The sequence below is a fragment of the Pinus tabuliformis genome, chromosome 1_2 (genome assembly GCF_031772625.1).
Source record: "Pinus tabuliformis cultivar Carrire ecotype Pingquan chromosome 1_2, CPIR1, whole genome shotgun sequence".
In the NCBI taxonomy this organism is placed as follows: Eukaryota; Viridiplantae; Streptophyta; class Pinopsida; order Pinales; family Pinaceae; genus Pinus; species Pinus tabuliformis.
In genome coordinates this window covers 1,289,161,580-1,289,305,758 of record NC_142298.1, presented here as the reverse complement: position 1 = coordinate 1,289,305,758, position 144,179 = coordinate 1,289,161,580, and the positions used below count along the sequence as shown (strand labels likewise).

Below are 144,179 nucleotides of genomic sequence, written 5' to 3'. Positions count from 1 at the left end.
GCACCGCAGATGCAATGATGGTGATTTTACGGCCTGCAGCTCCATAAATGACCATTACTTAAGTTATTAAACCGAATGACCCCTTAAAGCGTGCAATAGATTTCTTCAAAGGTCTAATCGTAATTGCTCGTTAATTCGAAGGGGCAAAGCTTTAAATACGCATGCATTACCTTATCCCTTTACTTAACGGCATTTTGAAATTTGTGCTTTTGTCAAATCGGATTTAAATATAACTTTAATGCTTTGAAATAATCACCCTTTTTTTTTTAGGAGTTCTGGTCATCATTAAGCGTCATCGCATCGCATCGGGAGTGTGAGTGACATTATCATTTGGGAGAGATCTTGGCGAATGCCGATTGCGACATTGTATCATATTAGCGCGCGAACATAATCCCTAAATGCATATCAATTGATTTACCGACTACCGATAGCGATATCACATCGCATCGGGAAAAAGATCTGAACGTCTTATGAAGATGTATGGGATTCTGCCGACTACCGATAGCGATATCGCATCGGGGAAAAGATGTGTGCTTTTTCTGTGTGTGCATTGGCTATCGCCGATGGCCGATAGCGATATCGCATCGGAAAGAACCAAGGTAGCAAACGGTCTTGCGATTGCCTTTTCGGACTTAACCAAAAATTGCTTATTATTTGTTCAAAAAGGCTTTTGTTAACAAATTCATTTGATTATCATACCTTTTTCTAACAAATTCATTAATGCCAGTTAAAATTTAAAAAAGGGACCCATTTCATATGTTAATTGTTTGTGATAAAAATATTATGAAATGGGGGGTTGTTGTAGGGCACAACACTACTATAGGAGTTCGAGCTACAGCAAAAGCAGGACTTGGGTGCCATTCAGAAGGGTCTGCGCGAGCTGTAGATTCAGGAGTCACTGTTCCAAACTAGTGTGGGATGAAGCAGTGCAGCGTCAACTAGTTTGGCACCCAACACATCGGAAGTAGCAAGGATGGTGTGCACACTAGATCCCTGGGCAATAGTGCTGCAGGAGGAAGCGCTAACCATAGAGACCGAAGCTAACAGGCCCACTGTCAGCACCCTCAAAGGAGTTGGGCTCAATATGGTTGTGCTTCCTAGTGAGGCACTTCACATTTTACCGGACGGCGTGATCGCGGAACTTCGGGTCCGTGAATAGCACACATTACAGGTAGTCAGTGAGAAGAAATTCAACAACAATCAGATGATTGTACAAAGAGATTCCGCTATTTACCTCGTCAAAGCCATCATAGACAAAAATGAGCGCACGACCAAGGTAGTGGCTGAGGCATGTAGGTTTGTCCTAGAGCTGGACATTCCCAATAATGAGCCAGTAGATGTGTGGATTCGGAAGCTTGCTACCGGAGTGTGCGATGCCAAAACAGAGTTGGCGATGGTTTAGTTTGACCTGAATCTTAAGATTGCATAACTGTAGTTGAAGGCCCAATGTCCAAAAAATATGACTTGCATTTTTTATATATAATTCTGTATGTTAAACATTAGAAACTTTTTATTACTAGTATAAATTTATTTTAACATCACATATATAACATAAGTAGAGAAAGATTCGATTTTTTTAAGTGCAAATTTTTCTACAATTGAAAATATAATGTGTTAACTTTCGTTCTTTTACTTCTAATTACTTTACAACATATCTATTTTATTTATTATAGCCGATATTAATTTCTTATTTAGAATATTATTGTTATTTTAAAAGAAATCGACAAACAAATATACTTACACATTCCTAAATCGTACATTAAGCTTCTCCGCTCAATAAACTCTAAGAACTGAAAATATACCATTCCCACTAAAAAATAAAAATGGTTGGAAACTTTCTAATATAAGCTGGAGAGGTGAAAATGTACCATTCTCACTAAAGGATAAAAACGAAAAGTGATATTTTCTCTAATCGGGGTTACTGTATTATTTTCAAAATCGTAAAGTGTTGTGATCGTATCCATTTTTTATTTTGAAAAGAAACTTGTTGATATTTGTCACTTGAAAAGAGATTCAGATTTGTGCATCAACTTTCTTTTTAGCATTCATATACTAAGAAAGTCGAAAACAAATACATGCATGTGCATTTGCATATAGACAGTCTGATTGGCTTGATTTAGGAAAGTGCATTTAGAGTGTGCTCTTTGCTCTTTGTGAAAAGATTCTTTCTTTCTTTTCCCTAGTAGCTAGGATTTTCATTGCATAAAAGAGATAAAAAGTTTGTTTATCATCTTAGATTGCATTTTAGGAATTACATCTACATCTCGTGGTGAACCCGAAAGGAAAACTTCATAAACAAGATCAACTTAAAATAAATTCAATGAATCTAACAACGCTTTGGAACTTAACGCACAACATTTAGAAGTCTAGGCTAGAGACGTATTCTGGCGTCGTAAAGCCTGGTAACTGTTGTTCTCACTGATGGTTGGGTAATTCCTCCACTTTGAGATGATAAGTGCCAATACGGACTTGTGCTCCCACGTACCGTCGAGTATATTTTGGGAGACCCCAATAGCCTTAATCCTTTATCCATAGGAAGCCGTGTCTGCCGCCCTATTGATCGCAATGCACTGAACACAGCATTCGGGAAGATTGACTGCCATACCGTAAAAAGTATTCTGTAGTTTTGCGATTGGTTTGGTAATCCCTCTACCTAGATTTCCAGAGCAGTCCCTTTCATTCATTTTCAGTCTCCTTAACGGAAAAGGTCCATCTGAGCACTTGTCACTTCAGGCTCATTAAAAATCGAAGGAGACTAGAGTCATCTTTTGTTTTTTCTCGACTCTTTAAAATTGAAAAAACAAGTTGTGTCAAAGCGTCTAAAATTTATTTTAATTGAAATATTCATTGCCCTTTCCTACGTTGATCTTGGGTTGAGAAAATGGAATCCACCAACCAAGGAATTCCCCTTGGAGGAAATCCTATTCCCTTCTCATCTTGGGGAGATGTTGGTGCACCCCATATGGCCACATTGTCGCTTCTAGGACTGACAATTGGTTTGCCTGTATGGCTCTTCTCGACCTCTGTCTTTCAGAACACCACTATTCCTGAACAATCGAATCAGCAACTAGATGAGTCCAAAGTTACCCACCAACTTGATACTTCCTCTAATTCTTCCTCTCCTCCTTCCTCTTCACTTGATGGGGCTGGTAAAGCCAAAAGTCAAGTACCTAAGGAGAAGAAGGAAAAGAAGAAGAAGGAGAAGAAGAAGAAGGAGCCAAAAGCGAATGGGGGCAAACGAGTGTCGTCTAACGAAAATCCACACACTGCACCGACCAAGCCTAAATCGCCATGTGTCATTTGCAAAGGAGACCACTATCACAGAGATTGTCCTTACATCCCTCGGATCTTAAGGGATTGGTCTCCTCGTTTGCACAACCCAGTGTCGTCAACCTCTGATGATCATGCTGAAAACACACCGTCAACTAGTGAAAGTGAAGCCCCAGGACAAAAAGGAAAATATAGATTTCCTTGTAAACTGTGCGAAGGCGATCATGTCGTCCACCGTTGTCCCTTCTTAGATGAAGCTAAAAGAGTTTTGGACGATCGTCCGGTTTCACCGTTACGACTTCCTCCTGGATATAAAAAACTCTTGCCGAGTCCGTCACTAGTTGAAAATCTGGGTAACCCGCTCAGGTGGTCAGCCGAAGCATCTATCATTGAAGATAAGCCATTTGAACCCATACCAGACGAAAGTCAAAAGGTCAAGGCGGCAATTGACCCGGTCTTGCCTTCAGAGGTTCCATCTTCAGATGATAAAGTCACGGAAGAGAACAAGGATGACACCGTCCAAATTCTTTTCATAATCACCGACTCCAACGAACATGGGGGCAATTTACCCGTTCCTTTACCGCAGGAAGGAAGTTCGTCAGAGTCATACCCGGCCGTCTATTCGGTCCCACCTCCAAGCAACCTAGTTGTCTCCTTCGACTGGAATCAACTAGGCAGACCCCGTTTACTAGCTAGTATACCATTCCGAATCATTGTTCAAATATATAAAATGGTTATGGTTGGTACCATCATAAATGAGGGGGCTTCTGTGAGTATCCTTTCCTCAACTACTTGGAAAGCGTTTGGTTCGCCATCGCTTTTTCCTGAGATGAGAAATCTAATAGGCTTTGATAAAGGAATCAGTCGACCGTTAGGGATCCTTCTCAATGTGCCCATAACATTGAGAGGGAAAACCGTTCACATGAAAATTATGGTAGTTCAAGGACCCCTGGATTACAATCTACTCCTTGGATGAGACTATATTTATTACATGAGAGCCATTGTCTCATCACTCTTTAGAGTGATGTGTTTTCCGCAGGAAGGAAGAGTGGTCAAGCTCGTAGACCAGCTTTCATTTCCCAGATCACGAATAGCAAATAGTCATATACCATCCCTAAATGGTCTTTTCACGCAAGAAATGTCTCGATCTCCAGTCCGTCCACCCGATGAGCGCGAGTGATTCGGGGGGACATGACTAAAACCCAGGGGGCATGCACCCTGGTCTGCTTCGGCAGGAAAACTCTGGGTATAAGGTAGGTTTCCGCGAGAGAATATGACTAGTCTGTACTCTCGTCCGTGATTGGAAGAGGGGGTTATTCTAGAACAAGATTCTCTTATCAAAGTTATGTGAGTGGAGTACCTTCCTTCACTCACCTTTGTCTATTTCGGTAAACATCGCCGAAGAAGTGTTTTGTTTGCGCTGTGAATAGAACATTCTTTAGGTAACCTGAAAGAGGTATACCTCTCCTTATAAAACAAATGTTTTGTCAGCTCGAATAGAAGGTGACCTTGAAATTCTGTTTTATACCTGGGGGCATGCAAGCCTTTTGGAGTGCAAGCGAAGAGCGACTATTTATTTTTTAAATTTTTAGGACCTCTAACCCTTTAAACTCGTAGGATTGGTCGTTTCCTAACTTGCATAAAGAAAGGATGTGGGGAAAAACTCTAAAAGTTGTCGTTTTTATATGAGACATTTTTATCACATGACTGGATTGATCGAGCAGTTTTAGCACATAGTTCAAGCTCGTTAAAAAATAAACATAAGCCATGAGCAAATGTTTCCCCCCGCATTTAAGCTCGTTAAAAAATGAACTATTCCCCGGTAAATAACCATCATGAATGTAGTACTTCAGCCATTAAAGCCTTGGTCGTGTTTGCACCATCACCTCCACTTTTTCATTGGCCGATCATTCACCTCCATTTGATTGTTTACCCATTTTGAGGAACAGCTGCGAAGAGTGATTTCACTAGCCATCCTTGTGACACTGCCATGATTGGAAAATTCCAAACCTTACCTGGAATCATCTGCTACCTATTTTATCACTCGTTCCTCAAAAGACGAGTCTCCTTTAAGCTCTTTTCAATTGACTCGTAAAATATGAAAAGATTGCTGAGCCATTGGCCTCTCCAGCTAGTTAAAGGGACAAAAAGTGATATCCCTCCTCTAGATTTTAATCTTTTTGGACCTGAGGGATTATTACACAAAAGGATCGAGCGCTTGTTTTGTTCAGCTCGTTAAAAGTATCGAAAATTCATCCCTTCTGGTTTGTTTTATACTTTTTCAGACTTAAGGGATTAGATGACGAAAAAGGAATTTTGGAGTTACCTTTACGTTCCTTTTCAGACTCTCTAAAATTGAAAAGGACCGAGATATATTTGTCGTTAAACTCGTTAAAAAGATTAATAGCGACAAACTTGTCTATAGACGAGAACGAGTTTCACTATCGCTAGGCTCGTTAAAACATAGCGATGGGTTTGCCCGAAGGGAAAATTATAGAACAAGCATATGTTATCCTCCTCAAGCTTGACAAAAATAAAGAGGTACTGGTCAGCAATGACTAGGGAAAAATTGAGAAGAAAATTGGAAGAAACTTTGCTGGTAGCAAGTCGCTCTTGAACATGACACTTTCACTTCGCGTCCGAGTCGGGTTGGGTTGTTTCATTCACCGGTCACATCACCATGGTCCCATCATACCATCCACATTTGGGGTTAATGCTACCAATCCATCACATCAGTGTCGCCGATATGTTCAAGAGAAGTCATTCAGGGAATGCACCTGTGTCTCACCCACTACCATACATTTATACTGCATTCTTTCATGACCGCCACCCTGAACCTTATATCACCAGATCATTTTCACCTCCATTAAAATCATTTGCTCTGTTCCGTGTCATTGATGTGGGATTCATTAAGGCCCTCCTGTGACGGATTGCTTCTTGTCGACATCAGCTCATTATCCAAGAAGTCGATCTAGGAACACCCCATTCAGTACTTTGAAGCTTGCATGCCTCAATGGCAAGTTTCTCACTTCTGGCGACAAGTTTACATCAATGGCCTTCAACTGAAAGATTTTGCGTGGTGTTCGACGCCAAGTCCTTTATTCGCACCACGTGAATTGTACTGCAGTACCTTGAGGGTCATTATCATTATGGGTGATTCCTCTCACGCCTGTTAACAGCTTACATCTTTGGCTGGTAATCAGGCGATGTCTTTCCATGTTCGACTCCAGAACATCCTTCAGATGGATCGACTTGTACTTCGAGTGAAGATCGAACGAGATTGAAGACCCCGGATCTAGTTTCATCCATCCGGGCTGCGATATATATTCAGGGAAATAAATACGTCAAATGTCTATCATTGCTGCACAGATAATCATCCAATCAAAGGGATGATGGCTCTACCAGAATCATCAGTCTACATTCAAACGATTGTATGTCCTATGTACATGAAAATGAATTTATAAAACTGAGCATGGGAATGCCCGCCTCAGCTAGATCATGAAAATATTATGAAGATAATGTATTGTATTGTATCTTATTACAGGTCTCCTCCTAGCTTGAAAGAACTTCAGATCCTCATAATAAAACATTTCACCCGACATCAAAAGATTAACGACCTCATGCTTTAGGGGGCAACTGTTATAGACATTTTTGGGCCCTACAACCCCAAGCATGAAATGTTCATAAACCAAGGGCTCCTAAGTCCCTAAAAGTGTTGTTCTAACCCCTAAAGTAACAAGGTCAACAAATTACAGCTTCTCCTAGAAGTTCTCCATGAAAAACTGCTTAGAATTGGTCAAAACTAGATCATTTCACTTGCTCCATGGACAGGGTGAGATGCATCGCACCTTGTACACACGGGAAGTGTGTTACATTTCAAAAATCCCTTCTATGGGGTGCGATGGACAGCAAAAGACAAGTGGCAGAGACAGTTTGCGAGGTGGATGATCATGGAATCTTCTAGAAACTTCTCCTGGGACACTTGCCTCTCAGAATCGCCCAAGGATGAGTAAGAGATCAATGAGATCTCCAAGTGGAATCAAGAACTATCAGAGAGAAGACACTAATAAAAAACCCAGAGCTGACTCACACCTCTGCAAATATCTATATATAGATCTCTCATCCCAGAGATCCAGAGGCTAGAGGCTGGAATTTTGCATATTGTAAGGAATTGATGTTGGTTTCTTGAGACAAACATCAGATTGTTGGGTGATCTAAGCTTTGTTTGAGGTGAAGAGGGGCTTCTTTGCTGGGAGGTTGATGCTGGGTCAGAACAACTGGTTGTAACTCCTCTTGGCTCTATTCTTGTTTATCAATAAAAGCTATTAGAGTTTTCCTCCATGCTTTTGTGTCATTGATGCTTGTTACATTTGTATGGTCAATTTACATATGATCCTAGATTTTTTATGATTATAGATCCATGTCTTTGTATAGTGCTATGCTTTTGTGATCTTATAGGTACTTTGTGAAGCTAGGTGTGCAAGGGAGCAGGTAGCTGAGGACTATCAAAGAAGAGAGGGATCAAATCAAGAGATTAGCGCAAGACAGAGGTTGGTCTTTCTGTTCCTCTCTATCTATAATTCATAAAGGAAAAACAAAAGTAGCTTTTCTCTGTTTGTTTCTGAGGCAGCTGTCACACCTTAGTGGGATAGAGCAGTTCTATATATACACTTTTCCCTGTAACAGGCTGCTTTCCACTTGTCACTTTTCGAACCTTCTATTGCTTCCTGATAGCACAGAGGTTCATTGTCATTAGTAGTAAATGCAACAGAAGTGAAATAATCATCATACCTTTTCGGTGGCCGTTTGATTCTTGTCAACCTCCTTAAGGATGTTTCTGGTGCTTCCTCGATTGGCTGACTACCATCTATAGGAACTTCTTGATGATCAGTATCTGAGACCTATTCATGATCTATACCTGAACCCTGTTCATGTTCTGATTCTGAAACCTATTCATGACTAGTATCTGAACTATGGTCATCATGACTATCATTAGAAATGCTATCAAACTGAATGTGCTGAAAGTCAGATACATCATCCTGTTTCAATCTACTATCTACATCTAACTGTACAAGAGAGGATTCATTAAAGTTTACATCTCTGTTGATGATGATTTTGCGGGTAGTAGGATCCCACAATCTATATCCCTTTGCTCCAACAGCATACCCAACAAAGATATACCTTTTAGACTTTGGATCTAATTTAGTTCGTTAATGTTTAGGCACTAGAGCATATGCATCACAACCAAACACTCTAAGTTTAGAATAGTCACAAGGGTGTCCTTTCTATACCTCTTGCGGAATCTTGCAGCCTATCGCCATCGATGGAGATCGGTTTATCACATAACAAGTTGTTGCCACCGCTTCTGTCCACAACTCCTTTTGCAACCCAGCGTTACTCAGCATACTCCTTGCTCTCTCTAAAAGAGTCCTATTCATGCGTTCAGCAACTCCATTTTGCTGAGGAGTATAAACCGTGGTCTTATGTCTCTCGATCCCTGCATCCTTGCAATAGCTGTCAAACTCCTTGGAAGTAAACTCACCACCATTGTCAGTTCTTAAACATTTTATTGTTCTACCAGTGCTGTTTTCTACCAATGCTCTAAACTGCTTGAAAATTGAAAAAACATCAGACTTCCTTTTCAACATGTAGACCCACACTTTTCTAGAAAAGTCATCAATAAATGATACAAAATAAGACGAGCCACCATATGAGGTTGTAGGAGCTGGACCCCAAACATCTGAATGGATATAATCAAGTATGCCGTTACTAGTATGTTTGCCTGTTTTAAACTTTTGTTTACTTTGTTTTCCAAATAGACAATGCTTACAAAAATCTAACTTTCCAGACTTTAGATTTGGAAGTAACTTGCGATCAGCCAAAATTTTTAACCCTCTTTCACTCATATGCCCCAATATTTGATGCCATAAGTGAATGGAACTATTGTCATGTTCAGACACCGTAGACACATAATCTGACCCTGTACTTCCTTCTAACTGAAATAGATTTCCTACCTTCTTAGCTTTCATAACTAGTAAAATTCCTTTGTAAATTTTCATTACTCCACCTTGAATTACAGTTTTATATCCATTTCAATCAAGTGCTCCTAATGAAATCAATTTTTTCCTTAAATCTGGTACATGCCTCACATCAGTTAACATTTTAGTTGTCCCATCAAACATTTGCATTTGTATACTCCCAATTCCCACAATATTACATGTTACATCATTACCCATGTACACAACACCATCATCAATTGATTTATATGTCTTAAACCAGTCTTTATGAATACACATGTGGTTTGATGCACCGGAATCTAACAGCTAATGTTTACCATGATTTGACACATTAACTGATAATACTTCATCACTCATACCTAAACCTGATGCCGAACCTGTATCTGTCGTATTTGCCTCCTTCTTCTTTGTCGAAGAATCTGCTTTAGAAGTTTGTTGTTGTCTCTTCCAGCAGTCCTTCTTTAAATGTCCGGATTTGCCACAAAACCAACACTTTACCTTACTCTTCTTCCCTTTCAACTTTGAACGTGAGTCACCTGGCCTACTGGAGCGTCTTTCTTTCGAACGACCTGTAACCATCATAGCTTCTGATGTAGAGGTTTCTAAATGTGACCTTCTCCTTGTTTCTTACGATAATAAGGATGCAACTACATCATCAAACTCAATAGTTTCTGATGAACTAAGACTTATAGAAGTAACAAAATGATCGCATGACTCGGGCAACGAGCACAATAAAGTAATAGCTTTATCCTTGGATTGAATTTTTACTTCTATACTTTGTAATTGCACTAAAAGAGTATTAAAAGCATTCAAATGATCAGCAATTGATGTACCTTCCTTCGTTAGCAAACTGTACAACTGTCGTTTCAGGAGAATCCTATTAGATAAGGATTTGGTCATGTACAGTTTCTCCAGTTTCGTCCACAAACCAGCAGCTGTTGTCTCCGACACGATATTAAACAGGACATCATCGGCCAGACACAGTCGAATAACACTGATTGATCTTTCATCCATCTCGACCCACTCATTATCTGTGATGTTGTAAGGCTGTTTGGATTTGCCAAACAATGCCTTTGCCACACCATGTTAGACAAGCAAATCGTACATCTTCACCTTGCAGATCTCGAAATTATTTTTACCATTAAACTTCTCGATTTCAAACCGGGCACTCTGAGTTTTCGCCATCTTGTATCAACCAAAACACAATAATCTCCAAAACCAACTATTAAAGATCAGAAATTAAAACACAGTGTATCTCTTAATTTTAAGCAACACTCCAAATTGGTGCTCCAACTAAACAATTTCCAAATTTATCTCTGATCTTTAAATAACAGAAGTTAATCTCAAAAGAAATGCCTATGTTTTACTCTGAACAAATGATTTGAGTGACAGCTCATGCTCGAGCAAAGAAAATCATCATTCGTTTTCACAAAGAAAACTTCTTTCTGGTTGCACGAGGCAGAAAACCACTTTTCAAAAAACAAAGGTCGATTCTATTAATTTATTGAAGTTACTGCACCTTCACGATGGGATTTAAATCTTACCCAACCAACTCTAAATTTAAAATGTTAAAAAACGTGGGAGACAAGTCCTTCTCAACATATATTGATAGCGCAAGTGTGCGTTTATTTCACACTCCTCTGTGGGAGGTTAGCTCGGTTACTGGGTCATAAACTGACAGTGAAGTAATTACCCTTTGCATGAAATTGTTTAAGCAAATACCCATCTGGTAACTTAATATCGATTACGGAACACATTACCTTTCAAATTCGGACTAACATTACCGGTGAGCTATTCCACGCACCAACAGTTGGTCCACGACACCACCGCACTGTAAAACCACCGCACGACTGCCTGATCCACCTCCACGCAACACAGGTTTGTAATATGCACAGTTGAGGCTGTTATATCATTCTGAAAGCACCCAGCTTCAACACACGATCCACAAGCAGGTAAGGGAGTAGACCACCTCCGCGCAACACCAGACAACACCTCCATGCACCAGCGCTCCAGCAACGCCTCCACACATTAATGGTTGTCGCGGGTTTATAAATATATACGCGCAGGTCCACGCAGCTCTCCAGCAACGCACCAGCAGGTACGCAACGCACCAGCAACAGCCAATGCCGAGCAGAAGCCCATGCAAATACCACGCATAAAACTCAGCACAAAAAGAAAACACGCATTATATGCGTCCAGCAACGTAGGTTGGAAACACGACCTCTACGCAGGTTGTAGAAACGATCTCCACGCAGCTTTAATCCTTAGCGCGCAGGTAGATTGGCATCTGCCATTTCCAGATTACGCCACTCCTCCACTGCGCACCCCTCCAACAAGCTCTGATACCAATTGTTAGAGCCAAGATGCACAGCACTCAAAAAAACATACACACACAGCAATTAAATCATGCACAGGAGACACAGCAATTTAACGTGGTTCACCCAACCAATCTGGGCTACGTCCACCAAACATAGGTATCGGCAATTCTTTATTATCAAATAGGAGATTACAAAATAATCAATTTCCTCACAAACTCTCACACCTCTCAAACAATCTGTATGGATACCTGTTTTATAGCTAAGAGAATCTAACTGCCTCATAAATCCTCTCACATCAAATATAGCATGCACTAACTCCCTCCCAACAACCTGGAGCTAATCTAGCAACAAATTCCTATTGTTGTCACACACTGGAATTTTTGCCTATTTTAATGAAACAGAAAATCTCAACAGATTAGTCATTCAGTTCAAACAATGTTGCTTTCTTTCGAAAAACGTTGATGAGTTTAGAACCCCGAACTCTAAAATGCAAAATAATGTCCACGTGTCTTTCAAAATAAAAATTGAGGTTGATTAATGATTTCATTACCTAGTGCGATTAATGTCCATGCGTGTTCGAAAATAAAAATAGAAGTTGATTAATGATTTCACTGCACATAGAAGTTGATTAATGATTTCACTGCATAGTGCCTGTTCAGCCACTTTCATCAGGGGATGTTCACTGTTTTTTAATTTTGTATAGTTAAATATGTTTTTTATTTTTATATTAAATATAAAAATTATTTTAATAAAAACAAAATTAAAAGAAATAAAAATAAAAGTGTCAGAGAAGAATTTTTTATTTAAAATTTTAAGAGATATTTTCAATTTTCATTTTAAAGTAAAGACCTAAAAAGATATTTTCACTTTCATATGGGAGTTTGTGTATATTATTAATTTAAATTATTCATTTTTTAAATATTATTGGACTATTTTTAAAATTTTAATATTTTTATAAATTATTATTTATACTAAATAAAATAAATGATATTGAACTGTATAGTTGCCATAAGAATGACTAAAATGAAATATTCTATTCAAATGACCTTTGACCTATGTTTTTTAAGTTAATTATTAAGAAATTACTTATATCACTAAGAAACAAGCACATTCACTACTATCTATTTATTAACTAACCACTTTAAGAATTTGGATCTCTCATTCCATCCGGGCACCTCTTTTCACTTAGAGTTCTTTCTATTAATCTTAATATCTAATTTTAATTGCACCTTTAGTGAAATGATTAAAAACAATTTCAAAAAAATCTTTAAGTTTTGAATATTAAAATTACTAATTTCAATATTTTGAATTTTTGAAAAAAAAAAATTTAGTACTCAAAATGTATACTACCAAATTTTTCTTAGAATTTTTTTTCCTTCCCAAATCCAATTTGTATTCAAATTCAAATTTAATAACTAGAATTAAAACAAATATTATAAAGAAAACCAACTAAAATTTTTGCCGCATGCAAATTTTTTATTATCTTTCTTTGTTGCTTATCTAATTTCCTAAAACCAATTTCTGAAAAGCAACCCACAATTCCAAAACACTAGTCCCCAATATCTCCATAATAACTAACACCTTACCCCACCGCTACCATACTACGAATATTTGTCTCGACAGCGGTTATAACCTGTTAGGTAACTACCAATACATCTTTGGCTCTACGGAGGGGATTTGAACCTTAGATTTTTTTTTTTTTTACAGATAACATGTATATCTTTTGTTTTCTAAAAACAAGACTAGCCTAAGTAAGGAGTACATATCGAACGAGCAATTTACTTTTACAGATAACATGTCTAAGGAGTACATCTCGAACCATCAAACTTCAACGCCATTATTTTGATATGTTGTCATGATTATAGTTCCACCATCATCTCAAGATATCGGCAATGCCTGCTCCTTTCCAACCAATCTTTGGACAGCTGAATTGTCCTACGGGTCCCCAATCCTCGCCCTTTTAACCCCTCGGACAAACCTATGTTCGAACTTATCAATTGGGATGTCTCCAGACTTCATGCTCTCTGCAGTCGTTTTATCCAAATGAACATGTTCTGTACGTAGGCGCTCTGGAGTGGTCTTATCCAAATGAACATGTTCTGTACGAATCAGAGATAAATTTGTTCTTAATAGTTCAATAAACTAAAATACCAGATGGATCTTCCGTAACTGGCCATGAACAACTATGCAAAAGAGACCATAGGAAATAGCCCTGGATGAAAAATAAATTGTTTCCTTACTGTTAACAAATTGTATAAGTATAATGTTAGGTGGTATATAATTTGTTAATGAGAATTTTTATAAATATAGAAAATAATTTGAATGGTGGTACATTTATTTTTGTAAATATTTAATATTAATATATATTTTTTAAATTATTAAAATTTCCATTTTCTGTTAGTTAAAAAAAATTGCAAATCTTTTTATCTCATTACATTATAAGAGTGGTTTAATTTTATATTTAACTATGAAGCATATATCTATTTATTTCTAGTTAACTCATGTTGGTTTTCTTTATTAATTAAGGTATAATAGAAAATAATTTTTCATTTTCTACATCATTCGTAATGTTTTTTTTATATAGTATTTAAATTTTCTTAACCTACTCATTTTTTTGGCACCACAATTTGTTATTAATTTTATGGGTTATAAAATTTTAATAGTATTAGTACTCCATAAAATAATATTATCCTCTATTTTACAATACTATACCCAATAATCAAGACCAATAAATTACATTTGTATTTTATAATTCTTAAATATGTCAAAATTATAATTCTTAAATATGTCAAAATAAATAGAAAAATTATTTTATAGTAAGAAAAAATAGTCTATTTTAAATATTGGTTATGTTAAATATTATATTTTTGCATTTTCATAGATATTTTAATTGGTGTAGATTCATTTATGGAAGAAATAGCTTTTAGATAAAATCCAATGATATCATTTCAGGTAAGAATGTGAATTTTTTGTATTGTTTAAATATTATAATTTCAGGTAAGAATGTGAATTTTTTATTGTTTAAAATATATTTTTGAATGGATAAACAGTTGCAACACCCCAAAAAAACCTTTGTAACACTCTAATTCTAATTCTACTATGTGAACAACTTAAACTCAAATTTTTAAAAACCTATACCAAATTTTAATTAAAATTAACCATAAAAAATATAAAGCAAAAAGTCAATTAATTTAAAATAAATCATTTTAATTTATGCAAATTTCACTTTAAATATTAAATATAAAAAAATAACATACCTAGAACCTAACATTACAATGAAAACTACATATCGATCTATAAAACCGGAAAAATATCTTATAACCCTATCATCACAAAGAAAACTACATATCCATATATAAAACCTTAAAAATATCTTAACCCAAATATCTTGGATAAATTTGACATATAGTAAAGGCAAAGTTTTTATTGGACTATGTTGGTAGAATTTTGGTTTTTATTATTTTGATTACTTTTGTGCTGTTAAGCTAATATGTTTATTGTCCAGCATAATAGTGGTCATCACTAAACTAATAAAAGAGATTTCGTAATCATTCTAAAATATTTATATCAAATATTAAAGAATAAAAATTTAATTCTACACATATGCTTTGATAAAATAAATGAATTATAAATTACAAATTATTCATAAAAAAAATATTGTAATTTAGATGACACATAGCAATTAGCATGCATCCATATCGGTGATGTCATTTAATAAAAATAATACATTCATTGATTAACAATGCCTTGCAATGAAAGATGTATTTGAACGTCGAGTACACATTCATGGTACTTGTAAATAAACATACATTAATGTTGTTCATTTCATTTAAAATTTGCGTGTGGTTATATATATGGATTTTTTATTTTTCTAAAATTAATATTATAACTAATATTATTATTAGTGGTGGTATTTTTCTAAGAATCTGTATTATAACAGAGCCAGGCACGCTCAACATTTTAAGCAACAGAATCCCTGTTTCACCTTGGTTCTAATCCAATCCGATTAATTACGACCACTGAGTCGTAGCTTATCGCTAGGATAAAAAGGGTTGGGAATGTCTATTTTAATGTTCATTTCTATTTCAAAACTAAAGAAATGTTCAATCTCGTTAAATAATGATCATTATGGCCATTATAATGAAGCAGGAAATATCATTGAATATAAGGCGTTGTAAACGATCTATACAGGCGCGCTAAACGCTTGGCATTGCCAATATTAATGTAAAGGTGTTATCGTGATTGTAAATTTTTGTTGGTAATATTTAGATTACAAACTGCAGTTGAGTTTGATGGTACTTTGATTTCACTGAGACACAGATCACGAAAAACGCATGTGATGTAACAATCAAAATTTAAACAAATAATTATATGAAGGCAGTGGCTAATCAGCTTATCATAGGGTATTAAATATCAGGTTATATGTAGGTTGGATAATTCAATAACACTCGAGCGCTTATTTCTTATTTATCTAGCAAATTATCGAGGTATCCAATCTACATACAAACGAACATTTAATGCCCTATGACAAGCTAGTTAACTCCTGCCCTCATATGAAAGCCATATGCTGGTTGGCAATAACAAAAACAAATCAGCGAGAATGGGTTTTGTCGGAAGCACAATCAAGCATGCCTCGGAAAGAGCACAGTCACGGACGTATATATCAACTCGAAGATATTATCAAATGACAAAAGAATAATCCAATGATCTCATACTATCGCGTACTGGTTTTGGCCCCATTCATCCAAATAATTTAAAACAAATAATATTAAATAAAATTCCAATGACCAACGAATATCTAGTACTCTTTAGTAATATATCATCTGGCGCGATCTTTCGAAGGACATGAAACAGTTTATGAAACGCTTCTGCTGAGGAAATACAGCTATAAAAGGGTATAGACTACGGTACCGTCCTCGTATTATGCATAAAGAATTTGGGTAAGTATTTCGAGTCTTTAACAAAAGCCATATATTCGCATTATAGTCATCAAATTCGAGCTTTTCCCCAATATCTCTATAGTAATTAATACTGAGACACATAGATCACAAAAATAAATCAGCGAGAATGGGTTTTGTCGGCAAGCACAATCAAGCATGTCTCGGAAAAAGCACAGTCACGGACGTATATATCAACTCGAAGATATTATCAAATGACAATAGAATAATCCAATGATCTGATACTATCGCGTACTGGTTTTGGCCCATTCATCCCAATAATTTAAAACAAATAATATTAAATAAAATTCCAATGACCAATTTAGTACTAGCGTAATCATATTTAAGTAAATAGGGTTGATATATGTCATAGATGTATATCAAGCATATATATCAATCATATTTTCTAATATGCTTGATATACGCAGATAACCTTATATCAATTACATTAATAATTATTATAAGTATTTATGATTATTAATAACTATATAAATATTAACAATTAGATTATTTATATATTACTGTATATATATTATATTAATATTATAATAATTATATAAGCTTCTAATATATATTAATTAATAATAAGAATAGCTCATAATAATATTAGATTATAATAACAATTATATTGTATTATTTTTATTTACATTTACGGTAAATATCGGGGCAGTTCTACCCGAAGGGATCTGCCCGTCGGCCAATCTTAACAGGCCTAACCCCGAGGGCGTCGAGGAGATTTGGCCCCGTGACCTCCCAACTAGGAAAGTGCTTAGCAACGGGAACTCGACCATTTGAACTATCCCTTGGGGCTAATTATATTGTATTATTATTATAATAATAAAATATAATAATAATAATAATATTTGATTATAATATTATATTATAATAATAATATATAAATATAATTATTATTATTATAATAATATAATAATATTATTATAATATTATTAAGAGTTTATATTATTATTTATATAGTTATTAATAATATTTGATTATAATATTATAATAATATTATATTATTATAATAATATACAATATAATTATTATTATAATAAGAACCATAAAGATGAATTATTTATTATTTATTATAACTGTTAATATTTATATAGTTATTAATAATCCTAAATACTAATAATAATTAACCCTATGTATACAAACCCTAAGATAAATATTAAAAATACGAAAATCTAATAATAATAATAAGAAGAAGAAGAAGAATAAGAGTTTATGATGATGATGATGATGGTTAACGTCCGATGAGACCAAATAATGGTCTATCGGACCTAAAGAAACAAATTATCTATTTTGATTTAAGATTTTATTCCTATGCTCAAAAAGCTTGGAGAGAAGCCTCCCGAGCTCACTATAATTTTGACACTGTAAAAGGCTAGGAAGGTCAGTATTGTAACAAAGATTGTGAAACTGAGATCTAATGTGGTTATACGCGGGGCACTCTAAGAGGAAGTGGTTTTCATCCTCGATGTTCCTATTCTTACATATATGGCAGATCCTTTCCGTCCATGGCATTTTAGGAACTGCCCAACAACCTGTTTCACTATGGAGCTCATGAGAATTCGTTCTAATCTTTGCTATCTTAATTTTCTTCTTTGAGCTAGTTAAAATAGAGAGATACTTTTGATCTTCTAGGGTGGTGTTGATGACCTTCTTATAATAACTTAATTTTCTTTTACCCGCTAAGTCTTTCTCACACCGCATTTTTTCTTTGAACTTAGAAGTAACAATATCTTTAATGTTATTTATGTTTTGCAATGCATCATTTTCGTTGATCTCCCAATAGTTTAACCAGGCCCTTGTGCCTTTATGCCACCCTCGATTGAGCCTTAGGTGGTTTTGGCTAGAATTTAAAGCTAGCTTAGGAAGTCTATGATCGTTTATGTTACTGATTTTGTGCTTGTACAACAGAAACCTAAGCATAGCTAGGCTCTCAATAGGGGAAAGACCTGCTTCTATAAGGAGAATAGGATAGGGTGAATTACTTTTAATTTTGAGGTTATAAGTTATAAAACGCTTCTCGATTTGCTCAATCTTTCTCCATGATTCTCTGGAGATGCTGCAACCCCAAGCCTCACAGCCATATAAGATAACAGGAGTGGCTAAAGTTTCAAAGAGGAACTTCTTTTTATCCCACATTACAAGGTTTGCAATTTTACAATTATTTTCAAGACCATAGTAAGCTTTCCACCCCCCGTTAATCCTTTTCTCAATGCTATGGTTCCAGTTGAGCTTGTGATGAATATCAATTCCTAGGTACTTGTAAGAATACACTTCCTCCAAGTTATTATTGTCATACATAAAATTAGCGTAAGTGTCCTTCTTGGATTTGATAATCATAACTTTCGTTTTGTCAGTGTTAACAGTCATACCCATGGTAGAGCAGAAATCCTTAAGAAGCCTTAGTTGCTTATTAAGATCAGATGGGCACCTTGCCAAAAGAACAATATCGTCAGCATAAAGAAGAAGGATGACGACTATCCCAGCTAAGATCGTGCCATCACATCCTGCTTCCTCTAAATAGCCTTCGAGCTTATCGATGCAAATGCCAAATAGGGTAGGGGAGAGGGGGCAACCTTGTTTAACTCCGATGTTACACTTAATATCTTTCGACCACCCTTCATTGCTCTTTAGCTTGGCAATTACATTCTCGTATAACCTTATATTATTATATTAATATTAATATAATAATCATAAATATATAATTGTATAAGAATATAATTGCTATTATTTGTATAGTTATTAATTATAATAAATATTTGATTATAATAAATATTTGATTAAAATATAATAGTAATAATAATATTTGATTATAATATTATATTATAATAATAATTTATAAATATAATTATTATTACTATATTTATATAATCAATATTATTATAATATTATTAGGAGTTTATATTATTATTATAATATTTATATAATAATATATAGAAATAATTTTGTTGTTAATATTTATATAGTTATTAATAATATTTTATTATAATATTATAATAATATTATATTATTATAATAATATACAATATAATTATTATTATAATAATAATATAATCAATATTATTATAATAAAAACAATAAAGATGAATTATTTATTATTTATTATAATTAATAACTATACAAATAATAGCAATTATATTCTTATACAATTATATATTTATGATTATTATATTAATATTATTATAATAATATAAACTCTTATTATTATTATTATTATTATTATTATTATTATTATTATGCTTTAGTATTTTTAATATTTATCCTATAAGGTTTGTATACATAGGGTTAATTATTATTAGTATTTAAGATTATTAATAACTATATAAATATTAACAACTAGATTATTTATATATATTACTTTATAAATATTATATTAATATTATAATAATTATATAAACTCATAATATATATTAATTAATAATAAGAATAGCTCATAATAATATTAGATTATCATTATATTATTTAAATAATCTAATAATATAAAATTATTAAAAAAATAATAACAATTATATTGTATTATTATAATAATAATATTTGATTATAATATTAAAATAATATTATATTATTATTATATTATTATAATAATATACAAATATAATTATAATAATAATAATAATATAGTCAACATTTTTATAATATAATTATAAGTTTATATTATTATTATAATATTTATATAATAATATATAGAAATAATCCATGGACTTGGTAGTAGCATGGTAGACTATGTTATTTCTGATCTCCCATTATACAATGAAATAATAAATTTTGACATCTTAAACGACCACGAGCCTGAATCTGATCATAGACCTTTACCTATAACTTTGAATTATGTCATGCATAGAGATCCCACAGAAAATAATCCTTACAACCAAAAGAACTTAATATTTGATAGAAATAAAAACGATCTCTTTCTAAATGAATTAAAAACTAATTTGCTTCCTTTATCTAGTATAGACAACATAGAAGACCTCTATCATAATTTTACTACAACCCTCTCATATTCTATTAACAAGTTCTCAATTGAAGTTTCAAATAATAAAAGAAATAGCAAAACCAACCCATGGTATGACAAAGATTGTAAAAGTGCGAGGAGAGCAATTAAGGAATTCGTTGATGAATCTCTTAAAACGGACAAGATAAAAATATACAAAGCCCTAACTAAAAGGGAAAAGAGGCAGTACATTTGTTAAAGACAGGAGAATCTCTTACACCTCTCTAAGGTAGCTCCTAAGAAATTTTGGAGGCAGATTCTGACTAGGAAGACTAAAGATAATAATAAAATTGTTCTTCACGATTGGAATTCCTATCTTAAAAAGCTTTACAAATCTCCAAATGTCATGGATAACTTGGAAACCCTACTTACAACGAAAGAAGTTTTCTCTTTAGAAGACATTAAGTTTGGAGGTCCTGTCCTCATCCCCCACATCCACAAGCTTTCCAATCAAGCAGTCAAGCAAGGGTTCCCTAAACCTTGGATTGAGAGCCTCATTATCCCTATTTTTAAAAGTGAGGATACAAATAACCCCTCTAATTATCAGACAATTATGATCAGCACTCTCTTACCCAAGTTACATGGTAGTATTTTGGAAAAGAAGTTAAGCATATGGCTTGAAAGTGAAGGTAAGCGGGCTAAAGGCCAAGTAGGTTTTAGAAGGCATCACTCAATAGCAGACCACCTTGTTATGCTTAGGATCATTGTGGAGGAATGTCGTAATGATAAATCCAATTTATTTTGTTGCTTTGTGGACTTTAGAAAGGCTTTCAATACGGTTCTTAGATACAACCTCTGGAATAGATTAGAAGAGCTAAAGGTTCCTTTTGAGTTGAGAGCTGCCGCTATAAGGTTATACGAGAATTTAATTTCCAAGCTAAAGAGCAATGAGGGGTGGTCGAAAGATATTAAGTGTAACATCGGAGTTAAACAAGGTTGCCACCTCTCCCTTACCCTATTTGGCATTTACATCGACAAGCTCGAAGGCTATTTAGAGGAAGAAAGATGTGGTGACACGATCTTAGCTGGGATAGTTGTCATCCTTCTTCTCTATGCTAAAAATATTGTTCTTTTCGCAAGGTGCCCATCTGATCTTGATAAGCAACTTAGGCTTCTTAAGGATTTATGCTCTACCATGGGTATGATTGTTAACACTGACAAAACAAAAGTTATGATTATCAAATCCAAGAAGGACACTTACGCTAATTTTATGTATGACAATAATAGCTTGGAGGAAGTGTATTCTTACAAGTACCTAGGAATTGATATTCATCACAAGCTCAACTGGAACCACAACATTGAGAAAAGGATTAATGGGGAGTGGAAAGCTTATTTTGGTCTTGAAAATAATTGTAAAACAACAAACCTCATGACGTGGGATAAAAATAAGTTCCTCTTTGAAACTTTAGTCGCTCCTGTTATCTTATATGGTCGTGAGGTTTGGGGTTGCAGCATCTCTAGAGAATCCTAGAGAAAGATTGAGCAAATCCAGAAGCATTTTATAATGTATAACCTGAAAATTAAAAGTAATACACCCTATCCTATTCTCCTTATAGAAGTAGGTCTTTCCCCTATTGAGAGCCTAGCTATGATTAGGTTTCTATTGTACAAGCACAAAATCAATAAAATAGGCAATCAAAGACTTCCTAAGCTAGCTTTAAATTTCAGCCAAAACCACCTAAGGCTCAAACGGGGTGGAATAAAGACACAAGGGCCTGATTAAACTATTGGGAGATCAACGATAATGATGCATTGCAAAACATTAATAACATTAAAGATTTCGGCGAAAATCACATGGAATCTCATTTGTCGACGCTTTTCGAACCAACCAGTGTGGTTCATCATTAGGACAAGTTGAAGAAACAGATCCAGCTTAGCATGTTATATAGACCGAGCAGAGCCTCCAACGGCTAGTTTGACCAACCATTAATATTGACTAATGGACCGGGATCAAAACATTTTTTATAATAAAATAGGAGATAAGTTATCTAGGAGACCAATAAATCATTTAAAATAGTGATAATAGTTTATTAAAAAAATATTTAAAAATTAAAGGTCAATTATTTTTAAAAGGAAATTAGTTGCAAAGGACCGCTTCTATGAATAAATTTAATGTGAATAAGAGTTAAAAGTGAATAAAAATAACTAAATGAATAAAAATAAAATAATAATAACCAATTAAATAACAATAAAATAACTAAATAAATAAATGAATAAAATAAATACAAAAAACACAAAATAAAAATAATAAAAATAGAATAAACAAATAAATAAAAATACAAATAAATAAAAAAAATAGAAATAAAATAAAATAATAATAAATAAATAAATAATTCAAATAATAAATAAATAAAAAATAAAAATAATAATAATAATAATAATAATAATAATAAATAAATAAATAAAATAAAAATTAATAACTAAATTAAAAAAAAAAAGAAGGAAAAATTAGATGTATAGAGTAATGTATAAAATTAATTTTATTTTAAAAATATTATAAGAATTGTGTGTTAAATAATAAAGGTAATAAAGAAAAGCAAAGGATGATAGATTAGAAATATAAGCAGTAAAGAAAGGAAATTAGTTACACGGAGGCCATTAAATAAAATAATCAATACAAATAATAGGAAAGGCATCAGAAGAAATAGGTTGCTATAAAAACGATTAGAAAAATATAAATAAATAAATAAACAAATAAATAAATAAGTGAAAATAACGATAAAAGACACCAAAAAACAAAGAGGATAAAAAAACGACTAGGAAGAGAGGGCTGGGACCCAACACCTACTGACTTTCCAACCATCCTCTCTATTGAGATTGCTTGGTCTCTTTTCGATCTCAAGCGCTTCCCTGAATTTTCGATGATGGAAATGCAGAACCTTAGCAATAACACTGGCTTTTAAATGATTTATTGGTCTCCTAGATAACTTATCTCCTATTTTATTATAAAAAATGTTTTGATCCCAGTCCATTAGTCAATATTAATGGTTGGTCAAACTAGCCGTTGGAGGCTCTGCTCGGTCTATATAACATGCTAAGCTAGATCTGTTTCTTCAACTTGTCCTGACGATGAACCACACTGGTTGGTTCGAAACGCGTCGACAAATGAGATTCCATGTGATTTTCGCCGAAATCTTTCTCTAACTTGATATGGATCACAGAAGCCTAAACTCTATTATTGAATCCTTGCACGGAGAAGCCACTGCTAACAAAGTTCGTCAGTTTGAACGGGCTCGCTTGCAGGTTTCAAGGTTGAAATCAGATCTAGCTTTTATTAAACGTTGCAGAGACTCCTCAGTTATTCCTATCTTCGCCCGGATTAAGCACCGCCTTCACACTCCATGAAACCATCAGGTTTTCCTTAAGGCGAGTCTGGCTTTAATAAGGGCGAAGATCAATAGGGTCAGAAATTCCTTGAGTCAGCTTTCTCGGGTTCTTTTAGATCTTCACTTGGATCTTGGAAAGTTATTTTCGGCCTCCCTTTGGGCCAGAATAGATGCTTGTTCTGCTTTAAAGTCTCTTAGGGTAGAGGAGATTCGTAAGCAGAAACAAGCCTCCAAGTTTCTTAGGCTAGCTGGGGACTCAGAGTTTCTGAATAGAGCAGTTGGAGCTTCTTCCCATAGCCGCATCTCCTCTGGGCAAATCTCTGTGTTGAATGACTGGTTATCTGGCAATTTGGGGGGGGTCTCTGGTTTCCCATCTCTCGACCCTTCAGATTGCCTGGATGAATCCTCTTCGCTCTCTTCAAGCCTGCATTCAACTTCAGTGGGTTCTGTTTTACAAGATGGATGTATACGAGGTCATCTCTGCGCAGAGGAAAAATTGGCGTTTGGCTCTCAGCGGATCGTGGGTCCTGAAAACTTCGTTATGGGTGAACGCTCCCATTCGGTTTCCAAAAATCCGGATCGCAATTCTGTAGACAGCAACGGTGGTGTTTTTCAGGATCTCTGCGTTTCGGATCCTGCTTCGGGTTCGACTGGTGTTTTCTCCGCCTCCCCGGTTACCGAAGGTTCCCAATCGGCATCTATTGTTCCTCGCTCTCCCACCAGGAGTTCTGATGCATCAGCGCTGCATAGGAGACTGGTTGATGATCTGATAGACCAGTCGGGTAGCGTGGAGCCGTTTTCGAAATCGCTTAACGTTGGATCGGCCGGGTTCGCTATTAGCGGTTCTGCTGGCAGAGTTGGGGAGGCCAGCGGTGGTGTTTTACAGGCTCTCTGCGCTTCAGATCCTGCTTCGGGTTTGACTAGTGTTTTCTCCGCCTCCCCGGTTACCGAAGGTTCCCTGTCACCATCTATTGTTCCTTGCTATCCCTCCAGGAGTTTTGATGCCTCAGCGCTGCATAGGAGACTGGCTGTTAATCTGACAGACCAGTTGGGTAGCGTGAAGCCATTTTCGAAATCGCTTAATGTTGGATCGGCCGGGTTCACTATGAGCGGTTCTGTTGACAGAGTTGGGGAGGCCAGCGGGGGTTCAATCACCGCTCCCCACCCCTCATGCGATGGTGTAGTTACCGCTGAACCTGATGATTGCGTTTTTTCGAGGGACCGGTTCTTCGCAAGCGGTGGGAGCTCAGGTAAAAATGGTTGTGTTCGCCCTAACGATTATGATTCTAACACTTTTGTTGCTAATAACCTAATTAAGAATGGTAATATTAATACAGACCATCTCAATATTTTAAATAATAATTATGACAATAATTCGAATAGTAATGGTGACATTATTAACGATAGTCATAATATTAGTTATGGCGGGAATATTATTTTTAATATTAATAACATCCTAATTAGGAATTATAGTGATAATACACGGCATCACAATAATTTGAATTATAATTATGATATTAGTAGTTACGATAGTTATAATAATAGTTTTTGCATCAATAATAATATTAATATTAATTCTAACATTAATTATAACAATAATGATAATATTAATGATATGAGCAAAAGATTCTCTAGCTTGAAATATAAAAAGAAAAATCGGTCTGCTGGTTTTACCCCTTCTTCTCCTTCTAGTAACAAGGTTATTAATCTCTCCAGTTTCGTTTTTCCCCCTGCTGTTTTTAAAGTTTTGGGCAAAGGCTTAAATTTTGCCTTAGCCCCTAGAAAAATCCCTGTGGAGGATATTATCTGTGATATTGAGTTTGGGATCCGAGGTCTACCTGATAGGATCAAGGATACTATCAGGCAGGATTGTGCAGTGGCCTTGAGAAAGGCTAAGCCGCCCAAGAGTAACCTCAGCAGAGATGAATCTTTAGCTCTCAGATCCTTAAACCAGAACAAGGATATCATTGTTCTTAAGGCTGACAAGGGTGGTGCTGCCGTGATTCTTAACATGGTTGATTACCGCAGCAAGATGTTGGATCATCTTCATAATAGTGGTAGCTACAAAAAGCTTTCCAAAAATCCCTTGAAGAAGGTTGCTAGAAATGTGGTTGTGGCCATTAAATCCATTGGCTCGTTGAGTTCCTTGCACCATAAGCTCATTGAAAGCAACCCTATTACTCCTAGAATCTATGGCCTCCCTAAGATCCACAAGGAAGGTGCCCCCTTAAGGTCCATCGTCAACACCAATGGAGGTCCTACCTATCTTCTTGTGAAGTTCCTGGCTTTAAAGCTTAAGCCCCTCGTTGGTCGAACAGAGTCCTTCGTAAAAGACTCTGCTTCCTTTATTGACGAGCTCAAGGACATTAAGCTTGATCCTGGGGACATTCTTGTCAGTTTTGATGTTGTCTCCCTATTCACTTGCATCCCTATTAATGAGGCCATGATTGTGATCAACCGCCTAACGGATCCTGACACGGCTAGGTTGGTTGAGATCTGTCTCACGTCCACCTTTTTCAGTTTTGAAGGGGAGTTCTTCGAGCAAACATGTGGGGTTGCAATGGGATCCCCCCTTTCCGCTGTTGTTGCTAATTTGTTTATGGAAGATTTTGAGTCCAAAGCTCTGAACTCTTCCCGGCTCCTTCCTAAACTATGGAAGAGGTATGTGGATGACACCAATGTCATATGGTCTCATGGCCAGGATGAGCTTGATCTCTTCTTTGATCATCTTAATAGGCAGTCCTTAGCCATTAAGTTCACTAAGGAGTAGGAGGTTGAGGGATGCCTTCCTTTCCTTGATATTCTCATTTCTAGGAATGATGATGGTTCCCTCGCCCATCAAGTTTTTCGAAAGAAAACTCATACAGAGCAGTATCTTCATGCCAGTTCCCACCATTTCCCAGCTCAAAAGATGGGTGTTCTTAGTACCCTTGCTACTCGGGCCCTGAGGATCTCGGACAAGAAGAGCTTTGAGAAGGAAAAATCCCATCTGCTGGATGTCTTTGTGGAGAATGGTTACAGTAGATACATGGGTCATAGGGCTTTCCTTAAAGCTTCCAAGAATTCTCTGGTGAGAAGAGAGCCAAAAGATCGTGTTCCTGGTGTCCATCTACCTTATGTTCAAGGGACCACTGATAGAATTGGTAGGATTCTCAGGAGGCATAGTATCCCGGTGTCCTTCAGGCCCCTGAACACCATTCGTTCATCTCTCAGATCGGTGAAGGATCCCATCGACCCTAAAGATATGAAGGGTGTTTATATGATCCCTTGTTCTTGTGGGACCCCCTATATTGGGGAGACTGGTCGTTCCATTAATCAGAGGATTAGTGAGCACGCAGCGGATCTGAAGCATAGGAGATTTAAGTCTTCCGCTTTGGCTGAACATGCTGAGAAAACCAATCATCATGTTTGTATCGAAGAAGCCAGTGTTATTGCTAGGGTTCCGCATTTCCATCATCGAAAATTCAGGGAAGCACTTGAGATCGAAAAGAGACCAAGCAATCTCAATAGAGAGGATGGTTGGAAAGTCAGTAGGTGTTGGGTCCCAGCCCTCTCTTCCTAGTCGTTTTTTCGTCCTCTTTGTTTTTTGGTGTCTTTTATCGTTATTTTCACTTATTTATTTATTTTATTATTATTTTATTTATTTTTTATTTATTTATTTATATTTTTCTAATCGTTTTTATAGCAACCTATTTCTTCTGGTGCCTTTCCTATTATTTGTATTGATTATTTTATTTAATGGCCTCCGTGTAACTAATTTCCTTTCTTTACTGCTTATATTTCTAATCTATCATCCTTTGTTTTTCTTTATTACCTTTATTATTTAACACACAATTTTTATAATATTTTTAAAATAAAATTAATTTTATACATTACTCTATACATCTAATTTTTCCTTTTTTTTTTTTATTTAGTTATTAATTTTTTTATTTTTATTTTATTTGTTTATTATTATTATTATTATTATTTTTTTTTTATTATTTATTTATTTATTATTATTTTATTTATTTTTATTTTTATTCTTATTTTTATTTATTTGTTTATATTTTGTGTTTTTTGTATTTATTTTATTCATTTATTTATTTATTTATTTTATTGTTATTTTTATTCATTTAGTTATTTTTATTCACATTTAACTCTTATTCACATTTAGTTATTAATTTTATTTATTTATTATTTGAATTATTTATTTATTTATTATTATTTTATTTTATTTCTATTTTTTTATTTATTTGTATTTTATTTTTATTTTTATTTATTTGTTTATTCTATTTTTATTATTTTTATTTTGTGTTTTTTGTATTTATTTTATTCATTTATTTATTTAGTTATTTTATTGTTATTTAATTGGTTATTATTATTTTATTTTTATTCATTTAGTTATTTTTATTCACTTTTAACTCTTATTCACATTAAATTTATTCATAGAAGCGGTCCTTTGCAACTAATTTCCTTTTAAAAATAATTGACCTTTAATTTTTAAATATTTTTTTAATAAACTATTATCACTATTTTAAATGATTTATTGGTCTCCTAGATAACTTATTTCCTATTTTATTATAAAAAATATTTTGATCCCGGTCCATTAGTCAATATTAACGGTTGGTCAAACTAGCCGTTGGAGGCTCTGCTCGGTCTATATAACATGCTAAGCTGGATTTGTTTCTTCAACTTGTCCTGACGATGAACCACACTGGTTGGTTCGAAACGCGTCGACAAATGAGATTCCATGTGATTTTCGCCGAAATTTTTCTCTAACTTGATATGGATCACAGAAGCCTAAACTCTAACATTAAAGATATTGTTACTTCTAAGTTCAAAGAAAAAATGTGGTGTGAGAAAGATTTAGTGGCTAAAAGAAAATTAAGTTATTATAAGAAGGTCATCAACTCCACCCTAGAAGATCAAAAGTATCTCTCTATTTTAACTAGCTCAAAGAAGAAAATTAATATAGCAAAGATTAGAACGAATTCTCATGAGCTCCATAGTGAAACGGGTCATTGGGCAGTTCCTAAAACACCATGGATGGAAAGGATCTGCCATCTATGTGAGAATAGGAACATCGAGGATGAAAACCACTTCCTCTTATAGTGCCCCACGTACAACCACATTAGATCTCAGTTTCATAATCTTTGTCACAATACTGACCTTCCTAGCCTTTTATAATATCAAAATTATAGTGAGCTCGGGAGGCTTCTCTCCAAGCTTTTTGAGCATAGGAATAAAATCTTAAATCAAAATAAATAATTTGTTTCTTTAGGTCCAATAGACCAATGTTTGGTCTCAGCGGACGTTAACCACCACCACCACTATCATCATCAATAATATTTGATTATAATATTAGAATAATATTATATTATTATTATTATAATACTATACAAATAATAGTAACTATATTCTTATATATTTATATATTTATGGTTATTATATTAATATTATTATAATAGTATCAACTCATAATAATAATAATAATAATAATAATAATAATAATAATAATAATAATAATAATATTATTATTATTATTATTATTATTATTATTTTTATTATTAGGCCTTAGTATTTTTAATAGTTATCTTAGGATTTGTATACATTAGGTTTATAATATTAGTCCCTTTTGTTTATTATTACTTAAGGGTTTAATACTAAAATCCCAAGGGGTTATGAACCAACGGGAATAATATTAAACAAAAAGGACTAATATTATAAACCCAAGGAACTAATAAACCCAACTCTTTAATATTATAAACCCTGTGGAATTAGTGAACCCAACCGATAAATATAAAAAACCTAAGGGGTGAAGAAGCACAAGGAATTAATATTACATACACAAGAGAAACATAAACTTGAACATGATTGATATTATAAACCTATGTTAATAATAAACCCAAAGGATTAATACTAAAACCCCAAGGGATTATGAACCGAAGAAAATAATGTTAAACCCAAGGGACTAATATTATAAACCCAACATTGGTAAACCCTAATATAAATATTAGAAAGACAAAAATAAACATGGTTTATTTTCATGGTGAGAGAATCCTTGTCACAATGTGACATTCAACCATGGTTGGCCATGGTTGCCTATGATTGACAATGGTTGACCATGATCGATATTATAAACCTAAGGGAATAATAAACCCAAGGCATTGATATTATAAACCCCAAGGAATAATAAAACTAAGGTATTAATACGAAAACCCCAAGGGATTATGAACCAAAGGGAATAATATTAAACCCATGTGACTAATATTATAAACCCAACATTGTTAAACCAAAATATAAACACTACAAACACTAAAATAAACATGATTTATTTTCATGGTGAGTCAATCTTTGTCAAAATCCGACTTTCAACCAAGGGACTAACATTATAAAACTCACATTGGTAAACCCAAATATAAATACTACAAATACTAAAATAAACATGGTTTATTTTGATGGTGAGACAATTCTTGTCACAATGCGACATTCAACCATGGTTGACGATGTTTGGCTATGATTGGCAATGGTTTACCATGATTTATATTATCAACCAAAGAGAATAATAAACCCAAGGGATTGATATTATAAACCCAAATGAATAATAAACCCAAGGGATAAATACTAAAACCCAATGGATTATGAAGCCAAGGGAATAATATTAAACCCATGGGACTAATATTATAAACTTCACATCGAGTAAAAGCAAATATCAATACTACAAACACTAAATAAACATAGTTTATTTTGATGGTCAAATAATCCTTATCACAATGCAACATTCAAACATGGTTCACCATGTTGGGCTACGATTTATATTATAAACCTAAGGGAATAAAAAAAACCCAAATTTTGATATTATAAACCCAAATGAATAATAAACCGAAGGGAGTAATGCTAATACCCCAAGGGAATATGAACCCAAGGGAACAATATTAAGCCCAAGGGACTAATATTATAAACCCAATATTCGTAAACCCAAATATAAATATTACAAACACTAAAATAAACATGTTTTATTTTCATGGTGAGACAATCTTTGTCAAAATGTGACATTCAAGCATGGGACTAATATTATAAACTCAACATTGGTAAACCCAAACATAAATACTACAAACACTAAAATAAACATGGTTTATTTTGATGGTGAGACAATTCTTGTCATAATGCGACATTCAACCATGGTTGACCATGTCTCGCTATAATTGACAATGGTTTACAATGGATTAATACAAAAACCCCAAGAGATCATGAATCCAAGCGAATAATATTAAACCCATGGGACTATTATTATAAACCCAACACTCTTAAACCCAAATATAAACACTACAAACACTAAATAAACATGGTTTATTTTCATGGTGAGTCAATCTTTGTCAAAATGCGACATTCAACCAAGGGACAAATATAATAAAACCAACATTGGTAAACCCAAATATAAATACTACAAATACTAAAATAAACCTAGTTTATTTTGACGGTGAGACAATTCTTGTCATAATGCGACATTCAACCATGGTTGACGATGTTTGGCTATGATTGACAATGGTTTACCATGATTTATATTATCAACCAAAGGGAATAATAAACCCAAGGGAATTTTATATTACAAACCCATTGGATTATAAACCCTAGGATTGATATTATAAACCTTATCAATAATGTTATACCCTAGTAATAATTTTAAACCCAAGGCATAATATTATAAACCTAAGGGATTGATAAACCCAAAGGATTAATATTAAAAACCCAAGGGATTGATAAACCCTAAGATATTAATATTAAATCGTAGGAACATAAAGTGTAAGATTAATAAACCAAAGAGATTAATACTATAAACCCAAATAATTCTAAAATCAAGGGATTGATATTATTAACTCAATATATTATATAGTGAGGGGGGTAATTTTAAATGCAAGGGATTAATATTATAAACCTAAGGCATTGATAAACCCAAAGGATTAATATTAAAAACCAAAGGGATTAATAGTAAACCCTAAGATTAATATTATAAACCCTAATACTACAAATTATAAACTCAATATTAAACTTTAATATTATAAACCAAATATTAAAAGGCCCTAATATTATAAACCTTGTATTAAATCCAAGTTTTGTAATGTAACAATGCGACATTGAATAAGTTACAATGTAATGTAACATTGTGACATTGATTGTTAGACTTATTTTCATATTGAGACAATGTTTGTCACAATGTTATGTTGGATACATTTTTGTACCATTCCAATCCCAAGGGATTATAAACCCAAGTGAATAATATTAAACCCAAGGGATTAATATTATAAACTAAAGGGATAGAGACCCTATGATAAATATTATAAACCCTAAAAAAAACATTAAACGTGAAGATTCATATCATGAACCTTATGATTAATATTATAAACCTAATGGATTAATAAACCCAAGGGCTTAATATTAAAAACCCAAGGGAATAACATTAAACCCTAGGATGAATATTGAACCCTAGGAATATAAACCCTAAAATTAATAAATTGAAGGGATAAATATTGTAAACCCTAGGCTTAATATTAAACCCTAGGAATATAAACCCTATAATTAATATTATGAACCCAAGAATTTTATATTACAAACCCAATGGATTATAAACCCTAGGATTGATATTATAAACCTTATTAAACCCTAGCATTGATAAACCCAAAGGATTAAGATTAAAAACCCAAGGGATTAATAGTAAACCCTAAGATTAATATTATAAACCCTAATACTACAAATTATAAACCCAATATTAAACTTCAATATTATAAACCAAATATTAAAAGTCCGTAATATTATAAACATTGTATTAAATCTATGTTTTGTAATGTAACAATGTGACATTGAATAAGTTACAATGTAATGTAACAATGCGACAATGATTGTTAGAAACCCAAGGGATTAAACCCTTAGGTCTATTAATCTCATGGATTTATAATATTAATCCAATAAGAAAGATTCCTTTTGCTAATATTTAATATTATAAATACTTAATATTAAAATATTAAATATTTATAATATTAAATATTAATTTTTTTTTAATTATGAGTATTAATGATAATTTTTATTTATAAACCTAATGGATTAATAAATGCAAGGGACTAATATTAAAAACCCAAGGGAATAACATTAAACCCTAGGATGAATATTAAACCCTAGGAATATAAACCGTAAAATTAATAAACTGAAGGGATTAATATTGTAAACCCTAGCTTAATATTAAACCCTAGGATATAAACCCTATAATTAATATTATGAACCCAAGAAATATATATTAAAAACCTAATGGATTATAAACCCAATGGATTTATATTAAACCCTAGGATTGATATTATAAACCTTATCAGTAATATTATACCCTAGGAATATGAACCCTTAGATTAATAAACTAAATTGATTAATATTAAAAATCAAAGAGATTAATACTATTGGATTAGATTAATAAATCCATTGGATTAATATTAAAAACCCAAGGGATTATAAACCCAAACGAATATCATTAAACCTAGGATTAATATTAAACCCTACTAATATAAGCCCTAAGATCAATATTATAAACCTTAGAATTAATACTATAAACCCAATAGATTAATACTATAAATAGAAGGAATTAATAAAGTGAAGGGATTAATATTATAAACTCAATGGATTATAAACTCCGGGGATAATTTTAAACCCAAGGGATTAACATTATAAACCTAAGGGATTGATAAACCCAAAGGATTAACATTAAAAACCCAACAGATTGAAACCCAAGAGAGTCATAAACCCAAAGGATTAATAGTAAACCCTAAGTTATTAATATTAAATCGTAGGAACATAAACCCTCATATTAATAAACCCAAAGGATTAATACTATAAACCCAATGAATTAAAAGTTAAGGAAATGATATCAACCCCTAAGATTAATATTATAAACCATAGGCTTAATTTTAAAACTTATGAATATAAACCCTATGATTAATATTAGAAACCTTAGGATCAATATTATAAAACCAAGATATATTATAAGTTTAATATATGAAACTCAAGGATTATAAACCCTAATATTAGTATTATAAATCTAAGGGATTAATATTATAAACCAAAGGGATTAAACCCTTGGATTTATAATATTAATCCAATAAGATAGATGTCTTTTGCTAATATTTAATATTATAAATAATGAATATTATAAATATTGAATATTAAAATATTAAATATTTATAATATCAAATATTAAATATTTTTTTTTTAAATTATCAATATTATTAATAAGGTGTTATTAACAGTGTATTAATAAAATAAACATTGTATTAAATCCAAGTTTTGTAATGTAACAATGCGACATTGAATAAGTTACAATGTAATGTAACAATGCAACAATGATTATTAGAAACCCAAGGGATTAAACTCTTAGGCCTCTTAATTTCATGGATTTATAATATTAATCCAATAAGAAAGATTTTTTTTATAATATTTAATATTATAAATACTTAATATTAAAATATTAAATATTTATAATATTAATTTTTTTTTTTTAATTATGAGTATTAATGATAATTTTTATTTATAAACCTAATGGATCAATAAAGGCAAGGGCCTAATATTAAAAACTAAAGGGAATAACATTAAACCCTAGGATGAATATTAAACCCTAGGAATATAAACCCTATAATTAATATTATGAACCCAAGAAATTTATATTACAAACCTAATGGATTATAAACCCAATGGATTTATATTAAACCCTAGGATTGATATTATAAACCTTATCAATAATATTATACCCTAGGAATATGAACCCTTAGATTAATATTAATATTAAAAATCAAAGAGATTAATACTATTGGATTAGATTAATAAATCCATTGGATTAATATTAAAAACCCAAGGGATTATAAACCCAAACGAATATCATTAAACCTAGGATTAATATTAAACCCTACGAATATAAGCCCTAAGATCAATATTATAAACCTTAGAATTAATACTATAAACCCAATAGATTAATACTATAAATGGAAGGAATTAATAAACCGAAGGGATTAATATTATAAACTCAATGGATTATAAACTCTGGGGATAATTTTAAACCCAAGGGAATAACATTATAAACCTAAGGGATTGATAAACCCAAAGGATTAACATTAAAAGCCCAATAGATTGAAGCGCAAGGGAGTCATAAACCCAAAGTATTAATAGTAAATCCTAAGTTATTAATATTAAATCGTAGGAACATAAACCCTCATATTAATAAACCCAAAGGATTAATACTATAAACCCAAAGAATTAAAAGTTAAGGAATTGATATTAACCCCTAAGATTAATATTATAAACCATAGGCTTAATTTTAAAACTTATGAATATAAACCCTATGATTAATATTAGAAACCTTAGGATCAATATTATAAAACCAAGATATATTATAAGTTTAATATATGAAACTCAAGGATTATAAACCTTAATATTAGTATTATAAATCTAAGGGATTAATATTATAAACTCATTAGATTAATAAATCTAAGGGATTAATATTATAAACCAAAAGGATTAAACCCTTGGATTTATAATATTAATCCAATAAGATAGATGTCTTTTGCTAATATTTAATATTATAAATAATGAATATTATAAATATTGAATATTAAAATATTAAATATTTATAATACCGATTATTAAATATATATATTTTTAATTATGAATATTATTAATAAGGTGTTATTAACATTAATCTTTAAATGTTATTAATATTCTATTAATGATGGTATTAATGATTTTATTATTAATAATATGGTTTATAATATTAATTTAAATGTTATTGCTATTATTAATGATAATTTTTATTTATATTTTTTTAAGAAATAATATTTATTTATGATTATATGTATTATAAATTTTTAATAAATTATTTATAAACTAATTTCAAAATTTCCAATAAACCATTTATAAAAGTGAAAATTCAAATTGATGAATTAATTAATTATTTTAAATATAAATTCATTTATGCCCTATCTTTATGTTATATTAAATTTATATTTTATTAATTTTATATTGGAGAAAATGGTTGCTATTGTTTTGCAATATTTTAATATGTGGGTTATATAGTTCCATTCAAATTGCTTTATTTGACATATTTTCATTACAACTATTAATGGCTAAGATATGCCTATGACCTATAATTTTGTGTGCTAATAATTAATATTATTTTATAACATTAATTAAAAAGTCAATTCAAATGAATTAATTATTTATTTATTTTAAATATAAATTAACTTATGCTTTATTAATTTTATATTATCTTTATATTATAATTTATTAATTTTATAATATCTTTATGTTATATCAATTTTCTACTATAAAATTGTTACCATTTTTTGTAAATGTAATATCGAGGTTTTATAGCTATATCTAATCATTTGATGATCTGGAATTTATGCAGGACAAAGAATTAAAGGTATTACAGACTCATGTGCATGGATGTGCCTATGTTACTTTATGCAATGGACCAATAAGATTGCTAGAATACATAGACACTAAGGCAGTTAGAGAAAATATAATAGAAAAACATGTAAACACAACAAGTTTAATAAGGAGTTCACCCAATGCTCATGGGCTATGTCTCTTGGTCCAGCCTTAAGTGGTGGCCTCTCTATTATGTTTTCAAAGCAGAGCTTTAGAATAGTGAGCTCAATTCAAGTCTCACTAAACAGATAAAATTAGTAGGACTGGAGTACACAGACTCTCCTTATTGAAATACGACCTCTAATTGATGCAGGAGCATCCAGCTCCGAGGAGACAGAGAATCAATGACTGGTTCGTGCAGAAACAGGACACGACTTCAAGGGTGTTTGGACAGGTCACCAAAAGAAAAATTGGTTGTTGTTTTTAGTTAATCATTGTTCATTTCTTTTTCTTTTATTTAATTACAGAACAAGTTAAGTTACTGGTTGTTAGCTTAGGTAACCAGCAACTGTTTTAGTTAATTTATTGTTTAAAGAAACAGGTAGCAGTTGTAGAATTTAGTTTCTAAACAGTTATATTCAGTGTAGCTAAAAAGGAAGAAAAACCTTTTTTGGGGGGTTCACCTCAGAACGAGTAAAGAAGATATAGAAAGACAGTATTCAAGCAGTATAGAGAGACACCCTCTGTAACTGAAGCATTGTTTCCTTTTCTGAATATAAACTATTGTTCATTACTTTTCCGTATTATACCTCTGAGTATTACAAACATTTGTTATTTTGAAAACGAATTAAGATAGAATGAAATTCACATGTTGTAACTAGAAATATTGAAGCGTTACAGGCATCAAGCCGAAACCATAAGTTACATTGTCAGGACTATCACACAGCAAAGAAGCGTAAGGCGGCCAAACAGCACATGCATACAAACAATACGAGGATAAAGTAAAGACACAGACATCGTGTCAAGTCAAGTTGCGGCCAGAACCCGCAGGCAAACGCAAAGAGTCACACGGTCATTTGCAAATCAAACACAGCGACTATTAAAAGAGGTAATAGTTCCAGAACCATTGATTTCATTAATACAACATTTCATAAGTTTTCGTAAACCACAGTTCAATAAATAACAACAGAGTCACATATCAAAACCGGCACCGCCGTAATAGCACAAGTCTAAGACCTTGTTGCATGGAGGTCATACATTGACACAGAGGAACGAAAACCTGAGGATGTAAATGCCAGCAAAGGGGCACGGCTACCCTACAAAACCTAACCAACAGAAACCTACGGCAATTCCATATTGCATAACCTAAAGAAACGCGGGAATAAGAGTAGACCCTACCCGGTCACAAGGGTACCAGAGATTGGAGAAAGTTGAAGACTATGAATTTGAAGCCCTCGCGAGCAGAGCTCCCAACCAACCTGCACAGAACCACCGTATGAGTTAAGGCATTTCCATAACCAGAATAAATGTCAGAAGGAGATAAGTAAAGACAGTGAGATGCGAGAGTAAGAGAATAGTGGACTTACCCAAGGGTCGACGGAGGCTGCCGAGCCATAAACCGATACCACAAGCTGAAAGGCACAAAAATCCTGTAAGCATCGACAACAGGTGACAGAGGATGATAAAACATAGCACGAGAGTTTACCTCGAGGCCTGGACGCGTTCGGAGGAAAGATAGCCTTGTGGTTGTGAACACCTGCACGGAACCGGAGCTCAGAAATCGGAAACTAAAAGGATTACTTCGCCAAACTCATGAAAATATAAACCCTTACCACGGGCTTCCGAACCAGACCATTGAAGACAGCAGTTACAGTGAAGGACTCGCATCTCGAACAAGGCCACAATCAGTGACAGAGTGAGGGATATGGTGGGTTAGTGCGCCGAGAGCAGTGCCACAACAACGCAGAGCAGGTAACAGTAGGGAGACAGGGTGTAGCTGAGCTGAGAGGCCACAAACAGTGACAGAGTGAGGGTTATGGTGTGTTAGCACACAGAGAGCAGAGCCATAACAACGCGGAGCTGGTAACAGCAGGGAGATAGAGTGTAAATGGGCCGAGAATAACCCTTAAGGGTTTAACAAAGGCGGGAAGCCTTTTCGACGCAGAGAACCGGTGACCAAACCTTTTAACCGGCAGATAGGTTTGTAAATGCGCCTCGGTATTGGGGGCAGATATTTGTCCGCGCCCAAGTGTGACCACGTGGGACTGAGGTGAGTCACGTGGCTGTGACCACGTCACCAGGGCTGGGCCATCATAAGTGGTATCAGAGCCAGTTTCTTGAGTTAGAACCAATGGAACAGGGAGAAGGTGAAGGTGAAGGAAGAGGAAGAGGAAGAGGAAGAGGAAGAGGAAGGGGAAGAGTAGTCCGGAGGGTAGTAGATGATGGACTTCGAGAGGAGATTCGAGTTTTGCGTGAAAGATTGGCAGTGGTGGAAGCTGGGGGAAGAAGAAACCCAGCAGATGACAGTGATGAAGAAGAAGTTGAACCAGAGGAGGAATTAGAGGGGGTGACACCAGAATTTAGATTGTTGAAGTCGGTCTTGCTGTCAAGTCATAAGCCAAAACATGAGTTGTCGACTTATGACGGAAGTCTGTCCGCAGACGTGTTGTTGGATTGGTTAAGTGAAGTCAACAAGTATTTTGAATTTGAGGAAACCAGCGAAGATAAGCAGGTGAAGTTCGCCGCCACCAAGCTGAAAGGACATGCGTCCTTGTGGTGGGACAGTGTTCAGGCGGAACGGAGGAGGCTTAACAAACAGCCTATAAAGAAATGGTCTAGAATGGAGGCCAAACTGAAAGAGAAATTCTTACCACAGGATTATCAGATTATGTTGTACAGGCAGGTGCAGAACTTGAAGCAGAGAGGAATGACTGTGAAAGAATTTACAGAAGAATTCTATAAGTTAAATTTGCGAGCAGGTTATGTGGAGGACACCCCTGAGAAAACAGCCAGATTTGTGAATGGCTTAAGGGGGGAAATCTTAGATGAGATTGGTATCCTTTCACCCCGGACAATGGAGGAAGCCTATCAGTTTGCACTGAAGGCGGAAGAAAAGATTAACCGGAAGCAGAATGCCAGGAGAGGAGGTGGAACTGGCAGGGGAAAGGGTAAAGTATTTGGAAGAGGCCGAGGTGCAGGCCCAAGTGAAGAAAGCAGCAGTTCTAAATCTGCTGGAGCAACAGAAAAAGACAATAGCACGAGAGGAGGACGACCACCCCAGCGAGGACGAGGAAATGGTCGGGGCAGAGGAGCTGTCCAGTGCTATCGCTGCCACAAATGGGGGCACAAGTCTTATGAATGTCCCAAAGCTGAACCAGCAGGCGGAAGAGGGACTTATGTTGTTCAGACTGAGGATGCTGAGGCAACACCTCAGGAAGCAGAAAATGCACCAGAGACAGGTGAAGCTTTGGTGTTGAACAAAGTGCTGTTGAAACCAGCAAAGGAGGTTGCAGAACCGGATCAACGTAAAGCTTTGTTCCGCACTGTCTGCAAGTCGCGGGGCAAGTGCTGCAAATTGATTATAGATAGTGGAAGTACGGACAATCTTGTGGCGGTGGAGATGGTGGAAAAGTTGGGACTGAAGAAATTAAAGCATCCTACACCCTACAAAGTGTCATGGCTGCAAAAAGGACATCAGCTGTTAGTTGACGAACAATGTGAAGTAGAATTTCAAATTGGCAAGTACAAGGATAAGATCCTTTGTGATGTCATGCCAATGGATGTCTGTCACTTACTGTTGGGACGACCTTGGCAGTTCGATAGAGGTGCAGTTCATGACGGGAAAAAGAATTGCTACAAGTTTGTTAAAGATGGGATAAAGCACACGCTTGTACCCATCAAGGAGGAAAATACAGCAGAAACCAGTGGAGTGAAGGCACTGCTGTTGGGAGGAAAGGAGTTCGTGAAACGGATTGAGGACAGCGAAATCAACTTTGCTGTCATAAGGAGACCAAAGGCAGTAGTGTTACACACACAGCTGTCAGATTTGCCAGAGGAAGTTCAGCAGTTACTGCAAGAATTTGGGGACATAGTGGTGGATGATCTTCCAAATGAATTACCACCAAGGAGGGGTATTAGTCATTGTATCGACTTTATACCAGGTGCAAGCTTACCAAATAAGGCTGCTTACCGTATGAGTCCCAAGGATCATGAGGAAATTAGGAAGCAAGTCCAGGAGTTACTTGATAAAGGGTTGATTCGAGAGAGTATGAGCCCTTGTGCAGTACCGACTGTTTTGGCTCCAAAGAAGGGAGGAGAATGGCGAATGTGCACAGACTCCAGAGCCATAAACAAAATTACTGTCAGGTACAGGTTTCCCTTACCGAGGATGGACGATATGATGGATTGTTTGAGTGGGGCAGCCTATTTCTCAAAAATTGATCTGAAGAGTGGGTATCATCAGATTCGAATACGAGAAGGCGATGAGTGGAAGACAGCTTTCAAGACAAATGAAGGCTTATATGAGTGGTTGGTGATGCCATTCGGATTGAGTAACGCTCCCAGCACATTCATGCGTTTGATGAATGAGGTATTGAAAGAATTTAATGGGAAATTCGTGATAGTTTACCTGGATGATATTTTGATTTTTAGCAGGACTAAAGAGGATCATTTCAGGCATTTACAGAGTGTGTTGAGGAAGCTGCAGCAAAACAAGTTGCTGATTAATCTGAAAAAGTGTACTTTTTTTCAGTGAGAGCTAGTGTATTTGGGGTTTGTTATTGCAGAGAATGAGCTAAAAATGGATCCGGAAAAGGTGGCAGCCATAGTTAGCTGGCCGTCACCAAGGAGTTTATTTGAAGTCCGGAGTTTCCATGGACTAGCCAGTTTTTATAGGAAATTTATCAGAAATTTCAGCGAGATTTGCGCACCTATGTTGGACACGATCAAGAAGGCAAATCAGCCTTTTCACTGGACTGAAGCGGCAGAAAGTAGTTTTCAAACTTTGAAGAAGAAGATTACTGAAAGACCAATATTGAGACTGCCAGATTTCAACAAACTTTTTCAAGTTCGTTGTGACGCCAGTGGGACAGCCATTGGAGCAGTCCTCAGTCAAGAGGACAGACCGGTCGCTTTCTTCAGTGAAAAGCTAAATGAGAGCAGGCAGAAGTACTCAACCTACGACAAAGAATTTTATGCAATCATACAAGCGTTGAAGCATTGGCGGCATTATCTATTGGGAGATGAGTTTGTTTTGTTTACAGATAATTCTGCCTTGCAGTATATTATGCAACAGCATAAACTAAACCACAAACATGCAGCTTGGGTGGAGTATCTGCAAAATTTTACATTCGTATTGAAGCACATTAGTGGCCAAGAAAATAAGGTGGCAGATGCACTGAGCAGAAGAACCTTGCTTCTGCAGGAAAGTACAATGCAAGTTCTGGGTTTTGAACATTTGAAGGAGCTGTATCAAACTGATACCGAATTTGGGGAGGCATATCAAGCCTGTCAAAACCCTTTGATAAGGAATGATAGCATGTGGCTAGATTATAACTTGCAGGAAGGGCTGTTGTTTAAAGGAGGACAACTGTGCATACCCAACTGTTCCATGCGGGAAAATATAATACAGGAGAAGCACAGTGGAGGACTGGCTGGACACTTTGGTATCGACAAGACGGTTGCTCAAGTACAGCACTTTTATTTTTGGCCGAAATTGCAGCGAGATGTGCAGAGGTACGTGAGCAGATGCAGAGTTTGTCAACTAGCAAAGGGTCATAGTCAAAACACTGGTCTATACTCACCATTACCGATTCCGAGTTGACCATGGGATTCAGTAAGCATGGACTTCGTTTTGGGTCTACCAAAGACACAGCGGGGCTTCGATTCAGTCATGGTTGTAGTTGACCGATTCTCAAAAATGGCACATTTTGTACCTTGCAGGAAAACCAGCGACGCTACCTACATTGCACACCTATTCTTTACTGAAGTCGTTCGGTTACATGGACTCCCGAAATCCATCGTCTCTGATCGGGATGTAAAGTTTACAGGTCACTTTTGGAGAACTCTGTGGAAAAAGTTAAATACACAATTGCAGTTCAGCTCTGCTTATCATCCGCAGACTGATGGTCAGACGGAAGTCGTAAACAGAAGCCTAGGGAACTTACTTCGCAGTTTGACAGGAGGAAATTCCCGGACGTGGGACCGTGTACTTGCTCAAGCAGAGTTCGCGTACAACGATTCACCTAACCGCAGCACCGGTTACAGTCCGTTCCAGATTTTGTACGGTATGCATCCGCGAGGAGTGCATGAGTTACGGGATTTGGGGAAACTTGAGAAGCGGAGTGCTGATGGGGAAGAGTTCGCTCAAGCAATGAGCAATTTACACGAACAGGTCAAGCTGAAATTACAGGACAGCAGTCTGAAATACAAGCAGCGAGCTGACACAAAGCGTCGGGAAGTTCAGTTTAACGTTGGGGATGAAGTCCTTGCGTATTTACGTAAGGAGAGGTTTCCGAAGCGGGAGTATAACAAGCTAAAGTTTAAGAAGATCGGCCCTTGCAAAATCATCCGCAAATTTTCTGCGAACGCTTACGAAATACAGTTGCCGCCCGAAATTGGAATTTCTCCCATTTTCAACGTGGCAGATCTGTTTCCCTATGTAGCCAATTCAGAAGACGATACAGCAGCTACAGCACCACAGAAAGACAGCTATGAGGAAGGTTCTTGGACAAGACAACTACCAAAGGCACCACCCCTTGAGATCGAAGGAATACTGGACACACAGGTAGCTAGACGCACACGCAGGAAGGAGTATCTGCGATATTTGGTCAAGTGGCGGAACCGTCCAAAAGAGGACAGTTCTTGGCTCTACGCAGCGCAGATAACTAAAGCAGGCTACTCTGTTGACGAGCTCATGGAACGGAGCCATGACTTTTTGCCACCCCGGGAGCCTGATGCAGGAGCATCCAGCTCCGAGGAGACAGAGAATCAATGACTGGTTCGTGCAGAAACAGGACACGACTTCAAGGGTGTTTGGACAGGTCACCAAAAGAAAAATTGGTTGTTGTTTTTAGTTAATCATTGTTCATTTCTTTTTCTTTTATTTAATTACAGAACAAGTTAAGTTACTGGTTGTTAGCTTAGGTAACCAACAACTGTTTTAGTTAATTTATTGTTTAAAGAAACAGGTAGCAGTTGTAGAATTTAGTTTCTAAACAGTTATATTCAGTGTAGCTAAAAAGGAAGAAAAACCTTTTTTGGGGGGTTCACCTCAGAACGAGTAAAGAAGATATAGCAAGACAGTATTCAAGCAGTATAGAGAGACACCCTCTGTAACTGAAGCATTGTTTCCTTTTCTGAATATAAACTACTGTTCATTACTTTTCCGTATTATACCTCTGAGTATTACAAACATTTGTTATTTTGAAAACGAATTAAGATAGAATGAAATTCACATGCTGCAACTAGAAATATTGAAGCGTTACAGGCATCAAGCCGAAACCATAAGTTACATTGTCAGGACTATCACACGGCAAAGAAGCGTAAGGCGGCCAAACAGCACATGCATACAAAAAATACGAGGATAAAGTAAAGACACAGACATCGTGTCAAGTCAAGTTGCGGCCAGAACCCGCAGGCAAACGCAAAGAGTCACACGGTCATTTGCAAATCAAACACAGCGACTATTAAAAGAGGTAATAGTTCCAGAACCATTGATTTCATTAATACAACATTTCATAAGTTTTCGTAAACCACAGTTCAATAAATAACAACAGAGTCACATATCAAAACCGGCACCGCCGTAATAGCACAAGTCTAAGACCTTGTTGCATGGAGGTCATACATTGACACAGAGGAACGAAAACCTGAGGATGTAAATGCCAGCAAAGGGGCACGGCTACCCTACAAAACCTAACCAACAGAAACCTACGGCAATTCCATATTGCATAACCTAAAGAAACGCGGGAATAAGAGTAGACCCTACCCGGTCACAAGGGTACCAGAGATTGGAGAAAGTTGAAGACTGTGAATTTGAAACCCTCGCGAGCAGAGCTCCCAACCAACCTGCACAGAACCACCGTATGAGTTAAGGCATTTCCATAACCAGAATAAATGTCAGAAGGAGATAAGTAAAGACAGTGAGATGCGAGAGTAAGAGAATAGTGGACTTACCCAAGGGTCGACGGAGGCTGCCGAGCCATAAACCGATACCACAAGCTGAAAGGCACAAAAATCCTGTAAACATCGACAACAGGTGACAGAGGATGATAAAACATAGCATGAGAGTTTACCTCGAGGCCTGGACGCGATCGGAGGAAAGATAGCCTTGTGGTTGTGAACACCTGCACGGAACCGGAGCTCAGAAATCGGAAACTAAAAGGATTACTTCGCCAAATTCATGAAAATATAAACCCTTACCACGGGCTTCCGAACCAGACCATTGAAGACAGCAGTTACAGTGAAGGACTCGCATCTCGAACAAGGCCACAATCAGTGACAGAGTGAGGGATATGGTGGGTTAGTGCGCCGAGAGCAGTGCCACAACAACGCAGAGCAGGTAACAGTAGGGAGACAGGGTGTAGCTGAGCCGAGAGGCCACAAACAGTGACAGAGTGAGGGTTATGGTGTGTTAGCACACAGAGAGCAGAGCCATAACAACGCGGAGCTGGTAACAGCAGGGAGATAGAGTGTAAATGGGCCGAGAATAACCCTTAAGGGTTTAACAAAGGCGGGAAGCCTTTTCGACGGAGAGAACCGGTGACCAAACCTTTTAACTGGCAGATAGGTTTGTAAATGCGCCTCGGTATTGGGGGCAGATATTTGTCCGCGCCCAAGTGTGACCACGTGGGACTGAGGTGAGTCACGTGGCTGTGACCACGTCACCATGGCTGGGCCATCATAAGTGGTATCAGAGCCAGTTTCTTGAGTTCGAACCAATGGAACAGGGAGAAGGTGAAGGTGAAGGAAGAGGAAGAGGAAGAGGAAGAGGAAGAGGAAGGGGAAGAGTAGTCCGGAGGGTAGTAGATGATGGACTTCGAGAGGAGATTCGAGTTTTGCGTGAAATATTGGCAGTGGTGGAAGCTGGGGGAAGAAGAAACCCAGCAGATGACAGTGATGAAGAAGAAGTTGAACCAGAGGAGGAATTAGAGGGGGTGACACCAGAATTTAGATTGTTGAAGTCGGTCTTGCTGTCAAGTCATAAGCCAAAACATGAGTTGTCGACTTATGACGGAAGTCTGTCCGCAGACGTGTTGTTGGATTGGTTAAGTGAAGTCAACAAGTATTTTGAATTTGAGGAAACCAGCGAAGATAAGCAGGTGAAGTTCGCCGCCACCAAGCTGAAAGGACATGCATCCTTGTGGTGGGACAGTGTTTAGGCGGAACGGAGGAGGCTTAACAAACAACCTATAAAGAAATGGTCTAGAATGGAGGCCAAACTGAAAGAGAAATTCTTACCACAGGATTATCAGATTATGTTGTACAGGCAGGTGCAGAACTTGAAGCAGAGAGGAATGACTGTGAAAGAATTTACAGAAGAATTCTATAAGTTAAATTTGCGAGCAGGTTACGTGGAGGACACCCCTGAGAAAACAGCCAGATTTGTGAATGGCTTAAGGGGGGAAATCTTAGATGAGATTGGTATCCTTTCACCCCGGACAATGGAGGAAGCCTATCAGTTTGCACTGAAGGCGGAAGAAAAGATTAACCGGAAGCAGAATGCCAGGAGAGGAGGTGGAACTGGCAGGGGAAAGGGTAAAGTATTTGGAAGAGGCCGAGGTGCAGGCCCAAGTGAAGAAAGCAGCAGTTCTAAATCTGCTGGAGCAACAGAAAAAGACAATAGCACGAGAGGAGGACGACCACCCCAGCGAGGACGAGGAAATGGTCGGGGCAGAGGAGCTGTCCAGTGCTATCGCTGCCACAAATGGGGGCACAAGTCTTATGAATGTCCCGAAGCTGAACCAGCAGGCGGAAGAGGGAATTATGTTGTTCAGACTGAGGATGCTGAGGCAACACCTCAGGAAGCAGAAAATGCACCAAAGACAGGTGAAGCTTTGGTGTTGAACAAAGTGCTGTTGAAACCAGCAAAGGAGGTTGCAGAACCGGATCAGCGTAAAGCTTTGTTCCGCACTGTCTGCAAGTCGCGGGGCAAGTGCTGCAAATTGATTATAGATGGTGGAAGTACGGACAATCTTGTGGCGGTGGAGATGGTGGAAAAGTTGGGACTGAAGAAATTAAAGCATCCTACACCCTACAAAGTGTCATGGCTGCAAAAAGGACATCAGCTGTTAGTTGACGAACAATGTGAAGTAGAATTTCAAATTGGCAAGTACAAGGATAAGATCCTTTGTGATGTCATGGCAATGGATGTCTGTCACTTACTGTTGGGACGACCTTGGCAGTTCGATAGAGGTGCAGTTCATGACGGGAAAAAGAATTGCTACAAGTTTGTTAAAGATGGGATAAAGCACACGCTTGTACCCATCAAGGAGGAAAATACAGCAGAAACCAGTGGAGTGAAGGCACTGCTGTTGGGAGGAAAGGAGTTCGTGAAACAGATTGAGGACAGCGAAATCAACTTTGCTATCATAAGGAGACCAAAGGCAGTAGTGTTACACACACAGCTGTCAGATTTGCCAGAGGAAGTTCAGCAGTTACTGCAAGAATTTGGGGACATAGTGGTGGATGATCTTCCAAATGAATTACCACCAAGGAGGGGTATTAGTCATTGTATCGACTTTATACCAGGTGCAAGCTTACCAAATAAGGCTGCTTACTGTATGAGTCCCAAGGATCATGAGGAAATTAGGAAGCAAGTCCAGGAGTTACTTGATAAAGGGTTGATTCGAGAGAGTATGAGCCCTTGTGCAGTACCGACTATTTTGGCTCCAAAGAAGGGAGGAGAATGGCGAATGTGCACAGACTCCAGAGCCATAAACAAAATTACTGTCAGGTACAGGTTTCCCTTACCGAGGATGGACGATATGATGGATTGTTTGAGTGGGGCAGCCTATTTCTCAAAAATTGATCTGAAGAGTGGGTATCATCAGATTCGAATACGAGAAGGCGATGAGTGGAAGACAGCTTTCAAGACAAATGAAGGCTTATATGAGTGGCTGGTGATGCCATTCGGATTGAGTAACGCTCCCAGCACATTCATGCGTTTGATGAATGAGGTATTGAAAGAATTTAATGGGAAATTCGTGATAGTTTACCTGGATGATATTTTGATTTTTAGCAGGACTAAAGAGGATCATTTCAGGCATTTACAGAGTGTGTTGAGGAAGCTGCAGCAAAACAAGTTGCTGATTAATCTGAAAAAGTGTACTTTTTTTCAGCGAGAGCTAGTGTATTTGGGGTTTGTTATTGCAGAGAATGAGCTAAAAATGGATCCGGAAAAGGTGGCAGCCATAGTTAGCTGGCCGTCACCAAGGAGTTTATTTGAAGTCCGGAGTTTCCATGGACTAGCCAGTTTTTATAGGAAATTTATCAGAAATTTCAGCGAGATTTGCGCACCTATGTTGGACACGATCAAGAAGGCAAATCAGCCTTTTCACTGGACTGAAGCGGCAGAAAGTAGTTTTCAAACTTTGAAGAAGAAGATTACTGAAAGACCAATATTGAGACTGCCAGATTTCAACAAACTTTTTCAAGTTCGTTGTGACGCCAGTGGGACAGCCATTGGAGCAGTCCTCAGTCAAGAGGACAGACCGGTCGCTTTCTTCAGTGAAAAGCTAAATGAGAGCAGGCAGAAGTACTCAACCTACGACAAAGAATTTTATGCAATCATACAAGCGTTGAAGCATTGGCGGCATTATCTATTGGGAGATGAGTTTGTTTTGTTTACAGATAATTCTGCCTTGCAGTATATTATGCAACAGCATAAACTAAACCACAAACATGCAGCTTGGGTGGAGTATCTGCAAAATTTTACATTCGTATTGAAGCACATTAGTGGCCAAGCAAATAAGGTGGCAGATGCACTGAGCAGAAGAACCTTGCTTTTGCAGGAAAGTACAATGCAAGTTCTGGGTTTTGAACATTTGAAGGAGCTGTATCAAACTGATACCGAATTTGGGGAGGCATATGAAGCCTGTCAAAACCCTTTGATAAGGAATGATAGCATGTGGCTAGATTATAACTTGCAGGAAGGGCTGCTGTTTAAAGGAGGACAACTGTGCATACCCAACTGTTCCATGCGGGAAAATATAATACAGGAGAAGCACAGTGGAGGACTGGCTGGACACTTTGGTATCGACAAGACGGTTGCTCAAGTACAGCACTTTTATTTTTGGCCGAAATTGCAGCGAGATGTGCAGAGGTACGTGAGCAGATGCAGAGTTTGTCAACTAGCAAAGGGTCATAGTCAAAACACTGGTCTATACTCACCATTACCGATTCCGAGTCGACCATGGGATTCAGTAAGCATGGACTTCGTTTTGGGTCTACCAAAGACACAGCGGGGCTTCGATTCAGTCATGGTTGTAGTTGACCGATTCTCAAAAATGGCACATTTTGTACCTTGCAGGAAAACCAGCGACGCTACCTACATTGCACACCTATTCTTTAGTGAAGTCGTTCGGTTACATGGACTCCCGAAATCCATCGTCTCTGATCGGGATGTAAAGTTTACAGGTCACTTTTGGAGAACTCTGTGGAAAAAGTTAAATACACAATTGCAGTTCAGCTCTGCTTATCATCCGCAGACTGATGGTCAGACGGAAGTCGTAAACAGAAGCCTAGGGAACTTACTTCGCAGTTTGACAGGAGGAAATTCCCGGACGTGGGACCGTGTACTTGCTCAAGCAGAGTTCGCGTACAACGATTCACCTAACCGCAGCACCGATTACAGTCCGTTCCAGATTTTGTACGGTATGCATCCGCGAGGAGTGCATGAGTTACGGGATTTGGGGAAACTTGAGAAGCGGAGTGCTGATGGGGAAGAGTTCGCTCAAGCAATGAGCAATTTACACGAACAGGTCAAGCTGAAATTACAGGACAGCAGTCTGAAATACAAGCAGCGAGCTGACACAAAGCGTCGGGAAGTTCAGTTTAACGTTGGGGATGAAGTCCTTGCGTATTTACGTAAGGAGAGGTTTCCGAAGCGGGAGTATAACAAGCTAAAATTTAAGAAGATCGGCCCTTGCAAAATCATCTGCAAATTTTCTGCGAACGCTTACGAAATACAGTTGCCACCCGAAATTGGAATTTCTCCCATTTTCAACGTGGCAGATCTGTTTCCCTATGTAGCCAATTCAGAAGACGATACAGCAACTACAGCACCACAGAAAGACAGCTATGAGGAAGGTTCTTGGACAAGACAACTACCAAAGGCACCACCCCTTGAGATCGAAGGAATACTGGACACACAGGTAGCTAGACGCACACGCAGGAAGGAGTATCTGCGATATTTGGTCAAGTGGCGGAACCGTCCAATAGAGGACAGTTCTTGGCTCGACGCAGCGCAGATAACTAAAGCAGGCTACTCTGTTGACGAGCTCATGGAACGGAGCCATGACTTTTTGCCACCCCGGGAGCCTGATGCAGGAGCATCCAGCTCCGAGGAGACAGAGAATCAATGACTGGTTCGTGCAGAAACAGGACACGACTTCAAGGGTGTTTGGACAGGTCACCAAAAGAAAAATTGGTTGTTGTTTTTAGTTAATCATTGTTCATTTCTTTTTCTTTTATTTAATTACAGAACAAGTTAAGTTACTGGTTGTTAGCTTAGGTAACCAGCAACTGTTTTAGTTAATTTATTGTTTAAAGAAACAGGTAGCAGTTGTAGAATTTAGTTTCTAAACAGTTATATTCAGTGTAGCTAAAAAGGAAGAAAAACCTTTTTTGGGGGGTTCACCTCAGAACGAGTAAAGAAGATATAGCAAGACAGTATTCAAGCAGTATAGAGAGACACCCTCTATAACTGAAGCATTGTTTCCTTTTCTGAATATAAACTACTATTCATTACTTTTCCGTATTATACCTCTGAGTATTACAAACATTTGTTATTTTGAAAACGAATTAAGATAGAATGAAATTCACATGCTGTAACTAGAAATATTGAAGCGTTACAGGCATCAAGCCGAAACCATAAGTTACATTGTCAGGACTATCACACAGCAAAGAAGCGTAAGGCGGCCAAACAGCACATGCATACAAACAATACGAGGATAAAGTAAAGACACAGACATCGTGTCAAGTCAAGTTGCGGCCAGAACCCGCAGGCAAATGCAAAGAGTCACACGGTCATTTGCAAATCAAACACAGCGACTATTAAAAGAGGTAATAGTTCCAGAACCATTGATTTCATTAATACAACATTTCATAAGTTTTCGTAAACCACAGTTCAATAAATAACAACAGAGTCACATATCAAAACCGGCACCGCCGTAATAGCACAAGTCTAAGACCTTGTTGCATGGAGGTCATACATTGACACAGAGGAACGAAAACCTGAGGATGTAAATGCCAGCAAAGGGGCACGGCTACCCTACAAAACCTAACCAACAGAAACCTACGGCAATTCCATATTGCATAACCTAAAGAAACGCGGGAATAAGAGTAGACCCTACCCGGTCACAAGGGTACCAGAGATTGGAGAAAGTTGAAGACTGTGAATTTGAAACCCTCGCGAGTAGAGCTCCCAACCAACCTGCACAGAACCACCGTATGAGTTAAGGCATTTCCATAACCAGAATAAATGTCAGAAGGAGATAAGTAAAGACAGTGAGATGCGAGAGTAAGAGAATAGTGGACTTACCCAAGGGTCGACGGAGGCTGCCGAGCCATAAACCGATACCACAAGCTGAAAGGCACAAAAATCCTGTAAGCATCGACAACAGGTGACAGAGGATGATAAAACATAGCACGAGAGTTTACCTCGAGGCCTGGACGCGTTCGGAGGAAAGATAGCCTTGTGGTTGTGAACACCTGCACGGAACCGGAGCTCAGAAATCGGAAACTAAAAGGATTACTTCGCCAAATTCATGAAAATATAAACCCTTACCACGGGCTTCCGAACCAGACCATTGAAGACAGCAGTTACAGTGAAGGACTCGCATCTCGAACAAGGCCACAATCAGTGACAGAGTGAGGGATATGGTGGGTTAGTGCGCCGAGAGCAGTGCCACAACAACGCAGAGCAGGTAACAGTAGGGAGACAGGGTGTAGCTGAGCCGAGAGGCCACAAACAGTGACAGAGTGAGGGTTATGGTGTGTTAGCACACAGAGAGCAGAGCCATAACAACGCGGAGCTGGTAACATCAGGGAGATAGAGTGTAAATGGGCCGAGAATAACCCTTAAGGGTTTAACAAAGGCGGGAAGCCTTTTCGACGGAGAGAACCGGTGACCAAACCTTTTAACCGGCAGATAGGTTTGTAAATGCGCCTCGGTATTGGGGGCAGATATTTGTCCGCGCCCAAGTGTGACCACGTGGGACTGAGGTGAGTCACGTGGCTGTGACCACGTCACCAGGGCTGGGCCATCACTAATGGTCACAGTAGCATGACAGGCCTATGCCGAGGAGTTCGCTTGAACCTCTCAAGCCTTCTCTGGAGCACACAGACTCTCTGAATCTCTCTGGCTCTGTCTGCCTTGATGCTACCTTTAGGTTAGCTTGGCTTCTACACTCTGTTTTCTGCTCGTAGCTTTCGGCGTCTAACTAACTCCTCTCTGCTTCTGTCAGTTCATTGCTTTTAAAGCCAATCTGTTCTTTGGCTGTTCGTTTTCGCTTCCTGACTTTCTAGTTTCCTTCCTCTATCCATTTGAATTCCTCTGCTCTGCATCAACATCACTGGGTAACGCCTTGCAGGGAGGTGGCCACCTATTTCCTAATGAACTGAGTGTGTCAAATTCCTTGAATCGTATTTGAATGGTCGTTATTTCTATTTGCTTCAAGATTACCTGTGAAACACAAATCCTTTGCCAACTCATCATCCATGTTGGACTTCAAATCCCATGTAATATCGCCTTATGACTTGTCAAATCCAGTCATTTATGAGGATAAGCCTCTGCAATTGATCTGGGCCCCCCAGATCCTATGGTCGCCTTTTATATCGGGCAGGAAAGTTGCATGACGTTTACCCATCTGATGCGGGCAGTTTCCTCTCTCATCTGCCAGACACGTGTCACTCGATGTGTGGCGTCAGGCGGGACTCAGTCAAAACTGCTTACCGCCTCGAAGCCTTCTGATATCCTGCTGGTTTGTGGAATCCCACGCTACAGAACCGAATACATTACTTTTCCGCATTTTATAGTGATTTTCGGTCTGGGTGCTTTGGGGCTTTCCTTCACTAAGGGGGATGCCCTGCGATACGCGATTAGCACTAATCACTTATCAAAATCTACCTCTGTTTCTCGAACTGGCCTTCGGTTTTGCCAATTTGTGCCAGGGCGCGTTACCATGGGCCAATGGTCTGCGCGCTCGACCGAGGGTCCTCGTTGCTTCGCTCTCGCTACAACTGTAATTGTCATGAGGATTCCTTTTGATAGCTTGATTTTTCTAAGACTTCAATCTTTTGACATAATTTGAAATAGTCATGAAAACTTAGAGAGTGTTTAGGATCTAATTCGGATCATGACCTTCGCACTGAAAAATCTTTTGGACCACCAAAATTTGGATTTCTTTTAAGCATCAATCAAGTGAGGGTATAGATTCCTCACTTGCTCAGTTTATATCCATTTTGCATTGCTTGGCTTTGAACCTTTTAGTCCAATCCAGACGTACTCAACATTCCCTTTGCGTGTAGTTCTCACCTTCCTGTCTAGAACTCAGGGAAAATTTTAAGAACCCCCCCTAAATTTATAAATATAATAAATAGGCGAATCTCCATGGTATATAGGAAAAATGGAAGGCGATTTTATCAATAATATAATAGGTATATATAATTTTTTGGCGAATCTCTCACTAGGCATGGCAAATATTTTACTCAATTATAAAATCTTGTAAGATCTTGGCGAGTGTTTCACTAAATAATAAAACTTTGTATAGCATAGGCTACATGCTGGTTTAATTCCCCCATTTAAATAGGCTACATTCCAGGTGAATACCATGGGTCAATACCATGTGCCATTTTTATTTTTATTAATTCTAATATTAGTGTTAATAATGGTTTTTTGCATGGTATTAATAACAATCTAGCCCATGGTACTTGTCCCATAGTATTTTGGCCATAGGTTTCACCTAAATATAACCCATTTTTTGAGTGTTCGTAAATATAAGGTGACTTATGGAGTAAATATAAAAAAATGTTTTATGTGTTTACCATACCTCTCGTTTATTTATATTTTTATTAATTTACCATACCTCTTTTACAAATATGGTATTTGGCCCATAGGATTCACTTAAATAAAACCTCTTTCTTGAGCCTTCATAAATACAATGAGGGTTATGGACTAAATATAAAAAGAGGTTTTATTTATTTATGATACGTCTAGTTTATTTATATTTTTATTTATTTACCATACCATTTGAGTAAGTATAAAAAGACGTTTTATTTATTTACCATACCTCCACTTTACTTATATTTTTATTTGTTTACACCGTTACATGTATATAAGGTGACTTATGGAGTAAATATAAAAAATGTTTTGTTTATTTACCATACTTCTCATTTATTTATATTTTTATTAATTTACCATACCTCTTTTATAAATATGGTATTTGGCCCATAGGATTCACTTAAATAAAACCTATTCTTGAAAATGGGCGAATGGAAGGTTGTAAGTCCTAATTTAAAGGGCTAAATTTACCTTTTTTACCCTCTCCCTTAAAATAAGGTGGGCTATTTGAGGTGATTTGTAAAAATGTACTATGATACAAAATATTCGCCCACTAAAAATTTAAAACCCCTTAATTTCGCCAAAGGGCGAACATTCGCCCCTAAAATTATCCTTGCTAGAACTGTATCTTCGTGCAACTCATTAAGATATTCAAGTAACAGATCATCAATAGGAGGCAATTGACTCTGCTCTTCGGGATCTTCAATTAATGAAGGTTCAAATAGTCTCAAGTTGTCTGCATTAACAACTCAATGGATGTGCATGTAAGCTGGTAGATCAAGACGAAAAGCATTCTCAACAATTTTCTCAAGTACTTGAAAGGTTCATACCTTATTGGCTTCAACTTCTTACTTTCACCTTGCATTCTGTCTTTGCTGATATACAGCCAGACTTGATCACCAACTTGGAAACCATGCTCCATCCGATGCTTGTCATGCCTTGCCTTGTACCTGGCTTGGCCCTTTTCTAGTTGTTCCTGTATTGCCTGGTGAATCTCTTGGATTTGTTAAATGAACTTGGTTGCCTTGTCCACATCACTGTGTCCATCAACTGCTATGTCTTTACCAAAGACAAAATCCAAGGGAGACCTTGGTGTGAAACCCAAACAGGTCTCAAAAGGAGATCTCTATGTAGAAGAATGTTTAGCTCGGTTGTAAGCATGCTGAACATAATATAAATGTACATCCCAAAGCTTGGGACGTTGACTGCAATAGCCTCTGAGCAACTAGATCACTATCCTGTTGACCACTTTTGTTTGGCCATCTATTTGTGGATGAAAAGTTGTGCTCTTTTTCAGTCTGGTGTCCATCAATTCCCACAAGCTCGACCAAAATTTCCCAACAAATTGGGTATCTCGATCAGATATTATGGAAGTGGGTAATCCAAAATGAACCCATACATGCTTAAAGAACAACTTTGCAGTTTTTTCAGCTGTAATCTGTTTGTTACAAGGTATTAAAATACACATTTTGCTGAACCTATCCACAACAACATATAAATAGTCGTGACCTTTCCTAGATTTAGGCAGTCCTCCAACAAAGTCCATGGAAACACTTTCCCAAGGATGAGTTGGAACTGGTAGTGGAGTGTACAAGCCTAGTTTTCTATTAATGGGTTTTCTTTTTGCACGCATGGTACACCCTCTTACATATCTAGCAACTATCTCATTCATTTTTGGCCAATAACACAATCTTTGTAGTTGTGCAACTGTTTTACTTACACCAAAGTGACCTAATATTAGAGAAGTGTGTGCTTCTCGAATTATCTTTACTCTTTCAGTTTGTGGAATGCACAACTTCCCAAAATGATACAAGAGCTAGTCTTTAACACGATAATCCAATTCTCCTACTTGTTTTCCTTGACTTAAAGTTGCATACACATCTTTAAAATCTATATCTTGAGCATATTATTCAATGTAGCTTTCATGCAATACTGAATTATGCTTAAGTATAGTAGATGCATTTATGATTGGTCTGGACAACATGTCTGCAACTTTATTGTGTATTCCCTTTTTATATCTGATGACAAGATGAAACTGTTGTAGAAAACCCATCCACCTATAGTGTCTTGATTGCTGCAACTTAGTTTGGGAGTGTAAATATTGAAGTGGTTGATGATCAGTGTGTATAACTGTCTCTTTACCCAATAAATAATGTTTCCACTTTTTCACACTCTGTACTAATGTATTCAATTCTTTATCATATGTTGGATAGTTAACTACTGTAGAATTAAATGTCTCAAAATGATAACATATGGGTTTACCGTGCTGCATCAACACTGCTCCCATGGCATAGTCATTGGCATCTGTTTCAATCTCAAATGGTCTTTGAAGATCGAGCAGTGCTAGTACTGGGGCTGTACTAATCTTTCTTTCAAGGTGTCAAAAGCTTTCTGCTGTTCCCCCCCCCACTGAAACACCTTGTTCAATCTTGTTAAAGCATGTAAGGGAGCTGCAATTAAGGAAATGTGTTACACTAAAATTTGTCACCATGACTATCTACAGTTAGTATGGCTCTATCAACTATCATACTATCCTCCTTGGCAAGTCTCATACCTCTGCTCCTCATGTCAAACTCCAAGAAAGAGAGAAAGTCCTTTAAAAGTCAATTAACTCTGGTTACGTAGTTTCTCTTAGCCTTACCTGCGTGTACGCACCTCCAGTTCATAAAACCTGCGTACTTGTACGCTCTGTATGTAAAGGTCTGGGTGCGTACTCCTGTAAAGGTCAAAAGGCGCAAGTTTCACTTCAAAACAGTTACTTGTGGTCATTTCTAGAGCATTCTAGAAGATGGTTTGACGTGGATTGGGCGCCTCCAGATGGTTCATGCATCCCTATGTAAGAGGAACTTATCCTATGAAGAGGGGAGCTATCCCATTGAAAGAGGGGCTTATCCCATTCATGGTGGACCTGATTAACTTCCTCCAAAGCACTATAAATACACGCATTGGGCCAGAGGGAGGAGAGGTTGAAAGCTGAACATTCCTAAGGGTAGATGCTGCTGAGATTAGGACTCCCTTATAGAGCTTGAGAGGAGAGATTCCCATCCTTTCTTAGCTTCATTTGGAAGTGGGTGAGCTGATCAAAGTAAAGGAAAACTCTTGCTTGACCCTGGGAGGGACCTGCACAACACCAAGGCTCAGGTTGTAATGGTTTCTTTTGTTTCCACTTAATGCAAATAAACTCATTTTTCTCAACAAGTTGTTATACATGATTTGTTTCATATACTCCTTGGTCTGTATGATGAATATGTGTTATTTTATAAGTTATTCAGGTGCTATGTAATCTTTTGGCTTGTTAGTGACTGCAGGTTTCGAAGAGAAGGAGGAGCTCATCCGGATCGACGAGGCTGGACTACTACAAAGCGTTGGACTAAAGGTATGTTATAAACACCTGATTACTTGTATTCTAAATGCATATTTAGAGAAAGGTAGTGTTTACTTGTCTTGTTTGTCACTAGAAAGCCTTAGCTTCTAGGGAGGTCGGTTTTGTTCGCAAAATTGACTCTTTCCACATGACAAAATGGCGACTCCACTAGGGAATCCATTGATGTGAATGATTTTTCCTTTGTCTGAAACTTTGATTTGAGATAAGTCATTTTCTTTCTGGTTTTTGGTTGTCTGACTGTGTGTTTGGGTGGCTTAGCTTATGGTTAAATTAGATTTTAGTTTTTCTTGGTTTTGCTAGAAGTACGCAGCCTCTGCGTTAAGCACCATGCGTACCTGTACGCACTGCAGCGTTGTGCACAGAGCGTACACGCACCTGTGTAAACAGGTTGCCTGCGTACCCTGTCAAAATTGAGAAAATTTCAATTTTCTCCTTTTTGCCTCTTAGATTTTGTTTATAAGTTGTTTTTACCACCCAGATCCACTGGTTACCTACCAGAGATCTTCATCTGAACTTGTTTCATCAGTGTCAAGAGTTTTAGTGGAATTCGTAGAGGTTCTAGCCTTAGGGTTTGATTTTTGCATTGGTCCTGTAGTGACTTTGGCTTTAGAAGTCGTAAAACCTTGGATCTCCCTGGTCTTTGCAGTCTTCTTAGGAGTCGGACCTTTCATAGAATCCACCCTTGTGAGACATCTACCTTTGTTTTGTCTCTTTGCCGAATCTCGAAAAAGTTTGTTGATTGAACTGTGAATTTCATTTTACGAAAAAGAACAAAAGATTTTGATGTTTGTTTTTGGCTAGTTTTTTATTCTGCATTGACTAGTCCTTAGTTAAATCATGACTGAGTAAAACATCCTGGGATCATACTTTGTAGGTTTTGGCCTCATTAGATTTGCTTATTAGGTGAATTTCTTTTTGATTTGCTTTAAAGTAGCTTTGATTTGATTGTTATAGATTTTTTAAAGGATTGATTTTTTATTTTTAAATGCTTTGTTAAGTAGGAAACAATCCAAGAAATCTCTTTTGAAAGAAAAGTTTGCTTAGGTAGCATTTGAGTCTTTGAAAGGAAAAGGAATTTTCGCGAAATAATTAGTGGTCATGTGTTGTATGCCTTGAAAAAGATAAAGAGATTGTTTCTTTGATTTTCATTGCCAAGAAAGTTGTCTTTATATCAATTTTGCATTCTCCAACTCTCTTAGCTAGGGAATTCATTGAAAAAGAAAATTGCTATAAACCATCCTAAGTGCATCTTTTTAGTGGTTTGAGTCGAGTCTACACACCATCAGTTTCATCTCCGCTACCTTTTGTCTTAAAGAAAAGCCATAAAAATTAACGCTTAAAGTAAAATCAACTTAGTAACTTTTTATTTTCTAGGGCTCTGAAACACTAATATAGATCAGGCTAGTGTCTTGGAGTAGGAGAGTAATTAACTCTCCAAGACAGCAAAACCAAACAAGTAGCTTATCTTGTGGTAGGATAAATCCAACTGTTTCATTTGTACTCTGGGAAAGCTCCTCTTAAAGGAGAAGCACGAGACCGTGTCCGAACCAGTGAGGGGATCAATCCTCCTTCATTAGGAAAGACGCCAGATATGCACGTATTACAAACGGTAAACCTTGGATTATTGTCGAGGAGCCTGGGGTCACTTGTCGGTAAACCTTGGATTATTGTCAAGGAGCTGGCAAGGGGATTGAGCTTGTTACTCTGCCCTTGCGTGCTATCGGGTCGTAGACTGTTCCCCCAGGTATATTTGTTGATGTTGGTAACCTTAGTGACCATTATCTTTAGGATTCTACCCGAGGTGACGGTGGAGGGAAGATCCCACTGTACCTGGAGCAGACGTTGGCTAGACTCACCTGGATTTTCCGGGGGGTTCACTTCACTCGAGACGGTTAAAGTGGAGGAACTTGTGCCGGTCTATTCATTAAGCAGGTTGCCGGGGTAACTGTTCCACCCACCACTTCTGTACTGAATTCGGCGATGTTGGGCTTCATCACCAACTAGTGTTTTCGGTCCAGAAGGTTGTTGTTTGTGTATGGTTTGACGCCCTAGATTCTTTAGGCGTGTGATTCGAATTTGTTTGGTTCTTTAGAGACTTTAGGCGGTTTGCTTTGAGATTTTACTTTTTTTGCGTGTGCAGTAGTTAAAAGTTTTTAACTGTGGCGGAATTACCGAGACAGTCCCGTAGACTTCGGGGCCAGTCTCTTGAGATTGTTACCGTGGCCGATTTCTTGAGGAAGTCCCGTAGACTTCGGGGTGAGCCTCCTGAAGACGTCCCGGGTCATTAAGAAGGTTTGAAAGTCCTTGTAACTCCTCCTAGTGGTAGTAAAGTAGGTTCACCTGAAGAAGGAGAGTCTTCGTTGGTAGTCCATCCAGATTACCAAAGTCTAGAAACAGGTTATAACCCTGAAGCTGTTGCAGTTTCCGAGCTTGCTGGTAGTTTTTTATCTACTAGTGATATAGGCGAAGAACCTGAAATATCTGAACCTGTTACTCCAACTTCTAGTGTTCTTGATTCACCTAGGGTAGAAAGAGTCATCACCGAAAATTTTCCTTCTGGTTTGATAGCTATTGAAGAACTTGCTCCAGAAGAAGAAGTAGGCGTCCCTGTCCCTGAAGATCAACCTACCATTGATCTAAGGGAGCGTGAATCTATTTTTTACAGTCCACCTAGAAGTACTACTTCGTATCTTTCGTTAACTAATTATTTTGACAACTTAGGGATAAGTTTCTCTCCACCTCGTACTCCTTATCCACCCGGAGGTATTTATACTCCTGTAAATATGTCTAGTCAGTCGTCCGTGTTTACTCAATCTCCTGAATCTTTCTTGTATGGTGGTCCTTCTGTTCCTGCTGGGTATCAGTCACTTTCTGGTACTTTTGCAGGAGCATCTCCTCAACCCATTGGACATGGGTCATTAACTGGAAACAATGGTAATAAACCGTTGGGCGTAGGAGACATTTATATGATGTCAGGTTCCATTCCCGGTTCTCAACCTCAAGGTGGCCAGTTGCCGCCTGGGGGGCAACCTCAATTAACGCCTGGGGGGCAACCTCAAGGTACACAACTTGCGTCTGGGGGGCAACCTCAAGGACAGTATGTACCCATGGTACAGTACATTCCTCAAGGTCAACCCCAGCCTCAATATGTACCCCAGGGTCAACCTCAGTATCAATTTATGCCTCAAGGTCAACCCCAGTATCAGTACTTACCTCAAGGGTATCTACCCCAAGGTCAGTACTCGAGTCAAGGTTATCAACCACCCCAAGGTCAATCTTATGTTCAAGGTACGGGAAATGTACCTTTCAATTATCAATCCTACCCTCAATCCGGTTATGGATCTCAATATCCTCAACCTGTCATGGGTCAATACCCCGGAATGAACATAGTGTGGGATCCATCGCAAGTTCAACAAGTGTTGCAGCCAAGCGTACAGTTGTCATCTCAAACTGGACAACCTATAGTTTCTGGTCCACCCCAGCAACCAGTCCAGTCTAATGTTCAAACTTCTGTACCTTCGGTAGTTACTCAGTCGCCAATTGCACCTAGTACTCCATCTCAAACGACTGCTGCAACTACCGCAACATCTGTTCCTTCCACCACACTTACTTCTGGAGTATCAATAGCTCCGGTTTCTACTGTCTCTGCCACTACTCCGCAGACATCTTTACCCTTGTCTGGATCCACGATTCAAACTACGGTTCAGATGCCTGTGGGGCAGCCAGGTTTAAGTACGGTTGTCACTACTCAACCACAATTTGTTTATCAACCGTACCAGGGACAGTACCAATACGGGCCTGCTGTCCAACAACCGATTTACCAGTATCAACCGTATCCCGGGTACACTTATCAACAACCACAACAACCCCAGTACGGTCCGATTAATCCCGGTTTTCCGGGAGGATACAATATCTCGAATGCGATTCCTATTCCAAGTTATCCTGGATATCCTCCTCCTGGGACTGGTCTTGTGACCCAGAGTTTTAGGGATCCTAATCGGCAATTGCCGTTTATCGCAACTTTGGATTTACCAGACTTGACGCACCTAACGAACGATCCAATAAATTATCTTCCGTTCTGGCCGCCAATGCCAAATAAGTTGCCCAGTGACATACCCAAGTTCAAAGGTAAGTCTAGAGAGGATCCATCAAATCACGTGATGACTTACCACCTCTGGTGTGCTTCAAATTCCATCTCGGATGATTCGATCCGTTTACGTATTTTTCAGCGTACGCTCATTGGTCTCGCGGCCAAGTGGTACATTGAGTTACCACGAGCCTCTTTTTATAATTTTAGTCAGTTAGCTACCTCGTTCTTAACACATTTTCAGTTGTCGGTCAGATATGATAATGGCACCGAGTTATTAACTTCATTAAAACAGTCGACGTCCACTTATATTTCCGATCATATTCATGAATGGAGACGTCGAAGGCGATTAGTGAAAGTTTTTATCCCGGACCAAATCTTAGCTGGATGGTTTTTTAAATCATTATTACCGAAGATTACTGAAGACGTAGCTAAGGCCAGAGTAGTTACTGAAGAGCAAGTGATTGCTCAAACGCAGTACCTTGACTTAGTTTATACTCAGTCGGGTACGTTACACGAAAAGATCCCAGATCTTCCAAAGTCAAATCAAATTGTTGTTGCTCCCTCGGGATCTCATGCTGCTAATGGCATGATTGGTACAGTAAATACTAAAAGCAAGAAGAAGTCTTCAAAGAATTCTTCGCCCATTATCACCTTACCAGACTCCCCGACAGGAGAATCTTCTGCTAAAGTTTCCGCTGATATTCACGCTGTAGAGTCATCTACAGCTAAATCAAAAAACGGTGGGAAGAAGAAAGGCAAGAAGAAGAATAAAGCAGACAAAACTCCGAAGGAGAAAACAGAAAGGTCGGAAACCAATGACGAAAAGCGCAAGCCCCGTTATCCTTGTCTTATTTGTGAAGAAGATCATTTTACAAGAGATTGCCCTCATCGGGCCGAGGTTGCGAAAATCGTCAAGGGTTCCCAAATTCCTGCTGTCTTGAAGGATCCATTTCCGAAAGATAGCAAAATGATAGGTTCTTCCTCGAGTGCCGCTGAAGAACCCATATTGATGATGTCTCATGTAATGATTGCGACTCGGTCACACGATTATGGTAGTAAAAGTCCTGTTGATGGATCGAAAGAAGCAGAATCTTCTCAGTCAAATCCATCAACCTCAGCTCCCGGTTCCGATCCACTACAGATCGAGAAACCTAACCCTGACTTGGTAATTAAACCGCCCACCAAGGGTGTGCTTCGAAGGTCTGCTTTCAATCCACATGCGAGAGCGGCCCAAAATTACAACATTGTTGAGGATTTAGTTGTTTCACCCTCAGCAATGTCGGCTTTAGAAGTGCTGCAATCATGCCCAGCACAACGAAAATTACTTTTGTCAGCTATAGGAGCTGTTGATGTTCAGGACCCGAACCTAATAATCTTTGATCTAGAAAATAGTACACCGCATTTACCTCATCAGATGGCTTTCCAGATCCTAGTGATAGTCAAAAACAGGCCTATTCATCTAACTGTAATTGATGAGGGAGATTCCACGTGTATTATGTCGATATAGTGTTGGAGATCGCTTGGTTCTCCTTCACTAAATCAATCCACGACAATTCTTAAGGCCTTTGATGGCCGTGGGTTCCATCTGTTTGGAATTCTACAGGATTTTCCTATAGGGGTTGAAGGAAAAACCGTTAGTCTGGATGTGGAGGTGGTTGATGCCCCTCTAGACTACAACCTTCTCTTGGGTCGAAGTTGGTCTTACGCTATGACAACGGTCGTCTCATCGTTCTTCAGAGTAATAAAATTTCCACATAATGGCGAGATCGTGACCATAGACCAGCTGGCTTATTTTTCATCCGACCCAGCCTCTTCAGAAAGTATCCAGCATGTCGGTAAAACGACTATCCCTTACAAGGATGTTGGCGTAGGATTAGTTAAAGATGTCGGTTTACTGGGAAATTTTCCTTTTCCTCCAATCAACGCCGTGTCTTTGTTTGCATCCATTCATATGATTACATCAGATACCATTATTTATGACGATCCTTGGATTGTTCCTTCCGAATCTGAAATAGACTCATTTGGTGATGCTATGCCTTTGAGTCCATATGAAATTGCTTATGAAGCCGTGCAGTCTTTTACCGACCTGCGTTCAACCAAAATCGACCAAATGAATGTGGTCCGTGAGGAACCACTTTTCACCTCAACCTCGGAGTTAATAGCGTTTCCCGAAGTTGTGTCATTTGACGAACAACTTTGTGAAGTCCTGTGTGTAGACGATTTACCATGGGAAGATCTCCATCATAGATCTTCGTTTTTACCTGAGGATGATCGCTTTGAAAATGATTTCTCATCAGTTTTTACAGCTGAATATGTCAAGGAAGCTCAGAGTCCAATGAAACATCCTGATTCAGAGCTAAATTTGGGAAACATCTCTCGCACTGTTCCCATTGACATTTCAGTCAAGCCCGGAATCATTGAAAACATTCATATCGGTGCCTCGTGTTCAGATGATGAAATTCAGACATACAAGGCCCTATTTCAAGAATTCCGCGACGTGTTTGCCTGGTCCTATGAAGAAATGCCAGGAATTGATCCTGCAATTGTTGTCCATGAGATTAAGACTTACCCGGACGCTAAACCCGTCCAGCAACGTTTGCGTCAGATTCACCCATGAAAAGCGGCTGCAATTAAAGCAGAAGTTGAGAAGCTGTTGAAAGCAGGTTTCATTTATCCGATCCCGTTAATGGATTGGGTATCGAATATTGTTCCAGTTAACAAAAAACAGGGAACAATAAGAATATGCATCGACTATAGGGATATCAATCGTGCTTGTCCTAAGGACAACTATCCAACACCCTATATCAATCAAATAATTGATGATTGTGTCGGCAGTGAAATATTTTCCTTTATGGACGGTTTTTCCGGTTACAATCAAATCAATATTCTACCTGCCGATCAACCAAAGACGGCTTTCATTTGTCCATGGGGGACATTTGCTTATTGCAAACTACCTTTTGGGCTTAAGGATGCCGGAGCCACTTTTCAAAGGGCGATGTCTTATGCGTTTCATGACATCAAACACATTGTGCAACCGTATCTCGATGATTTGCCTGCTCATTCATTACATCGAGCTGATCACCTTGTCCATTTACGAGCAATCTTCATGAGGTGTAGGCATTATCGTATACGTTTGAACCCACACAAATGTGTCTTCTGTATAGAAGTGGGACGATTGCTGGGATTTGTAGTTTCAAAAGCCGGCATTCGCGTCGATCCCTCGAAGGTTGAAGCTATCATCAAATTGCCTCCTCCTTCGAGTCTTCGCCAACTCCAAAGTTTGCAGGGGAAAGCAAACTTTTTATGCCGATTCATTCCTAACTACGCCGAGGTTACAAAAGGTTTTACACGGTTGTTGAAACAGAACGCTCAATTCTCTTGGGATGAGATAGCTCAGCAATCTTTTGATGCACTTAAACACGCGTTGACCCATGCACCGTTGTTGCATCCTCCCAACTACAACCAAGATTACTTTTTGTACCTCGCCGCCTCTCATTCCACTATTGGAATGGTGTTAGTTCAGGAAGACGAATTCGCAACGGAACATGTGATATATTATCTTAGTAGGACGTTAAATCCCACTGAGCTAAAATATTCGCATGTGGATAAATTGTCCCTGGCAGCCGTTCAAGCTGTCCAACGTTTTCGTCATTACATTCTTCTCCGTAAAACTACAGTCATTTCGGATTGCAACCCTATGATCTACATTTTGACTAAACAATTGCTAGGGGGCAAGTACTCTAAATGGATCGTTATCCTGCAAGAGTTCGACTTGGAATTTGAAAAATCTAAGTCTAAGAAATCTTTAGTCTTTGCAGAGTTGATGTGTGATTTCCCGCGTGCTGACACGGAAACTGTGGCAGAGGAACCCATTGCGGACGAATCTTTGTTTCTCATCAGCACTTTCGATCCGTGGTATGGGGATATAATCATCTATCTCCAAACCCAATCCTTTCGGCCCGAAGCTTCAAAGTCGGAACGTCGGAAAATTCGAATCCAGTCCCAACAGTATAAAATTATTGGAGATACTCTTTATCGCCGTGGGGCAGACTTGGTTTTCCGACGTTGCTTAACTCACGAAGAGGCAGAAAGGGTTTTGAATGACTGTCACTCTGGGGCGTGTGGCGGTCATATGTCTGGGTATGCCACAGCTCAGAAGGTGTTGCGCGCTGGCTACTTCTGGCCGTCCATGTTTAAAGATTGTATCATTGCGGTCCGAAAATGCCACAACTGTCAAGTGTTTGATCGCAAAATGCACTCACCACCAGCTCCTCTCCACCCTATAATTGTTGTTGGCCCTTTTGCCAAATGGGGTATCGACTTTATTACATGTAACCCTCACTCGGCCGGGGGGCATGCGTATATCATCCTTGCGGTTGATTATTTTACTAAGTGGGCCGAGGCGATGCCTACATTCGAGGCAGACGACAAGACAGCTGCAATTTTCGTATTCAATCACATTATTGCTAGGTTTGGTGTCCCACAAGCGATAATCACTGACCATGGGCGCCATTTTCGAAACATTATGATGACATAACTTACAGGCCAGCTTGGTTTGCGTCACGATAGTTCAACTCCTTATTATCCACAAGCCAACGGTCTAGTTGAGTCCATCAACAAAGTTTTAGTTATCATGATCCGACGAATCATTGGTATTCATCGGTCGAATTGGCACAACATGTTATTTTCCGCGCTTTGGGCATACCGAACTTCAGTAAAAACATCAACAGGGTTCACTCCTTTCCAACTAGTTTATGGTTTGGAAGCTGTGTTGCCCATTGAATGCAAAATCCCATCACTTCAAATGGCTATCGAATTACTTCCAGCTACTTCCGAAGAGGAGAAGTGTTTATTATACTTAGCTCAATTAGATGAGACTCGACGCGATGATGCATTAGCAATCGAGACTCATGCAAAACGAATGAAAGCTCAGTATGATCGAAATGTAACCCCTCGAAATTTTTCGGAAGGAGACCTAGTGCTATTGTATGATCAAGCTAACGATAAATTAGGTGCTGGAAAATTCGTTCCTATGTGGCATGGGCCCTACATTGTTAAGCGAAAGCTAACGAAAGGGGCCTATGAGCTGGTTGACTTTGACGGGGACTCTTTGGGTAAACCCAGAAATGGACTTTACCTAAAGAGGTATTATGCTTAAATGATGGGTGTGGAGATTTTAGTTAGGTTAGTTAGGTTAATTTTTCTTTCTAGCTAGTGTGTTTGTTAGTTTAGACAGTGTGCTTAGCTTAGAAAGTGTGTTTTTCGTCGTTATTCTGCTTATCTTGGTTTTACCCTTGATGTTTGCAGATGTCGATGCCTCTCCAAACGTACATTGGATTTGCTGATGGTGCTTGTCGTAATACACGAAATATCTCTTCCGCAGCTTGGGTTATTTATTCGCCCTCTGACGAGTTAGTTTCTATGCATGGGGTGAGCCTCGGTCAAACAACAAACAATATTGCAGAATACAGTGCAGTGATTGAGTTATTGTTTGAATCTATTTCATTTGGGATTCGGAGTTTGATAGTGAGGTTAGATTCTGAACTCGTTGTATTACAGCTTAATAGAGTTTATGCCATTAGAAATCCAGTGTTATTAAGGTTGTTTTTGAGAGTGCGTCTCTTGGAACGTGAGTTTGATTACATTGAATATCAACATATTCCAAGGTCTTTTAATACATTAGTAGATGCAATTGCTTCTCGAATGTTAGACAGACATTTGCGATAATCATACATGTAAATTTAAAAACATTTAATCACACATGTTCAACAAGATAAGCGGGTAATAATGATATATATATATATATAGGAGTGTGTCAAAAATACATCGTCTTCGATCATAGGTTGCAAAACACCTTATGATCGGCAAAAATGATAAGTACAAAAAACCAAAATGTCACATGTGTCTACAAAAAACGATCATCCAATCACTGGTGATGATCTCTATACGACACCACTGCACGGGCTACCCTACATAAGAACCTCCTAAAAGGTCCTGGAACTCCGACTACATAGCGCTGAAGCCTGATAGGAATATCATCTATAGTAGTCTCTGGTATATCTGCCGTCAGACGCTCTAGGTCTTGCTCCAACTCAACTAAGGTCTCTGTAGCCTCGTTCTGTGGGACCGGTGCCGGTGCAACTGGTTGTCTCCTCTCAAAAGGCCGGAGATTGGCTGGACGCCGTGGGCCTGCATCTGCATTTTGAAAATTGTCACTGTCAGTTTTGAGACGATATAAAAACAAAAAAATAGATAATTTTAAAAACATTTGTGAAAAATAAAGTACCTGTGTCATCCCACTGTTCTCCTGGTGGAAGAATCATGTCCGGATCGCCACGAAAATCGACTCCGGCATAAGGAAAATCCTGTATCGAGAAGACCTGGTCCTCTAACCAGTGAAAATACTCCAGTCTAAATCGGACAACCTCCGTGCCCTCGTCAAGATGACGGGCCATCACCACAACCCATCACATCAACTTAGGCTCTCGGGGAAGCCCAGCCTCAACAGTGAGCTGCTGCGGGATCAACATCGGAACCCGCTCTAGAGCAAAACTCACAACTAAAGGTCCATAACCAAAAGTCTTCAGTTGCCCGTTTTTTGCCCTAGTCAGTTGGCCCTTTAAATTGGCCAACACAGCATCACACCAGTTGAAAATGGTGCCCTAATAGCAGTCAATCGCCATCCGCATTTGGGACCCGGTGGCAATGTGCAAAGCGGCTGCGCCGCAAAGTCTGGTAACTGTAAAGGCAATTACCATAAGTTCAGGTCGGGATATCTTTTTGATTTCTATCCCTCTCTCCTGGTTCTGATTATTGCACCACTCTAGACGGAGACTAGCGATGGACTGGCCACCCGGCCTAGTCCCGGACAGAGTCAATTGTTCGCCCCTCTTGGGAAAACCAGTGAGAAAGTAAATGTCAGAGGGCTCTATTTCGAGCTGGTGCCCTCCAATGTAAAATCACTTATCCTGGACGTTCCACCTTTCGACCAGCCACTCTAGAAATCTTACCTGGGCCCTCATGCCAGGTATGGCCCAGTATTTGTAAAGACCGCATGCCTTTAAAGCATCAATGGAAGGTTGATGATTAATTGCGGCCAAATCGACATCTTCGTGCTCTCTTTCACGCCAATCAAGCATGGTGGGCAATCTACACACCATAAAACATCTGTTAGAGTCAATAAAATTGAAAGTTTGTGGTTCATTTTGGAGAAATTGGAGTTTAAAGACCCACTCCGCGGTGTACGCAGGCTGTCTTAAGGCAAGCTGCGTACACCCGGCATTTTCCCAACTGAGAAAATGTCGGGGTACGCAGGTCACCTTTGGGGCACCTGCGTACCCTGAAAAGCGGCCTTTGAAACCCCAAGCCCTCCAAAAAATGAATCTAAAGCTTAAAATCAAATTCTAAACGGATGGAAATGCAAGGGAGGATGTTGTAGAATACCTGATGAGACGACGTTCGGTTTCGACGGTCGGATTCTCCGCAACAACCACGGGAAGTTTCTTGCCAAAAGCCCTTTTTCTCTCCTCAACAGTGAAATGGTAAAACCCCTTTTTATAGGTTTTTTGAGTAAATGAATGTTAAATTTGTTTATTTTCCACCATGAAAAGGTATTTTTCAAAGTATTTTTATCTATATTAAACAGGTATGAGTAATGTGTTGGTTTTTGTGCAGGATAAAAGGATTTTCAGGGAAAATTGTCATTTTTCACAAACAAAAACATCAGAGTCATCTTTTAAGCCCTTTTCTGACTCCTAAAACATGAAAATATTGCCGAGCGTTTCTTTTACACTCGTTAAAACGGAATTAAAAGACGGTCCCCTTATAGCCCTTTTCTGACCGTAAAAACAGGAAAAGATTGCCGGGTTTTTGTCGTTTCAAACTCGATACTGGAAATAAAACGACGTGTCCTTGATCGCTTTTTACTTTTCAGGTCAAAGACACTAACTATGAAAGTACTCCTTGGTCGTAAAAAACCAAGCGGTTCTCTCAAGTATTATTTTATACTTTTTCGGGCTTGGGAGACACAAATTTACGAAAAAGTTCAACCCTGGAGTCTTCTTAAGTTTTTCAGACTCTCTAAAATTGAAAAACGCCGAGTTTCTCCTATACTGGACTCGTTAAAATTTCACAGTAAAGGACCTGTTCGATTACAAACAGGAACGAACCACTCCTTCTTAGGGTTCGAATCTAAACTAAGTTGGACTCATCCGAAGGATGAGATTATAATCAAGCATATGTTATCCTCCTCAAGCTTGTAAAAAATAAAGAGGTACTTGCCAGAAATGGTGGGGGAAAAGAGAGAAAAATGAGCCTATTTGTTATCCTTTGTCTTAGAAGAAACCTTATCACCACTCTTGAACACGACACTTTCCATTCACCTGGGTTGGGAAATCCTTTGCCTCACAGTTGATTGAACCACATTGAAAGTCTTCAGCCGGGTATTAACTTTGGGTCAAATGTCACCAAGCCATCTGTTGTGTCATTATGTGTTCAAGAGGTCGCTGCAAATAAGCCATTCATTTGCAAAATACCTGTCATCCATCTTGACCATCCCTGAGTCAGTCCTTACAACTACATTTCTTCAACTTGATCTATGATTTCGTGTTGTGGGCTTACCTACAACGGATCGCTTTCTATCGACATCAGCACATTATCTAGAAAGATGATCTAGGAATCGTCAGAACCTTGAGATCTGCATGCATCAATGGCAGATTTCTCACCTTCGATGACAATTTACATCATTGACTTTCGATCGAAGGATTCCGTGACATGTTCGACATCAACACATTCATTCACATCTCATGGATTGTACTAGGTACTTTGAGAACCATTGACATCACTGGTGGTTTCTCTCACGCTTGTTAACAGTTTACATCATTGACTGGTAATCAAGTGGTTTCTATCATGCTCGACACCGACTCATTTATTCGCATGGATAGAATCGTACTATTTCGGGAAGTAGAAATGAAGACCCTGGATCTAGTTTCCACCATCCAGGCTGCGAGGAGTTTTGTATTCATTGTATAAGTAGACTAACTATAAACAGATGGTTGCGTCCATACTGTGTCTACATGAGTCTATGATTACGATGTACTGCAAAATCATTCCTGTATCAGAGCAGTAGTTAGTTTGCTAGTTAAATTTTTTGATCTGAGTATAGGAATGCCTACCTCAGCGATGATATGATCTCATACATGTATTTTGTGTTGAATACTTGCAGGTTCCAACCGGGCTCTCCACAAGATAATCCTTGAAATGATAAAGTACTTCACCCTTCCTAGATGATATGAAACCCTAAATCTACTACAGGCTTCGCACTTTAGGGGGCAATCTGTTACACTAAAATTTGTCACCATGACTATCTACAGTTAGTATGGCTCTATCAACTGTCATACTATCCTCCTTGGCAAGTCTCATACCTCTGCTCCTCATGTCAAACTCCAAGAAAGAGAGAAAGTCCTTTAAAAGTCAATTAACTCTGGTTACGCAGTTTCTCTTAGCCTTACCTGCGTGTATGCACCTCCAATTCATAAAACCTGCGTACTTGTACGCTCTATATGTAAAGGTCTGGGTGCGTACTCCTGTAAAGGTCAAAAGGCGCAAGTTTCACTTCAAAAAAGTTACTTGTGGTCATTTCTAGAGCATTCTAGAAGATGGTTTGACGTGGATTGGGCGCCTCCAGATGGTTCATGCATCCCTATGTAAGAGGAACTTATCCCATGAAGAGGGGAGCTATCCCATTGAAAGAGGGGCTTATCCCATTCATGGTGGACCTGATTAACTTCCTCCAAAGCACTATAAATACATGCATTGGGCCAGAGGGAGGAGAGTTTGAAAGCTGAACATTCCTAAGGGTAGATGCTGCTGAGATTAGGACTCCCTTATAGAGCTTGAGAGGAGAGATTCCCATCCTTTCTTAGCTTCATTTGGAAGTGGGTGAGCTGATCAAAGTAAAGGAAAACTCTTGCTGGACACTGGGAGGCACCTGCACAACACCAAGGCTCAGGTTGTAATGGTTTCTTTTGTTTCCACTTAATGCAAATAAACTCATTTTTCTCAACAAGTTTTTATACATGATTTGTTTCATATACTCCTTGGTCTGTATGATGAATATGTGTTATTTTATAAGTTATTCAGGTGCTATGTAATCTTTTGGCTTGTTAGTGAATGCAGGTTTCGAAGAGAAGGAGGAGCTCATCCGGATCGACGAGGCTGGACTACTACAAAGCGTTGGACTAAAGGTATGTTATAAACACATGATTACTTGTATTCTAAATGCATATTTAGAGAAAGGTAGTGTTTACTTGTCTTGTTTGTCACTAGAAAGCCTTAGCTTCTAGGGAGGTCGGTTTTGTCCGCAAAATTGACTCTTTCCGCATGACAAAAAGTTAGAAATAAAATTTCTCCAATATTGTGCTGCTCTTAGGAAGCTTCTAACTTCTGTAGCAAATTTGGGTTTAGGCCAGTTTACAATGACTGCAACCTTAGAGGGATCTATCTTCAATTCACCACCCCCTACTATATGACCCAAGTAATTCAAAGATGTTTTGCCAAATTCACATTTTGAGAGTTTAACATAAAGATTTTCTCTTTTCAAAACATCTAGAGTCTGCTTAACATGCTTTAAATGTTCTTCCCACATTTTGTTGAATATAAGAATGTCATCCAGATATACAATAACAAAATCATAAAGAAAAGTTTTGAGTACATCATTCATTACTCTCATGAAAGTAGCAAGAGCATTAGTTAAGCCAAAAGGCATAACCACCTACTCATACAATCCCTACTTTGTTTTGAAAGCAGTCTTCCATGCATCTTGCTCTGCAACTCTGACTTGATAATAACCACTATGCAAGTCCAACTTGGAAAAATAAACAGCTTCTTTCAATTGATCCAACAGATCATCTACGCGAGGAAGGGGATAACAATTTTTTATCGTTATTTTATTTAGTGCTCAGTAATCAATGCACATTCTCCATGATCCATTTTTCTTTCTCACCAAGACAATTGGAGATCCACATGGCGATGTGCTAGGCCTTATAAACCCTTTCTCGAGCAGCTCCTATACCTGCTTCTTGATTTCTACATTCTCTAAAGCGGAAAACCTGTACATTTCGATGTTAGGCAATGGAGTATCTTGCTTCAAAATAATATCATGTACTATTTCCTTTTTGGGTGGCAGACCTTTAGGTTCTTGAAATAATATATCATATTCTGAAACAACTTTTTCTAAATCAGCTTGCTGTTTAGCATCACAACCCTCAAATACATGGGTTTTATCAGGTTCTTTTCCTTTACAACCATCAGTAAAAATTGTTTGCATGAATTTACAATTCTCTTCATTTGCCTTGAGTTTATGAAAGTATAATTATTCTTGAGCTTATGAGCTCTTACAATATATTCGATTCCATCTTTAACAAGTAGATACTTGTTCTCAGCTCTATAGAAAATAGCTTTTCTATCACACAAGTAAGGACTTCCTAAAACAATTCCACATATATCCAAAGGAAATATATCTAATTCAACCTCATTTACAAATGCTAACCCAAAATAAAACTTAAGTTTACATTGTCTAGTCACTTGTAGCTTTGCTTTGTCACATAACCAACCTAATGGATATGGTTTCTTATAAGGTGTGGTTAGTAATCCCAACTTCTTTACAATTGCTTCAGAAATTAAATTTACTTGTGAGCCACTATCAAACAAAGTATCAATCTTTTGATGATTGGAAATAACTTGAATATGAAAAAGCTCATGTCTTTTACTCTCATTTTCTTCATTATCAGTAGATTGTGCAAAATTACTAGTAGATGCTTCAGAATTTTTAGCTTTTATACCTATGGCCACGATTGTTGTTTCATCCCCCGAGTCTGACCCCAAATCCTTTTGAATAGCTGCAGCAGTCTTCTTCCTTTTGCCCTCATTTTTCTTGGGTTTCAACTCCGGATGTAGAATCCAATAATGTTCATCATCATGCCCATCCTTCTAAAAGTGAGTGCATGAAGACTTTCTCTTTTGTATAGTATTTGTCTTCCTCTCTTTCCATTTCTGTTTTCTTTTCTCCTTATTCTTGCTTGCGGTGGGTTTGGATGATCCCCCAACTTCTGGGTTCCCATTCTTACCTCTAGCTTCTAGATGTGTAGCATGGACGGATACCTCATCTATGCTAGTGGGATTAAACATGACGATAGTGTGCCTCATGTAGCTGTGTAGACCACCTATATAATTCAGCAGAGTCTCAGGTGATTCTAAAGAAATTCCTAGAATCAAAGCTCTTTGCCTAAATTCTTGGGTGTCACCTTGTACACTTTGCCCTTTTAATTGTCAAAGAGTTTGCCAGCTCATCATGGCTTGCTACATATAGGCCAGTTGATAGAATTGCTTTTTAATTGCAGAAACAAATTCACTCCAGACAGAAAGAATCTTACCATGTTTATTTCTGTCGGCTTGTGTCCTACCTTCCCACCATACCAAGGTAGTGCCCCTAAGGTGTAGGCTGGCCAGTTGAATCTTACTCTTGTCTGAATCAATGCTCTCCACTCTACAATAAACATCAATATGTCTCATCCAATTATCTAGCTTATCTGCATTCAACTCTCCATCATATATTGGTAAATCAAATTTAACATCTAATTTAATCAAAGATGTCTTATTTTTATTTTCAGGGCTATTAGGACGTGTGATAAATTTTTCTTCTTTCCCTTTGCCTTTAGAGTGGTCATGGAGGAGAGATTCTTCCACTCCTTTGTCTTATTTGGAGTTTGATGAATCTTCATCTCTATTTTTCTTAAATTCACTATACATTTCCTCCACCATGGATCTCATGGTCATGAAATTATCCATGAACTAGGGGTATAATTCAAAGGTGTTGTAGGGAAAATTATCCAATACGGAATGCCCCTATCCCACTCTAAGGGTGATAGTACCTCAGCAACAAAGAAGACAAAACTATCTAAGTATTCTTCTTTATGAAATGTAAATAGAGGAGAAGGATGTAACCAACCGATGTCTTCCGCTAGTTTGTCGATCCAATCTCACTCCTCCTGCTTGCTCCTTCACTGGCCCAGCTACACCAAGTTCCTGCAAAATGGCAAGAGAGGGAAACTACAAGAAGCATACATTCATAACTAGTTTAAGGATTAGAATAAACTAAATATGCAAGTAAAGCAAAACATCATTGAGATACATGCATATAGAAGAAACTCAAATGGCTTTATTGATGAAGAAGTAAAGTTTAGGAAGTGATACAACCAAATGAGGCCCAATCCAGCATCACCTTCCCAACAGAAAGGAATCTCCTCTTCACCTCCTTGAAAGCAAATCACCCAATAGCTCTAATCTCAAACCAACAGAAATTCTTTGCAAATACCAAATTCCAGCCTCCTGGATCTCATGGAGGAGAGATCCATATATAAATATTTGGAGAGAGGATGAGTCAGCTTGAGATCTGACTAGTGTCCTCTCCCACTTTCAGTTCTTGATTCCACTTGGAGGTTCTTGCTTCCACTTGGAGATTTGGAACCTCTTACTCATCACCAGTCGAATTCCCTGATACAAGTGTCATTTTGGAAGCTTCTTGGGCATTGACACATTGAGGAATGAACCTGCCACTTGTCCAAACTCGCTCAGCGCAGGTAGCCTTTGTTGGAGTTGATATTCAACGCAGGTAGACAGTGGAGCAGTTGACATTCAGCGCAGATGCTCAGTGGAGCAGTTGACATGATCCAGAATTGACTTGTTTTTGAGCAGTTTCAGGTGGAGAACTTCTGTGAATTGCTGTGGTTAGTTAGCCTTGTTCCTCTAGGGGTAGGAACAACATGTTTAGGGACTTTGGATCCCTTAGATTATGGACATTTCATGCTCAACGCTGTAAGGCACAAAAATGTCTATAACAGTCGCCCCCTAAAGTATGAGGCCGTTTATCGGGTGAAATGCTTTACCAGGAGGATCCGAAGTTCATCCAATCGCTGGGAGGAGACATGTAATAAGATACAATACAATACATTATGATTCATACTACTTTCATGATCTAGCTGAGGCGGGAATTCCCATGCTCAGCTTCATAAATTCATTTTCGTACATAGAACAGACGATCGTCTGATGGTAGACTGATAATTTTGGTGAAATTATCATCCTTTGAGTAGGATGATCATCTACTGCAATGGTGTACATGTCAAAATGTCTTTATTTTTCCTGAATATATATCGCAACCCGGATGGATGAAACTAGATCCGGGGTCTTCAAACTTGTTCGATCTTCACTCTAAGTATAAGTCGATCCATGTGAGAAATGTTCTGAAGTCGAACATGGAAAGACATCGCTTGATTACCGGTCAATGATGAAAACCGTTAACAAGCGCGAGAGGAATCACCAATAATGACAATGACCCTCAAGGTACTGCAGTACAATTCACGTGGTGTGAATAAAGGACTTGGCATCGAACACCACGCAAAATCTTCTGGTCGAAGGTCATTGATGTAAACCTGTCGCCGGAAGTGAGAAACTTGCCATTGAGGCATGCAAGCTTCAAAGTACTGAAGGGGTTGTTCCTAGATCAACTTCTTGGATAATGAGCTGATGTCGACAAGAAGCGATCTGTCAAAGGAGGGCCTTAATGAATCCCACATCAGTGACACGGAACGGAGCTAATGATTTTGATGGAGGTGAAAACGATCTGTGACATATGATTCAGGGTGGCGCTCATGAAAGGATGAAGGATAATGTATGGCAGTGGATGGGACACGGTTGACTCTTTCTGAACGAATTCTCTTGAACATATGGCGACACTGATGCGATGGATCAGTAGCATTACCCCAATTATGGATGGTATGGCGAGACCATGGTGATGTGACCGGTGAATGAAACAACCCAACCCGATTGTGGTACGGAGGAAAAGTGTCATGTTCAAGAGTGACTTGCTACCATCAAAGCTTTCTTTGAGTTTCTCCCAATTTTTCCCCAGTCATTGCTGACCAGTACCTCTTTATTTTTGTCAAGCTTGAGGAGGATAACATATGCTTGTTCTATAACCTGCCCTTCGGGCAAGCCCATCGCTATGTTTTAACGAGCCTATCGATAGGGAAACTCGTTCTCGTCTAAAGCCAAGTTTGTCGCTATTTAATGATTTTAACGAGTCTAACGACAAGGATAACTCGGTCCTTTTCATTTTTAGAGAGTCTGAAAAGGTACATAAAATTAACTCCAAAGTTCCTTTTTCGTCATCTAATCCCTTTAGTCCGAAAAAGTATAAAACAATACAGAAGGGATGAGTTTTCGATAGTTTTAACGAGCCGAACAAAACAAGCGCTCGATCGTTTTGTGTAATAATCCCTCAGGTCCAAAAAAGATTAAAATCTAGAGGAGGGATAGCACTTTCGGTCGCTTTAACGAGCTGGAAGGCCAAAACTCAGCAATCTTTTCATATTTTGCGAGTCAGATGAAAAGAGCTTAAAGAAGACTCGTCTTTTGAGGAACGAGTGATGGACAGGGTTAGCAGCTGATTCCAGGTACAGGTTGGAATTTTCCAATCACGGCAGTGTCACAAGGATGGCTAGGTGAAATCACTCTTCGCAGCTATTCCTCAAAATGGGTAAACAATCAAATGGAGGTGAATGATCGGCCAAATGAAAAGTGGAGGTAACGATGCAAACACAACCAAGGCTTTAATGGTTGATAACTTTTACATTCACAGTGGTTATTTACCGGGAATTTGGTTCATTTTTCTGGATGAGCTTGAACTCTAGGGAAAGCTTGCTCACAATCGCTTTTCTATTTTTTAACGAGCATAAATTCCGCGTTAAAACTGCTCCATCTTATGTTTATTTTTTAACGAGCATGAACTATGTGCTAAAACTGCTCGGATCTTGCGTTTATTTTTTAACGAGCATGAACTGTGTGCTAAAACTGCTCGTTATACCAGTCATATGATATGAGTGTCTCCTTGGAGATGCTATTTTTTATGGAGCTTCATCTCACATAAGCTTTGCCCCGGATCCTTTCATTATGCAAGTTTGGAAACGACCAATCCTACGAGTTTAAAGGGTTAGACCTACAGGTTTAAAGGGAGGACCTAAAAATTTAAAAAATAAATAGTCGCCCCTTGCTTGCACTTCAAAATGTTTGCATGCCCCTAGGTATAAAATACAATTTCAAGGTTACCTCTCCTGCTTCTCACATCTGCTTTTCTTTGGGTGTTCACAGCTACTTGTCGTCTTGCTAGTCTAGCTTTAACGGGTCCATACGAGATCACAAGAGAACAGCTACTTGCTTTCTCGCTAGCCCGACTTTCAATGGATTCTTGCAAGATCGCAAGAGAACAACTACTTGCGACAAGAGAACAGCTACTTGCGACAAGAGAAGAACACTACTCAAAGACAAAACATTGGTTTTACTGAGAGAGGCCTACCTCTTTCAGGCTACCCAAAGATTGTCTCGTTAATCTTTCAAACAAAACACTTCCTCGGCAATGTCTATCGAAATAGACAAAGGTGAATGACGTAATCCCCGCAAACTCACATAACTTTGACAAAAGAATCTTATTCTAGAACAACCCCTCTTCCTAGACGAATGGGGTACAGACTAGTCATATTCTCCCACGGAAACCTACCTTATACCTAGAGTTTTCTCTGCCCAAAGCAGACCAGGATGCATGCCCCCTGGGTTCCAATCACATCCTTCTGAATCACTCGCACTCATCGGAAAGGAGGACTGGGGGTGGAGACATTTCTTGGTTGAACATACCATTTAGGGTTTGTATATGACTATTTGCGATGCGTGATCCCGGAAATGAAAGTTGGTCTACGAGCTAGACCATTCTTCCTTCGTGTGGAAAACAAATTACTCTAAAGAGTGAGGAGACAATGGCTCCCATGCAATATATATAGTCGCGTCCAAGGAGTAGGTTATAATCCAAGGGTCCTTGAATGACCATCACGTTCATTTGAACGACCTTCCCTTTCAATGTTATGGGCACATTGGGGAGGATCCCTAAAGGTCGACTGGTTCCTTTATCAAAGCCTAATAGATTTGTCATCTCAGGCAAAAGCGCTGGGGAACCCAGTGCTTTCCAAGCAATAGAGGAAAGGATACTCACAGATGCCCCTTCATCAATGATAGTGCCAGCCATTACCATTCTATATATTTGGACTATAATTCTGAATGGTATACTGGCTGGCAACCGGGGTCTGCCTAGTTGGTTCCAGTCAAAGGACACAACCAGGTTGCTTGGTGGTGGGACCGAATATACGGCCGGATATCGCTCTGACGAACTTCCTTCCTGTGATAAAGGAATGGTGGCATTGCCCCCTTGTTCATCAGAGTCTGTGCTGATGAAAAGGATCTGGATGGTGTCATCCTTATCCTCTTCAGTGATGGTGTCATTCGAAGACGAATCCTCTGAAGGCAAAACCGGGTCAACTGCCGTTTCAACCTTTAGACTTTCGTCAGGTATGGATTCAGTGGGTTCGTCTCCAATGACAGGTGCTTCGGCTGACCACCTGGGCGGGTCAGCCGGGTTCTCAACTAGCGAGGGACTTGGCAAGAGTTTTTGATATCCAGGAGGAAGTTGCGCTCGTAAAATCGGGCGATCTTCCAGAACTCTTTTTGCCTCGTCTAAGAAGGGAAAACAGTGGATGGCGTGATCGCCTTCACACAGTCTGCAGGGAAATTTAGCTTTCCCGCTCTGTCCTGGGGCTTCACTCCCACTAGTTGACGGTGAACAGTCGACATGGCTATCAGAGGTCGATGCTACTGAATTGTGCAAACGGGGGGACCAGTCCCTTAGTATCCGGGGGATACAGGGACAATCTCTATGGAAGTGGTCTCCCTTGCATATGACGCATGGCGATTTAGGCCTTGCGGGTGTTGTGTGTGGATTTTTGTCAGATGACACTTGTTTGCCCCCAGTCGCCTTAGGCTCCTTCTTCTTCTTTTCTTTCTTCTTCTTCTCCTTCTTCTCCTTAGGAACTCGATTTTTTGTTCTACCAATTCCATCAAGTGAAGAGGAAGGAGGAGAGGAAGATGAAGTGGAAGGCTGGTGGGCAATTCTTATCTGATCTAACTGTTGACTCGACTATTCAGGAACCGTGGTGTTCTGAACGACATTGGTTGAAAAGAGCCAGACTGGTAGGCCAATTTTTAGTCCTGGAAGTGACAATGTGGCCATGTGGGGTGCATCAACATCTCCCCAAGAGGAGAAGGGACTAGGATTTCCACCAAGGGGAATTCCTTGGTTGGTGTGCTCCATCTTTTCAACCTAAAGATCAACGCGGGGATATAGGGTGATTGTTCCGTTTAAAATAAATTGTTAACGACGCTTTTAGACACAACTTGCTTTTTCACTTTTAAAGAGTCGAGAAAAAGCTAAAGATGACTCTAGTCTCCTTCGATGTTTTAACGAGCCCGAAGTGACAAATTCTCGGATGGACTTTTTCTGTTATAGAGTCTGAAAAAGGCCAAAAGAAACTGCTCTGGAGTTCTAGGCAGAGGGTGTGCCAAACTTTTCGCAAAACCGCAAAATACTTTTTAGGGTACGGGCGGTCGATCTTCGTGAATGCTGTGTTCACTGCATTGCGATCAGTAGGGCGGCCGACACGGTTTCCTAAGGATAAAGGATATATGCCTATAGGGGTCTCCCAATATATACACGACGGTACGTGGGAGCACAATCCGTACTAGCGCTATCGTCCCTCAGGAGGAATCACCCACCTTCCCCAAGATCGACAGACACTAGGCTTAACGACGCCGGAACACGTCTCTAGCCTAGACCTCTATGTTGTGCGTTATGTTACAAAGCGTTGTTAAGTTCATTCAATTTATTTTAGGTTGATCTTGTTTAGAAGTTTGTCTTTCAGGATCACCACGAGATGTATGGTACAATTCCTAAATGCAGTCTAAGATGATAAGCAAGCTTTATTATCTTTTCAACTTTGAAAATCCTAGCTACTAAGGGAAAAGAAAGACATCATCTTTTCTCACAGAGCATAGAGCACACAGTAATGCACTTTTTCCTAAATCAACATGCAAGCTGTCAAAATGCAAATGCACAAATGCAGGTATTTCTTTTCTCTTTCTTAATATTGATGTTTATATAAAGAAAGATGTTGTATAACTTTGAATTCGATTTCAAGTGAAAACACAAACAAGTTCTTTCCAAAATCAAAAGACGCCTTATGATTTACTTGTTTCGACACTAGAAATGCATAAATTTAAACCAAACGACGGAAGTAAAAGCTAAATCAACTGTGAACAACAAACAAATTCACTCCTAAGATCAAAACGACACTTATGACAGGTCTAGATCTAAGGGTCACAGTAAGACTAGTTTACTTTCGTAATGGGAAACTGCAAATGATGTAAGAAATACACAAAGAACAAATACAGTTTCTTTATACAACCGAGGCGGAATTGAGGCAAAGAAAGGTGGTTTCAGATAAGAACACTGACTGATAACAGGCTGCAAAAACAGAGATCAAAACAGGGCAACAGAAAGCAGAGAACCCCAGCTGCACAAGGCCAAACTGGTTCAGCGCAACCTCAACACTGTGAGTTTGACATTCAGCGCAGGTAGCCTTCACGGGACCTGCGTTGAAATGCAGACTGCCTTCACAGCAGTTGCGCTGAAGGAGAAACTCTTGTTTCTCCTAGGTTCCGAGTCACAAATTGCTCAAAAATCAACAGTTTTTGGCCAAATAAAAGCTAGCAATCAGATGTAATCTAAAAGATGATTCAAAGGAGGATGAAGATCTATCACTAAGAGCTGTTAGAGCACTTGTGGATCAGCTCTTTAGATCATAAACAGGCCCAGTGCATGGACAAGAGTAGCTGCTCTCTACTTTGCATTTGAAAGAGACAAATGCAGTTCGATTCGGCACTCTATGAGTTTATGAAATGAATAGCAAAAACACAACTAAACCAACAAGATACGTTCCCCAGCGGAGTCGCCAGTTTGTTGTAGGGAAAAGTATCCAATACGGAATGCCCCTATCCCACTCTAAGGGTGATAGTACCTCAGCAACAAAGAAGACAAAACTATCTAAGTATTCTTCTTTATGAAATGTAAATAGAGGAGAAGGATGTAACCAACCGATGTCTTCCGCTAGTTTGTCGATCCAATCTCACTCCTGTTGCTTGCTCCTTCACTGGCCCAGCTACACCAAGTTCCTGCAAAATGGCAAGAGAGGGAAACTACAAGAAGCATACATTCATAACTAGTTTAAGGATTAGAATAAACTAAATATGCAAGTAAAGCAAAACATCATTGAGATACATGCATATAGAAGAAACTCAAATGGCTTTATTGATGAAGAAGTAAAGTTCAGGAAGTGATACAACCAAATGAGGCCCAATCCAGCATCACCTTCCCAACAGAAAGGAATCTCCTCTTCACCTCCTTGAAAGCAAATCACCCAATAGCTCTAATCTCAAACCAACATCAATTCTTTGCAAATACCAAATTCCAGCCTCCTGGATCTCATGGAGGAGAGATCCATATATAGATATTTGGAGAGAGGATGAGTCAGCTTGAGATCCGACTAGTGTCCTCTCCCACTTTCAGTTCTTGATTCCACTTGGAGGTTCTTGCTTCCACTTGGAGATTTGGAACCTCTTACTCATCACCAGTCGAATTCCCTGATACGAGTGTCATTTTGGAAGCTTCCTGGGCATTGACACATTGAGGAATGAACCTGCCACTTGTCCAAACTCGCTCAGCGCAGGTAGCCTTTGTTGGAGTTGACATTCAACGCAGGTAGACAGTGGAGCAGTTGACATTCAGCGCAGATGCTCAGTGGAGCAGTTGACATGATCCAGAATTGACTTGTTTTTGAGCAGTTTCATGTGGATAACTTCTGTGAATTGCTGTGGTTAGTTAGCCTTGTTCCTCTAGGGGTAGGAACAACATGTTTAGGGACTTAGGATCCCTTAGATTATGGACATTTCATGCTCAACGCTGTAAGGCACAAAAATGTCTATAACACAAGGGACTTTCTTCTGACATTTTCCTCTTAGAATAAACTCTTCCAATTTCTAGGTTAGTTTCAACCAACTCTCCTTCTCCTAATTTAAGCTTTGATCTAGTTAGCATTCAACAACAAGGTCCAGCACAAGCTTGTCTAACCTTAGTAACCTAGAGCTTTGATACCACTCGATCTGGAATTTATCCAAGACAAAGAATTAAAGGTATTATAGAATCATGTGAATGGATGTGCCTATGTTACTTTATGCGATGGACCGATAAGATTGCTAGAATACATAGACACTGAGGCAGTTAGAGAAAACATAACAAGCAAACATGTAAACACAACAAGTTTAATAAGGAGTTCACCCAATGATCCTGGGCTACATCGCCTAGTCTACCCTTCCGTAGTGGCCTCTCTATTATGTTTTCAAAGCAGAGCTTTATAATAGTGAGCTCAATTCGAGTCTCACTAAATAGATAAAATCAGTAGGACTGGAGTACACAGACTCTCCTTACTGAAATACGACCTCTACTGGTCACAGTAGCATGACAGGCCTATGTCGAGGAGTTCGCTTGAACCTCTCAAGCCTTCTCTGGAGTACACAGACTCTCTGAATCTCTCTGGCTCTGTCTGGCTCGATGATGCCTTTAGGTCAGCTCGGCTTCTACTCTCTGCTTTCTGCTCTTAGCTTTCGGTGTCTAACTAACTCTTCTCTACTTCTGTCAGTTCATGACTTTTAAAGCTAGTTTATTCATTGGTTGTTCATTTCCGCTTCCCGGAATTCTGGTTTCCTTCCTTTGTCCATTAGAATTCCTCTACTATGCATCATCATCATTGGGTAACGCCTTGCAGGGAGGTGGCCACCTGTTTCCTAACGAACTGAGTGTGTCAGATTCCTTGAATCGTATTTGAATGGTCGTTATTTCCATTCGCTTCAAGATCGCCCATGAAACATGAATCATTTTCCAACTCATGTCTACGTCAGACTTCAAATCCCATGTAATCTCGCCTTATGACTTGTCAAATATGGGCATTTATCGGGATGTGCCTCCGTTGTTGATCTGGCCCCCACAGATCCTACGGTCGTCGTTTATATCAGGCGAGCAAGTTGCATGACGTTTACCCGTCCGATGCGGGGGGTTTTCTCTCTCATCCGCCAGACACGTGTCACTCGATGTGTGGAATGAGGCAGGACTCAGTCAAAACTTCTTACCGGCTTGAAGCCTTCCAATATCCTGCCGGTTTGTGGAATCCCGCACTACGGAACAAAATGCATTACTTTTCCACATTTTATAGCGATTTCAGGTTTGGGCGCTTCGGGGCTTTCCTTCACTGAGGGGGATGCCTTGCGATATGCGATTAGCACTAATCGTGTATCAGAATCTACCTCCATTTCTCGAATTGGCCTCCGGTTTTACCAATTTGTGCTAGGGAGCGTTACCATGGGCCAACGGTCTACACGCTCGACTGAGGGTCCTCGTTGCTCCACTCTGGCCACAAATGCAACTGTCACGAGGATTCCTTCTGATACCTTGATTTTTCTAAGACTTGAATCTTTTGGCATAATTTGAAATAGTCATGAAAACTTAGAGAGTGTTTAGGATCCAATTCGAATCATTTGACATCTTTGTTTCACCATTGATGCTAATTACTAAGTACAATGCAATGCTAATTTTAAATAACAAAGACCATTTATTTTTTACAAAGGCTAAGTTTATATCCAATCATTTGACATATTTTCTTTACAATCATTAATGGCAGCTTAATTATGTTCAAATTCATGGTGTAGGTCAGATTCACATTTAGCGAGAAGCAACATTGTCTATCAACATTGTCTGATTATGTTCAGTAGTCTTTGGCTTTATATTTATTTATTAATTCTACTTTGGCTTTTCAAATATTATAAAAGCATAAAGAAAAGGTGCTTTATTTTCTCACATAACAATACAATATATTAAATTTTATAGCTAGTTGATTATCACCAATTGTGGAAGAACCAATAATTTTGTAAACTGTTGTGGACAAATGGTTTTTGGTTATTGGCTAGCTGAATGCAAAGGGCGTCTATGATTGTAATGTTGTTTCTTTTACAAAATAAAATTAGTCTTTTTTCTGGAAAAAAATATAGATCTATGATAATTGTAAAGAAAATTTTAATATGGTTCAAGTATATGTATTTTGCATGAGATGAGTGACAAATAAACAGGGCATCCTGTTATACATTATTCATATTCAAAACATTATTCATATTCAAAATAAATTTGGTTAGAAGCAATAAAAATGTTAAAAATAAATGGATATTGGTTGGGACATAGTGTTTATGAATTATGATTGCCTACACTCGAGTGTGAGCGGTGTGAGTCATTTGAGTTATTAGAATTAAATGTTATTTTAGTTTTCTTGACAGTTCCATAATGTGAGATGGTCAGTTATGACTTATTCTTATATGCTTATGGGAGATTTTGGAAGCTAAAGGTTCAAAAGAACCTAGAGTTCTTAAAACCCTATAAATAAATATTTTAAAGTTTTGGGATGCTTTGACATGGAAACCAAGGTTTTCAAAACTATGTGGAATTGGAGATATAAATTATTTGTCGAATAATAAGTAGATAAAAGGTTCGTCCGAGCTCTTGTGGGGACTGGCTGGTGTTACAATGGGGATCCTTCCATATCAGAGGCTAGAAGCTGCCAGAATAGGGTGAATAGTGCCTTCTTTCTCATTTAAATGAGAATGTGGGCCTATAACTAACAACAAAACTGAGTTGTATATAGTATGAATGTAACAATAAAAATGAGTTGTAACACCCAATAAGAAGAGGTGGTTGCTTAGTCCAAACTATCCCCAACCTGGGACACCAAGATGCTGCTGAAATTTTGAGTGAGCGGTTTTAGCCAATTTGTGAGGTTTTCTTCTTTTCTTGACTAATTTTTTGCATAGACATCTACAATGCCCAATGATGATTGCTGATTTGCAAGATGCTTTAAGAATGTGAAGAAAAATCTCAACAAATAAATGGTTGTGTGAAGGTATTGTTTGGTTTTCTTTTATGCATAAAATTTCTACAGGTTATTCTCGTGTTGTTGGTGATAACCATGTGATGGTTTTGCAGCAAGTAATCATAATTTCAACCAAAAATTTGTTTAAACCTCATTTTGGTTCACTCTCTTCTTTAGCCTAGTTCCAAACTGTTGAAGTCTACCATCTTTATCACAGAGTCTTGTATCCGAATTTTTTTTAGATAATAATTTGTTTATACTTCGCTGGTCAAAAACCCATCACATGGTTTCTTTTTATACTTTGCATTTCGTTTTTCTCTTTGGTTTCCTACCTCGCTCAACTTTGAGTTTATTATTTGTATCTATTTGCGACTGTTTTGAGTTTTATTTATTTTGTACATGCATAGTGTTAAAATGTATATATTAAACCTGGCATAGCAAAGCATGTATATATAAAATTTTAATGTAACATAACATTAACTTTATTCTATTTCCTTATGTTTATTTTTATCACATGCATATAACATTAAATTTAATCTATTTTACTTTTAGTCACATGCATATAATACGTTAGAAATTGATTTTATGATATTTTGATTTTATTTGTGTCTCAGCTCTTTTTTTCCTTTTAGATTTCTAGGCCACTAAATGCATGTACATAGCTTATTAAAAAACCCATGTACTTCAAGAAACTATTAGACTCCATACATATACATAGCTCAATTTAAAAAGTTGTGGAAATATGTACAAAACATAACTCATTCCATATCAAAATGTCAAACACATGCCAACCACATCCCTTTTTCTTTGCATAAAAACTACAAACATATATTCTTATATCATTTGTCCCTATTTATTTTCCTACAGCTTCCACATCCCAACAATACAGACACCAAAATACCTTACAGTCTCAATCAGATTCATACCAAAATACACCAAAATATTGTACAGTCTCAATTAGATTCATTCCAAGGAGTTTGATCCAGATTCTAATGTAACTAAACCTGCAAAACTCAAAATCCATAATGCATACAAAGATGATTAATTTGAAAAGAAAATCAAACCTCCAAATTTAAAAATTAAGTTGAGTAATCAAACTTGGGCCATCCAAAGATGAAGAATGAAAATGTTTGTCTTCAGAATCATAATTCCAGGGAAGTTCATCTAGAATCGAATGAAAATAAACTTTCAAAACTCAAAATCCATACAAAGATGAGTAATTTGAAAAAAAAAAGACATCTAAATTTGAAAATAAAGTTAAGTAATTGGGCCATGAAAATAAAGTTAAGTAATTGGGCCATCCAAACATGAGAAATGAAAACGTTTCTCTTGAGAATGTGAATGGGAAATAGTTTAAAGTTTATCTGGATGCTAGTTGGAAACATTACAAAGGATGTGAACTGGAAATAGTTTAAATTTTACCTGGAAGCCAGTAACTATTGGGCCATCCAAACATGAGAAATAAAAAGGGAAAAGTGAAACGGGAAGCAGATCAATAAATCCATTTTAAAACTACAATTTGCAAAAGTATTGTAATAAAATGGAAAAACAAAGGGAAACAGATCAAGAAATCCATTTTAAAAACTAGTACTTGCAAACATGTGGCAGTGGAAAGGAAAAGCAAAGGGAAAGGCATGCTGTATAATTTGATCACGATTAGGCTCTACCAAGCAATCATCTGTATGGACACAAAACAAAACCAAACAATCTAGATCAAGACTTCAACGATGTAATTCCCCAAATTATGAAATGAGAGTCAATTTGGGTATTGTTGTCTCACCTATATTTACATAGGTATACCCCAACTTAGAGAGACCATTTGATACCAAAGCATCAGCTGTAAATATATACAACATTCCATTAGATTTTGGTCAGTGAAGACCTACATTTCTCCAAAAAAATAGTCGGTAGTTGGAAAAGGATTCAAGAAAAGAAAAAACTGCAATACTTGTTTCTCGTATAATTGCAGCCATAGTGATTCTAGCTATTCCACCTGATCACATAAAAATTTCTTGAACATCATTTATGAACTAAAATCGAAAGCAACTCATAAACTTACATACTAAAATCTCCAATCACTTATATAACATATCTTACCCCATAGAAGGGGTCTGTGCAAGGCTATTCTAAAGCAAACGCTGTCGTAAGGTTCTATTCTCAGCACCACAAATCACCACAGAACATATCAAGGCCAAGAGCACGGCATATATGAAACAGCCATATCGAAAATCGATGGTTTCCTAGCGAGGAAGGTAGGAATGAATAATGGCAATGGTACACTCTAGTAAGGAGAATAGAGATTTATAGACACAGGATGCATGTTGTATTCGATTAGAACTTTAACCTTGTAAGATTTATGAACGGGCAATAGTTTCTGTTGAGAATGTGAACGGGCAACAGTGTAAATTTTATCTCGACGTGAGTTGGAAACATTACAAAGCATGTGAACGGGAAATAGTTTAAGGTTTACCTGGACGCTATTTGGAAACGTTACAAAGGTTTACGTGCAGGAGTTGGAAACGTTACAATATAATTGCTTAATTATATAATTGGTCGGAGTATACGTTCAGAATATGAAGAGGCATAAGGGTCGTTCCTCTTTGATCCACCTCTTTTAGGTTAATATTTTATAATTTTTTTAAATACATTTCTTACTAATGAACATATGAACATACGTGGTCATCAACAAGAGGCACAGCAAATTTTTAATCATGTTTTGTCAAAAATTAATTTAAGTATGGTTTAAACATGTGATCTAGACATGCAAGAAAGTTACTGTTGTGAATTTCATTCATTGATTTAGTGACAACTATGAAAATATACTAACATCTCTCCATTCAAGCCATCTAATCATAAAAATTAATTAAAAAAACGATTAAATTGCCGATTCCAATAATTGCCGATTACAATAAAGGGGACGCCTATGAGCGTAAATATATCATCTGTCACGATCTTTCGCATGACATGAAAGAGTGGTGTCAAACTGTTTATGAAACGCTTCTGCTTAGGCAATACAGCTATAAAAGGGTATAGACTACGGTACCGTCCTCGTATTATGCATAAAGAATTTGGGTAAGTATTTCGAATCTTTAACAAAAGCCATATATTCGCATTATAGTAAATCAAATTCGAGCTTTTCCCCAATATCTCTATAGTAACTAATACACTACGCCACCGCTCGCATACGTAAACAAACGAATATTTTTCTGATAACATTTTGGGTAATTACCACTCAATTTTTGGGTGTATTAAAGGATTTGAATTTTAGATTTTTTCATAAATTTCGCATTAGTTCGATCACTAATTTAATTACCCAATAAAATGTCAACATGTCTATCTTTTGTTTTCTAAAACAAGACTAACTTACTAATTAAGATTTACATATCTACAAAGTTCTGTACCTATCAGATATAAATTTGTTCTCTGTAGTTCAATAAACTGAACTACCAGATGTATCTTCCGTATGTCAAATAGGCAGTCATGAAACTAGCATTATCGTATTTCATTAACGAATTGCAACTTCTCACTTTCTCTCGCAAATAATCTCCCATTAGGTGGAATGGCGGAGTAATTAATGATGCCTACTTCCATCCATTTGCAGAATCGAAAAGCCGGTCTTTGTTGTCTATACTAATACAGGAGAGCCATTCTAGACAACCATATACTTATGGGCGATAAAGATTCAGCAAATGGTGGAATGACTCAAAAAAGTTTCCCTTTAGGTAACGAAGATCTTGAGAATATGTGTGCTCTAAATGTCCGACAAATATGACTTTGCATTTATTATATATAATTGTGTACGCTAAACATAGAAAATAAAAACTTTTTATCGCTGGCATAAATTATTTTAATTTTACTGGAAAGAGGCTGGGCAGTTGATTATGCAGAGGTCTAGGGTAGAAGTCTGTAGATGAGTGCTCGGACGCTGCAGTTCTGTGTGCAGGGTAGTTAAAGTCTGTATTGGAAAATCTGAACCATCAATAAAGAGAAGTATTCTGAAATTACTATGCATTTTACTTCTGTCAATTTCATGTGATTATGTTATGTTAAGCACTAGGTTTATGTTTCATTGCTAATTTGATGCACGAATATATATGTTTTCCTCTGTTATATGAACCCAAGTAGAGATATATGTTTACGCGAAGACAATATTAATTGCATGGTAGAATTGGCAAACACTTAAGATAATTCGGGAAACTATATAGAAAAGTAGTTACAAAGGTGTGTAAGTGCCTGAATCGCTCGTTAGGGTTACATGAAGGATGATCACAAACCTTTGCAGAAGTTCTCAAAGACTAATAAAGGAGTACTTCGATAAGCCCTAAAGGCTTATCCATCTTTGCGAAGGTAGAGTTAAAGTGTAAAACCGACATCACAACCACCTCAGGGTGCAGAAACTTGGTTCCTGCATCCCCCCATACTGCTTCGAGTGAAACTTCAGTCCGCAATCCACAGACTGATGCCGAAAGGGCTAGTAGTGTAGGGATTTTCATGGCTGACTAATGGTGAACCTGGGTCAGGGCCCATCAAGCCAACAAATGGTTTCGTTGCCGGTACCGAGATCTGCATAACGAGGTGTGTGATGTCGCATCATTGGAATCCAACTAATATGGAGATTGAAGACTGGCTGGATAGAAAGATCCACGAATTCGCGACGTAAGAAAACATGAGTCCACGATTGAAGAAAGAATAGTGGTTGGACAGATATCTATACACAGAGATACACGAAATATTCGTTTGGTCCTTCCCGGTTGAATTATACGAGTGGATCGCGAAGTTGGTAGGTAACCAAGGGAGGTGGAGGCTTGGCGGTCCAATTGTCTGGACCCCGGAGTTAGTGCAGAAATTGGAAGCCTCTGAAGATAAGATTATGTGTGTTGTCGATCATTGGCTCGACCCTATCATTGGAGGGTTTGTGACAGAGTTCACGGTCGATACTTTGGTCAGTTAAAGCAAAGTAGAGCGTCGCTTCTTCAAGGGGCCACGAGGTAAGTATTTAAAATCGTTAAATACTTGTATTAAGATGCTCTTGTGTGAAAATTGGGTTATGCAGTTACCTTGATGTTTGGGGCTACGCGAAGTGGAAGGACTTTTAGGGATCGAGGAAGAAAAGGTCCTGAATATAGCTCGCTGATTGAGCCTCCTCTAAGTGACGACGAAGGAGTAACACAGGCTTCTCCGTTGAGTGCTATTCAGTTTAAGCAAGGATAATTTTAGGAGCGAATGTTCGCCCTTGGGCGAAATTAAGGGGTTTTAAATTTTTAGTGGGTGAATATTTTGTATCATAGTACATTTTTACAAATCACCTCAAATAGCCCACCTTATTTTAAGGGAGAGGGTAAAAAAGGTAAATTTAGCCCTTGAAATTAGGACTTACAACCTTCCATTCGCCCATTTTCAAGAATAGGTTTTATTTAAGTGAATCCATTCGCCCATTTTCAAGAATAAGTTTTATTTAAGTGAATCCTATGGGCCAAATACCATATTTATAAAAGAAGTATGGTAAATTAATAAAAATATAAATAAATGAGAGGTATGGTAAATAAATAAAACATTTTTTATATTTACTCCATAAGTCACCTTATATACATGTAAGGGTGTAAACAAATAAAAATATAAGTAAAGTGGAGGTATGGTAAATAAATAAAACGTCTTTTTATACTTACTCAAAAGGTATGGTAAATAAATAAAAATATAAATAAACTAGACGTATCGTAAATAAATAAAACCTCTTTTTATATTTAGTCCATAAACCTCGTTCTATTTAGAAGGCTCAAGAAAGAGGTTTTATTTAAGTAAATCCTATGGGCCAAATAGCATATTTGTAAAAGAGGTATGGTAAATTAATAAAAATAAATAAAACCTCTTTTTATATTTAGTCCATAGAACTCGTTCTATTTAGAAGCCTCAAGAAAGAGGTTTTATTTAAGTAAATCCTATGGGCCAAATACCATATTTGTAAAAGAGGTATGGTAAATTAATAAAAATATAAATAAACGAGAGGTATGGTAAACAAATAAAACATTTTTTTATATTTACTCCATAAGTCACCTTATATTTACGAACACTCAAAAAATGGGTTATATTTAGGTGAAACCTATGGCCAAAATACTATGGGACAAATACCATGGACTAGATTGTTATTAATACCATGCAAAAAAACATTATTAACCCTAATATTAGAATTAATAAAAATAAAAATGGCACATGGTATTGACCCATGGTATTCACCAAAATGGCACTATTGACCCATGGTATTCACCTGGAATGTAGCCTATTTAAATGGGGGAATTAAACCAACATGTAGCCTATGCTAAGATTCACTAGGACTTTACAAAGTTTTATTATTTAGTGAAAGACTCGCCAAGATCTTACAAGATTTTATAATTGAGTAAAATATTCGCCATGCCTGGTGAGAGATTCGCCAAAAAATTATATATACATATTATATTATTGATAAAACCGCCTTCCATTTTTCCTATATACCATGGAGATTCGCCCATTTATTATATTTATAAATTTAGGGGGGGTTCTTAAAATTTTCCCTGAGTTTAAGACAAGGGTTCCCATGAATACCTACACCACCTCCATCCTCATCTCATCCATTGGCATTGGCTCCATCCTCACCTCCACCGCTTACCCCTTCACCCACACCGTTGCCACCTCCACCACTGTTCAACATGGTGAACTATATAAAGCTAGATGTGTTCAAGGGTGTAGGAAATGAAGATCTGGACTAGTTTTGGTTCGTTGCAAAGGCTGTGTGGGAAGCTTAGGGTATCACGTATGATCAAATGAAGAAATCAATGTTGGTTAGTGATTTGTAGGACTGCACACTAACGTGGTACATTAAGTACAGTACGGATAACCCGACATCCGTGTTGGTAGATATCCAGACTATGCTAAATAGGGAATTTAGTAGACCTAAGTCTCAAGTGAAATCCATTGTGGGATTCAAGGAGATCATCATGAATCCTAGAGAGATGCCTTGGGATTTGGATCAAAGATTGATGTGTACGATCTGTGGAGCCAACATGAATCTGACTGATGGGCAGCACCGCGAATGGTTTGTGGCCTCACTCCTGCCCCACCTAAGGGTTGTGCTATCACAATAGAAGATCGGGACCTGGGTAGAAGCTCTGGAAATCGTGATGATATTGCACGACACACCAATGTAGGATGCTAATCTAGGGGTTCAACAGATTCACGCATAGGTGCAGAACCTTTGCCTCGAAATGCAAATCCTGAAGAAAGACAGAATAGCTCGCCCAGAAGCACACGTAGAAGTCTCGTGACTGAATTGCAAAGGTCAGGGGCACGACAAGGATCATTGTCCAGTCTTTGCGAATTATGTTGTAGCAGGGGGGTCGACACCTCTGAGGCCAGAGGCTACAACAGGGCCAAGTACAAGGCCCATGTTATAGTGTGCTATCTGCCAGGCAGCTGGGAAACATGTGACCGACAATTTCCATTTGCTGCAAAAATTCATGCAGACACCACACCAACTCTTCTGTAATTTTTGTCAATCAATGGGTCATGACGAGCATAATTGTTGCAGTTACGAATTAATGATGGACATGACACCTGCATATAGGGTGCAGGCATAAACGTGGTCTCCAGACCAAGGTGCTCGAGAAGGGCGAGCGAGGCTGAGCCGGAGGAGGATTTGGTAGAGGTCGAGGGTAGCTTATTTGTTCCAATTGTGGAGGACGAGGACACTACGCGAGAGACTACCTGAACCCATAGCAGTTGTCATGCTGCTATTGTACTCAGCTTGACCATGCGATGGAGGACTGCCTATATTGTTGGCTAAGATTCGCGAAAAGGGAGCACAACCTCCACAACCAACTCAGAACCTACAGATGATGAGGGTTGAGCCTCGCAAAGAAGACCCTAAGGTAAACATTACGCTACGAAGTGGAACAAAGACTGGTGAGGGTAAAGGGAAGCAACCTACAGAATGTGAGTGGGTCCGCAAAGCACCAAAAAAGGAGACTGGGTTTGATATGGAACACGCAAAAGAAATATTTATGGAAGTGAAGAACAGCTTTGTTGAGGCCTCCACCTAAGGAAGTCAGGAGAAACTAGTTGAAGAAATGGACCTGTCCATGATTACCACGTTCTTAGAGACCCGCATGAAACTACTACGTGATAGCAAGGTAGTGAAGGGACTGCAGGAACTAATCAATTGGCCTGCTGACAAGGAAAACACTACTGACGAATCGCGTGTAGTCAGAAATATTGGTAAGCATAAGGCGAGGACTAGATGTGAGATGAGACCCACTGCACAGATAGGAGAATACGAAATGGACCAAGTTATCTTGGACCTAGTGTCCAACACAAATGTTTTGTCGAAACAAACATGGGAAAGAATGGGGAGACCTGCACTACAATGGTCTCCAATTCAGTTAAGGATGGTGAATAAGCAGAAAACCATCCCAATGGGGAGGTTGTCGGGTGTAACAGTTGACATCGAAGTCGTGAGCGCACTAGCGGATTTTGAAGTAATAAAGATTGGGGATGATAGAAATCCCTACCTCGCAATTCTTGGGATGGACTGGGCCACTAACATGAATGGGGTAATCAACCTGAAGAAGCAAAAGATGATATTTGAGAGGAAATCGCTCCGCGAAGTGGTGCCACTGGATCCTGTAGGAGGACCACATTGTATAGAACCGGTCCACGATTATGAAATTGATGACAATTTGGACCAGATTTACAAGATAATGGCACGAGATCACGATTAAGTGAATCCAACATCAGACGGACATATTGCATGGGACTACGAGCGCTCCTGCACAATAGATTAAAATGAAGAATTGGAGCACTGGTAGAATCGACTGCATGAAGTATCTACATTGCGTTGTAATATGATGACCAAGTAGTTGTGTTTTGTATCATCAGAAGTACGAAATATGCCTCACTATGATGAGTTAACTGAATTTGATCACTTTTTGGATGCATTTACAAGGGAAGTACCAGAGAAGCATTGCTTCCAGGCATTAGATTGGAGTATGATTTTGAAGTTATTATGAAAATAGGATGCTTGAATGCTAGACCAGATCATCTGTCACGCATTGAAACGAGAGAGGAACCTACTAATTTGGAGGAGGGGCTACCTGACACAGAGCTGTTTGTAGTGTGTGCTGCAGAGAGTCACTTTGAAGATATTATCCACTTCCTAATGACAGGATGGCTTCAGACGGTTATACATGTCAATAGAAAAAGGAACTGGTATTGCGTGCGACATATTTTTCTGTCATTGCAGGGAACTTGTACAAAATGGGATCATATGAAATATTGTGACTTTATGTGCCAGAGTTTGAACGAAACAGAATCCTCACTGAGGCTCATGACAGAGCTGTGGGAGGTTATTATGCAGGAAAAGCAACAACGCAAAAGATTATATGTTCTAGGTTATGGTGGTCGACCTTGCATAAGGATTCAAAAGCATATTGTAGACGGGAAGACCCTCGCACAGGGATGAGCTCCTGCTGAATCCATAGATATCACTACATCCCTTCGAGAAGTGGGTGATTGACTTTGTAGGACCAATTCAGCTTCCATGGAAGAAGACATGTGTGCGGTACATCATCACCGTGACTGATTATTTAACCAGATGGGTGGAGGCATAGCTTGTGAAGGACTGTACAAGTGTGACAACAACCAAATTTGTCTTTTAGTACATACTGACATGGTTTGGTTGTCCAAAAATTCTAATGAGAAATCACAGATCACACTTTCTCAATGAGACAATCAGTGCGATGATGGGGGAATTTCAGGTTTACCATTAGAAGAGCATGCCATATCACCCATAGGCTAATGGAATGGTAGAAGCTTTTAATAAAATACTAGAAAACATGCTCACAAATATTTGCAATGCTGAAAGAAACTATTGGGATGTTGGCATGCCTGTGGTGCTATCGGCTTATAGGACGACTTGTAAGAAGCTGACTGGACAAATGCCATTCATACTAGTTTATGGCGTAGAAGCTGTGATGCCAATGGAGTACATTGTACCTAGTTTGTGCATATTGGCACTCCCAAGAATGGTGGTTTGTGGAGCCTTGGAAGAGAGGCTCACGTAGCTAACGAAACTTGAGGAGGATATATTTCTAACTGGATTTCATTAACAAGTTTAAAAGGAGCGTGAAAAGTCATGGCACAATCGACACATAAAACTGCACACCTTCAAGGTAAATGATCTAGTTTTGTTATATGACAGCAAGTTTGATAAATTTCTAGGAAAGTTTAGGATGCATTGGCTGGGGCCCTATGTCATCAAGGAGATTACCGATGGTGGAGTAGTTCAGTTGGTAAAATTGAATGGAGAACCATTCCCAAGACGGGTGAATGGAAATCGATTGAAGCCCTACACCTACGATCTGGCTAGATGACTACATGATTGTAGCACATTCTTAGCGCTTCAGACAACTACACTGCCCCTGTTGGGGATCTACACAATTGGGGAGCTGTGCAGACTGAAGGAATGTCATAGTGTCAGCAGAGAAGCATAGGGAGATGCACTATCCAAGAACAGACCACGCAGGGCAGCCGGAAAGTGACCATTATGGTCACTATTCATGACTTGATAGTGGGAAAATGGCCAAATGGAGTGGGGAAGCGGCCTTTAAGTCAGAATTTAAGGGAAATATCTCTGAAAATCCGCTGCCAATATAGCATTTATGAATGAGTTATGGGGGGAATGGTCAAAGTTGAATTCAAAAATGCCTATAAATTACAGGTGGCTGCTTAGCGAAAAACACTTGGAATTTTGAGAATTGAGGTATTAATCTCTCCAATGCGTATGAACCCTGAGATCTTTGAAGCCTTGATAGTGAGTTTAGTGTGTGAGAAGTTTCCAACAGAGACACAAGTGTTGTTGTTTAGCATTATGTCAGCACCCTCAGAAACCGTGAGTGCAGGAGAAGCAATGGCAGCTGAAGGAATTGCCTCGGAGGTAGTAATGGCAGCTGAGGGAGCTGCCCTAGAGGTTGAAAGTGTCATAGTACTGACAATTATATCTAAATCATCAAGGACACCCAGATCGAGGCCTACGCTGACTAAGGAGGGTCCAAAATCAAAGAAGGATAAGCAGAAAGCACAACAGGTTGTGCGTGCATCACCCAGAAAGCACCCACAGACGGGAAATCCCACTGCGCAGGAGAACGGCAAGGTGATTGACCTAGAGCCTAAAGCCAATGTTGAAGAACTCCATGTGGGTATGGATGACATTAATATGGAGGGGGTAAAGGAAATTGATGTGCAGGGGTCTGATCCCATCTCTAAACTACCTAAGTACATTCCTCTGCATAGAGACAAGACAAAGGTTTCGAAGGATATTGATGAAAGTAAGGTTACACTACACACACCCTTACTACTAGACCAAATTGTCTTTGAAGGACCATGCCTGGGGCGCATCCCCATTTTAGAATTGGAGGACTGGGATTTGGATGATGTGGAATGCTTTCCCCATTTAGTGATGGACCAACTCATGCACATGTCTTTTACAAAGACTCTGGTGTGACCACGCTGGAGCCAAGGAAGTGGGTAAAAGGGGTGGTTGAGGTGGGTCTATTAAACATGCTATGGGTATTGCATTATAACTGCATAGCCATAACCATGGTAGTGATTAAGCAGTTGTTGTGCTTGGTGCATGATGGGCGTCTATGGCTAGAAGAGCTGATACCCATCACTGACATGCTGATCCCTAAGATCACTTGACTGCCGCACTCGGGAGAAAATCTGACCATGGCGTTTGGCGAAAAGATAGGCGAGCATAACCTCTCTGAAGCAATGAAGGAAAAATTCAAACTCATTAAGAAGCCATGCGGCTACGCCATCAACAGTTTAAGTAACCCCACAGTCAAAGTAGCAATGCAAATCTTGGCAGGAAAGATTATCTGGAAGTGTCGCGCAGATGAAGTGCCAGCACTAGTATTAGCCTTAATGGCCCAGTTCGCGAAGGGTGTATAGCTTAACTAGGCATGCTACCTCTGCGAAGAGTTCATTGCGAACTACGGAGAGGTGTAGGATCAGAGCAAAACCTTCCACTATGCATGGTTGTTGCTGTCCATAGTGCTGGTCACGTGGGAGTTACCAGAGGATAGCCAGTTTCCTCCGGTCTAGCCCAACCTACCGGAAGCAGCGAAATTCATTTCGCTATGGACTACAAAGGACCCTCAAAGGGTCAAGGACAACAATATATTTTGGGTCTTTATGGATATGAGTATCCATATGGCCATCAACCGGAAACCGCAACTGTCACCAATCATTTTTGAGAAGCTGCAAGAGTATGTGGAGCTCAAGGCTGACTTCCACCTTGTCTCGATACACGTGCAAAAGGATCATGAGCAGAAGTGGTATGGCCTACCATACCCAGCCACAAACGATGCTATTACAACGGTCCTCGACCGTTCGCCGATAGATTGGCGCACTCCCTCAGACTTGATAGCTAGGTTTAGCAAGACCGCAACACAACAAAAAAAGGAGGAGGCCAAGCTGAAGATGGAATAGTTGGCTACAAATAGAAAAAAGGAGGCTGAGGACAAGGCAAGGCAAAGTGCATCGCTGGAAGCAAACGGGACGACGGGTAGAAGAAGAGGAGCATATCTATGACATGAGTCAGAAGTCTCCTTCACCAGAGACAGACGAGGAGGACTAGCTGTCGGAACAGGGAAGAGCGGACCTAGAGAATACTCCATTCCGCGTTAAGCCCAATAGAGACCTAGAGAAGGTAGGGCTGCGAAAGAAGTCTAGGCCAACAAGACTTCTCTCGATCTGATCACCTTAACAGAAGGTGATTTGAATGGTATCAGTGATATGGTAAGGGAGTCCACTGCAGAACTACTTCAGGAGTTTGAGCTACAACAGAAACAGGCCTTGGGTGCCATTCAGATGGTTCTCCACGAGCTGCAGATCAAGGCATTGAGGTCTAGACTAGTGTGGGATGAAGTGGCGTGACGTCAACTAGTTTGTCACCTGGCACATCGGAAGCAGTAGGGATGGTGTGCACACTAGTTCCCCGAGAAATATTGATGCAGGAATAAGTTCTAACTAGAGAGACCGACGCTGACAGGCCTGCTATTAGCACCAACAAAGGAGTTGGGCTCAATATGCCCACACTTCCTAGTGAGGCGCTTCACATTTTGTAGGATGGCGTGATGGCAGAAGTTTGGCCCTGTGAACAACACGCGTTATAGGTAATCAGTGAGTAGAAAGTCAACAATGCTCAGATGACTGTACAAAGAGATTCCACTATTTACCTTGTCAAAGCCATCATAGACAAAAATGAGCACATGACCAAGGTAGTGGGTGAGGCATACATGTTTGTTCCAGAGCTAGACATTCCCGATGATGAGCCAGTAGATGTACGGATTCAGAAGCTCACTGCCAGAGTGTGCAACCCCAAAACAGAGTTGGTGAAGTTTTAGTTTGACCTAAACCTCAAGATTGCAGAACTGCAGTTGAAGGCCTAGCCTTCAAGCCCACCATAAGTCAGAGATCAGTGCGCGACAGCTGTGAAAGATGTCATGGCAATAGTGAAGAGTGCACTAAAGGATTGCACTACGCTCTTCGAGCAATCGCTCGAAGTAGTCACCAGCCTGCAAGAGGACCCTAATGTAGAGAGGCGGGAAATGGAGGTGTGGGAGCTGTAGCAGCGATATGAAGAATTTAAAGCGATGACGCGTACCGTCGCCATCACACAAATTTTAGCAAAGTTGCAAGAGGCAAAGGCACTAAAAGAGCAGGTGAATGTAGCTCAGCACAAGGAAGCAATGTTGAAGGCTCGCTTGAAGCCTTGGGTGGACAAGGAATATTTGATGACGACCACTATTGAAGGCAAGCTGGCTAGTCTGTAGGCGACTTAGCAGAAGATACAGTCAGATAGTACAGATCCAACGATGGAGCAGCTGATTGAGGAGATGGAGTAGGCAGAAACATAGTACACTATTGAAGTTGCAGTAGTCCAAGTGGAGCTGGGAGGTCTTCACGACAATACATCCATGCCAGCTGAGTGACGCGAGGGTAAGTCACCATGTTTTTGTTGGGGGCCTATTTGGAACGGGTCCCCTAGGGTCAATTTTAGGGTTTAAAGCCCAAGTTTTTGGGTAGAAAGCTCGAATTTTGTATAAATAATTGTAAAGTATCCACATTTTGTGGTCGCACCATGGGATTTTATAAAAAGTAGGTCTTAGAGGAGTCTAATATAGTTCAAGGGATAGATAGTTGAGAGATATTCATTGATGAGTCTACAAAGAGCTAAGAGCGAGAGTATTAGTGTAGGGAAGAGGCTCTATAGCTGAGTGCGTAGAGGCCTAGGGTAAGAGTCCACAGCTGAGTGCGTGGAACCCTACAGCTGTGTGCACACAGTAGTTAGAGTCTATACTAGAAAATTTGAACCATCAATAAAGAGAAGTATTCTGAAATTACTGTGCATTTTACTTTTTTCAATTGCATGCGAATATGTTATGTTAAGCACTGGGTTTATGTTTTATTTCTAATTTGATGAGCAAATATATATGTTTTCCTCTGTTATATGAACACAAGTAGAGATATATTTTATGCGAAGACAATATTAATTGCATGGTAGAATTTTCGAACACTTAAGATAATTCAGGAAACTATACAGAAAAGTAGTTACAGAGATGCATAAGTGCCTGAATCACTTGTTAGGGTTACGCAAAGGACAATCAGAGACCTTTGCAGAAGTTTTGAAAGACTAATAAAGGAGTACTTCGATAAGCCCCAAAGGCTTATCGATCTGCGCAAAGGCAAAGTTAAAGTGTAAAACCGACATCATAACCACCTTAGGGTGTGGAAACTTTGTTCCTCCATACCCCATACTGCTTTGGGTGACACTTCAATATGCACTACATAGGCTGATGCCAAAAGGGCAAGTAGTGTAGGGATTTTATTGGCTGACTAACGTTGAACCTAGGTCAGGACCCATCAAGCCAACACCATGAGTAAGCGTCAAGGGAGAGGATGCCCTTCATACATTCCCCTTCCCAAAAATTTCTTATGTATTCTTTCCAAGAGCACATCCTTCACAAACTTCATGATGGAAATATAGTGAGTGGGGATGAACCAATATTTATTTCAATTGTTATTTATGTCAATTAATATTTTTAACAAAAAAAAATAGAACACAATAGATAGAAGAAAATTAATTTTATTGATCAAAATAGCGAGTACTCCAATCCTCTTTTTCTACAAATCATGCTTCAACCTGTACATAAAATATATTTCACTTTTTTAAGGCTCCAGCCTTGAAAAAGTCCAAGCTCTTACTTGGTCAAAATGAGGACTCCGACCCTCTCAACAAATTCCAAGATCTAACTTGGTAGAAAATAAGGACACCAATCCTTTTAACATCTCCAAGCTCCAACTTATTCAAATCAAGATTTTACAAGAAATACTTACTTCAAGTAGGGTCTTCAATTCTTCAAGAATATATACTTAAGTAACATATCTATATTACCTCAACAAGCATTCAATAGAGGTTATTAAACAAAGGTCTTAAGTCTAATCGAGCACTGCACAAAAGATATTCAACAACTACTCCAATGATTACTTAAATATCTTCAACTTTGTTCCGAAGAATAAAAGAGAGGCTACATCAATTCTAAGTCTGTCTTCAAGGTCTGCTTAACAAGTTGATTCAACAAGAAAACAAAAGTGCTTAAGTTGATCCTCAAAAATTCTCCATGAAATCTTCAAGGATGTATGCTCTAAACAAAGTACAAGATCTATCCTAGAGGGTCTAATACTAGATTCCAATAAGGCCTTAATTCAATTAAATAGTACCATATGTCTGCACAAGATAGGATGAAGTTACTCTTTCGAAATATACTCCACATGACCTAGGAAGACTGAGATTTATACTAAAAAATAAAGACTTCTTCCCAAAAAAATAGGGGTGAAAACTATGTTCAACAAAGACTGCTCCAAGAAAAAAATTATGAGCTTTCCACAGGTTCCTTGTGACAAGTTTCGATAATCCAAATTTTATGCTCCACAGGACCAAGTTCTATCCCAACCTCAATCCTAGTTTTGTTACAAGGTACATGATGATTTTTTTGCACGGAGTCAAGACATATCCAAGTGATAGGGGTCTGAAATCACTGAGGTTTGTCATAAAACTTCCACAGGGCCAAAACACCTTGATCATAGGGCCAAAACTTTAGGTTTGAAGTATAGAGGGTTTTCTCCTAAAAGAGGTTGAAGAGATATGATCAATTGTAGGTCAAACATAGGTCCAAGAGGGGACTAAAATATGTTGGAAAATATAACTAGTTATGTTCCTCATAATTGTCTTTGTACTCGTATCATTATGTATATCTTATATTACAAGAAAAAGGAAAGAAAATTGCTATTTTTAACCATCAATTTCATGCTTCATTTTACTAGTCATTTAGGTGAAGCATGTATTTCATGCTCCTAAGGTTTGTCATGTTAAAAGAATATTTTTCTTTAGTCAAGAGAGTCCTTGTAAATTTCATAATAAACCATTGGGAAAAATTAAACATGTCAAAGATATTTTTTTCAATTTAGAAAGTTTTTATGATCCTCCAAGCACAAGTCGACCTTACTAGCAAGAAGTCGACTTAGAGAACATTATTTGACCTCATGGAAAGCCTATATATAGAAGCAGATTCTACCTCATTTGGCACTAATTCAGTCTATAAAGAAAAGAAGTTCCATCTCAAGCAAGGAATATCAAGGAAGCTAGATCAAAAGTCGAGGAAGCAAGGAGAATTCAGGAAGAACAAGGAAAATCTATTTTTGGGCTATATTATCTCACATGTGCAAAGAAACTACAATTTTGTAGTTATTACAAAGGTTGAGAGTTTAGATCTAGTTGTAGGTCTGAAACCTTGTTGCAAGAAGTCCAATATTTGAATCCAAACCGACTATAAGCAAATGAAGAGATGTAGCAAAGGAAAGAGACTAAAATTTTTGACTTCTCTAGTCACATGTGTGAAGTAAATTAGGGTTTCAGTGTTGCTACAAGGCTGAAGAGTTGCAAGTTGAGTTGCATATCCATATTGCAGGGATGAGAGCTATATTAGGGTTTATTTGAAGGATCTTGACTCTTGTTGACTTTCAAAGACTTTGACTAGTTATAAAGGTTTTGTTGGAGGGTTGACTTGGTGCTTACAAACAGACTTGGTCTAGGGTCTTGGGTCTTTGTTTTCTCATTTGAAGAAGTTTCCATAAGAAGAGGAGAGATTCTTTTTGGATTTTCTCCTTCTATGGGTTTTTCCTTGGTTTAGAGCCTACTTCTTGTGTCCACTAGCTTTATTTTTTTTCTCTTGATAATTGTTTGATGACAAATATCTAATAAAGAAACACAAGTAGATAACTAAATTTCATAGTTAACTATTAAGGTTAAGGAGAAATTGTTTTAATAGTTTCCCTAGTACATCATCCAACAAAATATTCTCCCAAACAATTCCCAAGTGTGAAACTTTCAAAATATAAATCCTGCTACAATGATAATATTATTTCTTCTACTTATTAATTCAGAAAGATGTTATTCAATGTATTCTTACGGTGATTATCAAAATAAATTCTACTACAGACTTCACAAATAAAATTCTAAAAGCTAATGCAATAAAAACACAAGAATAACCACAATGACATAGTTATTTTTGGACAATCTTCCACGGAAAAAACCAATGTGGGAAAACCGGTGCAACAGATGAGGGTTTCTTTATTATTCTTTTGCAAACATCTCTCGTACAATATACGACCAACAAAACAAAAGTTAGGAACTTTACATATGCTTCTTTACAAATCTCTGATCGAGGAGAAATGTTTCTCAACCCTCTGAATACCACTACGTCTTCCTGTGTCACTTTTCCTCACACTGACCCAACGTCAAACTGCTCACATAGTCCCAACATCAACTTGCCCTGCCTTGCTTCTTTATGTGTCACACTTCTGCACTGGATCTCCCTGCTCTATGTCTTCTTGCCTTGTATTATCGATTGATGTTGATGCCCTCTGTCTCCTTCTCACTTGCAACCCTCCCTATGATTCGATTTTCTCTTGCTGAACTTCGACGAGTGAGGAAATCGATCATACTCAGGTAATTGAGCATCTCCCTCTCGTGTATTCTCCAAGTTCCCATCAAGCCTCATCCTATAATCCTCTCATTGATCAATCAAAGACCCATATTAGATTATAATCAATGATTAGGATCATATTGACTTTATCTCCACCTTCTTCTAGAAGTTTCACCCACAATTTAGATTAATAGCCATTAATTATTTTAATTTCCTAAGTTTAGACTTAGGGACCTATTGTAGCTCCCCAAGACAGCCTTGGATTTCTTACAAGACCAGTGTCTGGGCACATCTAAATTAGGAGTGTCTCAAATGATTCTCAGTAAAGGGAGACCTCACCTATGTTCTATATGTATATATACTGGGTTGGTTCATTTATCCAATGAAAGAAAACATGAATTCTTGGTACTTCCTCACAAGTTCATATCTCAGAAATATGCATGAAAATAATGGAGGCCAAGTAATTCAAGGGCTTACAACTTAATAATATTTTTCAAGGAAGATGAGAGAGGACAAAGAGAAAGAGCAACCCATCACATAGACTATAAATCTTCAAGACTTCTACACTTAACACATAGAGCTTGAGGCATTAAGGATTTCTATACTTATTTGAGTTACATGCAAAAATAATGGATGAAGGAGGAGATGAATGCTATGATTCATGTGTTGCATATTTAAAGATATGATTTCAATAGTCCACATAGGTATATGCATCAACAATATTGAGACAAGTGAATCTGTGATATAATTACAAGCACTTGAATTCACATATCAATACAAATAAATCTATGAGGAAGCTTGAAATATTTATAGTAGTTATAATTGCATGAATACAGAGAATAAATATGAACACAAAAATGGGTTTTAAGACTTGCTTTCTGCTATTTATCTAGAGAGGGGAGCAATAACATTCATTACAGAAAAATACCTCTAGTCTAGGCTCAGTTGTCGAGTCGACTAGCTATCTCAATTAGAGATCACTCTATGGCCCAAATCATTATAGAATTAAAAGCCTCATTGAATGGAAGGAATGCTACAAGATAAAAATAAGTAAATAACCAAACAGAAAAGTAAATGAAAAGTCTATGTGCCCATCCTGTGATCGCCTCTTTCTCGGGCTTTAATTTTCTCATGGTATGGCCCCCTGTGTTGCTCAAATCACCTCATCACTTTTACCTTTACTGCTTGGATGCCTTGTTATGTTGAGTAGGGGTTGCATCAACTATAAGTGCCCATATTTGTTGTCTTTTTCTATGTAGAGGAATGGGGCTCCATGCTGAGCCATTAATCTTCATTTGTCTTGTGTACTACTGACGAGCCCCAAAAATGGATAATTATTTGGGCTCATTCAACCTCCTAATTCAACTTAATCCACCATTCTCATTAGTTTATTGCATGTTTTTTATTATATTTATGCTAATAGAGTGAATTGGGTTAGTCATTATGCCAACAAGTCTAATGTGTGCTTTGTGTAGCCTTTTTGGTCAATGTGGAGACAAAATCAAAGGTGTAAATGAGCACTTGGCAACCAAATTCGTGGGAGAACAAGGGAGTGAATTTGTAGGAAGGTGTCCCCTTCATTTATGTTCCCTTACCTCAAATTCTCCACCATCAGCTCGGAGTTCAAGGGCCACCAAATCAATTAACACAAGGGCAACCAAGCAAGTCAAGTAGGACTGCTGTTAACTGCAAGTTTTGGGCAGCCGAGTCCCTAAAGTTTAGGAGGACTGCTGGGGTCCTCAATTTGTATAAATAATAGGGCTTAGGGCCTCATTTCAGTTAGTCACTTCATAGTCATTTTGTATTCATTTTGTAGTCATTTTGTAGTTCGAGTTTTAGGCAGTAGATTAGCTTTGCTTTCAGCACATTTTCAAGTTCTCCTTGTGGACAATTTTTGGAATGTAACATTTCTTTTGATCAATAAAGATGAATCCAGCTTTGCACCAGCTCTAAATCTCTCTTAGGAGGCTTTAGCTCTTGGGGTTGGGCCCATCTCAAGTGCCCAGTACCTCCTTTTTTTACTTTCACGTGTCTTTGCTGCATTCTTAGAATACAATCTACTATTTAGATTTGAATATTATGTTGTTGTTTAGGTTGCTTTTGATGATTAAAAAGGTTTTTCAAGTTCAGATTTGCTTGATAGGTTAATCATAGGGAAGATATTCAGAAAAAGGATACCAAACACCTTGGATCTCACCTCCCCCTCAGTGGAATCATGAGCTGGTACCAATGTGACTTTGCTGCCAACAAAAACGTTGTTTTGCTTTGCCATGCAATTCTTAGTGTTGGAATCCTCTTTTGTAGATGCTGATATTAGTAGTGTTTAAATGCTTCAGTTGATGATTTCTTAGTGGCATAAGTTAGTTCACACATTTCATTTCGAATAAACTGCTGTTCATTTCTTTTTGTTGTTACTTAGGTCAGAATAGAGTAAAGTAACTAGGTCATAGGTTTTATAAGTGTGTGTTTGTTCAGTTTGAAAAACCACTTGCATAGTACCTATTACCCTTCCTCACCTGCAAATACTCCATCCAACCTACCTGTTTCATCCCTCACTTAGAACCCTTGCCTTACATTTGCCTCATTCGCTTACTTTGCCATGTTTCTCATCTTCTTGTGCAACATCGTTTCATCCCTCCTTGAACAAATCTCACCATCTGCGCCACTCCTCGACTCCATCCCCCAAGTCCTAAAATCCCCTACACCCCTATTCCACCTCCATACTCGTTCCTCCACCTTCTTTCCTCCATCCATTCTCCAAAATCCTCTTTCCAGAACATCCTGTAGAAAATTACAGAACATCCTGTAGAAATCTCTGAACATCTTGTACAACCCCTGCAGACTTGCTGTAGAAGCTCACAAATGAGGTTTCTTGATAGCCAAACTTTGTGAAACTCTCCGGAAGGGTGTTAGGGACTCCTTAGACCCTCTCTGAACCTTCTCAACCTTTTCCAAGCATTTCTCCTCCTTGATCCACCTCTACACAGTAAAAAAAATAGTTAAAAGCACATGCATGATAACTCTAACAACTTATTCAAAAATACAAAAAGATGTTTTCTTCAGATAGAGGTAGTATAGACACATGTATTTTACCTTCATAGAAGTAATGGCATCTCTGTCAGTAGTTTGCATGCTCTCCTTTGCGTCAGTAGGACTAGCTGGTAGAATTATGGTTTGCTAGGGTTTGTGTTTCTTTTTGGCTTTCAGTGTCTTTCCGCAAGTAGATTAGCTTCCTTTGAGTTAGCTTCCATCCATCAGTTAAAAAGATTCTTCTAAGAGCTCATAGAAGTTGGCTTAAGCTCCTAGCGCACTTGTGCCAGCTGACCAAGTGACAGCTGCGGCAAGAGCTAGTACTTGTGCATACAGCACCGTCGCTTCCAAGTTTGTTACGAACTACCGAGTTAATAAAATTAAAGAAGGGAGTTCTAGGAGTTGTAGCATTATTGCTGCAATACTGGGGCTCACCATATTTTTAGCGCCGTTGTCGGGGAAGCATCAGAGTATTGGTGATTGCTGCTTTTCTTCTATTTTCCACTACAACCTTCTGCTAAGTAGTTTATTTCATTTCATTTCTGCAAAAGTAGAGTAGACATTTCCCGCTTTCATAGATTATAATTTCAATTCCGCAAGCGTAGATTAGCATTTCATTCCTGCAATTTCATTTGAGAAAAATAGATTAGTCATTTCCTGCTTTCATTTCAATTCTGCATTTTCATTTCAGCAAGATAGTTAGTTTCAGTTCAATCTATTTTAGTTTTTGCAGGTACAAGCAGAAAAAAGAAGAAAACAACCAAAAATATTTCCTTTCATGCCTTGTAGGAGTGGAGATAATTTAGAAAAATATTTGCACAACAGCCCCCACTGCTTCACACAGTCAACCTTCTCTCTTCTTCGATGGCTGTGATTAAGAAGAAGCCCTAGGTGGACATCAAGTCATATTTAAAGAACCTCTAGGGGAGAAGAAGAAGAAAACATTCCTCTAGAGCGAATGGCTACAAGCAGAAATGTTGGGAGCAGTACCTTATCCAAAAATGAATTTGCAAATCAGATCGAAGATTTCAAGAGTGATATGAGGCAGTTTCTTGCCATGCAACTGGATACCTTGCAGATCCAAAGGAAGCAAGAGGAAGCCAAGAGGGTTTTGGCCATCTTCTGTCCCAGGTGCACTAGAAAGCATCCTAGGAACGAATGTCCATTGCACTCCATAGAAGTGTGTTTTGTTTGTGAAAGAGACCATCCTATGAATCAGTGCCCTTCCTTGCCCGGAATCAAAGTTGCCTATCAAAGGGCTAAAGGAGCCACTGAACCACTCTATTATATGAACCAAGGGAGGCCACATGGACCTAGATCTTACGAGCAGGAACTGTAAGGGACACCCGAGACCTATTATGACCCCTATCAAGCCACTTTCATGCCTACTTGGGGTCCCCCTACTCATCCTTTCTGGTTCACACCTCCTCCTTGTTCCTTCACAGATCCATATTATGCCCAACCAGTTGCTCATTCATTTCACTCTTATGCTCAACCACAGCCTCAGTGGAATGCACCTCATTAGGGGTGGAGGCCCCAGTACAACTCTCCTCCCACTCATTTGCCTCCACCACCTGCCCAACCACAACCCCATCCACATCCATCTCAAATATACACCCCCACTCAACTACCCGTACCACCATTTCCAAACCTGCCCATTGGAGCAGCTCAACACAATTGCAAAGCTGAGGCACAACATGTCCAAATGACTCCTCCTGAGCTCAATGATCTTCACCAAATCTCAGGAAGAGTGTTGCAAAACAGAGATTATATTGACAACATTGAAGGACCAAAGGCAAAAGAAAATTCCAAAGAGGAGATCAAAGAACCATGGGCTGCACTTGATGAAGAGAAGAGATAAGAATCAGAGATTGAGAGAGTTCCCTCATGGTTACCATCAAATCTTCCATGTATTCAAGAGAAAGATCAGCAAAAAGAGGAAGATGAGAAAGTCGTGATAGAAGGTGACATGAAGAATGATCCAGATCAGCAAAAGGACCAAGGATATCAGAGCTATATTGAGATATGGTTTCAGACGGTCACTAAGTTGCAGCGGTACTATCTTCCTCAGCTATGTTTGATCCCTTCAAAGTTAGATCATTTGGTCTCTAAAATCCGGATACCTGTCAAAGCATGCATTTCGAGCCTTCACATCATCTTGTCTCTAATCTCGATGTGCACATTGCTCCATTGGAAGTATTCTTATACTTGAATATGATTTTGTTTTTCAAGTAGGGTACGGTAGAAAACAAAAGAGAGAAAAAAAAAGAAAATAAATGAAAATAAGAAGAAAATAAAAATCTAAGGTGAAAACCTCCTCGGAGGCGCCTTAGATTGGCTCGTTGATTGGAAACCTCCATGAGGCAGTCAATGGGTTGGAAAGAAGAGAAAATAAAAAGGGAATAAGATCCCTGGGTGAAAACCTTCCTTAGAGGCGCCCATGGTAGGCAATTAGGGTGAAAACCTCCATGAGGCGCCCTAGTTGTTTTTCAAAAAAAAAAGAGAAAAAGAAAAAATAAAAATAAACCTAATTTTCATTGGATAATTGCAGGTTGCAAGAAGGACATTGCAGGTCAGGACGATCACTCAAAACAAGGACAAAGGAGTTTTTGTGCCTTCTACAAGAAGTTTTGAATTTCTACAAGAAACATCCTGTAGAACCTTTGGACGAACCAAATTCAATTTTAAAAGGGAATCTGATGGTGGGAATCTATTGGTTAGGCCTGCAAGCACCTCTATGTCCATCCCTCGCCTTTCTCCATCATTTTTCCACCTCATTGTGCTTCTACAGGAAGTTCCTGTAGAAATTGTTGGAAGCTAAAAATGGATTTCAAAAAGGCGGTTTGGTTAACATGGTAGCTTCCTCAAGGGTTCAGAAGTCCTCCTGTAATCTTCAAACTCCTCCTCCATCATCTCCATACCTGCATCACATCCCAAGTTCATTTTTCTTACCATGCAACAAAAACTACAGAATGCCTTGAAGCAAAAATACATAGAACAGAATTTGTTTTTGCCCTAACTTGAAAACCATGCATCCATTTGAAAAACCATTTTATGGGGAATCATACAGGGGTGATGGAAACATGCCTGAGCAGTTTCAGCCAATTCTGGTGCACGGTTTCCAAGAAATTAGCCTCCATCACCATCAGCCATTTTTGTATTTTGTCCATATCCGTGCATCTGTTTCAAAACTTGTTTCATGGGGAGATACATATGGGTGATAGTAATCTACCCAAGCAGTTTCAGCGAATTCCGATGCATGGTTTCCGAGAAATTGATCTCTGAAATCTTCAGCCATTTTCCGTTTTTCTCGAAATCTGTGCATCCATTGATCACGATTTTGCTATGGGAGGTGCATCATGATGATAGGAACATGCTCAGCAATTTTCAGATCGATCTGATCTATCGTTTGGGAGAAATGGTGAAAACAAGTTTCGATCCTGTGAAAATTCAGTGGCAGCAGCTTGAGGGTGTAGATCTGAGCGTGGAAATGAACTCCTGCAGCATGCATCCAGCTAGAGGACACATACACAAGGAAAAAAATAAAAAATCATCAGCCAATCCCTCATGCAACCAAAGAAACCATTGCATGCAGCAATGACTAGCCACAACACCTCCCAACAGCCATTTGACTTTAGGTACGTGACTGAAACTCGTTCTTCTATTGCACAAATCTAATTTAAAAATTGCATGAATGAATGGAATGGTGGAATTGAGCCACGAATATAGCAATATTAAGCTGATATTTCCTTGTCCAATACTCTGTCAATCAGCCAGGAATCATGCAACGTATGTGTTAGATCACTCACGTGAAATTAAAAAAAAAAAAAAAAAAAAAAAAAAAACAGGGAGTGTTAGCCGTTTGAACTCTAGTACAACTGATCAAGAAGAAAACATACAATTAATAAATAGAACTGCAGTCTGCATGTGGCCACGTACACCTGGCCACTTCACTCCCTCACCAAGAATCACGCCACAATGTAAAATGCTCGGCTAAAACTCACACCACCTGCTGTCCATTTGCACTTGACTAAAGTATGCATCCTCCACTTCCAAAAAATGATGAACTAGTCGTCCTCCACTGGTTTCTACCTGTTTTCAAAATTATCCCGCGTATCAGGCTCATTCAGAGGCGCAGGGGCACTCTACAGGCATTTCTACAGGAAGACGTTCTACAGGAAAGTACAACAGAGCCTTCCAGAGCAGAAAAGCTTGGATTTTTCTTCGACAAATTGGGAGTCCCGAAAGTGGTAGGCTTGAAAAAACACTCTTCCATGCATGATACATCTGAAAGGTGGCGAATTAAAACTGTTTTTGAATAATAAAGTATGAAACAAATCTGCCTGTGGGTCAAGAATGGTAGTTTTCCTGTGTGATACACGAAATTTTTCAGTTGGTTTTGCATCACATTCCCCTCCACGGTTCCTATTAACAAATTTCTCCTGTACAAAAGTTAAAGCACTGTGAGGACTAACATGTGCATGAAGAATGTCAAAATTTATGTGGTTGTATGCATGTTGGGGATGAAAATTAAGCTCTACACTTTGTCTGTGGGAGCCTAATTCCCTTCTGACAGTCGAGTATTTGGGCAGCAAAAGTCTTGAAACGAGGGGATTGTTGTTCATTGATATCAAACAGCTAAGGAATTCTTCCTTGAGTCCAGGGGGAAACTATAAACAACATTTCCGTTTCTAAAAAAAGAATAAGAAAAAGGGAGCACTCTCACCATGCCAGGGGGATTCATGATTCAACATTATCCATGGTTGTCATGTGAACTTACACTTCATCCAGTAGTGAGGAAAAGGAGTATATTGAAGCAGAGAAGCTAACTAAGGGTAAGGAAATTAAGGGTAAGAAAACCCAGGACAAGCCACCATAGGAAAAGCAAGAAAGAAGAAGAAGGAAGAAACAGAGAGAAAAAAACAAGTTTAATCCCTGGAAATTGTTGCAGGTTGCAGGAACACAATGTGGAAAGGGGGTCTCCCAACACAAGCAAAAGGGTCCCTACCAAGTTCCCAGGCATCCTCACATCCATCCCCTCCATGAACACTCATTTTTTTCAGGGTTCGGGCACAATTTAGTCATGGTTCAACCTTCTACAGGAAGCTACAAGACTTTCTACAGGAAGTTCTGTGTTTCAACCAAAAACATCCTGTAGAGCCTTTGGGCAGGCCAGAATCGATTATGGAGAGGGATTTGAAGCTTGAAGTCTGTTGAGGGGGCATGCAACCACTATTTTCTTCCATCCTCCACTGGTTTCACCTCCTTTCACCACCATTGCCACCATTTGATTAAATATAATTGCACAATCGTACCAAAGCTGAAAATTCTCTAGGAAAAGGAGCAGAGAGTGGGAAGGAGAAGAGCAAAAAGCATGGTTTCATGACCGAGAAGAGGCCATCACTTCAGAATATTGGCATGATAGGGAGGCCACCAAGGCCATCAAAGATGAGGAGATAGATTGGTTGCTCAGAGGATGAGCAACACTTTCAGTAGGGGGGTGATGATGAGCCCCAAAAATGGATAATTATTTGGGCTCATTCAACCTCCTAATTCGACTTAATCCACCATTCTCATTAGTTTATTGCATGTTTTTTATTATATTTATGCTAATAGAGTGAATTAGGTTAGTCATTATGCCAACAAGTCTAATGCGTGCTTTGTGTAGCCTTTTTGGTCAATGTGGAGACAAAATCAAAGGTGTAAATGAGCACTTGGCAAGCCAAATTCGTGGGAGAACAAGGGAGAGGATTTGTAGGAAGGTGTCCCCTTCATTTATGGGCCCTTACCTCGAATTCTCCACCATCAGCTCAGAGTTCAAGGGCCACCAAATCAATTAACATAAGGCCAACCAAGCAAGTCAAGTAGGACTGTTGTTAACTGCAAGTTTTGGGCAGCCGAGTCCCTAAAGTTTAGGAGGACTATTGGGGTCCTCAATTTGTATAAATAAGAGGGCTTAGGGCCTAATTTCAGTTAGTCACTTCATAGTCATTTTGTATTCATTTTGTAGTCATTTTGTAGTTCGAGTTTTAGGCAGTAGTTTAGCTTTGCTTTCAAAACATTTTCAAGTTCTCCTTGTGGACAGTTTTTGGAATGTAACATTTCTTTTGATCAATAAAGATGAATCCAGCTTTGCACCAACTTTAAATCTCTCTTAGGAGGCTGTAGCTCTTGGGGTTGGGCCCATTTCAAGTGCCTAGTACCTCCTTTGTTTACTTTCATGTGTCTTTGCTGCATTCTTAGAATAAAATCTGCTATTTAGATTTAAATATTGTGTTGTTGTTTAGGTTTCTTTTGATGATTAAAAAGGCTTTTCAAGTTCAGATTTTCTTGATAGGTTAATCATAGGGAAGTTTTACCGGGAAAAGTGTCTATTTAGAACTGCTCTATCCCACTAAGGTGTGACAGCTGCCTTAGAAACAAACAGAGAAAACCACTTTTGTATTTCCTTTATGAACTATAAATAAAGAGGAATAGGAAGAACCAACCTGTGTCTTGCGCTAGTCCTTTGATCCAATCTCTCTCCTCTTTGACAGCTTCCAGCTACCTGCTCCCTTACTTGCCCAGCTTCACCATGTACCTGTAAGATCATAGAAGAAGAAAACTATACAAAGACATGGATTTATATTCATAAATAACTTAGGATCAGATTTTAGTTAACCATACAAATGTAACAAGCATCAATGATACAAAAGCATGGAGGAGAAACTCAAATAGTTTTTATTGATATACAAGAAGATCCAGGAGGAGTTACAACCGATGATTCCTGACCCAGCATCAACCTCCCAGCAAAGAAGCCCCTCTTCACATCCAACAAAGCATAGATCACCCAATTCTCTGATGTTTATCTCAAAACCAACAGCAATTCCTTACAATGTGCAAAATTCCAGCCTTTGGATCTCTGGGATGAGGGATCCATATATAGATGTATGCAAGGAGGATGATTCAGCTTGTGATTTGATTAGTGGCTTCTCTCTGTCAGTTCTTGCTTCCACTTGGAGACTAAAGGCCTCTTACTCATCCTTGGTCGAATTCAGTGAGGCAAGTGTCATAGGAGAAGATTCTGGAAGCTTCCATTGTCTCTCCACCTCGCGGAATGACACTGCCATTTTTCATTTCTCGCTCAACGCACCCTGATAGTGCATTTAGGTGCGTTGCAACTTCTGGGAGAAGCTGTAATTTGTTGACCTTGTTCCTTTAGGGGTTAGAGCAACACTTTTAGGGACTTAGGAGCCCTTGGTTTATGGACATTTCATGCTTGGAGCTGCAAGGCACAAAAATGTCTATAACAGTTGCCCCCTAAAGTATGAGGCCGTTTATCCGGTGAAATGCTTTATTATGAGGATCTGAAGTTCTTTCAATGCTGGGAGGAGGCATGTAATAAGATACAATACAATACATTATCTTCATACTGTTTTCATGATCTAGCTAAGGAGGGCATTCCCATGCTTAGCTTTATAAATTCATTTTCATGTACATAGGACAGACAATCGTCTGATGGTAGACTAATGATTCTGATAGAGCCATCATCCTTTTGGTAGGATGATTATCTGTGTTGCAATGCTGTACATTTCAATGTCTTTATTTCCCTGAATATATATCGCAGCCCAGATGGATGAAACTAGATCCGGGGTCTTCAATCTCGTCCGATCTTCACTCGAAGTACAAGTCGATCCATGTGAGAAATGTTTTTAAGTCGAACATGGAAAGACATCGCTTGATTACCAGTCAATGATGTAAACTGTTAACAAGCACGAGAGGAATCACCGATAATGATAATGATCCTCAAGGTACTGCAGTACAATTCACGTGGTGTGAATAAAGGACTTGGCGTCGAACACCACGCAAAATCTTGCGGTCGAAGGTCATTGATGTAAACCTGTTGCTGGAAGTGAGAAACTTGCCATTGAGGCATGCAAGCTTCAAAGTACTGAATGGGGTGTTCCTAGACCAACTTCTTGGATAATGAGCTGATGTCGACAAGAAGTGATTCGTCATAGGAGGGCCTTAATGAATCCCACATCAATGACACGGAACAGAGCAAATGATTTTGATGGAGGTGAAAACGATCTGATGATATATGGTTCAGGGTGGCAGTCATGAAAGAATGGAGTATAATGTATGGTAGTGGGTGGGACACAGACGGCCTTTTTGGATGACTTCTCTTGAACATGTCGGCGACACTAATGTGATGGATTGGTAGCATTAACCCCAAATGTGGATGGTATGGTGTGACCATGGCGATGTGACCGGTGAATGAAACAACCCAACCCGACTCGGGCACGGAGTGGAAGTGTCATGTTCAAGAGCGACTTGCTACCAATAAAGATTCTTTGAGTTTTCTTCCCAATTTTTCCCCAGTCATTGCTAACCAGTACCTCTTTATTTTTGTCAAGCTTGAGGAGGATAACATATGCTTGTTCTATAATTTTCCCTTCAGGCAAACCCATCGCTATGTTTTAACGAGCCTAGCGATAGTGAAACTCGTTCTCGTCTAAAGACAAGTTTGTCGCTATTAATCTTTTTAACGAGTTTAACGAAAAAGATAACTCGGTCCTTTTCATTTTTAGAGAGTCTGAAAAGGTATGTAAAGGTAACTCCAAAATTCCTTTTTCGTCATCTAATCCCTTAAGTCTGAAAAAGTATAAAACAATACAGAAGGGATGAATTTTCGATAGCTTTAACGAGCCGAACAAAACAAGCGCTCGATCTTTTTGTGCAATAATCCCTCAGGTCCAAAAATATTAAAATCTAGAGGAGAGATAGCACTTCTTGTCCCTTTAACGAGCTGGAAGGCCAAGGACTCGGCAATCTTTTCATATTTTACGAGTCAGTTTGAAAAGAGCTTAAAGAAGACTCTTCTTTTGAGGAACGAGTGATAAAATGGGTAGCAGCTGATTCCAGGTAAGGTTTGGAATTTTCCAATCACCGCAGTGTCACAAGGATGGCTAGTGAAATCACTCTTCGCAGCTGTTCCTCAAAATGGGTAAACAATCAAATGGAGGTGAATGATCAGCCAATGAAAAAGTGGAGGTGACGGTGCAAACACGACCAAGGATTTAATGGCTGAAGTACTACATTCACGGTGGTTATTTACCAGAGAATAGTTCATATTTTAACGAGCTTAAACGCGGGTGGAAACATTTTCTCGGTCCGGGTTTATTTTTTAACGAGCTTGAACCTCGCTGTAACACTGCTCGATTAATCCAGTCTTGTGATAAGAATGTCTCATATAAAAACGACAACTTTTAGAGTTTTGCCCCACATCCTTTCTTTATGCAAGTTAGGAAACGACCAATCCAAAAAACAGATAAATGATCGCTCTTTGCTTGCACTCCAAAAGGTTTGCATGCCCCCAGGTATAAAACAGAGTTTCAAGGTTACCTCTTTTTATTCCGTTAAAACATTTTCTTTACCGAGAGAGGCCTACCTCTTACAGGTTACCCAAAGATTGCTCTATTCACAGCGCAAACAAAACACTTCTTTGGCGATGTCTATCGAAACAAACAAAGGTGAGCGACGATGCCCGCCAACTCACATAAATTTGACAAGAGAATCTTATTCCAGAATAACCCCCTCTTCCAATCACGGACGGGGGTACAGACTAGTCATATTCTCCCACGAAAACCTACTCTATACCCGAAGTTTTCCTGCCGAAGCAGACCAGGATGCATGCCCCCTAGGTTTCAGTCATATCCCTCCGAATTACTCGCGCTCATCGGGAGGACGGACTGGAGATTGAGACATTTCTTGCGTGAAAAGACCATTCAGGGATGGTATATGACTATTTGCTATGCGTGATCCGGGAAATGAAAGTTGGTCTACGAGCTTGACCACTCTTCCTTCGTGCGGAAAACACATTACTCTAAAGAGTGAGGAGGCAATTGCTTCCATGCAATAAATATAGTCTCGTCCAAGGAGTAGGTTATAATCCAAGGGTCCTTGAACTACCATTACGTTCATGCGAACTGTCTTCCTTCTCAATGTTATGGGCACATCGGGAAGGATCCCTAAAGGTCGACTGGTTCCTTTATCAAAGCCTGTCAGATTTCTCATCTCAGGCAAAAGTGATGGCGAACCAAGCGCTTTCCAAGCAGTTGAGGAAAGGATACTCACAGAAGCCCCCTCATCTATGATGGTACCAGCCATAACCATTCTATATATTTGAACGATAATTCGGAATGGTATGCTTGCTGGTAAACGGGGTTTGCCTAGTTGATTCCAGTCAAAGGAGACAACTAGGTTGCTTGGAGGTGGGACCGAATAGACGGCCGGGTACGGCTCTGAAGAACTTCCTTCCTGCGGTAAAGGAATGGGTAAATTGCCCCCATGTTCGTCGGAGTCTGTGTTTATGAAGAGAATTTGGACGGTGTCATCCTTGTTCTCTTCAGTGACTGTATCATCTGAAGATGAAACCTCTGAAGGCAAGACCGGGTCAACTGCCGCCTCGACCTTTTGACTTTCGTCTGGTATGGATCTAGATGGTTTATCTTCAATGATAGGTGCTTCAGCCGACCACCTGAGCGAGCCAGCCGGATTTTCAACTAATGACGGACTCGGCAAGAGTTTTTTATATCCAGGAGGAATTCATAACGGTGAAACCGGACGATCATCCAAAACTCTTTTAGCTTCGTCTAAGAAGGGACAACGGTGGATGGCATGGTCGCCTTCGCACAGTTTACAAGGAAATCTACATTTCCCTTTTTGTCCTGGGGCTTCACTTTCACTAGTTGACGGTGTGCTTTCAACATGACCATCAGAGGTTGACGACACCGGGTTGTGCAAACGAGGAGACCAGTCCCTTAATATCCGAGGGATGCAAGGACAATCTCTGTGAAAGTGGTCTCCTTTGCAAATGACACATGGCGATTTAGGCCTGGTCGGTGCAGTGTGTGGATTTTCGTTAGATGACACTCGTTTTCCCCCATTCGCCTTTGGCTCCTTCTTCTTCTTCTCTTTCTTCTTCTTTTCCTTCTTCTCCTTAGGAACTTGACTTTTGGCTTTACCAGCCCCATCAAGCGAAGAGGAAGGAGGAGAGGAAGAATTAGAGGAAGTAGAAGGTTGGTGGGCAACTCTGGACTCGTCTAATTGCTGATTCGATTGTTCAGGAATAGTGGTGTTCTGAACGACAGAGGTTGAGAAGAGCCATACTGGCAAACCAATTATCAGCACTGGAAGCGACAATGTGGCCATATGGGGCGCACCAACATCTCCCCAAGAGGAGAAGGGACTAGGATTTCCACCAAGGGGAATTCCTTGGTTGGTAGGCTCCATTTTCTCAACCCAAGATCAACGTAGGAAAGGGGTATGAATATTCCGTTTAAAATAAATTTTAACACGCTTTGACACAACTTGTTTTTTCAGTTTTTAAGAGTCGAGGAAAAACAAAAGATGACTCTAGTCTCCTTTGACTTTTAATGAGCCTGAAGTGACAAGTGCTCAGATGGACCTTTTCCATTAAAGAGTCTGAAAAGGAATGAAAGGGACTGCTCTGGAGGTCTAGGTAGAGGGAGTACCAAACCAATCGCAAAAATGCAGAATACTTTTTACGATACGGAAGTGAATCTTCCCTAATGCTGTGTTCAGTGCATTGCGATCAGTAGGGTGGCCGACACGGCTTCCTATGGATAAAGGATTTAAGCCTATAGGGGTCTCCCAAAATATACTCGACGGTACGTGGGAGCACAAGTCCGTACTGGCACTTATCGTCTCAAAGTGGAGGAATCACCCAACCATCAGTGAGGACAACAGTTACCACGCTTTACGACGCCGGAATACGTCTCTAGCCTAGACCTCTAAATGTTGTGCATTAAGTTCCAAAGCGTTGTTAGATTCATTGAATTTATTTTAAGTTGATCTTTCTTATGAAGTTTGCCTTTTGGGTTCACCACGAGATGTAGATGTAATTCCTAAAATGAAATCTAAAGATGATAAACAAACTTTTATCTCTTTTCAGCAATGAAAATCCTCGCTACTAAGAGAAAAGAAAGACACAATCTTTTCACAAAGAGCAAAGAGCACACTGTAAATGCACTTTCCTAAATCAAGCCAAAAAGACTGTCTATATGCAAATGCACATGCATGTATTTGTTTTTCACTTTCTTAGTATTGATGCTAAAAAGAAAGTTGATGTAAAAATCTGAATTTGCTTTCAAGCGACAAACACAAACAAGCTTCTTTTCGAAATCAAAAGGTAGAGATGATTACGACACTTTATGATTTTGAAATAAATACTCGTTTTGACACTAGAAAGTCACAAATTCAAACCAAAGGCAATAGTAAAAGCATAATCGACCATCAACAGCAATAAAACTTTCTCCTATGATCGAAATCGACACTTGCGACAGATCTAAATCAAAGGACGACAGTACGACTATTATACTTTTGCAATGGAAAACTATAAACGACTCAACAAACACACAAAAACATCTACAGTTCTTTTGTACAAATGAGGCGGAATATCTGTAAGGAAAATTGGTTTGAAACAGTCATATACTGATCACAGGCTGCAAAATTCAGAGACAAAACTGGAAAGAATGAAGCACAAGAACCTCAGCTGCACAAGGCTAGGCTGATCAGCGCACCTATAACACAGAGAAACTGCATTGCAGCGCAGGTTGCCCTTTCGGGAAGTGCGTTGAAATGCAGAACCTCTTCACAGTGCCTGCGCTGGGGCAGAAACGAGAATTCTATCCGGGTTCTCAGTCACAGTTTGCAGTTTAGTCTTTGGTTTTTGGCCGAGTAAAAGCAATCAGTAATGCACAATCAGGGGTAGATCTAAGGAGGGTCTAAGAGCTATCACAAGGGCAATCAGATAGTTTGTGAATCAGTTGTTCAAATCATAAACAGATCCAGTGAATGGATTGAAGTAGCAGATGTCTACTTTGCATTTGTTATGGCAAATGCAGTTCGAATGCTACTTATAAGTTTATGAAAGAAACAACAAGAGATACACAAACAAACTAATTAGACAATCGTCCCCAGCGGAGTCGCCATTTTGTTACCGAGAAAAGTGTCTATTTAGAACTGCTCTATCCCACTAAGGTGTGACAACTGCCTTAGAAACAAACAGAGAAAACTACTTTTGTATTTCCTTTATGAACTATAAATAAAGAGGAATAGGAAGAACCAACCTGTGTCTTGCGCTAGTCCTTTGATCCAATCTCTCTCCTCTTTGACAGCTTCCAACTACCTGCTCCCTTACTTGCCCAGCTTCACCAAGTACCTGTAAGATCACAGAAGAAGAAAACTATACAAAGACATGGATTTATATTCATAAATAACTTAGGATCATATTTAAGTTAACCATACAAATGTAACAAGCATCAATGATACAAAATCATGGAGGAGAAACTCAAATAGTTTTTATTGATATACAAGAAGATCCAGGAGGAGTTACAACCGATGATTCCTGACCCAGCATCAACCTCCTAGCAAAGAAGCCCCTCTTCACCTCCAACAAAGCATAGATCACCCAATTCTCTGATGCTTATCTCAAAACCAACAGCAATTCCTTACAATGTGCAAAATTCCAGCCTTTGGATCTCTGGGATGAGGGATCCATATATAGATGTATGCAAGGAGGATGAGTCAGCTTGTGATTTGATTAGTGGCTTCTCTCTGTCAGTTCTTGCGTCCACTTGGAGACTGGAGGCCTCTTACTCATCCTTGGTCGAATTCAGTGAGGCAAATGTCATAGGAGAAGATTCTAGAAGCTTCCATTGTCTCCCCACCTCACAGAATGACACTGCCATTTGTCATTTCTCGCTCAACGCACCCTGATAGTGCATTTAGGTGCGTTGCAATGGACCTAGCGAGTGGATTTAGGTGCTATGCAACGCACTTAGCCAGTGGAGCAGCTGCAATGATCCTGTTTTGACTTATTCTGAGCAGTTTTTGGTGGAGAACTTCTGGGAGAAGCTGTAATTTGTTGACCTTGTTCCCTTAGGGGTTAGAGCAACACTTTTAGGGACTTAGGAGCCCTTGGTTTATGGACATTTCATGCTTGGAGCTGCAAGGCACAAAAATTTCTATAACAGGAAGATCTTCAGAAAAAGGCCACTAAACACCTTGGATCTCACCTCCCCCTCAGTGGAATCATGAGCTGGGACCAATGTGACTTTGCTGCCAACAAAAACGTTGTTTTGCTTTGCCATGCAATTCTTAGTGTTGGAATCCTCTTTTGTAGATGCTGATATTAGTAGTGTTTAAATGCTTCAGTTGATGATTTCTTAGTGGCATAAGTTAGTTCACACATTTCATTTCAAATAAACTGCTGTTCATTTCTTTTTTTTGTTACTTAGGTCAGAATAAAGTAAAGTAACTAGGTCATAGGTTTTATAAGTGTGTGTTTGTTCAGTTTGAAAACCCACTTGTAGAGTACCTATTACCCCTCCTCACCTGCACATACTCCATCCAACCTACCTGTTTCATCCCTCACTTAGAACCCTTGCCTTACATTTGCCTCATTCGCTTACTTTGCCATGATTCTCATCTTCTTGTGCAACATCGTTTCATCCCTCCCTGAACAAATCTCACCATCTGCGCCACTCCGTGACTCCATCCTCCAAGTCCTGAACTCCCCTACACCCCTATTCCACCTCCATACTCGTTCCTCCACCTTTTTCCCTCCATCCATTCTCCAAAATCCTCTTTCCAGAACATCCTGTAGAAAATTACAGAACATCCTGTAGAAATCTCTGAACATCCTGTAGAACCCCTGCAGACTTCCTGTAGAAGCTCACAAATGAGGTTTCTTGATAGCCAAACTTTGTGGAACTCTCTGGAAGGGTGTTAGGTACTCCTTAAACCCTCTCTGAACCTTCTCAACCTTTTCCAAGCATTTCTCCTCCTTGATCCACCTCTGCACAGTAAAAAAAAATAGTTAAAAGCACATGCATGATAACTCTAACAACTTATTCAAAAATACAAAAAGATGTTTTCTTCAGATAGAGGTAGTATAGACACATGTATTTACCTTCATAGAAGTAATGGCATCTCTGTCAGTAGTTTGCATGTTCTCCTTTGCGTCAGTAGGACTAGCTAGTAGAATGAGGGTTTGCTAGGGTTTGTGTTTCTTTTTGGCTTTCAGTTTCTTTCCGCAAGTAGATTAGCTTCCTTTGAGTTAGCTTCCATCCATTAGTTAAAAAGATTCTTCTAAGAGCTCATAGAAGTTGGCTTAAGCTACTAGCGGACTTGTGCCAGCTGACCAAGTGACAGTTGCGGCAAGAGCTAGTACTTGTGCATACAACACCGTCGCTTCCAAGTTTGTTACGAACTACCGGGTTGATAAAATTAAAGAAGGGAGTTTTAGGAGTTGCAGCATTATTGCTGCAATACTGGGGCTCACCAACTACTCCATTATTGTGCCATGCTCCATTTAAGTCTTTAGCCACCATCTCATCTGCCCATTAAAAATCTGTTAAATACTATTGGTGCCTTGAAAAGCCTAGTGTCATATTTCATGGTGTACCCACGAGTCCTTTGAACGCATGCCTTTAACACAAGAATAACATGAAACAAGTGTGTTGTGAGTTCCTTTTAAGCCCCCCTTTCGTGTGTCACCCTTATCTCCGTTGTCTTCCTATAACCACACGCTAGGACCAGGGGCTTAACCTTTCAGGTGCTAATGCCTTTAAACCTGTGTCTGGGGGGTCTTTTTCCTTTATAATTTGAAATGCCTTTAAAAATTCTTTACACCGCATTGGTTGATATCCCAGACGCGAAGACATTATCAAATATATCATGATAACTCATCACATCCAGGGTGCTTTTTCTTTGTTACTCGGAATCCTGCAGCTCGGCACTTGATAGGATTTTACCTTTAGCTTTTCCCTAAGACACCTGCGATCACCGATCTGTGGGGTGACGTCATCAATGCCACTTGTCACCCTATGAGTGGTGACACATGTAACCCAGAAATGGACCCATAGGACTCCTGAAAACATTGAAACTGAGTGAAACATGTCATCTACCATGTCAACATCCGTATTGCAATGTGTCCTTCATACTACCACGTCATTTATGACATTAGTTTCCCTATCACCTCTGAGGACCAATCACATGCCGCCATGTGGCCCCCTGTAGGAGAGATAAAAAGGCCTCCGTGGCTCTATTTTCATAGGCATTTCCTTCGTTAATGAATTTCATCCCTCCCTGATGATTTTGCACTAAAGCGCAATATCGCAACCCCATAAGGTTTTTGGGGAGGTAGCCCCTCTGTTCGCGCGGTAGCCGATAGTGCAGGATTTCCCATCATTGATATTTCATACCTCCATGTGGAGGGGAGAGAAAGGGGTGGCCCTGTGTTGGTTTTACCATGCTTTTCCTTTGTATTTGGTTTTCAACCCTTCCCAGAACTTTTACATTGTATTGCAGGATCGGCCCCCGCACGATCTTGGAATGAAAACCCCGTAGATTGTCGATATTTGGGACTTCATTGATTTGCGGGAGCATCGACGCCACGTGGAGGAGAGAGAAGGGAGGCGACCCAGTCTTTGTTTTTTCATGCTTTTCCTTTATAAATGAATTTTCGGCCTCCCTCATGATGTACCACTATATCGCGAGATCGTTGGTTCACAAATCATTTAAGTTCAGAACCTTGTCGATCTGTCAATTTGCGGGATGTGAGACCTACGAGACTACGAGGTCTCCAACATGTGGGATGTGGGGCCTATGGGATTCAAGGTCATTGACATGCGGGATGTGGGACTTGTTGGATGCGGGGTCACCGACATGGAGGGTGCGGGACCTGCGGGATGTGGGGTTGCCGACATGTGGGATGTGGGACCTATGAGATGCGGGGCCCTCCAATGTGATTTTCCTTTGTCCCTTTAATTTTTTTTCTTAGTTTTCTGGGCTTTCTAAAGGAAATCTTAAACATGCTCTAACTTCTGATCTAGGAGTCTTTTTTTGGACTTCTTTATACCATTGGAAAGCTCTTTCCAAGCGTTATGCAATTAAGAGGCTCTAATTAAGCTATGATATCTTCGATGGCCTAGTAGAATGGCTCCAAAATTCACTTCTCTTGGGAAACTTGACCAATTGAAACCCACAATGTAGTGAGTCAAAACATTGGCTCCAACTGGGGACAATGTCTTGCTGGCAAGGTGCTGAGGACCTGCAAACCAATAGCGTTTCCTTCCATTAGGCGTGAACTCATTCTTAAACAAAATATAATTATGTGAACAAGGACTTTTTTTATAATAAACTGAAAAATTAAAATAACAATATCAACACACACACACACACACCAGATATTTACAATGAGCAAGAGACAAATATCTCTAGTTTTGAAAATAAAAGTTTAGGAATTGACCATTTATAGGTAGTTACAGCAGTTCACCATCCACGTTTTCAAGAATTTAAGTGTTATTTCCCCTCTCTTCTACAATATTGAAGGGGCCAAACCATAACGGATCAAATTTCCCATGTTTTCCTTTCTCTTCTCGTCAGAAATCCCACCTAAGAACTAATTCTCCTCGCAGAAGAGGTTTTTCCTTAGCCTTCTTGTCAAACAAAGATTTCATCCTTTGCTAGTAGTTTGAAAATTTGGTCCCCATCTACTCTTTGTTCTCGTGAAGCTCCGCCAGCTGATTTATCCTTCTAGTCAAGGTGCTTGGCTCTTCCTCAACTTCTTCTAACAACTTAGCTTCTCACTTTGCTAATTGGATCAGGAAGACAACAACCTTGCCATATACTAGCTCAAAAGGTGATTTTCCAGTGGATCATTTGGCCAGTTAGCCCATAGAGAAAACTTTAGTTGGGAGTCCCAGTTCCTTTGGTTTTCAATGATGGTCTTCCTTAGAACCCTCACCATAGTTTTATTAGAAGACTCAACCAAGCCATTCCCTTGAGGGTATTATGTATCATGGTAAATTTTAGGGGCAAATTTTAGCCCAAGGGTGAAATTTTTATAAGACACCCATTTCATATATTGAGCCCAACTTTTATTTAAAAAATAATTAGTTTTCTCATTTTAGCCCAAAAAAAAGGGTAGATAAACTATGAAAAGACTCATTTGACCCATTTCGCTTGGTTTGGGAGGTTATATTCCATTACAATCGCTAGATTTTCTGCTTTGTAATGTTAAATTCATTTGCAATCGCCCATTTTGTGGTTTGGGAGGTTGTATTTGGTTCCAATAAATAAAAATATAAATAAAGAGGAGGTATGTTAAATAAATAAAACCACTTTTTATACTTACTCCAAAGGTATGGTAAATAAATAAAAATATAAATAAGCTAGAGGTATGGTAAATAAATAAAACATTTTTTTATATTTAGTCCATAACCCTCTTTCTATTTAAGAAGGCTCAAAAAAGAGGTTTTATTTAAGTGAATCCTGTGGGCCAAATACCATATTTATAAAAGAGGTATGGTAAATTAATAAAAATATAAATAAACCAGAGGTATGGTAAATAAATAAAACATTTTTTTATATTTACTCCATAAGTCACCTTATATTTACAAACACTCAAAAAATGCATTATATTTAGGTGAAGCCTATGGGCCAAATACCATGGGCCAAATTATTATTAATACCATGCAAAAAAATATTATTAACCCTAATATTAGTATTAATAAAAATAAATATGCCACATGGTATTGACCCATGGTATTCACGTGGAATGTATCCTATTTAAAGGGGGGAATTAAACCAGCATAGATCCATCTTTACTCTAGATCTACTAAGCCCCAAGAGGGATCAAATATCATGATATGCAAACTAGTATAGAGTGAAAAAATATTTGATCCCTCTCAGGGCTTGGTAGATCAAGAGTAAAAATAGATCTTGTAATTTAATGTCACTTAAACATTTTAACTTGGTTAAAATAAAAATCAATTATTAATTTTATTGATTTTTATAAATTACTAATAGTAGTTTTTAAGCTCCAGGTTTATGATAACCCATGGTATTGACCCATGGTAATACCATGGTATTCATGTGAGCATAGACTATTTAAAGGGGAAATTCTATCAGCTTAGATTCATCTTAATTCCGTATCTACCAAGTGTTGAGAAGGGTAAATAGATTTCATCCCTCTAATAGTGGTAGATGTGGAGTTAAGATGGATATATGTTGGTTTTTATGATAATGAAGATATTAACTAGACTTAGGAAATTATATTGCAAAAAACATCTTAAGGTGAATGGTTAAAGCTACATTTAGTCACTTCACAAAATTTAGTAAAAAATACAAATATCTCCATTAATATTGGTTTTTCTGATTTAACAAAAAAAATTCAAAATAGTGAAATCTTATCACTCTTTTTGAATCACCCTCACAGAAGAGAGATAGTCGCTGCCCAGATTTCCCACATGTTGGATTAGTTGTTTGAAAAATATGTTGGTTTGTACAACTTTTCATCTTCTCTGTTATTCTTATTTTCTCATAAAGATCTGTAGGGATTGCACCACTGCACCATATTGTCCTAGAAGGAAGAGATTGTGCACCAAAAAGGAAATTAATCCACATGTTACAATGTTGTATAAAAAATGAAAGACGTATGAAGGTAGTGAATTATGCCTATAAGAAATTTAGAATGGGAGAGACATAATTAAATTTTATTATTTAATTGAAGATTTCCAATTAAAATAATAATAAATTTACATTTATATATTGATTGGAAGGCTTTTGAAAATGGTCACTTCTTTCCATTAGATCCCCTTCAGGACTTTGGCATGCCTACCACTTTATTATATTATATAGTTGGGGCTTGCTACTTGTTGGCGTGTTGGGGTAAACAAACTTGATGTGTTTTTTTATCTCGCAATTGGAGTCTATTGAATAAGAAAGAAACTTGATGTGTTTTTTTTTATCTCACAGTGGGAGTCTATGGAATAAGAAAGAAATTTGTTAGCTTGACAAAAGTGGTAGCTTCACAAAAGTGGTAGAGAAAATATTATTCTCTCCTACCTTGACAGAACTAGTGGTCAAGATCAACACCTACAAGAACTTTGTTGTGGAATATTATTAAAACAAATATAAGAATATGAAAGGGTGTACTGTAAGAACCTTGACAAACACGACCATTGAAACTTGAAACATTGTTTGTAGGAAGAGAAAATTATGTTTCTTTCTTCCAAACATGTATGTTAGTATATTACAGTTTAATGAATATTCTTTCCTATTATCAGCTATGGTTTCATACTTTAACAAAACATTCGCCAAGACTTCACAATGTTTTATTATTCAGTGAAAGATTTGCCATGACTTTAAAAGATAATGTAATTTGGTGAGAGATTCACCAAAGAAATTATATATACATATTATACTATTGATAAAATTGCATCCCATTTTTCCTATGTATCATGGGGATTCACCCATTTATTATACATATAAATTTATGGTGGTTCTTAAAATTTTCCCTGGTATGTATGGAGTGTCCAATAATGATATTGAATTTATGACAGAAGTTGGTGAACTTGGAAGATTTGAAGACCTGTGCATTATCAGTGATAATTTTAAAAGGACACCCAAAGCGGGATAATATGTTCTCCTCCATCAATCTTATCACCATTGAGTCAATAGCATTTCTAGCTAGGATAGCCTCTACCCACTTGGTGAAATAGTCAGTGGCTGTTAAAATCCATTTGTGTTGGCCACTAGATGGTAGGTTTATTTCTCCATTGAATTTCAATCCCCGCTATCTAAAAGGATCCTCTACGTGCATAGGAATCAGGGGGAGAAGAGAAAACTTCTGTCATTCAGCAAACAATTGGCATTTCTGGCACAACCTAACTTGAGAATAAACATCTCCAAATAGCGTGGGCTAGTAGAATCCTACCTTGAGTATTTTATGTGTTGTTGTCTTCTAACTATAGTGTCCTCCACAGACTCCCCCGTGGAAATTCTCAATCACTTCATGGCTTTCTCCCTCAACCAAAAATAGGAGTAATACCCCCACTAGGTCCTTCGAGTAGAGTATTCCATTGGGTATAATGTATTTACATGCCTACAATCTCAGACTTTCGTATTTAGATCTATCTAGTCCCAATGGGCATCTTAGGAATAAGAGGTAATGGACAATGTTCTTATACTTGGGCAATCCCTCATATTTGGCATAGATCTTCTGCTCAGCTATTTTAATTCCACTCTAGGTATCCTCTGGTCTGCGTTCCTCTGTGATCAGGTTTATCCCTAGATCTTGATAGTTGGATTCAAATAAAATCTTGACCAACCCCTTGCCTTTAATGAGGTTGGTAGGCTTTGCTTTTACCTCATATTCTTGTAGTTTAGTTATCCATCGACCCTTCTTTCCTTCGTTGTCTCCTTGCACTAGGATGTCCTTGACTACGGTCGTTGGAATGAATGTTGTGATTTCCAATTGTAGCACATACATACAAAATGACTTCAGTGCCTTGACTAGTGCATAGGCCTATTTATCCAATATATTATACTTCAGCTCAGCGTCCCTTAGGACTTGGATGAAAAAGGAAATGGGTTGCTTGTAACCTTCTTTATTTTTCTATAATAGAACAACAACAATGGTATATGGATGGGCAAAATAAAAGACGTAGAAAGGCACTGAATAGTTTGGGTTGACTAGCACTGGGGCCTCAACCAAAGCTTCTTAGATTCTAGTGAAAGAATCACGGTGGACATGGTGGTAATCCCTTTTTACTATCTCAGCATAATTGGGTATGATTCACCTTAAAAACTTTATCCTCCCTAAAAAAGCTTGGACTTCTTTCTTGTTTTTGGTCAAGGGAATATGGTTGATGACTTTGACTTGTTCATGATCAACCTTTACTCCTTGTTGAGCTACTATGTGTCTAAGCATATTCTCCTCACTTAGGGTGAATTGAGATTTCTTAGGATTCAGAGTGAGGTCATACCTCCTGCACTTCTCGAAGGTGAGCTTTAAATGGAGGATGTACTCTTCATCAGTCTTAGAAAAGACTGTGATGTCGTCTAAGTATACTACCACAAATTTATCTTTCTCACCTACGAACGTTTTGTCCATAGCTCTCTGAAATGTGATCCCTACATTTATCAACCCGAATGGCATGCGAACATAAATGAATGTTCCCCACGAGGTGGTGAAAGCAGTGTTTTTCTAGTCCTCTGGGTGGAATGCCAACTTGGTTATATCCGGAGAATTCATCCATCATGGACATTCTGGCTGCACCCACTACCTGACGCAATATATTATCCATCTTGCGTAGAGGGTAGTTAGCTTTAATAGATGCCCTACTTAAGTTTATGAAGTCCACACATAGCCTTATCTCTCCGTTATTTTTCCGGACAAGGACCAAATTATCCACCCACTCAAAGTATCTTAAAGGTACTATGATCTTGGCCTATAGCAGCTTCCTTACCTCCTTTTCAATGGAGGGGAGTAAGAGTGGATTTATTTGTATGAGTTTTTGTTTGCATGGCTTTATCCCACTCTTCAAAGGAATCTTACACTGAATAATATTAGTATCAAATGATTTCAAATCATCATAAGACCAAGCAAATACATCTTTGTAACTTTTGAATAGATCTAAATACCTCTGTTTGTATTGAAAGGGGATTCCTTTGGACAACCTGATCGTCTGGGGTTCCTCTGATCCAATGTTGCAGTCTTCTACTTGCTCATCCTTCTCTAGGGCCATTTGCTTGGAAGATATGTCGTCTTTTTTAAATAGTATTTCTAGTTGAATAAGTCCATGAGGGATGGTGTTCCCTTTTAGTTGCAATTTTTTTTTCCCAGCCATTGTGTCTTTCCAAGAAGTGGCTTATTTTTATGCTTCTTCTTGATTGATGGTGGAGTGGGCGAACTCCCCAACTACTTCTATGAATATTTTCACCTACTCGTCATCATCGAATACCTGCTAGTGTTTGACATTATCAGGTATTAAGGGTCTATGTCTAACTTCTATCACATATCTGAGGAGCGGATTCTGTGGGGGCCTGAAAGTGATTGCAGCTACCACAACAGAGTGAGCCATTCCGTTTTCTTCCATGGATAGAAACTAGATGCTAAAGTTTAGGAACAAATTGTCGATTAAGTCCCACACTTCATTTCAATACGTCCTCAGCCTGGGGTGTTTGACTTGGCATTTTTCTCAGATCTGCCTTACAACTAGCTCAAAGTCTCCATAGAATGATACGAATTCAATGTTCATATTTCTTATCATTTGTAACCCAAGGAGGAATGCTTTGTACTTTGCCACATTGTTCTTCGCCTCAAATTCGAGCTTGAATGTGAGGGGTATCATGCTCCCTTTAGGAGATACCAACAATATTCCAACTCCATTTCCCTCTTTTGAGTTTGCTCCATCAAAGTACAATTTCCATACTTTGTTTTCATTTAAGTGCTGGTATTTCAAATTCCTTGTCAGGTGTACTGATGCTTCTTCTAACAGGTTCTCATCTTCTTCTAAGAATAGGAATAAGAGGCCGCTTTCTTTTCCATGAGCTAGGGAGTTTTCTGAGAGTTTAGCTGGGGTCATAGTTTTCACAAACCTGGATTCTCTGTACAACCTCCTTTGCTTGCCTCCAAAAGTGGGAATTGTGGCATAAGTTAGATTGAGCTTGATAGAGACCCCCACCTTAGAACACTAAGATCTAGATAAGAGAATTCCAAAACAAGGAGTTATATCAGCCACCACTATGTCCATTACCACAATTTTCACCAGGATCTGAGCTAGGTTTACCATCAGATCCTTTATCATGCTTAAGCACTTGAATTTCTTGGAGTCAAAGGAGTACATGTCCTTGTATGGTCTGGTGATCTCCAAACCCAACTGTTCCATTATTGATAATGGCATGAGGTTGTGTGAGGCCCCAGAATCCAGCACACAATTATGCAAAAAGTCTTGGGTAAGGCCAAGTAGGAGTAGGTTTAGTGGAACCGAAAAAGGGAGGGCGAGAGAAGGTAGGCGTGAGAAGTCCCCTCTCTCCCTACCAGCCAGAGAAGCAAGTATCCATTAGCATGAACAAGGGTATAACTTGAGTAGCGAAATAAAGACTGCTCCTAAACACACTTGCAGAGAGTAGTCTTTTTTGCCTAAATATATTACATAAAAAAGATCCCTCTAAAGCTACATTATAATCGGCTCACTTTCATGGAAGAATATCGAGCGAGCTAAGTAAGTACGAGATCGAGCGGGAAGAAGCTAACTGAGCAATACTTACCTATCACCTTATCTCTCAATTGATGATAGAAGCGTGGTCGTCGAAACCTATCAATGGATAGAATCGCCTAACTGAGCAATATAGAATCAATGGTTAACTCAAATTGAATAGTACCTCGCTAACAGTGGGGTACAGGAATGTGGGGTTCCTCTTCGCCTCATTACCTACTCGCTTTACTTATGTGCTTCGCTACGCCCCTCACCTTTGCTTGCGCACCTTTGCTCTTTACCAACCATACCTCCTATCCCAACTTACTGATGAGATGGGGAAATTTTGATCAAAATACGATCAATTTCTTTGTGCACACGGAAAACCACTGAATCATATATAATATGATGAAGACATATAGCGGAATTCACTCACTATATTATATATGAAACACGGTTTTCCAGATGAATCACTTGGCTTGGCCTTCAATGAGTGGGAAAAGGGAGGAACTTGAGTTGCTCGACCCCCGGGAGAGGTAGGAGATGGCATAATGACCAGCAGTCACTTACTCATTGTCTTGGTCAACATTCATTATATACGTAATTACGTCATTCGAGATAGGAACCAGAATAGAATCACCCACCTCCTCTCCTCTCCCTCTCCTCTCCTCATCAGTCGAGCCCCCTCTCCTTATTAGTCGAGTGTGCTAACGCACCCTAAAGGGTCCTCTCCCTATGGTCGAGCCTACTTACGCATCCTTAACAGTCGAGTACCTAAAGGTCCTCTCCTTAACAGTCGAGCTTGCTTACGCATCCTCTCCCTATAGGTCATGCATCACCAAAGTCACATATAAAGGCACAGTAGAAGGGTCCAACTTTTCCGCATGCGGCTAAAAAAAAACCATGGTCCTCTCCTCTTAGAGGTTCGAACTATCCCGGGTTGGTGCTGAAGTGACTAGATGCATGAATTGAGAGACCTGAGCTTTGTAATTAGGTCGTTTTAGGAGCTCAGTTAGGAGAACAAGAATGTTTACCTTTTCAAGCTCCTTTTGGAGATTGAATGTGGGTTGGGCCTTTTCTGTATCTCCCGACACTGTTCTTTCTCCCTTCCCATTGACAGTTGTTAACAAAATAGGTGCCTCCTTTTCTGTGTGCCCAGTAGGACCATTTCTCTCCTTATTTGGAAAGACTCCTATCTTGGGTGGGTAAGGAAGGAGCTTAGCGTTCCCTTTGTCTGGTACTAGAGGAACCACTTGGGGAGGAGCTTCCCCTTGTTGTTCTGGTTCTCTTATCCTCTTTTTTGAAGATACTAGACTATACTTACGTTGGGGTTGTGTTTCCATGAACTCTGCAAATGGTTTGCAATAATAATCCATATCTTCCTCACCTATTGTTGATTCTTTATCATGACTGGCCTCCTGGTGAGCCATATTCTCATGTTCTTCTTCAAAAAAAGTAGAATATATATTTCCCTACATCTCCTGTGTATCAGACAATTGTTTATCGAGACCATATTCCAAGTATAAGGGATGAGGTATCTGATCAAGCTATTATTTTCTTCCCTTGGAAGTAATTGTAGTGGTGGTCTTCTATATTGTGGGTTATAGCCCCAGTTTTTGACTTGCGAATTCTGTCTAGAGAGGTTCTTGTTCTCAATTTCAAGCTTTCCAACCTTTTGTGATAAACTCTTGATGAGTTTTTCCAGATCGTCCCACTTCGGGTCTAATGATTCTCCATCTCAACAAGTGGAGGATGCCTCTTCTTTCCTTCTTTTAGGTTCAATAGGTTCTTGCTTTACCGTTGACTTCCCTGCCAAGACCATATTTTCTTCCACTTCGAGAGCATGATCTGAAGTTGGTCTAAAGTGAGAGACTTCCTTTCTCTTAAGGTAAAACCAACATTGGACTCAAAATCTCCCAAGAAAACCACATGAGCTGCGGCTGGAGGAGGCTTTATGTTGGTTGGTAGGTTATTGTACTGCTTATTGAATCTTTTGATAAATTTTGAAGTATCCTCCTTCATTATTTTTCTTATGGAATTAAACTCAGTGAGGAGGTACTCATGATTCCTCTTTTCTCCCCATTTCTGGGTGAAAACATTTTCCATCTCCTCCCAGGTAGTGATGGTGGCATTTGGTAGGAATTTGAACCAGTTTCTGGCTTCTCCATCAAGAGTTTTTACATGAACTCTCATGACCACATCTAGTTGTTCCACATTAAGGTTCTCAGTAAAGGCACAGAAGGTTTCTACATGTCTTTGTGTTGTGTTGTCATCTTCCCCATTGAATCTAGGTAGAAACTTTAGGTAATATTGGGGCATGATAGTTAAGGGATGAGGTAGATCAATAGGTGCATACGTTTTTAGCAGAAATCCTAGAAGAGCCATCTGGATTAGTGGATGGGTATTAAAATTTTCTTGAGGAACTATGGTCAAGACCACAATGTTTGGAGGGGAAGGAGGGTATGTCAGGGCTTTAGGATTAAGTCTTGAATAATGAGAAGTAATAGATTAAGAATTGGATGAGGGAAATTCAAAGGCTGGTGAGATGGTAACACAGTCAGGGGGGGTTTTATCTTTCTAGATTTTCTCGGAAATTAACTTTTCTGGGTCAGATACAAATGGGGCTTTCTGCTGTGATGTATCTGAGTGAGTATGAGGCCCTTTAAAATCTAGGGTTATGAATGATAATGACGGCACTGTGGAGTCACCAAGCTGATGTGAATGAAATCAGAACCGACTTTGCTGACCTACAAAAAGAGTGTTCAATTTGTCGTATCTGAGGGGAAATTCCTTCAATGCGTTCCCCGGCAACGATGCCAAAAGATGTTATATCTCCCAGAGACAACCTTGGATTGCTTACAAGACCAGTGCTTGGGAACATCTAAATTAGGAGTGTCTCAAATGATTCTCAGTAAAGGGATACCTCACCTATGTTGTATATGTACTATAATGGGATGGTTCATTTATCCAATGAAATAAAACATGAATTTATGGTACTTCCTCACAAGTTCATATCTCAGAAATATGCATGAAAATAATGGAGGCCAAGTAATTCAAGGGCTTACAACTTAATAAGGTTTTGCAGGGTAGATGAGAGAGGACAAAGAGAAGGAGAAACCCATCACATAGACTATAAAGCTTCAAGACTTCTACACTTAACACATAGAGCTTGAGGCATTAAGGATTTCTATACTTATTTGAGTTACATGCAGAAATAATGTATGAAGGAGGAGTTGAATGCTATGATTCATGTGTTGCATATTTAAAGATATGATTTCAATAGTCCACACATGTATATGCATCAACAACATTGAGACAAGTGAATCTATGATATAATTACAGGCACTTGCATTCACATATCAATAAAAACAAATCTACAAGGAAGCTTGAAATATTTATAACAGTTATAGTTCCATGAATACAAAGAAGAAATATGAACACAAAATGGGTTTTAGCAAAGAGAACACATACTGTAATTCTTGAAGAGGGAATCACCACCATTCCCTTGATATTCTGAAAAATATGTGTTATAAAGAGATATAGTTTGAAAATAGCATGTAGTGTTTTCTATAGACTTTATGAACCTTTTTTAAGTCTTGTTTTCCCCTATTTATCTAGAGAGGGGAGCAATAACATTCATTACAAAAAAATATCTCTAGTCTAAACTCAACTATCGGGTCGACTAGTTGTGTTAGTTAGAGATGGCTTTGTCGCCCAAAACATTACAGAATTAAAAGCCTCATTGAAATGAAGGCATGTTACAGGACAAAAAAAAATTGAATAGCTAGACATAAAAGTAAATGAAAAGTCTTTGTGCCCATCTTGTGATCGCCTCTTCCTCAGGCTATAATTTTCTCATGGTATGGCCTCTTGTGCTGCTCAACTGACCCCATCGCTTCTAACTTTACTGCTTGGATGCCTTGTTCTATGGAGTAGGGGTTCCGTCAACTGTAAGTGCCCATATTTGCGGTTTTTTTATGTGTAGAGGGATGGGGCTCCATGCTGAGCCATTAATCTTCCTCAATCCCGTGTACTTCTCCATTTTTGTGCCATGCTCGATTTAAGTCTTTAGCTGTCAGCCCATCTGCCTATTAAAACTCTATTAAATACTATCAGTGCCCTGAAAATCTTAGTATCGTGTTTCATGGTGTACTCGGGAGTCCTTCGAATGTGGGCATTTAACACAGGAATATCACGAAACAAGTACGTTGTGACTTCCCTTTAAGCCCCCTTGGTGTAGTGCCTTATCTTCATTGTATTCATATAACCACAGGCTTGGACCAGGGGCTTAAACTTTCAGGCGCTAAGGCCTTTAAATATGTGTTCAGGGGGTCATTTTCCTTTATAATGCAAAATGCCTTTAAATACCCCCTTACACTACATTGGTCAGTATCCCCAACGCGAAGAACTTATCAAATAAATCGTGATAACTTATCGCATCTAGAGTCCTTTTTCTTTGTTACTCGGAATCCCACATCCCAACGCTAGATAACATTTTACCTTTATCTTTTCCCAAAGATACTTGCGATCGTTGATCTGCGAGGTGATGTCATCACTGCCATGTGTCACCCTGTGAGTGGTGATGCCTGTCACCCAGAAATGGCCCCATAGGACCCCTAAAAACACTGAAATTGAGTGACACATGTCATCTCCCATGTTAGCATATGTACTGCCACGTCATTTATGATGTCATCTGCCTTGTTAGCTCTGAGGGCCAATCATATGTCGCCACGTTGCCCCCTGTAGGAAAGAGAAAAAAGGCCTGTCGACCCTGTTTTTACAGGCATTTCATTCATTAATGAATTTTGTCTGTCCTGGATGATTTTGCACTAAATTGCAACATCAAAACCCCACAAGGTTTTTGGGGAGGTAACTCCTCTGTTCTTTCTATTGTTGATAATGCGAGATTGTGGGGTGCGAGATTTCCCATCACCCATATGCAATACTGCCATGTGGAGGAGAGACAAAGGGGCGACCCTGGCTTGGTTTTACCATGCTTTTCCTTTTTATTTGGTTTTCAACCCTTCCCGGAACTTTTACATTATATCTCAGGATCGACACTCACACAGTGTTGGAATGAAAACCCCGTAGATCATCAATATCTGAGATTTTACCGATTTGTGGGAGCATCAATGCCATGTGGAGGAGAGAGAAGGGGGTAACCCAGTATTTGTTTTTTCAATCATTTCCTTTATAAAAAAAAATTTCGGCCTCCCCACTGATGTACCACTATATTGCGAGATTGGCAGTTCGCAAGTCTTTTAAGTTCAGAACCCCACCTATCCACCAATTTACAGGGTGTGGGACCTGTGGGACTATGGGGTCGCCGACATCCAGGATGCGGGACCTACAAGATGTGGGGCCACCGACATGCGAGATATGGGACCTGCGAGATGTGGGGTCGTCGACATTCAGGATGCGGGACCTGCGGGATGTGGGGTTGCTGACATGCGGGATGCGAGGTCACCATCATGCAGGATGCGGGGTCCTCCAATGTGATTTTCCTTTGTCCCTTTAATGTTTTTTCTTGGTTTTCTGGGCTTTCCAAAGGAAATCTTCAACATCATCTAACTTCTGATCTAGGAGTCCTATTTTGGACTTCTATTTACCATTGGAAAGCTTCTTCTGAGGACTAGGCAATGGAGAGGGTTTGATTAAGCTCTGAGATATTCTATGGCATAGGAAAGTGGCTCAAAACTTCACTTCTCTTGGGCAACATTCACCAATTAAAACCCACAATGCAGTGAGTGACAACAGGTCCCATTAAAATAATTAATTATTTTAATAAAACAGTCTCTTGATGGAATTTCCCAAAACGATTTCTGGGTATTGGAGAATTCATGTATCCAAGCCTTCTTGAGAATTTTGAGACTTAGATAGCATCTAATGCTACTAGAAATGAACACTTACCCTTAGCGAGGAATGTGCTCTAGCAATGCAACCTACTAAAGCATCACTTTGTTCTGTAACATCTCCCTCTACATTACTGATGTCTGACATGTTGTCCACCAACCTTTGAGAAAATGTTGCATTTGTATTGCTACTGACCTTGTCACTATCAACATTACATCTGTACTAAAACTCCCTCTCATTTTCTGCATCCGTGCTACTGCTGGCACTGCTGCCACTGCCAACTGCCTCTGAATTGCAAATTGTTGTTGCTATTCAAATGGATTTTCTACCATACCCATCTGCTCTCTGAACTGAGTGAACTTAGCTCTTCTGATAGCCTTTGTGAGTATATTGGCTACCTACTCTCTTGGGGGTACATACTGTAGTTGTACTACCGCACACTAAACATAGTCTCTGATAAAGTGACATATGATATCTATGTGTTTCGACCGATAATGAAATACTAGATTTTTAGAGAGTTTGATACAATTTTGATTATCAAAATAAAACTTGGTCACTTCCATCCCTTTTCTGAACAATCTCACAAGAAATTTTCTAAGCCATATAGCTTCACACATAGCTATACTGGCTACCATATATTATGTTTCTACTAAGCATAGAGCTACTGATTTCTACTCCTTGCTACACCAAGATACCATCCCTGATCCAACACTGAAGTAGTACCCCGAGGTAATTTTTCAGTTTATTGAACTACCTGCCCAATCTGCGTCTGTAAACCCATTCAATTTGAAGTCCTCCCCTCGGGAGTATTTCAACCCATATCAGACAGTTCCATGAACATACCTAAGGATGTGTCTAGATACTTCCAAATGCACCATTTTTGGTTCCACCATGAATTAACTAAGAGTGTTGAAAGCAAAGCAAATGTCTAGCCTAGTGTTGACCAGATACATGAACGACCCAATATGCTTCCTGTACAAGGTGGGTTCTACTTCCCTATCTCCCGATGCATCTATTTTCTTCTAGTTGGTGATCATGGGAGTAGCCATGGGTCGACAATCCTGTATTCTCAATCTCTTCAATTTTTTTTTAGCATATCTTCCTTGTCCAAGGAATATCTCCCCATTATTTCGCCAAACTTTTAACCCTAGAAAATAATGCATCAACCCCATGTACTTCATGTCAAATTCAACTTCAAGATTCTTCTTGCAATCCTGTATGAACCTGGATGACCCAGAACAAGTCATCTACATATAATACCAGACTAAGTGGCTCATTCTCTACCATCAAATAATACATATTTGGATCAGCATCACTCTTGAAAAATTCCAACTGCTGCAAGTAACTATCAATCCAACCATACCATGCTCTCAGTGCATACTTGAGCCCATACATGGTTATCTTTAATACGCAAACATGATTTCTCTTCTCATGAGTTTTGAAGCCTTTGGATTGTTCTATATACACCTTCTCATCTATCACCTTGTTCAAGAATACTTTCTTGACATCCATATGGTGAATCTCCCATCCCATTTGAGCTGCCTGGGATATAAAGTATCTGATAGAGGTGTATCAAGACACTGGGTTGAAGGTCTCTTCATAGTCTATTCCTTCTTTATGAGAATACACCCTTGCCACGAACCTAGCATTGTACTTATCCATACTGCCATATGTAACATACTTGATCTTGTAGATCCATCATGATCCTACCATTGATCTATCTTTTGGTCTAGGTACTACTTCCCAGACATCATTCGTCATGCTAGATTTGTATTCTTTTGCCATGGAATCCGCACATACTTGGTGTTGAACATCTTCCTAAAACCTAGAGGGTTCTTCAACCTAAGCTACTAATGCCTAGTATCTGCCAGGTTGTCTATGCTACCTTTTCTTAGTTTTAGGAGCTCCAATAAACTCCTATGCGTCCCTCAGTCTCTACTATACTTCTTTGTTGGTTCTACCACTAGTCGTGGGAGGCTCAACCAACTCCTCCTATTGATCTCGTTGTTCCATAAACTCATAACTATATGCATTTCCTCCTTCTAAGGAGATACTGGTACTGGTCACTGTACTCGAACCAGGTGTCTGTCCTCTTGCCTATCCTCCTTGCTGCCCCTGCTACTCTTGGAATAATGGAACATCTCTTGACTGATCTTCTGCAGGAATCTCACGAGATTTCCTTAAAGTTATGTCCTCCATGAACATTGCATCCCATTTCAGTACAATCTTCCTCCTGATAGGAATGTAGATTTTGTATGCCTTTGAGGTCTCGTTGTATCCTACGAGATACCCTTTTTCTGTAGTATGATCTAGTTTACTGTGCTTCTTGTCTAGAATGTGACAGTATGCCATGATTCCGAATATCCTGAGATGAATGACTTCTTCCTTCTTCCTTGTGAAGACCCCTTCAGGCATTTTCTTCCCCAATGCTCTATGAGGAGTTCTATTCTGGATATACACTACTGTGTTGCAAGCTTCTGCACATAGATACCTAGGTAGATCCTGATCATACAACATAGCTTTGACTGCCCCAACAATAATTCAATTTTTCTATTCTATTATTCCATTCTACTTCAGATTATATGGAGTTTTCCACTCTCTTTTGATGCCCTTTGTTGCACAAAAATGTGTGAAGTATTTGTCCATATATTCTCCACAATTATCTGAACGCAATGTCATTATATTTTCCTTGTCATGTTTTCAACAAGAAATTTAAACTCTAAAAAATGATCAAAGACCTCATCTGTAGTATTTAAGAAATAGATCCAGGTTTTTCTAGAGTGATCATCCATAAAGGTGATGAAGTATTCACCACCACTAAGAGCTCTTTTGGACATAGGACCAAAGATATATGAGTGTATGAATCCTAATACACATTCTTCTCTATTGTTACTTCTGGAAAAAGTTTCCTTAGAACACTTCCCTAGTACACACCCTCTTCATATGTCATCATGTTCATTACTAGGGACTGGTACTCATGTAACAGTCTCTCTAAGCATCCTCAGTGCTCCATGGTGTAAATAACCCATTTTCATGTGCCATAATTCATTTCGTTCCTTTTCACCATCATAGTTGCTGCCTATTAGTGCCATTGGAGAATCAAGCTGTAACCTATACAATTTGTTGCTTCGAGTTCCAATTTGTCTTTTCTTCTTCCAGCTTGGATGCTTAACGTATACTTTCTTTCCAATGAAGTATACATTGTATCCATTCCCTATAACTGAGACACTAAAATTAGATTCATTCCTAATCTTGGCACATGCAGAACATTGGTGGCTCAGATGTTGTTTCTGCTTCTGTCTGAAATTATATAGTTCCCCTCCCTACTAGAGTACACTTTGTCCGATTTCCCATTGTAATATGGAAATCCATTTTCTCTTCTTGATAACGTGAGAAATATTCTTGTACTCCAGTCTTATGAGCTGAAGCCCGGCTATCAATGTACCAAACATTTGCTGACACTGAAAATTCTAGGTAGGCGAATTCTTCTTCTAGTCTAGAAGCCAATTCTAAGTTACTTTGAGTGTCCATCTTTGTTTTCTTTTCTCACACTATCCTACCCCAAAATCTATTGTAGAATAAACTATGTCCTTTCTTGAGAACTACACAATTATCTGGGGTTTCAAGTTTCTTCCCTTGCAGCAATATCAAACTCCCTCCTTTTCCTCAATGAGAGCTCTTTAGTTTGCACTCCTAGTTAACCTTACTCCAATACCATGTGAAAATTTCAAAATAGAAATCCTACTGCAGTGATAATTTTATTTATTATACTTATTAATTTTAAATTAAGTTATTCACTGTATTCTTACGGTGAAGATCAAAATAAATTCTACTGCAGACTTCAAAAATAAAATTATGAAAGAGAATGCAGTAACAAAAAAAGAATAACCACAATGACACAATTATTTTTGGACAATCATCCCCAAAAAATAACAATGTGGGAAAACCGGTGTAGCAAATGAGGTTTTCTTTATTATTATTCAGCAAAAATATCTTGTACAATATACAACCAACATAACGGAAGTGAGAAACTTTACATACACTTCCTATCAAATCTTTGATCCAAGAGAAATGTTTCTAAGCCCTCTGAATCCTTATGCATCTTCTTGCATCTGTTTTCCTCATGTTGGCCTAGTCTCAGATTACTTAGACAATCTCATCATCAACCTGCCCTGTGTTGCCTGTTTCTGTATCACACTTCTGTGTTGGCTCTCCATGCTCTGCATCCTGCTTCCTTATACTCCTGACTAATGCTATTGCCCTCTCTCTCTTTCTCACCTGCAACTCTCCCTCTGATTCGATTTTCTCTTGTCGAACGTCGACCGATGAAAAAATCGATCTTACTCTGGTAACCGAGTACCTTCCTCTGCTGTATTCGCCAAGTTCCCATCAAGCCTCCTCTTATAATCCTCTCGTTGATCAATTAATGACCCAAATTAGACTATAATCAATGGCTAGGATCATATTCACTTAATCTCCATATTCTTCTAGAAGTTTCACCGACAACTTATATTAATACCCATTAATTATTTTAATTTACTAATTTTAGACTTAGGGTTCCATTAAAAATATTTAATTATTTTAATAAAACTGTATATGTGTGGAACTTCCCAAAATGATTTTTGGGTATTGAAGAATGCACATGTCTAAGCCTCCCTACAATTTTTGAGACTTAGAGGAAATCCGATGCTACCATAAATCAACACCAATAACCACATTAAGTATCACCAAAACCTATAATCCAACCCACATTTTAGTTTCCTTGTTTAGCCCCTTAGTTCACAAGTTGTGAACTTCTTTTTTGCTCAAATCAAATTTCTTATATTCTTGTCTTGTCTAGGGTCGATGGATGTAATGAAAAGTAACAATTTTTTTATATACAAATTACCCTTTCATGAAGGGAAGCGTCTTTTAGTAACGTATTCGACTTGAGTTCATGTAGGCGCATGTAGGCCAACTTGAAGAGTATGGATTCCCAACTTGAAAATTCAATATCTCTTCAATGATTAAGATTTAGAGTTCGAATCAATAATCATTTGATAGGGCTTGAAGTCCTCTACAACCCTGTGCCATAATATCTTTGAAATGGTGTCTCCTTTCACATCAATAACAAGAATTCTTCCAACACTCCATCATAAATTTATTTGGTAAGCAAGTCTTTCGCCACCCCTTATTTTCTAAGATGTTTGTATCTAAAATTTTAGTGGTTAAACCTTTCATGAAAAATTATACTTTCATAATTTTCATGTGTTAGTATTAAGGTAGAATCTAATTGAGGAACAAATAAAAAAAAAAAATGTACACATGAGTCCAATGATTGACCTTACAAACTGTAATTTTAGAGTTATCTTGCATGTCAAATATGCTCACTAAATATGGGGTGAATTCAACCCTCCTTCTAATGTCAGTGTGTGTCATTCATTGCATGGAGTGAGGATTTATTGATAGTTTTGTAACATGCAAGACATTCTCAAAGCTTCTATCTCCAAGATTTGACCTACCTTGTCTAGTTTCATTTAATACGGAATTATCTTCCATGAAAATAAGAGGATTAACATATGGCTTTAAATATGAGAGAGCATATTTTCTGGTTTCCATGTGATGTGAAGATCTAGAATATATGATCCATGCATCAATAGAAAAATGAATAAAAATTAATGCATGTGCATTCCCCCTTATTTTAGGTGCTCTTTCTCCTAACTTCTTCTTAGCACACTTTGGAATATAATCACCAATATTGTTTTATTGAAGGGTATATACCATCAGATCAATTGTCTTATTCGTGCATGATGATTTTAGATGGTGACCACAGTTGAAATAGATGCATTCTAATTACCCCTTCCTTGCCTTCATTTCCTTCGAGCTGGTAGATTCAATTGTATATTTGGGATGTCCTCCCATTTCTAGATGTAACTCTTTTTCGCTTTGTTTTTCTTTAGATTTATTATTTGATTTCAAGTTAGCCTTGCCTCTTTCATGCACAAAAAGTGCATGGGCCTTTGAGGTTTTCACTGTTCCCATCTTTATGATCTTATCATTCTCAGGTATGAGAGACTCAATAAAAACAACGACTGTGGGCCATTTTCAAGTTGTTCCTATTGCAAGCTTGACTATGTGAAAACTAGAGACAAATATGACATATTGTAGACCCAATTTTGACAATACATCATGAATTTATTAGATTTCTTTATTGGAATTGTTGATTTTGTATTATTTCTAGTAGAGTAACAAGGCTTTGAACCTTTGGGATAAACATTGAATATTTTCAGAGTTGTGTGGATATGATGCGTTTACGTTATTTTTAGGGATGTGAACCCACATCTCATCCTACTTCTGAAAGAGTTTAACCAAAGTGGTCCAAACTTGATTTGAACTGGTGTGTGCTTCAACATGAAAAAATAATTATGGAGAAATCCATAAACATAGTAGGTTGAATGTCTCTTCCATGCAATTGAAATATTCAATTTTTTTAAATATAAAATTTGGTTAAATATTTGTTTCTATGGCTATACAATACAAGCCTCAAATTTTGAGATAAACTAGAATATTTGGCTTCCATTTGAAATAGTTATATAACATGAAAATTGTGGAAGGTGAAAACTCCATCCTTTTTTATAGCTCCAAACTTTAGTACTTGCAAATATATTTTAAATACTCCTTTTTAACTCCTCTTTGAGACTATGTGAAATTGTAGTTGAATCTGCACAAAATAGATCTAGCTAGAAAAAAATGAACAAAAGTTGCAAGTACAAAAAAGGAAAGAAAACTGAGAAAGAAAAAAATCAATAAATTGTATTCGTGCATAAAAAAATAATAAAAAAATTAATATATTTTATTCATGCAAAAAAATTAATAAATTATATTCATGCATATAAAAATATAAAAGAATTCAATTCAAACCAATATATTTTACATTGTTGAACTAATATAGTAATGAATCCAAAAATATATAAACATGCACGAAATAAAATTGGCACCAATCCTATTTAACTAACCATCCAAACACCAATTAACTATTTCGTGCACGCGGATATTAATAAAACTCATCCTTACACTTGTGTAGGGCACAATGATCAAATTTGAAGGTCTACTCTTAATTTCATTTGGAAGGGCATATATTCATCTAACCTTTCAAGGATGAAAGGTTATAAAAAGAATTCACTTCTACTGAAAAGTATACATTAAATAAACTCTTCAAAAAAATTCTATGATAAAATAGTGTCATTCTAAATATTTAAAATCTTATAAATTTAAAGAGTAGCTTCAATAAAAACACTATAAAATCTCAATATAACTAGTAAATAAACAAAAAAAAGTCTCAAATTCCATTAAAAAAAGGTAAACATATGTTTCATTAGATGATTCCAAAAGTATTTGGACTTACATAATTGAAAATATAAATATATTTTCCCAATGGAAATGGATTTCTAGTTTTCATTTATTTCCTTACATCATAAGTAGCATTCCAATCTACCTCATTTAGAGCATGATGTGCACTTAGAGATAGAAACATTAACATATCTAGTGTCTCCAATCAGTGATCAAATTTGAAGGTCTGCTCTTAATTTCTTCTTTTTTTCTAAGCAAGTGAAGGACCTTCTAATTCATTAATAATATACATAAATTACAATAATCCACCATGGGGTGTGGATCCAGAGAGGGATCTAAAAGCCCACCCGAAATCTAGCTACACTCCCACCTTCTAAAAAACAAAAAAGCTATACAGGACTGAACAAAAAGGAGACCGGAAGCAGAACCAAAACTCAGAACCAAACTGAAGTCAATAGAAAAAGTTGAGCTGGCACTGACTTTGCCACTAACTACGCAACCCGAACCATTGATCAACACCGTTAAACCAACATACCCATTCCAAAGGTGGAGGACTAATCCGCGATGAAGAGAAGCGTGACTGTTACCCAGCCCGTCCACCAACTAGCATGTTCTTTCCCAGTCGTTGATCTGCTGCAGGAGATCCAACGGCCGACAATCATATCGCACTGACCAAAGTAGTCGAACAATAGCGCGCGAGCAAGGCGGCTTTTGAACTGACCCCCTCGCCACGTGTTGCACTTTGGATGTGTTCACTTCGAAATAGGAAAAACCATATTCCGCCCACGAGGCTCGCGATCACCGGAAAACCATCCCCCACCCGGTATTCTGAACCCCGATGGAAAGCTTATGGTGTTGTGGCCGCCGAGGTTGTCCTCTAT

General features: G+C 38.6%; 1 protein-coding gene across 1 annotated transcript; it reads left to right on the top strand.

Annotated features, from left to right (window-relative positions):
- Positions 1–45,674: 45,674 nt before the first annotated feature.
- LOC149210937 (uncharacterized) lies at positions 45,675–94,446 on the top strand. Its single transcript, XM_089399145.1, has 4 exons — positions 45,675–46,616; positions 46,737–47,025; positions 48,097–49,619; positions 94,228–94,446. Exons 1-4 carry the CDS (start codon positions 45,675–45,677, stop codon positions 94,444–94,446), a joined length of 2,973 nt encoding a protein of 990 aa, XP_089255271.1.
- The last annotated feature ends 49,733 nt before the right edge of the window (positions 94,447–144,179 follow it).

Coding starts and splice junctions, on each gene's coding strand:
- LOC149210937 (XM_089399145.1), top strand. CDS start 45,675: ATGGAGGCCAAACTGAAAGAGAAATTCTTACCACAGGATTATCAGATT. Junction 47,026..48,096: donor ACCAAATAAGGCTGCTTACT/GTATGAGTCCCA, acceptor TTTTGTTTACAG/ATAATTCTGCCTTGCAGTAT. Junction 49,620..94,227: donor AAGGAATACTGGACACACAG/GTAGCTAGACGC, acceptor CTGTCATTGCAG/GGAACTTGTACAAAATGGGA.